Source organism: Corvus moneduloides, chromosome 9 (assembly GCF_009650955.1).
Source record: "Corvus moneduloides isolate bCorMon1 chromosome 9, bCorMon1.pri, whole genome shotgun sequence".
Lineage (NCBI taxonomy): Eukaryota > Metazoa > Chordata > Aves > Passeriformes > Corvidae > Corvus > Corvus moneduloides.
Window position 1 is genome coordinate 3,869,801 of NC_045484.1, and position 121,896 is coordinate 3,991,696.

Here is a 121,896-nt window from a genome sequence, read left to right on the forward strand (position 1 = left end):
GAGAAATAAAGACTCCTCTGTGACTGCTGTACCTCCCCGACACCACTGGAACCCCCCTGTGCCCAGCACACCATCAGCCCCCAGGAAGACACTTTCCCTGGGATCCCTGTGGCCACACCTCACTTTGGGAAGGTAGGAATGGACAGGACAGACGGACGTGCTGTGGTGCCCCTGGGCTGGGTGCCCACGGGTTTCTCCGTGGGGGCAGTGGCTGTTCCCTCAAACCACGGGCTGGACTCTGAGGGGACAACAGGGAAAACGTTCTGTCATCTGCAGCTCTGCCCCGGGCAGGAATAGCCCACATTACAGAATACCAAGTGGGTAAGGGAAAACCACATTTTCTCATTCTTAGCAGGGAAACTGTATTTGCCAAACAGCCCATTGCCCCTGGCACTCGTGGCTCAGACTGAATAATTCCTGGGATGGTTTACCTCATCCCACCCAGATGGTTTTGAGCTCAGGTTGCCTGCAGGACACAGAAGGACCCAGGCAAGCAGACAAACCAGCAGCTGCCATGCATTACCCAGTCTAGAGACCTGGCAATGCGACAAGAAGTTTTCTACTTTATTTTTTGTTAACTTCTCTGTAGGGCCATTCACACTCTGCCAAGTAGCACAAACTGATCAGAGGAGACAGAAACTTGAAGCCAGTTTCCTAGAAATCAGGTGAAGGTGAATCCTTTTTTTATAGTGGATACAGGAGAGAAGTTGTGTAGACAACTTTTGAGGGGAAAAAATGCCTCAGACTGCACCAGCCCCATAAGGCTTTGGAGAGAGACTGGAAAGGTGTGTTTTTCCACAGACACAACCCAGTTCTGGCTGTGATGTTCCACCTGTCCCCTCTTCTTCCTTCTTGTCCATACTGCAGAAACCATCATCCCCACCTCATCTTCTGCCTTTCTCTCACTGGGAACACACCAGCTGTCCAACTGTCTCATACCTTCCCCCATCACAGCCTGAACACACGTCCATGAAACCAAGAAAACCAGCCCTGGAACAGACGAGGAAGCTTCAGGAATCCCTGTTTCTAGATGATTCTAGAATCTGTAGCAAAAGAGGGGACTTGCTGCTATGGTGACCTAATTCTGCATTTGTTCCTCCTGTGCCTGTGGAACACATTTCCAGGACCAGCTCCAGGTAGACGCTGGAAGTCTGCCTGGGTAGGAAATGTGGATGAAAGAGGATCCATGTGTCTCACAGGCCTGTGCAGCAGGTAACTGTGCCTCAGACTCCAGCTGACTCCTCCCTGCAGCACTGTTCATGTTCCCAAATAAACAGGAAAGCACACACAAATACTTTCACTTTGGAGCTTTCTCTGTTTCCCCTCCTTGCTCAAAAGCGTCTCTGCAGAATCTGGGATCCATTTCCTTGGAAGGCAGGAGCCTTTCTCTTAGAGCTTCCCAACACTGACTATCAAACATGAGAATGCCACTCATGAATCACTCTGGATGAGGCAAAACAATCTCTGGCGTAAATTAAGAAAGTCCAGAGTGAGAGCTAGCGCAAGTAGAGAGTAAACTTCCTCGTTATGCAGCTCAGCTTGCCAAACTCTAGAAAGAAAACCTTTGAAAAAGTGGCAGAATGATCCTATTTCCTGTTGATTTACTCTCTCCAGCCACAGAAGGGATGATGGTGACACAGACCACTCTGGCTTGCAAAGCAGCTCTAAGGAATGGCCCTGGCTGGATCACATCACCAACAGAGGCACTTCACACACGCACTCAGTCACATACAGCCATGGCAACACTGATTTATTGTGCCACCATTTCACTCCCTTCTCTTCCCTCCTCAGGGTGCATTGCTTGCACACCTCTCAGCAAGCCCTGCAGCAGATGCCCTCTCCAGGGCAGCATTGCTGCAGGGAGTGTGTGTGAGGAGGGAAAGTCTCTTTCCAAAACTCACTGAGTGCCAGGGCAGAGCCAGCACCCCCACGCTAAGTGCCAAAACCAGACCACGAGCACAGGGTGAGGGGTTTTCCTCTCAGTGCAGGACCTGCGAGGAGCAGGGCTGGGGAGAGCCTGTCCTGCTCCCCAGGTGCTGCCTGTGCAGCGCCTGGGAGCCTCTCCCTGCCTCTGCTGAGTTCCCAGCAGCACGTTCAGCCTCTAATTTGGGAAAGGAAAAACCCAGTCTGGCTCAGCACCACCCTGGAAACCCAGCCCACCCATCTCCTATGCCAAAGCTGGTGTTTACAGCTTCCCTCAGACCAGGTCAGCGGGTTCTCCCCAGCCCTGAACAGCGCGGGGGATGCCAGAGCACTCACGGAGCTCTGCACACGGGAACTGCATTTCTGCACCTCACAAACCCTTCCCTAAAGCTGTGGATTTCCTCCTTCTCCTGTCAGGCAACCCTAGGAGAAGTCATCCAGATCCCCTGGGATGTCCTCTACAACCCAGCCACCCTGCTGAACCCCTGACAACAAAGCCAAATGAAGCCCTGGTGGTGCAGTGACTGAAAAAAGCTACACGAGGAGGGAATTTTTGAGCACCACTTAAAGAGGAAAACAGCTTCCCCTGATATGTCAGTACCTGCACAACCACAGCTGGAAACACACGGATTGCAGGCTACAGGCATGGCCTCACCAGCTGGCTGAGGGGGGGAAAAAAAAAAAAGTTCAATATGAAAAACCTAAAATTTAAAAATTAATAAAAATTTATTTTAAGGGGTGAAAATGGCACCAGTACTTTGCTAGAACAGTTCTGAGTTTCAATTTGGAAAATGCAATTTGCCATTTGGAAATACTTCTCCTTAAGGCTTTAACCACTGTGCAAATTATTCCTCATTATCACCTTCACTTTTCTCCTGCAGCAAGTTGTCACGATCCGCTAATGCAAGCGGGGGTCGTGATGGTTCGTTTATCGATCTCAGAGTGTAAAAGGACACAAGAGATTTCAGTTTTAATCAAAACAGTGCACCTTTATTAAGTGCCCACAACACAGTAGTGCAATAGAAGAGAGTAAGGGAGAGAGAGAGAGAGAGAAAAACAAAGTAGAGAGGGGGAAAAAGAGGGGCAATAGCTACCAACGGATGAGACGAAGTCCTCGTGGTCTTCCGCCAATAGATTCGTCTTCTTTCCGTGGGGAGATCTCCGACTCGGTTATTTCAGAAGGTCCCTTTATAGTCCTTTTCAGAAGCGAGGGGCAACTGGCCAAGAGGTTGGGAAATCTACAGCCATTGTTATGGGGTCCGTTGCTTTGGGAAGCAGGTACAAGACAGACGTACAAGACAGGTGTACCGGAGAGGTGTACAGGACAGGTCATTCCTTTCCACTTCAGCGCAGTCCTTCCCGCCTGGGCAGCAAGAACGGCACAGTCCATTGTGACCTGCACTAATTTTCCTCAGGAATGTGTACCAGTTTCCAGTGGGCACACCTGCAGGCAACACTTGGCAGACAATCCCACCTCAGCCAGGCCAGGACTGCTGTGTTCAGTCTCTGTCTTCGGCGATGATCGTGAGGCAGATGAGGGATTTTCGGACCACCTCTTACACAAGTCAAGGCATAAAGTTAAGACATGGAGTTCCCCTCCAGCCAGAGAGCCCAGCAAGGACTTCCCCATTCAAAGCTTTGGTCCAATTAAAGTGCACAGAAGTAAAGTTCTACCTCACACCATTTTTTATTGTCCATACACTGAATGAGAACTGGCCTTGGACCAGAGAACAGGAGTGGGGATAAGACCTCACCTCACTTCCTGCAACATCTGAGCTTTGTTGGGATCATGATGGAGCTCAGCCTCACGTTCCTGAGCTCTTGTGGGGACAGAAATTACAAGGTCTGTCTGTGCTGAAGTGTTCCAGGTGTTCCCCAACTGCTGCAGGGCTTTTTCCCCTCTGTCCCCACACTGTGACCAGCCCTACAAGGGTCATTTCCCATTTCACCTTGTCCCTTTTCAGTGAATGTTGGGGGGCTTTTTTCAGTCCCTGGCATCAATCAGATCCTTTTAGTTTGAGAGAGGAGGCTCACAGAGGAGAAGGGCTCCCAGGCACACCTCACCATTTCTGACCATGGTTCAGTTTTCTGGGCTCCTTGGTGCCTCTGGCAGAAAATCACTGTAATTAAGTGTTAACAGTTTGATGAGGAAACCTTTCCTCACACTGGAGGATTCACCAACCTCCCTTTGACAACGCACAAAAGTCATAAAATAAAAAGCTTTGGAATTTTCCAACATTTCTGTTTCCTTTAAAGCTTAAAAAAAGAGAGCTTTTCAGGAAAGAAAAAAAAAAGAAAACAAACAAAAACCCACCAAATTCAGTCCCCAGACATGGAAAACACAGCTGGAGGAAAAATTTTTACAAATTTCCACTCCCATGAGCAGCTGGTGTCAATGGCATTTTGAAGGAGCACAGAAGATCAAAGATGTATTAATTGAGATTAAATAAATATGGGGTGCTGGAACACAGGATGCCCAGCTTTAAGTTGCTGCTGATTATCACACTTATCACACTGAAGAGAGCACCTCCTACAGCCTCTGACACCTCTGCTATCCTACACAACTTCAGCCAAAAATCTTCCTAGGAATTTGAAGTTCCAACAAAAGTTCATAAATCTGTACATGCAAATAACTGAGATGTACTTAAAATTTCCCAGCAGTTCCATTAGAAAAGCAACTTATCAAAAGCAGTCTTTTCACCAAAATGTGTGAATCCTGGAGACAAAAAAACCCCGAACAGTTCCAAGTTAGTATTTACGGTCAACATATCTTCCCTACAGGGCTCCTAGCACCAGCTGGCTTCCAGGGATTCTCCTGGCAGGCTATTCCAAGTTTGCTGGAGGAGCTGTTCCAAAATATTTCGATAATTAAGCATTCTGTGAAGCAAGAATTTATACTTTCTGTATAAACTGTAAATGTAAGGCCATAAATTGTCCATGTAAGGACTGTAACCAAAGGACCACTCACTCAGCTTTTCTTTAATCCTTCTCCCCCAGCACAGGCAGAGCCACACTAAAAGCAGGAATGACTCGAAATCTCCGAGCACATGCTTAGGACACAGATTTGACATTCAAGCCTACAGAACACAGGAAAACTCAAAAATATTTGTTGCATCCTTAGACAGAAGATGAAATTTTTCACATGCCAAAGATTTGCAAGACATTGGGCACAAGGAAGCCTCCCTGCTGTCTTTTTATGGCCTTTTATTTATAAAGATTTGGTCACATCCTGCCTCTGAAATGCAACACACACAACTGACAAGCCTGAGAGAGCAAAACCTGAGTGTTCCCACCCTCAGGTCAGAGCTCAAATTGCTGATTAGCACCATGGCCGTGCCCAGGGGTTCTCCCCACACTGCAGCCTTTCCTGAGGGATAATTTATCCCATAGGAGTGGCAGTTTCTTTAAGGTCCTTATTTTACTGTGAAATATCTTGTGCCTTTGTTTGTGTACTGATTGCAAATTGGGCTGTAATTAAAAGCCAGGCAAATATTTGGGGTTGGTGAAATGCAATGAGCTCCCAGCCCCATGTGTTGGTGTGGGAGAGGTGACTTAAGTGACTTGTAAGAGCTGGCATAAAAGACTGAGAATATGAATGAATATGAGAAATGAATTCTGAGAATGGAATAACTCATTAGGAACATGTGATCAGCTCTGCAACTGCCTCCATAATTCCCCAAACTGAGCAAAATGTTGCCATCAAATAAAATCATGAGAATTGTGGTGCGGTTTGGGGGAGAACAGAGGAGAAAGGAGGCCTTCTGGTTGGGTGTTTATGGCCAAAGAAGATGCTCCCAAGCCAACATCTGTCCCAGATTATAAATCTCCAGGTTTTAGATGTAAAGGGAACACAGATGAGGGAGAGCGGACCCAGAGAGGTTCACAGGAAGGAGAAGGGAGGCACCAGGCTGAGCAGAAGTGGCTCCTGCAGGAAATTAAGGGAAAATACACAGAAAAATTCTATCTGGCTCTTCATCTGCTGAAATCAGGAAGCAGCTTCAGTGGAGGTTTTATAAGAAGCCAAATGTAACATTGAGTTACCTTCCAGTGTTGTTTGCTTGTTTGGATTTTATTTTTTTTAAACTTTAATGAGTGTATGGAAAAGAAACTTTTGAAAAAGGTGCACTCCAGCGCCTTTTACAACTGAAAATTCAAAGTTTCTCACAAGCCAATATTTTACTCCTGTTTTATAAAGGTGGAGAAGAGGGAACAGAAGCACAAGAGGCATTTTAAGATTTTCCTGAAGTCCAAAGGTGACAAAACAGAGGAATTAAGACAAATAAGTAGAAATTGTAAAAGCCCATTGAAATAAATTTGTCCTGTGGAAGGTCTTACATTGTATTTATCCTCTAAACACCCACCTGGAAGCAGCCATTCTGCCCTCGACTTCCTGACTGAATTCCATCCACTCTAGTGTTGCATTTCCAAAGCAGCAGTTCACCCCAATGGAACTTAAAAGCTCTTCAGGGGAAAGTCCTGAAAGCAACTTCTTTGCAACAGGACCTGCCCAAGATTTAATCTTCCCCTGAACAATTACTTCTGTTTGACGAGGAAGAAAACCCTCATAAAATTGTTATAATTGATGTCAGCTCAAACCACACACGAACTAAGAAATGAAGGAATATCTCTGTTAATACTGCTTTTGTAATGCAGTGTCTGTCTCCCAAAATGAACTGCAAGCACCTAAAAATAGTCATGAGAAACCTTTGGGGCAATATTACCTCCGAAGAATAAACAGCTCCAGAATTTTATTGAGCACACAAAATTCCTCTGCTCCAACCCCCTCCTGTTCACAGGCAAGGAGCCAATAAAAAATAGATTTGTAATTAAAATGCCTGGAATTTGTGCAGTCAAGCCCCTTATTAACGTTATAATTTTTAGGCGTTGAGTTAGCACAAGGACACCACTGTTCAAGATTTATCACTGCGTCTTTTGATTCTTCTTTCTACATTTAGCTCTTCATCTCCAAATTTCTAAGCTAACCAGAGTTTTTTTATTAGTGGACAATGAAGGCGCCCACACAAATACTTTTTGTTAAAGAGTCTAAATTTTTTCCTGTTTCTGAAGGGTTTCTTCTTCTCGTCTTCCATTTCTTTTCTGTGTGGCAATTACACAATTGCCTGTTCAATTTACTGTTTTATTTCTCTTGGAATTCCTCTAAAATGACAATCTTTCTCAGTAATGGCTTTAGTTTACTTTTCCTTTTCAAGAGATTTCCAGCTAGTTTGGATTTAATATCCTAATATATTGTTAAAAAAGAAGAACCTGTTTCCAGCTGCCAGCAGTGGCTGGGAATGCACACCAGGAGTGTAACTCTGCATAAATGAAAAGAGAAAGTCATCAAATATAAAACCTCTCACATCAGGTAAAAATTATGTTGAAAGGGAGTTAGAGCTGGTATTCCAAAACCATAACTTTGTGTGAGAGAACCGACCCCAAAAGCAAGCAAAATGAAGTAAATAAATAAACAAAATAAATAACAAAATTTTCATTATTTTAAAGAAATAAAGAAATTTAAAGTTCATTTTAACACAAAACGCACACCTAATAAGGTATAAAAAAAAAGAATATTTGTAGTCAGCAATTATACTACTGTCTGTGTTTGAGGCACAAAAGCTCAGTGTCAAACCTCAGAGACATGGACAACGTATTTTTCCATATTTTCTCCTTTTACAGTGTCTGTCCAAGGCAGCTTTTTGGTGTTCAGACTTCCCTTCCTGGAAACAAGACACGAAGAAGAAAAGTTCTCTGAGAGTTTTGCAGAGCACAGGGAACAGCTGTTGGTTTATGAAGAATCATGGCTAGAAAAGCATCATTTTAAATCCGTTTTTAAGCTGAAGTTAGGGAAAGGATTGCCATCAATTGAACAGAGAAGTTGAATCTTCATTATTCCACCAAAAAAAAAAACTTGGCCTGAGATCAGGAACTGAATTTCACAAAGAACTTTCTTTTTAATAAGTTGAACAGAGAAAAATAGGCTTTGCTCTGAACATGTGGCAAACTGAATAAACTGTGAAAGAAGAAATCTGTAATTTTGATCACAATTCTCCCTCTCCCTTAGTGAAAAAGGATTTTTTCTCATCCCTGAGCAGAACCAGCGTGACCCCAGCACTTGGTCAGGATTAACCTCCTCTGATGAATAAGGTCAGTGTGAGTACATCCAAAATACTTAAGCAACCAAATGCAAAATATAACACGAAAATGAAGGGATAATATCAGTTTCTGCTGAGTGATGAGCACAGTCCATCCTGAGTGCGTGGATGCATTCTCAGAGTGTGAATTCACACATACTCAGCCCAGTGGGATCCCACCAGGGAAAACTTGCCAGATGCTTGATTCAAGAGGAAAGATTTTCAATTAGGACAGTAAAATACCATTCTCTTCTCTTCTCTTTCTGGATAAAACAACGAAATTAAGGGCTTCTTTCAGCAGATTATGCTGAGAAATGTCATAATGAATCCTGTCAAGAGTCCTCCAGACAACTTTAGAACAATTATTGCTAAGGAAGTTGATTCTCAATTTTCTCCATTAAAACCTTCCAGCCTCTCTAATAGTGAAGCACTGATTACCACCCAGCCTTCAAGTGGGTATTTCCAACAAAATTCCATCTGTCTCAATGAAGAGGACAAGAACTGTGCTACCAAAGAAGTGAATTTGGAAGTTCCACTTGGTAAATGCTCAAGATGTTATTGATACCCTACACAGTCACCCTACAGGGATGGCAGAAACTCTATAAAAAAAGACAAAAACCTAGTATTAAAAATGTTCTACAATTTAAGAGAGCCACAACTGGATCAGCAGCAGGTGAATGAAGGCTGGATCCCAGTTGTCTCTGCTTCCCAAAGGAAGGACACGTGGCATGGAAGGGTTCACACTGAACCCAAGGCAGCTGCAGTGGAACTGCTGCTCTCTGCACCCAGAGACAGCCCTGGGGTGGGGGCTTGAGAGGAAAATCATCTCATTGCTCTCCAGACTTCCTTCAAAACCAATTTCTGCATGTCCTAGGGAGCACATAAATATTATTCCTCTGGAATTTTATCAGGAGATTATCCAAACAAACGGGAAACTATCAAAACAAGTGGGATGTTGTCGTCTCCGTGGTGTCTCCAGGCAAAGTAAAGATGCTCAAGATGGCCTCAGCAGCAGCTGCTTCTGGGCTGGGAGGTCTTTACAGGGGCTGTAAGGATGGGAAAAATTCCTGGAGCAAGGACTGATGGAAGACAGAGCAGCCACATTCATTTTAAGTTACCTTGCCAGGAAACTGAGACAGGATTAATTATATCTGGATTATGACAGGAGGAGGTTCCTGCTCAGGAGAATCGGTATCTACAGGTCATCAGACCTGAAGGACATGGCAGATTTGCTGCTTTCCAAGAGGGATCTGCCAGGTACAGGTGTACCAAATACCTAGAAAATAAATAAATACCCACTCCAAAGAGCAGCAGACACAGGACAGTGGCTCTCTTAACACCTGAAAAAAAAATTGTGACCACAATATTAAATATCTATAGTAAGATAGACATGAAAATATTTGGGGCAACAAGTCTGCAGCCAGAGCAGCATAAATACACTTGGCAACTTCTCCTCACTGAAGGAAAAAAAGAAAAGGAATTATTGGGTCTCATACTAAAATGGGATTTGATACATTTAAGGGAAGAGATTAGAGTATAAACCCTTCTAACTCACAGAAAGGAACATTGAATTCCTCACATGCTGTATTCATGTCTTCTCCTGCATTCCCTCTTTCAAGTCCTTCTAATTTGAGTTTCAGATTCAAATAGCTGCAATTATGGAACAATTCAATCACAGGGTAAGGGAAAGGAAAAATAAAACTCTCACCAGAGCGTGGTTTGGCAGGGCGTGTTCTGCTTTAAACAAAGATTAAAATGAGAAGGATTGTTCAAAATCAAATAAATTAGTGCAAATTCCTAGAATATTGGATAATTTCCCCTTATTACTCCTCAGCTGCAACAGGTTAGTCAGACTGGGAATTTTCCTTTCTGTGGGTGCTGTTCAAAGCCTCTGTGCGGACACCTAGAAAATTCACCAGTTACCAAGGCTGTGTTGGGATTTTAAGAACAATTAAAGCTAAATTTGTTATACTGGCTGAAGAGCTGAGAACCAATCTGAAAACCAGCAAGAAGCCTCTTTTACCAGTTCCCTTCTGCAAAGTCGAGCAGAGATCATAAGAATCTCAGGACACGAAATCTGACGCAGACTGAAATTATTGGGAGAAGCAGATTTGTCTTCATCTTATTGTCATAATAGCAACCAGCCCTCTGGCTGATGTTCCAGACTATTCAACCCCTACTCTGGTCTAAGGAATTTGAGACACACTGTGGAAAACTGTGATTAAATCCAGGTTTCTCGTGCGAGTAGGACCCACGCCACCAGCACAGGCATTTCCAGGCATGGCCCACTCAGCACAGAAACACTTCCCACTGGATTACTCACCTTGGGCAAAATGTCAGGGGGACAATAGGACCTGGAGAGCCCACGCAGAGCTTGCTACCTGCAGGAGATCCCTGGAGATGGCCTTCCCTGCAGGCTGGAAGGGGCAGCAGGACATTTACACATCACCCACGTACCGACACCAAGGCAAAGTGACAGGTCATGTAATTTGGGGATTTTCCAGCCTCAGAACAGAAAACTGGAAATTGAAAGAGGGCCATTGCTATGCCTGTGTCATGTGTTCTGAATCAGGCACAGACACCCCAGCAGCCATGAAGAATTGCCATTCTTTTTTTGTCTCAGATGTATTGCCTTTGATGAAGGGTAGTCAAAGGTTAGTTTGGGCAGTTAATTATTTGTTTGGAAGCATTCTGTCAAATAAGGGTCAATGTTTTCAAACAGGTTACACTCAAAATGCCTAAAATACATCGATACAGAACAGGCAATGGCTGACAAAAGGGAACCCAGAACCCTGAGTTTTTCTTTTCTTTTGCTGATGGTGTTCCTGAGAGAGTGACCGAGGTCAGGTTTCAGGTGAGGAACACAGTGCTGCAAAAAAACCTGCATTATGTTTGTGATCCTCCTGGTCATAGCTGTGCTGTCCAAAATCAGAAGAAATAAATAACCTAAGTTTTATAGATAAATTCAGTTTTATTAAGGTGTGGCTCACCAAGCTTAAAGCCAAGACAAAAGTTATATGTGGAAGTCCTAAGGGGCCTCGATCTGTCATTGAGCTTTACATTGCAAAGCCAGAAAGGGATTGGGCCACAAGAGACAACCAGGAAGCAAAGACATCCCTGTGGGATGAAGAAGACAAGGACTTGGAAGTGTGAAACACCTCTTGAGGCAGTCAGCTGATCATGAAAATGTTAAAAGTAGCTGCATTAACATTTCGCTAGAGATTTCCCCCTGCCTCTCCCTCAGTTACCCTTCTGCTACCACACATTTAGAAATATTTTTTTTGTAATCACATCACTTGCCAGGTGATTTATAAAGCAGAATGAGCAACAGCCAAACATTTACTAGAACTGTTGCTGAGCAGAGAACAAATCACCTGCTGTGCCACAGTAGGACAAACAAGCTGGGCTGAGTGGTCTGTGAATAGACACTAATGATCTCATTAACTCAATCCATGTTATTAATTGCTAGCAATGTAAAGGCCACACTTCTACCCTCTTCTGTCCCTGGATACACTGCTCCTCTCAAATGAATAAGTTCAAAGTCATCCTCTTAGAACCTATCCATGGTCACCACCTGGCTTGCTCACACTGAACCCTTGTGAAAGTGTGGAGAGGTACTTTGCATATCCCCCTACTAATTCCAAGAATTCAAATAACTCTTCATTCTCTGAAAGTGATTCATTAGTTTTGAGTCCACCATCATCATTGTTTCCAGTCAAAACATCTCAAAAAGGAAATTACAGCAGCCAAGATAATCAAGCATTGGGGGAGGTATTTTGACACCTTAGATCTTACCACGGAAATATGCTCAGAAATTTGAATGAATCAGTAACCTGGAAAAATAACAAAATGAGTAAAACAAAAACGACAATAGGTCGTGATTCATCTTTTTTCACTGTTAAGGGGCTACGTGCACTCACCCCATGCTGAAGGACACATTGGAGGAGGAGCAGGATGGTGAGGGAGGAGGAGAAACCCAAGGCAGCATCTGCATCAGCAAACGGCTGTGGCACATCCCAGGGGTTCCAGGGCCCCGCGGCTGAAGGGGTGCTTTGACACCGGAATGATGAATCCGATCGGAAAACAAGTGGACAAAGGAAGAGAGCTCAGCTAACAGAGTCATCTCTTCGCCGCAGGGATCCCGTCCGAGGCATTGGGCAACGTGTTTTGATTCTCAGGGTGATGTTGAATATTAAACCCAGTGAATAACAGGCTCTGGAGTCATTACCAGCCCCAGCTGGCATTGAAAGTGGTGAATGCTTTCCTTCCAAGCCTGGAACAGGGGCCAGGTGGGCACTGACTTACCACTGAGGGGAAACCTTTTGATTTGATTTGCTGATTACTTCCACTTGGTGGGCGAAAGGAGTTAGAAAGTTCAAAGCCATCTGGACATTTTTAACTGAAAATTTTCACTTCAAACACTGCAAAATCTTTAAAAACTGGTTCAAGTTAAAATCAAATGGTTATCCAAAAGCATCAGTGATTTCAAAATTCAATAACACATCTTCGTGTACTACAAAGTTAAGTCAAAATCACTTTTTAATGTTTTCATTTCAACAAGAAAGCATTGAAGATGTTATTTTGACTCAAGAAAAGCCCCTTTTTCAAGTTTCAGTTACCTTGCTGAGCCATGTCTCTCTTCTGCCCAGCTCTAATCTGTAAAGTCTATTCAGCATATCAACTGAACAAATAACAGCAAGCATGCATCATATCAGGGGGTTCCAGCAAGAAAAAAAGGTGTTTTTTCCAGTTCAGAAGTTGGCCTAATGGAAAGGGGAGAGGAAAGAGAATTGATTCTGCTTATTTTAAAAAATTCTGCGTACATAACATGTCTTCAGGAATCCATCTGGCACACCAGACAGATCCATAGCTGGGATGCCGCAGTGAATTTTCTGAAGATAATTTTACCTACACTCAGGTAACCTCAGAGCATAAAGTACTTTTTCTTCAAAAAGAAAACAAAAACAAAAGATGTCTTCAGAGCACAGGCGTTTCTTTTATTTCAGAGACTGAAGTCATAGCAGGTCAAGGAGAAGAAAAACAAACCCAAAAATATCCATTTTTTCTTGCACTGGCTCCCTAAAACCCTGTGCTGAGGCCTCTTGAACAAGGAAAGAAGAAAATTTCTTTGGCGAATCCTTATGGTTGGAGAAGACCTCCCAAACCATTTGAAATAAATAAAGTTACATCACCATCCTTTATTGATCATTGGCAATATCTGCTCCAGTGTTTGTGTACGGGGATTACAGGACAGTTTCTAATTTTTCTTTGGAAAGCAGCTCTTTCCTGCAGGGTTTGCAATAGTTCAGACAATGTTAATCCCTCAGAGATGCTGCTGCTGAGCCTGTGGTGCTCCTGCCCTGCAGGGCCTCTGTTCCCACCCCATGCTGTGCTCCAAGGGATTCCCCATGTGTGTGCGTGGCTGCGGGGGCTCGGGACAGCGGGAAAACCACTCTGGCGTTTTGAGGAGCGGGGAGGAAGGAGGGAGGTTTGGCAGCTTTCCTCCCAGCCCCCCCGGTCTGACACCAAGACCATTTTCCTGCCAGCTGGAGACCAGGGTGGGAGTGCCAGGCTGGGTTGTGATTTTGCCTAGCAATTATCTCCCATCTTTTGGGAACATGCTCTACCCTCCTCCTTCGCAGTCAAGAGCTGTCCTGACACAGACATTCTCTGAAGCGGCTCTGGAGCTGCTCTCCACTTCAGTTGGGGGTTTCTGGTTTTTTTTCTTTAAATATTTATATTGGAGCAACCCACTGAAATATCCAAATGTATACATGAAGAACCCCAAAGCAGGAGGAGACAGCCAGCCCTACCTCTTTCATCTCCTTGTTTTCTTGCTGCAGCAGAGAGAAGCCAAAATATATAGTCTGGAAGGGGTCAACACTTAAACCACTGGAGCATGGGAATGAGGTTTTTCCGTTACTAGATAGAGCTTTATCTACCACTTAGGAAAAGATTTTCAAACCTTACCAGTGAAAGATTAGGGGAAAGTCAGCAAAAATGAGAAAATGTCTCCTTCCAACAGCTCCTGCTTCACCTATTTCATTTTATGAAACTACACAACAAACCCTAAAGGCAGAAAAAATATAGGAGAAGATAACGACCTCAAGCTTCAGTAACAGCTGTGGGAGGTATTTAACTTGGAGAGGGGTTACGACGTCGAGGAAGCTTTAAGCCATCTTTGTGGTCCCCTAAGCCGAGGCCAGATGTGTCTGCTCAGCCATGGAACATAAACTACAGCATCCTGCTGGAATTTAAGCCAGTTATCCATGACCCCAGGGGCTGCTGAAAGCCTGTGAGCAGCAAGTGCTCCTTACAGGATCGCTCTCTCCACCTGTTGCCAAGGAGGGAAAAGAGGAAGAAGATGATGTCTTTTTAAAGTGTTTAGTCTATTTTCAATTGCTTGTAAAACCGTGATTCTTTATTACACCTGGAAAGAGCAAGAGACATTCATTTCACCTTAAGCCTTCACTTCCCTCACCCTCCTTTCAGGTACTTGCATCATCCACACAGTGTTTCCTCATTACCTGCCTGTCACTGCTGCTTAGAAGTCCCATTACTTGTAAAGGGCTACATCTCTGCAGCACACTTCCGTGGTATTTATCTTGAGATAAAAATGAACTCTGTGCCGTAAAAACCAAACGTTTACACACACAGATTTCTCTCTCTCTGCAGTTCCTCCAGTAAATCATTTGCAGGCCCAGCATGCTCAGTCTGAGGTGGTGCTGACACTGCTGTGCAGGCTCTTCAGAAGTCCTTTGATTGTGACTATGAAAACAGCTGAAATCTCACTTGACCCTGTAGGAACCCAGTGTGCCAAGAATATTTCTCTGCCTGTTTTTAAGGGTTCTTACCCCCCTGAACAACACTGTTTTAGCCTCAAACCTCGGAAAAAATTACCAACGGTCAGAGAAGAACTAGAAAATACAGTGGTGTGAATTAGGTGATAGACTACTATGTAAGATTGTCACAGGGTGAAAAATTTAGAGATTTTGGGCTTCTCTTTATAGTAAATAGATAAGAGTTAAAAATATCAAAATGGAGGATTGTTGTTGTTCTCTAAACCTTCTTCTCCTTCTTCTACTACTCCATATTCTGCAGCAAAAGTAGTTCGGAATGATTGGATAGAGAATTCCGCAGTTCCTAGTTGTGTTACTGAATAATTGGTAGGAAAGTGAAAATAATGTACGTTTTTAGTAACTATTGGTTAAAATATCTTTAAAAGGCTGTGTAAATCTTGATAGAGAGGGCTCACTCCTGCTTTTCTGTGCTCTATGCTGTACCTGGGTCACGCTAGTGGCTCTGTTCCTCTGATAAGACTTAATAAACAACTATCTGGAAGCATTGAAACTCAAGGAAAAGTCTCAGTTTATCTTTGAAACTCCTTGCAAGGACTTTCAGCAAATTCTCTCCTATCCAGAGGGACTTGATTTATGGCACAGTTCAGTGTCAGACCCTTTCCTCTTGCTCCTGTTACAAGGGCGATAGAGGAAAGGTGTGACATTAACCCCACACACACCTCCATGGATTTCTCCCCTGCGAGCACCCCAGCACAGCTGTACAATGTACATGGAACCCCAGAATGGTTTGGGTTGGAAGGCACCACAGAACTGATATTGTCCCACCCCCTGCCATGGGCAGGGACACCTTCCACTAGCCCAGGTTGCTCCAGGCCCCATCCAACCTGGCCTTGGACACTTGCAGGGATCCAGGGACAGCCACAGCTTCTCTGGGCACCCTGTGCCAGGGCCTCCCCACCCTCATACTCAGCTTCTTCTTCATGCACAAAGATTCACGTGCGTGTCCTGGTGAGACTTCCCTGGATGGATTTACTTTACTCAGGTCACCCTGGAGTTCAGCTGCACTTCATGAATCACTGCTGACAATAAGAGGCGGTGATGTGATGCATCGAGCATGTTCCTCTCTCGTCCGGCAGCTGATGACGGTGAACTTTTAATTTGCCCCCTGGATTACATGGACTGGGATTTCTCAGAGGAGGCTAAGGGGGTTAGGTGGCAAGACCAGGGGGTTTCAGTGGCCACTCAGCCCCAATATTACACACCCATCCTATATCCTCTGGTATGTCCTGACCAGATGCTGGTTTACAAGCAGATTCCTATTGCTCATGTCATAGGCTTTGGGCTCCTGACTTATAAACAACACAGGACAGCTGCAGGGATCACACACAGCACAGGAGTTTCAAAAGGCCACTCCTGTTGATATCTAAATCTCAAGGTGGGCAAGGCTCCAAGTTTTCCTGAGCAAGTTGGTGTCAGATGAAAGATTGTCAAAAGAGACGATTCTATCACACTGGAGGGTTCTACTCCAAGCTAAATGAGGGTCTTGACCATGGATGTTCTTCTGCCTTCCCATTTTTATATTAAACTCTTTGGGCAAAAGATCTGGTGAGCTCATCCAACCTGGCAATATCAGATCCACAGGAAGATAAGAACAAATGTGTAAGTACATATGAAAACTAAAGCCCTGCAGACCTTTTCTTCCTGCTGGATAGTGAGCATCTTATGTGGAAACGAACGTGGATTGAAGTACTCACAGTGATTAGCCAGGCAATCATTACTGATAAAAAGATAACGACCAAGCAATAATTGTCAGCATTTCCCTGGATGCTTCATGATGCAATTGGTAAAAAGGAAGAAATAGTGCCAAGATTGATTCCAATGTGCATTTCTACAACCTCTTCAGGAGATGAGTTAGAAGGGCCCCTCTTAGATATTGACAGGTCCATTTATAATAATCTGTAAAAGATTCTTTCTTCAGAAATTACCTTCAAATCATCCTCTTTCCTCAGAGCCAGCCTTTAAACATTCATCTAAATACAACATTTTGATATATTCTGCAGCTGCACATTTCTGAGCAGAGGAATGTGCTACTCCCAGCATTCCCGCTGCTCAGGAAATAAAACTTGTGAGAGATGTTCACGAACATTAATTCTCGCATCTAAAATCTAACTGCTGCAGATTTCCACAGCCAGTGAAAGTAAAGTAGCTGCTTATGAGTTATTTTACAGAAGTTTTTAGACCTGCAAGATTTTAAGGCATGATTTTGATTGGGCTGCAGTGCTGGTAAAGAAAAGATCCAAACCCTTGGAGGCTTTTGGAAAAAGGAAAGAGCCTTCAGCACAAACATGTTAACACATAAATCAGGCAAGAATGGGAGCCAACACAAGTATGATTTAAGAAATGCATTAGTTTAAATAACAGAGAAAGTAAAAGCCCCAGGAAACAGAGAAAACAATCTCCCTTAAAATCTGGGATCTGCCAGATTATAGAGCTGTTGTGCACGGTGCCATCAACACTGTGCCAGACGAGTCAGGAATCCTCCTCCTCAGGTAGTGACTGGCAGGTTCCACAAAGCAACTCTTTCAAAAGTCAGATGAGGCAACAGAAATGCCCAAGGAAAGCAGAAAAGGCCAAGGGCCTATTTATAGTCTGTTCCTGTCTTTTTGAGTTTGGGAATCTGACGTGCCAGTGAGCCAAAAGAAGTCAATTAGCCCATTTTTGTAGTGGTACATGAGCAAAGACTTGAAAGAGAGCTAAAGGCAACAAAAATAGGAATATCCATGAAAAGGATCGGTAAAGAAAGATTCTAGAGCCTTGTGAAGGGTGAAAGCTACCCAGAAAATACTCACTCTGTGAGAAATAGCTCACCCCAAGGAAGAAGTTTTCAGTCAGAAAATAGCAGAGCCACAACACAGCAACCAGAACATGAAAATGATTTTGTGTGCTGCAATAAAGAGAGCACAAAGTGGCTGGAGATGCAAAGGGGTGACAGGGTACCAAACCCAGGCAGAGAGTGAGACCAGACCAAGAACTCGGCTGCTGCACCAGGGTAACACCAAACCGAGTCTTCAAAACAGGCTCCAGGCCCATGGTGCTCAGGCAAGGGCTGTCAGCCAAGTCCCTCCTCCATCTCCGGCTCTGTCCTTACACCAAAACTTCATAGATGCCAAGAGCTCCCTTAGGTGGGATAAGAAAGGGAATATGGACACCAACCTGCTACAAGAAGGGACAACAGAGCATAAACAAAGGAAACGTTTCAAGATGAAGTTTATAACGTGGACCCTCAGGATCTGTTCCTGTCCCTTAAAAAGCAGAGTTAGCACATCATCCCACTCCAGATTTTTACTCAATCACATGCATGAAAAAGAAATTTGAATCTCAAATACCCAAGGCAAAGAGTTCACAAAGGACGTAAAATCTCAAAAAGTCTTTACAAACTTTTCTAGGATCACACATGGATAAGACACAGTCTGCTCGGATAACTCGTTGCACTAAAAGGGCAATTCTTGATTGGAAAAATAATTTTCAATTAATTAAACTCCTGTAACTTTTCAGTTCTTCCAAGGAAGCAGAAGCAACTCAAGAAGTCACACTCCACCATAATGTGTGTGGACAGTCACACTCTGTCTAAATGTGTGTGGAACACAAACATATATAGGTGACATATACATATATTAAAAAAATATATATGGTTTATGGTGTTCTATGTATAGAACAACGTAAACCAGCACATGCATCTGAGCCCCAGATTCTTTAGCAAAAAGCTCAGACAGAAAAAGCCCCGAATTTCAGCTCCCAGGGAACATTTTCCACGACTCCTACTCAGAAAACAAAATTACAAGTTTACTTCTCCACTGAAAACACAGGGGCAGAAGTTCCTGGGAAGCAGTAACCATGGAGCCCAAGCTATCCCATTTTTTACTGTCACTTCCAAGAGTTCAACAACGCTACACCACAGTCCTTTTGTTTGTAAGAGCTGGACAGTGCAGGAGCTGCCAAGAAACCTCTTCCCTGGCTGCAATGACCCCTTGTCCTCCCTCTCCGGAGGGGCGGCTCGGCACAGTTAAACTCTTCCATGACGCAAGGGACTGGGCCCGATGACCAACAGAGGGCTCCTTCCAAAGACCTCTCTGTGATTATGTGCTGATTAAATACCTGCGTGTACTGCTGCCTTATTTCCCCATTTGCTCCAAATTCATCAGGCTTGGCCCTGCATCACTTTATGACGTGCAGTGTTATATCAGGACCTATGAATAACTGTCCCTCTCCTTGTGTGTCTGTTCTGCCCTTTTTTTTTGTCCATCCCCTGGTTTTATAATAATTTTCTCTCTGTGTTGTAACCGCAGCCCTCACACAGACCTCCCACCAGACCCTGCACGCAGAGAACCAGCACAAGCAGCCTGACATTCCTGCGGTGGATTCTCCAAAGAGCTTCCAAAAAGATGCCCTTGATAAACTGCACAAACCCCACAGCATTAGCATAGGCAATTACAGTTTCACTGCTGCCCATGGCTTTCAACTTCAACAGACTTTGGAGGAGCAGCTGGACATTGGAGAGAAATCTGAGAAGAAGCTTAGGAAGACCAGAAAGGCCTGCACTCCTCTGCTGTTAGAAATGGTTTGTTTGGGTTTGCTTCAAAACAGGCAAATAGGAGAGAGGTCCAAAAGGTCCTTCCTGGGCTATCAGTGACAGAGCCTGCCAGAGCTCCAGGACCATCTGGACAATGCTCTCAGGGATGCACAGGGTAGCACTGTTGGGGTGTCTGTGCAGGGCCAGGAGTGGGACTGGATGATCCTTGTGGGTCCCTTCCAGCTCAACATGTTCTGATTCCACGATTGCGCAGAGGTGACTTACCACACACGGTATGGCTCTCCGCCACATCACCTATTGTGTACTCTGATCCTTGGAATCATTGTCCAAAGCAGGGGGAGCTGGGCAGCCTGGCTCTAGGAAACAGCAGGTTCAGCTCCAAACTCTTTGGACCAGGAACAGTAACATCCTGGATGCAGACATCCACCTACTGCAGGATGCAGCTACCTGTTGTCCTGATAGAGGTCTGTGTGATAAATTAATATCTGCAGGAGATTACCTGGACCCTGTTAGGGGAAAACTTCCAATTTGCTTTTAAAACATTCGCTCCGTCATGTGTGGAGCTCTGGTTAATCCTGGGAAGAAAAACAAACACATGAAAGCTGTCCCCACTTGACTACGAAAGCTTTTGAATCATGGGGTGACTGATGGGTCAGTATACTCTGTTTAGTTTTGAACCTGATGCTTTTCTCTGCCACAGTATTTTAGTTTTGTTACCCCTGTTCACCACCGATTTCTGCAATGCATCCTTTACACCTTGCTCATGGCAGTGAGGTGCCACGTTGGTGACATCCTAGGTGTCACTGTCTGCATGATACCAAATTGAGATTGTGTGGAGTTCAGCAATAGCGACTGCAGGGTGCTGCAGGGTCAGGGCAATCTCTGGTACCAGCACAGACTGTGGGATGAAGGGACTGAGAGCAGCCCTGCACAGTAGGATTTGGGGATACTGATGGGGGGCAAATTGGACATCCCTGGCCATGAGTGCTGACACGCAGAAAGCCAATGGTATCCTGGACTGCATTCCCAGCATGTGGGCAGCAGGAAAGGGGAGGATTCTGCCCCTTTGCCCCTCTGAGGTGAGACCCCACCTGCAGAGCTGCCCCCAGTCCCGGGGTCCAGCACAGGAGGACATGGACCTGTTGCAGCTGGTCCAGAGGGACCACAAAAAAGGTCAGAGGGCTGGAGCACCTCCCCTATAAAGAACAGTCAAGGAAGTTGGGGTTGTTCAACCTGGAGAAGAAAAGGCTCTGGGGAGACCTTATTGCAGCCTTTCAGTGCCAAAGGTGGGGTTTGAAGAAAGGTGGAGAGAGCTTTTTACTATGGTCTGTAGTGACAGGACAAGGAATAACCGATTTAGGATGAAAGGAAAGATTTAGATTAGATTTTAGGAGGAAATTCTTCACTACGAGGGTGGGGAGGCCCTGGGACAGAGAAGATGTGGCTGCCCCATCCCTGGAAGTGTCCAAGGCCAGGTTGGACAGGGCGTGGAGCAGCCTGGGCTAGTGAAAGGTGTCCCTGCCCGTGGCAGGGGTGGGACTGGGTGAACTTTAAGGTCTCTTCCAACATGAAGAACTCTATGATCATACTGAGGAGTGGCAAAACGAGGGTCATACATCACTGTTGTGGAAACACATACATGGCAAATCCCTAAGAGAAGACAAAGGGAGAATTGCTTCATCTCACTCCCAGCTGCCATTCAATGTTAGCAAGCAGAGGCTACCAGCAGTAATGAAAGAGGCACAAAAGTCCATTACGTGGCAACAAATCAGTGTAGAAACTGCATCATCTAACAGCTCCCAGCCTCACCCTTTACTCATTGCTCTGGTGAAAGAATTTGCTGCCTAAACACACCAAGCTAGCAGAAACTGAGGGGTAAGGGGAACTTTTCAGTGCCTTAGGTAACAGTGCTCCCTTCCAGCTGCAGATTCCAAAGAAAATCTGAGAAAGAGTGATCTTCATTTGCCTAGATGTAAATTGAGAAAGTCATACATCATGCTGTCCTATGCACTGAATTAAAAATTAAAAAAAAAAAATTAAAAGGATTTTAAAAAGTACGATTGGGAAGTTAATTTAATAAAAAGTTAGGGGGAGCACATCTGGGGGCAAACAGGATTTCAACACTCAGAATCCCTCACCCACTGCCAAGATGCTTTAGGAGGAGACTACACCTTTAAGGAGGGAACATGAGTATTAGAAATTATGTATAGGCACTTTTAGCTGAAGATTTCCACAAATACATTTCCAAAAGCACTGCGTGCACCATACTTTCCACAATCATTTCATTGATAACCTATCCTCCATAGAAACCTCCTAAGGAATAGAGTCCCAAGTACTATCCAATTAAATCAATTGGTTTGATTTTTGTAGAAAAACGATCACTCTTCAAAGAGGGATTAGGCCAATTTAATTATGAGAACACACAGAACTATTAATTAAAATACTATTAATTCTCACCTCACTTTCCATGTGAAAGCACACAGAAACTAATTCAAAATAACATTTTAAAGTGTGTTTAGGAACATTACCTGTGGTTCATGTAAAGAACATTTGAGGAGACAGTCCTTACAAAACACAACCTGGTCATTGAGTGATGGCTTTTATACTTTCCTCACTCAAAACCACTCCACAGACTTCATTTCCCCAAATATCTTCCATAATCTTAGGCAGCCAGTTGGTGTAATTGCTCTCATGCTGTTACTACCCCTGATAAATCACGAGGGGTGGGTGTCAGGATAAAGAGGGAGCACTTGGTCCCACAAACACATCACTGACAACGTTTCATGTGCTCAGCCAGCAAATGACTGCATAAAATATATGTAAGATGATAACTACAGACACGGTTCTCACTCTGAATTATCCTCTACTCCTCTTTAAGATGTGCAAATATTTTACGAAATGTCAACTTCTTGGGAGTTTTTTTAAATACCGTGTTTGATCTTCTAAAATCTGTTAAAGATAGCAAAGCCTAATGATGTACCAATATACACACCAGCACCTTCCTTCTCATTTATGTCTTTAGAAGAAATGAATGTAATGTTTTTATCCCAAGGAAGCGGGGGGAAGCACCTCTGAAGCAAAGAGGATGTAAGGACAGAGACTGTGGCGCTCCAGGCACCCGACTCTGCTTTCCTAGGCAAACAGCGACCTCTACGGGCAACATGGAATGGTGCAAAATAAATGACTGCAGAAAGGCCAAGTGTTTGAGAAAGAAAGGAAAATCAAAAAGCTTGGTGAACTTCTGGAAGATAAAGTCATTATAGTGAAGTAGGATATGGATAAGGATCATCCCTCTGGTTGCAACAATGGGCTCCAGAAGCTCGCTGGAATAGATTTTGGTGGCAAACAAACTCAATGTACAAAGCACTCCTAAAAACAAGGGAATGACTCCCAAAAGGAACCCTCCAGTGCCAGAGTGCCAGAACCCCTCTGGCTCACCTCAGAGCCCACGAGGGAATGCAGACGTCACCGCTGCACGCCAACATTTGAGCCCAGCCCTGCCAAGGCTGCCCAGTCCTGGCACTGCTCGGGTGTCTTGGTTTGAAAGACAGGTGTCTGCCAAGGAAGGCAGGAGCCTCCCTTGAAATGAAAAATGCAACCCCCTTCCCTCCAAATTATTATAATTTTGAAATAAAGGGGCTTTCAGGCAAAGATGTGGGAAATAGGAATAACAGTTCTTTACTATTATATATCTATATGTGTCTAACCAGTCAAACAAACAACAACAACTATGGCAGTAACAGCAATCACAAACCCAGTCCCAGCCTTCTTGGCTGTCAGGCCCTTTCCCCTCGGGTGCAGTTCCGCTCGCAGCCGGCAGGGGCGCTGGCGGCTCCCGGTGAGCAGGGCAGGTGCGATGGTTCCCCCGCGGCTGCAGGGGGCGCTCCGGAGCGAGCTCGGGGAGCATGCGGCAGTGGTGCCCTGGGATCCCGGGAAGGGATGGGACAAAGGCTTCACAAACCCCTGGGCAGCTGATCCTGGTGTCCGGCCGGACCCTCGGGAACAGCAGGCTGGAACAGCAGGGATGAGCACAAATCCCGGGGGGCAGATGAGATGTATCAAACTCCAGAGCTGCACCGGGAACCCTGGGAGGTCTCAGCAGGCAGGGCAGGGCGGGGCTACAGAGTAGCAAAGGCTCAAAGCAGAGACAGTGGCAGGGCAGCCACAGCCTGGCTCCCAGCGGGGCAGGGAAAGGTGGGCTTGGGAATCCTGGGGTTTCTCCCTGAGGTACCCGAGCAGATGGTGGGGTGGGGTGTTAGGGTCCCAGTGCAACAGCTGCTCCAGTGAGCGAGCTCCACTCACGGTAGAAGGAAGGCAGCTGATCCCTCCACAACGATGGCAGCCTCTCTCTGTCCTAACGCCAAAACAACAGCCCACAAGCCCAGGTGAGAAAGCGTAGCCCGTTGGACCCCTTCTTCAGTGGCCAGGTCTTTTGTTTCTCCCAAACACCCAGCAATCTGTCGCCCCGGCAACATATGTGGGAAAAATTCCTCAAGAGAAAAAAGAAAACATAAGGGGAACTCCCAAAACCCCAACATCGAGGCACACAGGGTGGACAGCCAGGGTGAAGGAGCAGAAGTCCTGTGCCAGAGGATGGCCAGTTGGGAATATGGCTTCTCCTCACCCCTCTTCAAAGGCAGGACACTGCTGGCAGGCACAGAGCCATCATCCTGGGTGATGGAGACTGGGCCACAGCGGGAGGAAAACCAAGACTTATGACAGAAACTGCAAAAATACAGAAGGGCAGTGGATGGCTGGGCAGTGGGAAGGTGGGACCAGTCTCTCCCTGACAGCAGGAGGCTGCTCCAACCTCGTCAGTGGAAAAGAAACTAAATGGGCCACAATTTAAAGCCTTGTTTTGCCTCCAACCTCCAACAGGGCAAGACGCTGCAGCTCCATGACAAATGGGGCGTGGGAAACACATTGCTCCTCTTCCTGCTCTGCATTTTAATCTTCCTTAACTTAATGACAAGGATGCAAACAAATAGAGTTCTCCTAATTGGTTTAGGATCAGTTTCCACGTCGAGATTTAATCCATCTTTTTGCAAAAAAGGGGCTTTTTGAGCCAGTGATGAACAACTGTAATTTTGTAGATATTCTTGCAAGTGCAAATTCTTCATCATTAGATGTAAAACTATCACAAAATAACACCAGTAATCAATTTTTTGGAGAGATATTTTGTCTGAAACTGTAGCATGTACAGTCCAGTTGCTAGCAGAGAAAATGTAATCTAAATTAAAAACATTAAGGGCATGTTTTAACCTAAGGTTGTAGAACTGATATCAGAAGCAAGGAGGAAAGAAAATAAATAAATAAATAAAAGAGAGAGAGAGAAAACCAGGAAAACCCTAAAAATTTAAGAAAGCTTACCAGTTGCAGAAGACTAAATTGTTTCAAAATGTCATTTTTAGGCCTGGCAAAGCTTTTTTGGCCATGCTAATTTAAAAGGTTTCCTCCACAGGCACCCTGGAAATTTTTTATGTTTTTTTATGTCCCTGTGACTTGCGGCAGGGAGAACCTAGAGGCTGGTGGAGTAAAAACATATCCAGGCCTTACACTAAAATAAGAGAACATCTCACAGTCTAAAGTTGCAAAAATGGACAAAACAATAGATAAAAGTAGAAGGTTCAACATTTAGACACAATGATACTCAATATCCCGCTCAAATGCAAAGCCGTCTCCAATGGAATGCCAGCTTAAATCTTCAAAGAACTGGAAGTTAACAAGTTTATATTTAGGAATTCCCTGCCTGGCCCCTTTCCCCTGTGTGTGTCTTCCTGTGGGGCCCTAGAAAAGCTCCATCAACTACTTTACTGCTAAATTGAATTCTGCCTACACAATGCTATGATTTTATACGTTTTCACAAGGAATGAAATTTCTTGGTTTGCCCTTTGGAAGAGAGCTCAGTGAGCGTCTCAATTTAATGGGATCTTCCATTAAAAATTAACTATCTCATAAAAGACATTTAGATAGTCCATAAGGAAGTGAAAGGAATGAAGAACCTGGAATCTCTGGCAGCTCGTGCATGTCAGGTAGGAAATAACTCAGGGCAGGTTTAGCACAGAGTCCTGAAATCCCAGAGTGGATTGGGCTGGAAGGGAACTTGAAGCTCATCTCATTCCCCCCCCGCCTTGGACAGGGACACCTTCCACTAGGTCAAACAGGGAACAAAACCAGGCCAACAAGCAACAAATAACTATATAACATTCTACATAAATGCTGGAAGTTGGGGAAAAGATGTCACTGAACTGGAATGTCTCATTTTAAAAGGAACTGTTGCCATTTTAACTTCTCAAAAGTATGTTTATTTTTAAACTGGGGCACAAGGCTTGGAGAAGGCTCCAGTCCAAGACCCTGCTCAAGCAGGGCCAGCTAGACCAGGCTGCCCAGGACTCATCATCTGGGTTTGAGAAACTCCAAGGACAGAGGCTCCCTAATTCCTCCTTTGCCAGCTTCATGGTAAAAAAGCATTTTCTTCTGTTCACAGGAATTTTGTGTGTTTCAGTCTGTGCCTGCTGCCTCTTGTCCTGTCCCTGGGCACCACCGCCCAGAGCCTCTCTCTTTTCCTCATACCCACCCATTGGATATCCACTGACATGGATGAGATCCCCTTGAGCCCTCTGCTCTCCAAGCTGAGCACGCTCAGCTCTTTCTGTCTCTCCTCACATAACAGATGCTCCAATCCCTCGATCATCCCTGTGGCCCTTCCTTGGATTCACTCCAGTGAGTCCAGCCCACACCAGTCCTGTACCAGGGACCCCCTAACGGGACACAGCTGTGCCTCTCCAGGGCTGAGACAAGGATGGTGGCTCTGACTGACATGCCCTCCCGGGCACCCCATCTCCTATGGGCCTGATAACATCCAACTGTGAAAATGTCCCCTAACCTGATCCTCCTCCACTGGGAGAAGGCGGGGCTTTCCTTATGCCAGCCCTTCTGATGTCAGGAGGAATGAGGCTTAATGAAGGCTGGTCTTAACAAGGACTCAAACCTCTGGAGAGCTTTCAGTCTTATCAGGAACAAAACCTTGGATAACCTAAGCCACTAGAGAGCCAACCCCTCCAGAGACACAATTCCAAAAGCCCTGGGTGCCCTGCAACTCTTGTGCAATATTCACATGGGGCAATAGCCCTCAACATTGCATCTGTGAAGGATGTTCTCTATCTAAGTTTTTTTAACTGGTTCAAGTTTGCTGACTTTGGTTAAACAAGGATCATGGGGAATGTCTTTGAACTAAAAGATGACAGATTTAGATTAAATGTTAGAAATTGTTCCCTGTGAAGGTGGGGAGGCCCTGGCACAGGGTGCCCAGAGAAGCTGTGGCTGCGCCTGGATCCCTGGAAGTGTCCAAGGCCAGGTGGGACAGGGCTTGGAGCAGCCTGGGATAGCGGAAGGTGTCCCTGCCCATGGCAGGGGGTGGCACTGGATGGGCTGTAATGTCCCTTCCAGCCCAAACCATTCTGGGATTCTGTGATATTCTTGATTGCAGAGCATCCAACTTCATGTCACAGCCACAGCTGCGGGTGTTTAAATGCAAGCCTTCCATTTAAAACCGCTTAGAATTTAATGTTCCTTGATGCCACATAAGACATTTATAGCCTTCCATAGAACAAAATTCTCCCTCCCCCTTTTTTCATTTGCGCTGTCAGTGCTTACTGAGTAACTGGGTATGACTGGGTGATTTATTTAAATATTAGCACAATTTCTGTGAATACTTTTATCCTTTCTATAAACTGCAGTCCCACCACAGCTCAGAAATACTGAAAAGGCCATCAGGGTTGTAAGGACAGCTTTCCTGCATCCAGTAACGGGTTCTTACACTGTTCCTATAATCCATCTGTACATCTCCAGCATTTTTAATACACCTGGCTCTGCAATAGCAAGGTGCCATCTGTGGTGGCTCTTGGGGCTCAGCTGTTTTTCTCCCTGCCCAATTATATATAAGCACCAAATCCTTTAAACCTCTCTCCAGTCTGCAGCTTCATTGGCTCAAACTAAAGAAGAGAATTTTCTAATTCTCTGCTGATAATCCTATTACCTGTCCAAGGCTATTTCTGCAAGGGTCATCATTCCAGAGGGATGTAAATCAGGGGCCAGGTCTTGCTGTGGTCAGTTGTAATCCAGCTCCTCTCCTGGAAACTCCAAGGACATTTCGTCAGCCCCTAGGAACAGCGGAGCTGAGGGACTGAGCCTCTCAGGTACCGTGATTTGTGTGTCCAAACCTTGCCTTTCAAGTTTGATTTCAGTAGGGAGAAAAAAATACAGTGTTTTGAAGATGTATGAGTGGTGTATGAAAAGTTCTAATAAGTGATGGGGTCTCTCAGAAGAGCCTCACCTTTGGCAGCATCAGGCTGAAATGGGGCTGGTGACATAACAGCTACTGCCAGGTTCCCAGCTGTGAATTTGGCAGGCTGCTTTCATTAAACTGAGCACAACGAGCTGCCAGAGCTGTCATTATTTGTGCTTTAAATGAATGCATGGGCAGTGAGTGGTGCCTCACTCCAGCTGGGGTCATTTGGGAGAAATGGAAATATATTAGAAATCAGACACTGGATCTGCTGACAATGTGTGCCCAGACTATTGGAAGTGACTCCTGTATCTAATTTAACAGGGCTTTTCTATTCCTTGCATGGAATCCTGTCTCTCTCTATTTGATTTTGGCATTGATTTGATTCAAAAATGGGATTTCTACTCTTTTGTAACCTACCTTTGAATACCTGTATATAAGGATCTGCAAGAGAATATAAAAACACCATTTCTTCTGCCTGTGCTGGGATGGAGTTGTGTGCTCTGGGGAAAGGTGAGTGAAGGGCTGAAATCTCTGGGATAATCTCCAGAAGATGTTCACGTCTGGGCCCATTTCGGAGCCTCCAAGGAACTCTAAGTGGTAACTTTAGAATGACTCCTTCTTATCCACGTATCTAATCTCAGCTTGGTTTTGCAAGAATTGTTTTCTTGCAAGAGAATGTTTTGCAAGAGCACAAATATTGGTATGAAAGAATAATAACCCAAATGTACCGTGGGCAATTCCCTCTGTAGCTGCTGTGACAGCACTACTTTTAGGCAGGTGACAGGTATGTAACTAAAGGTATAAATGATGCGTTACATAAAAAGATGGAGAAAAACTCCATTTTTGGGCCCTGAGAGGTTGCTTTGGACAGCTGAGATCCCCAGATGATGAGCAGGTTGTGACTAGAATGGGTCTGAGTGGTCAAGAAACATTGGGGCAAAATTACACCTTGGATTCTGGCTTCCACCCCCTCCCACAAACAGTTTCACCCACACAATCAATGGCTTTACAGGTTTCCTGCAAGCATTTGACGTCTTTTTGACAGGAGGGAATAATTTCAACCTAACCCATTCTTCTGCAGCTGACCTGTACCAGATTGCTAGAATTATATGGAAGTGCTTCGTCCTGTTTCAGAATGGGATTTTAAGGTGATCTTTGTTACAAATATTAAAGATTCATCCTAGCAATTATAATTACAGCACAGCTAAAAGATGGGAAATGCATTAGGGCATGAGAGATAATCACCAAAATAATACAGCTTGAGAGCAAATAACATAGTTAAAGATGATTACTATACACCAGGATGTGCAACTGCTGGTTTCCAGTGATAAGGGGAATTCCTCTCTAGCAGCAGTGTGTCTCAAAGCTATCACAGGGCTCCCATATTCCTCATTTACAAAGTTCAAAAACCCTACAGGTATTTCATACCTTCAAAATACTCATGGGGCCATCTGGTCATACCCTCAGCTCAACTGCAAAGGTTTTTCCTGGGTGAATCACAGCACCAAAGGGCATTTCCTGCCCCCCTACAGCCCTCCAAAGCAAAACCAGAGCCTGACCAATGCAATCAGTGCAGAAATAATTCTCCATAAACATTGCACTGGATTCCAGGGATCAGGCAGCTCCGTGGGGTAACCACCTGCAGCTCTGGGAGGTTGTGACTCGCACTCTGCACCAGCCCTGCATCTTCAGAAGAGTCTTAAATGTAGAACTGCAAGAACTTAGGAAAAATCGACATCATCCTTAGCTTCCCACCCCGTATTTTAGACCTATTGTCTTCTTTCACATAGCCAGCGATATGACACCAGATTAACAACCCCACAAGGCACCTGTGGACAGAAAACCCACTGGAGATTGTACTGCCCACTTAGGCTTTGGTGAGCAAGGAGGGGAAAGGAAATCAGCTCGCCTCTGAGATTTGCTGTGTATAAGGTGGCCAAAGGACATGGGGAACTCAGCTGGAGAGCCTGGTAACCAGCTTTCAGCACTATCCCATCTTAAACTCCCAAAGAGGCTCACTCTAGGGCACATGGCCAACCACAGTGAGACTGAATTACACCCTTAATTCTGAACTGCTTGAGTGAGCACAGACTTCAGCCTCAGCCCAAATACAGAGAAACCTCTCATGGATTTAAACACAAGCTGGAACGTGCTATAAACCAATATATTATTGTATTGAGCAGAATGCATCCCACAGCTCCTTTCTTTAATACTCAATGCCTACGGAGTTCCAGGTAAAGCTGTAGAGCATCTCCACAGTCAGCATCCCAGTCCAGAGAAATTCCTATTCTGCTGCTTACTGGGATGAGGATATCAAAGGACCATGAGTAGAAGAAAACAAAGTTAAAGTGAGAAATGAGGTCTACCCCAACACCAGGTATGAGCAGAGTTGGCCAAAATTATGGGATTTGCACTTTCTGAGTAAAAGAACAAAATCCAAACCAGAACAAAAAAACCCCACCCCTTCCAACTTCAAGTTAAAGGCTTGGTGAATTCGTGTCACCTCTTGTAGTAACTCTTCTTTTTTTTATTTTAACCTAAAATGAAACATTTCAAATTTTCATTGGCATTTTTGTTATGGACAGACATGGAAAATGAGGGCAACAACATGCAGAGGAATAATGATGAGCCTGAAAAATAGCTCCATATATTTGCCTGCCAAAACAAGAAACTCTTTTTTGATGACCCAGAGCCCTTTCCAATCTATCAGCCAGAGATCAAACAAATAAGAAAAATGCAGGAAATTGCAGTGAGCAAATGCCATATAGTTTTTCTCCCTGCATTCTAGCAGGGGAAGGGATGGCAGGAGCAGTGATTCCTGCAGAGAGAGCTGATCTTCCACAAAATCAATCTCTTTGTTTTGAAAATATTAAAGGAATGCATTCAAATGGCATCTGGAAATTACATTTGTTTCTATTTGCATATCCTTGCCATTTTAGCAGTGTCAATCATTCATAATGTGACATAATTAAAATATTCTTGAATTATTCCATTTCTGCAATATCTTACAGAGTTGTTTTGCATGGAATTAAAGACTTTACGGTAATTTGAGATGAAAACATGTTATAATAAAGGCTTGGCATTTTGGCACAAAGTTTCAAATAAAACAATTGGGGTGCTGATTCCTGTCCTTCCAAATTGCTGGAATCCCATGGAAACAGCTGCCTGCAGCAGAATCCAAGGATAACCACCCATTCCCGTTCCTCATGGGGGCAGGAATGCTGTCCAGGCTTAAAGCAGTAACAGTACAGCGATCCCATAAGGAAGGCCTTAAAGCAAATGGAGGGTGTTTTAAAGGAAGGGATGAGATAAATCCTTGGACCTCACCTCTCTGCAAGCACACAATGATGAACCACCTGCCTCAGCAACTCTAAGTTAAATCCAGGTCCAGGGTCACTGTCATGGGGAGACCTCAATTCTGTCCCAAGATCCCAGGAAGCAGCACCTGCCAACAGCTCACCTTTGCCCCCTTCCATGCTGGATGTGCCCAGGTTTATTTTGTGACACTCCACATTTGGTCACAGGCAAGAGGCACATTTGGAAATACGGCCTAGCTAAAAATAGCCTGGCTAAGCCTGAAGCCAAGCAGGATGAAGTGCTCAGAAAGAGTTAGGAGAAGTCAGGCTCTGCCAGAGGAGGAAATGAGCCAGACATGGATGTTCTGAGATCTAAACATTGTGCCTTCAGACCCTGGGGGCTTCCTCAGCACCCACACCACAGCCACCTCCAGCCCTTCGCTTCCAGGGACTGTCTCTGCCAAGGAGAGCAAATTTTGGTCCCCATTATCCATGCCTGCATCCTCTCAAGGCAAGTCAGGTTCTGTAGTTTATCCAAAAAGGGTTTCAGGCCACTGAACCAAGTTGTCGCAGCAATTTCAGTAACTCATGGCCCATGGCAAACCACACACCAGGATGTATTTATCCACATCTGCCTTAGGGGACCAGTGGAAGGTGTCCCTGCCCATGCCAGGGGCTTGGAACAAGATGACCTTTAACATCCCTTCCAACCCAAACCATTCTATGATTCCATGACTTTATTAATTTTAGAAAGTGGCTGTTTATTTAAAACAGAGTAACAGTCATTTTAGGACTTTAAAATTTGATTATACCCTTCTGTTCAGTATGAATATTGATGGATCACCCAAGACTCTCCTGCAATGTTTAAAGTAAAGGGATTAATATAGATTTGCTGCTATACTGCCTAATCTGGTGCTGTTAAATACTTAAATGAATTGTGATTTGATTTTTTTTAAAGAGACCTTGTTGGAACACATCAATAAATAAGGCTCTTACAAACTGATTCATATTTGAGCTGTTCCGTTGGGACAGCTAATACTGCAACAGTCACTTATCAAGTGAATGCAAATCTCTGACATCATGGCAATCTGAAATAGTGTGGTTTTTCTCCAATGTATGACAGTCTCTGGGTTTGTATCTGAGTCTGATTCTCCCAGAGGGAGAGGGAATTCTCTCGCTTGCATTCACGTCTTATTCTTTAGCACTGGAGAATCCACAAATAGAGCCCCATTTAGTGCTGAAGCCCACAGCAAAAAGCTTTTAGGTGCCAAAATCATTAGAAAACGAATCCTAGGAAAAAGATCAGATTTCATTACTTCTAATGCTCATGGAATTCCTCTCCTTTCCCAAGAACAGCACACTGCTAGGGCTGCACCTCCATCCACTTCCCACATCTGCCACAGCCTTCACAGCTGGAGTCAGGCTTGGGCTTAACCAAACATCACACCCTGCTCCACAAACAAATGTGCAGGGAGAAGAAAACTTGCCCTCAGAACGCCTCCATTGTCTCTTGTCCTGACTCCTGCTAATCCCATGGCCACCTGCTGCAAACAGAAGGGGTAAGGACCTGGCTTATTTTATCACTTCAGCCCCAGTGGCAGCAGAGCCAGGGCTGCTCTGGGTCGCTGCACAAGGTACCTAAATCCCACAGCACAGGAACATTGTGTTCAGGCACCTGTGTTGAGCGTATTTTCCATTTACCCTCAAGGTTGCCACAGGAACCTGAGGAATTGGGGTGCTTTGCCCTCACCCAGAGCCGCAGTATCAGTGATGCTGTCATTCCTTGGGTTTGGTAGGAGCGTGTTCCCAGCACGCAGGCGATCAGAACGCTGCCCCTGGGCTCAGCTCCAAATCCCATCCCTGGGAGGGGTAAATTGGCATTGGGCTGCTGCTGTACACACATGAAGTGGATGAAATGAGTCAGAGGGGTTTACAGCACGGTCTTTCTTAACCAGATCATTTTGTTCCCTTTATTTTTCCTTTTCCTTCCTTTCCTCTGCAACAAGCTCCTGGTCTCTCCTCCTGCTTGTTACAACAAGCTTTGCTGCTGATGCTCTTGCGCTCAGTGAATGTCAGAATCCTCCAAGAACACTGTCAGATGGCTTCTCAGGAGGTGATACAATTATAGCCTGAGCACAGGGAAGGCTAAAATATTTGGAATTAATTTTAGGATAGAGCCATGGCAGTCCCTGTGAAGAAGTCTCAGAAACAACCAACTGTGCACAGAGAAACTGGCCCAGCATTTGTGCTCCAGTTTCTACATAAATAAAAATCCCTGGGATAGGATTTGCTCTGCTGTTTATCTGAGCTGTGTTTTTGGAGAAGGAGAGGGAACACGTGTTTTAAGCCATCAGCCTGTGCTTCGAATCATGACATTTATTTATATGCTCAGAGAAACTTGTGTACATGCCTCAGCTGCTGCATAACTGCAACCCCAGTTTGCCTTGCTTGGTCTGAAAAGGAAGCAAAATAATTCCAATTTTGTGCAGTTTTACAAGCTACATGTAAAGTTATTTACAAATTAGCTAATGAAAACTCACCATTTATAATTACAAGTCAATCACAGGATCCAAAGGAAAACATGAAACCTCTGGAATGACATGAATGGTATGAAAGGGATACCATACTCTCTGTAGAAAAGGGATAAACTTTTCTGTGAGGGTGACTGAGCACTGGAACAGGCTGCCCAGAGAGGCTGTGCAGTCTCCTCCTCTGGAGATGTTCAAACCCACCTGGATGAGATCCATCTGCTCTAGCAGGGGGCTGGACTGGATGATCTCCAGGTCCCTTCTAACCCAACTATGTGATTCTGGGATATAGGGAAGGTACAGACCTGATGTAAACACTCCAGGGCTTTCAGGGGCCACACAATCCTGTCTGCTTTGGCTTTCATCTTCTAATTAATAAAGGTAATAAGAGGAATACATTCCTATTATCACTGACTTCATGCAGTCATAGTTGCCATAGGGATGTCAGGGCCATTCAGTAGAGACAAGGTTATTTCTGATCTTGCAAGCAAAGGAGCAGCTGGTTGGAGCAGGACCTGGGCCTCCATCATTTAATCAATTACACGCCAAGTCCATTTTTTGGTAAGTGGTCAAGTGAAAAAAAAAAAAAAAAAAACCCAACCCAAAACCAAAACCATGTCCAGCAGGATGTGTGCTTGTGGATATACTGAACCCAATTCCAGACTGGCAGTGTCCTCCTGACACTTTCTCTGCTGCCTTTAACAAATACAGAATGACCACTTTTACCTCTAGATCTTCCCATTTAAGAGAAATAAGGAAATTAATCTGTCAGCTCTTCTAAGATGCTGAGATGCACTCAGGACACTTTAGCAGAAGAATAAAAAAGGGAATGGAGGAAGAGGAAGCACCTGGCAGTTGCAAGTTTGGCTCTGCCAGTCCTACAGGAAGAGTTCCAAGGGAGCAGGCTGGAAAACACAAGAAATTCTTGGGAGCACAATCTGAATCACAGAATTTAGGTTGGGAAAGATCTCCAATATCATTGAATCCAACCATTTACCCAACATTGCCAAGGCCAAAACGCATCCCCAGGTGCTGCAAACAGGGGCCACCACTGTTGAATCCCTGCAGGGATGGGGACTCCACCAGTGCCTGACCACCCAAGGTCACCTGTCCCTTTCCCTACCATAGCAAGGTCTTGGTCTGCTGTGACTTACTTTACACATGAAGCAGCACCACAGGATGTGTGAATCTAATTAGACTGCCACAAGTCAATAAATACCCCTGGTCAAGTGCCCAAAACAAAGATGGTTCACTCCTCTCCCTTCACACAGGGACCTTCTCTGGAAAGAGGAGGCCCAGCTGCAGAGAAGGGCACTAGTTCAGTGAGAGAGGGTCAGAATTAGAAGATAATCTAAATTTTTAATGATGGGAAAGCAGGAAACAAGATCCTCACACATCTCAGAGGATGGATGTTAATGCTCAGAGAAAGCCAGGAATGAAGAGTACACGAACATGAAAGCTGTTGTGAAGAATTTCATTTTTTTTTTTAATTGTTTAGCTCTCAAGTTTGAGATAATGACTGTTTAGACCCTGCTTTAGAGGAAGCTTGTTGTCTAAGTCAAGCCTGCTTTTTCCAAATGATGGTAACAAAGTGTAGATATGAAAAAAGTAAAAGCAAATATCCCTACTGATTTATGGTTACAAATACACATTTGAAAAGAACATCAACCAGCTAAGGAGAAAAAAAAAGCCTGAAAAAACACCCACCAGAATTAAATGTTATAATTCCAAAACTATTTTCTTAACTTGTTTTTGTGGGCAATTTTTTGCATGTCCAGAGCCTTGGGAGGCATTCTTGGTCAAACCCATCCCAAAAGAGATAGTGGATGCTCTTCCAGCTTCACAAGTGTTGATTCCTCTCAGCCCTGCCCCACAGGCACCTGCTGGTTTTTGATGGAAAGGAGCAGTAAGATTTGATCAAAAGTCCTCACATGGTAACTATTTCTAGACCTCTAATTAATCCCACAACAAACTCAAGTTCCTTCCCTTTTCCATAAAACACCAGCCATCAACCTCTCCAAGCACCTGTCTCCAGTCACTGCCAGAGTTACAGCTCTGACACAAGAGATTTTTGACAAATTATGGGGATTATACACATTGCAAACATCTGTTCAGCTTGGGAAAAAAATATGCACAATCTCTGCCCTGGGCTTCTGCCATCCATAATGACTTTGCTAAATACAGCAATAAACTCCAACCAAGGCTCTGAAGGACATGTCGACTTTAGCAAACATGAACGTGGAGTTCAGAAAGAAACACAGACTTAAACATCAACTGAAAACTCTGCCCAGACTCCCAGAGACCATGGTGAACTGTCCAATCCATCTGACAAATTGGGCCACGCATTGAGGTTAAACATAGATTGAGGTTCGTGCCCTTAAATAATCTGCATTTGAAAATGTTGGCTGCTCCCTCTCACTTCAAATAGGCATTTTCTCAGTATCCAGCCTCTCTTCCCTCCTCTTCCACCCTGCTTGATACAGCCAAGTTTGTTTAAAAAGAAGATAAATCAATAACAGGTTTCCTGGCAGAATAACTAAAAAAAAGGATTAATTCATCACAAGAGTAACGATGAAGGAGCTGCTCCAACAAATATGCAACATGCCCCAAAATTTGAATCCCAAGTTTCAAAAGATATTCACCACTTCATATACAAAATTAAGCTTTTCCAAATAAAATTTTTTTGGTTAATGCTAATCGAAATTTGACGTGGCAACTACTGGCAATGTTAACACTATTGCCATGCTAATGGCAACTATTATTTTTCCTCTAAAAATAAACCAAGTCCTGTTTTAAAATATCTGCATTCTACCTTTCCAGACAAAACCCTGGTACTCTGATAGAAGTGAATCATAGAATCACAGAATCATGGAATGGCTTGGGTTGGAAGGGATCTTAAAGCCACCCCCTGCTATGGGCAGGGACACATTCCACTAGCCCAGGTTGCTCCAAGCCCTGTTCAACCTGGCCTTGGACACTTCCAGGGATCCTGGGGCATCCCCACCCTCCCAGGGAACAATTTCTCCCCAGTATCTAATCTAAAGCTACTGTCTGGCAGTTTGAAGCCATTCCCTCTTGTCCTGTCACTGATTACTGTGAAGGCATTGAGCTAATTTCCTGTTTCAGAGTGATATCCAGAAATAAATGTGCAATCCTGAAAAGATGAATAATTCCTGGTGCATAATTATAGGCCAAATTTTGAAAGACTAAAATAAAGAGGAAAAGAAAGGGATATTTATTTAATCCTATGATCTTGCAGCCCAACACAACGCTGAAGCCAGGGGTAGTCACATCAGGAATTTCCTAACTGGTAAAGCCTTAAGGATAAATGAAACATTGGATTCATCTATTTAAAATGTTTCCACCTCACAAATAAAGAACAGCATAACTCTGCTAAAGCGGATAGAGGGAATAATCCAATCCCATAACCCTCTCATCAGTCCCAGTGACATGCAGCAGAGCTGGCAGCTCCCTGCGTCAGCCCAGCCTGCTTTATGCTTTATTCCCATCATATGACCTCTTCTCTAGCAAATCAAGTCCCGGCCCGGTGTTTTGAAATGATGTTTTTTCCCAGCCACAGTGACCCGATCACTCCATGATACACCACGCTTTTGCCTTGAGGTGACCCCAGGATGTTTCCATTTTGCCACACAATCAGCCTGTCTTTGTACCTTGGGGTGACAAAGCACACAAAGAAGGTTGGCTCTTAAGCCAGTCTTTAGCTGCTTTCCTGTAAGGGATCTGATTGCCCGTGATGCAAGGGCAGCTCCAGGTGCTCCACATTTGCCACTCCCTGGCACAGGGCCTGGCAGCAGATCATGGAAGGTGCTGTACAGCCTTGGGCAAAGGGCTGCAACTCCAGCCTCAGCACTGATCTTGATTGTGCTAATGCCTCCTGCGAGCCTCAGCACATCCATGACCAAGGATTCTTGGCAACCTGTCCCTGCTGCAGGCACAGGAGGACGCCGGCCCTCCCAAGGGTACACGCAGAGCGAAGGACTCGCTCCATTCCACTGCCCAGGCAGGGGGAATGATGCCTTCTCCAATTCCATGTTATTTTACCCTATTCCCCCAAATTTCAAGAACCTGAACATTTAAATCCATGGCTGCTCCTCCTCTTGTCCTGCTTGCTTCAGAAGCTGCCCATGCACCAGGTACATCTGTGACCATTAATTACCATTTGAGAGAGGGAACAAGAGCAATCAGGGAGGGAATTCTGCAAATGAGAACCAGGGAAAATGGGCAGAGAAGCAAGATTCAAATTAGCCCTTGGGAGAGAGAAGTGCTGCTCAAGTTCAAACACTCTTTCCAAGAGCCAGGGGAACACTCAGAGCACGTCCCGGCTGAGCACCCACCCACATGGAGCTCCACAGAGACGTGCAACCACATCTCACTGCCAAACACCCTTCAGTTTTCATTCTTCCCCCCAAGGGTCCCCAAAATGTCACACTTCCCACTTCACCAGCAATGTCCCACCAACCACTGAGGATTGGCAGCCTGCTGCTGATCCACTTACCTAAACCCAGACACAAACAGCATTTTCAGCAGGATTTGCACAGATGGAAAGCAGCAAATTTGTGCCTATAACAAGTTCGTATTTTGAGAAAAATATTACTCATGTTTACTTACTGGACTAGCAGCAAAAACTCTTATATTGGAAAGCAAGTTTTATTTATTGTCTTTGTCCTTTGCAGAATGCGTCTTGCCTTTTACAGTTTGTTTAGGGATATTTTTATTTGATTTCCTTCTCTTCTGTAACTGTAACTCACAACTACAAGGCACTATTTTTGTATTTACAGCTGCAATCTTTTACAAGGATTAAACAAGGCTTCATTACAGTACGCAGCTATCGTGCTTTCTTCCTGAGCTACCTCAGAAGTTCGACATGAGCAAGAGAAAATAGTGAAGTTGTCATTTTGGGTAAACAGAGATATCTCTGTGAAGGCCAAAGGCATAACATTATGCTCCATCCCTGGAAGTGTCCAAGGCCAGGATGGATGGGGCTTGGAGCACCCTGGGCTAGTGGAAGGTGTCCCTGCCCATGGCAGGGGGTGGCACTAGATGGGCTTTAAGGTCCCTTCCAACCCAAGCTGTTCCATGATTCTGTGCTTTGTTACTAAGCAGAAAACCTTCTTCCATATTGGATAAAAAGGAACCACTTCATTAAATGGTTATTTCTACCCTGTAGTAAGGCTGGCCTGTCCAGTTTAATGACACCAGAGGAATGAGCAGCAATAACAGGAATTCTGCTTCTGATCTGCAACAGATCCAAAGCTCATAGAAATTAAATGGCAGCATCAGGCTTATACTTTGAATTTGGGGTTTTTTCTTGGTGAAGAAGTTTTTTTGGGACACAAAAATCTTCTCCATGAAGAAATTGTCATCTTTTCTTTCTTCACTCAGAAAATCTGACAGAAAGACAGGAAAGTAAAGAACTTAAAGAATGATCAGTCTCTTAAAATACGTATGTAAAGCCACCACACACATGACAAAATAGGGCCTAGTGCACTGATGACCCATGGACCTGATAAGGAGAAGTTGTTCCCTCATTTGAACTTTTCAGGAGCCACTTTCAGTCATCAAAACCAATGAGAAAAGCTAATGAAAATACAAAAGATCTTCTAAATTAGCAGTTCCCCCCCTCCCCAGAGATGGCTGCTCATCTGGAATGTCAGAGTGGTACAAAGGGGAAGCTTGGGATCGGTACCAACGACAGCTGATGGGCTGGAAGGTCTTCCTTGGAAGCTTCCTTGGTGCTTCCTTGGAACTAGGAGACATAACTAACTCCAGCGATGACATTAATCTTCACGTCACCATCACTGCACATCTTCCTGCTGTGTGACATAACACCCTCTCAGGGGACTCTGTGCTCCTACCCTGAGCCAGTTACGTGTTGGGATTGAGAGACTGCATGAGTTACATGATTTAAAAAAAAAGAAAATAATCAGCTGTAAAGCAGTAAGGAATCTGTAAGAGTAGGTTGGGATGGCCATTCTCCATCCCTGCTGAATCCAAACATGCCCATGCAGTGAATCGCTGCCTCTGAGTCCTGGGCCTAGCAATGCTCTCAGGCCAACTCAGGTTGAAGTTGATGACCTTAGTCAGGTGACCTTAAAGGAATTTCTAAAAGACAACACTATCAGTCAACAAATTATGACCCACTTGCACCCACATGAGCCTCTCCAAGGGGCTGCTGCTCTTGCAAGAGCTGCCATGTGATGCAGAAGAGGGTTCCTTCCAGCCATCCCCATGCTGGACACACCACGTCCCAGCACACCTGTAGAGGCAAGCAGGTGGCACCCTCTCATCTGAGACACTCATGATGGGCCATCCTGACCTACTCTGTGACACCTTCTGTGGTGCTGACTCAGCCTTAACACAGACATTTCCTCACAGAGGCACTTGCATAACAACAACCTCACAGCTGGCAGCACCCACGCTTCCCCATTTATTGGGAAGCTCATTTTTAACTTTGGAAAATGCTGCTTGCCTGGCACATAAAAGAACACCTCCTCACCACCCAAAAAGACCCCCAACCAGCCATCCAACAGCTCCACCTCAACCCTGGATGAGGACGTGGGAGAGTTCCCTACCGAGGTGATTGCCTGGCTTTGCCCACACACAACACACAAGAGCTTCCGCTGCGTTTTCCTCGAGGAGAGCCAGCTCAGCCTGGAACACCCTCCCACGGACCACCCTGTCCATGTGCCTTGACCTCAGCTGCCTGGTTGGGAAACAGCTGGCTCAGCCAGGCCCATTTTCCCAGGGCAGAGATAAGAATGACAAGGATTTACAGCCCTGCTGAGCTGAAAGGAGAACAGTTTGCATGCCTGGCTCCCAGCTCACAGCCCGACTCAGTCACAGGGACAAGATTAAGCTTTAGGAGTTCCCACTCCCAGTCCATAGTCAGCCTCCCAGCCTGTGCATGGTCAGGGTTGTTGCCTCGTGCCACACTGCAGAAGAATGGTGAAATACAGCCTTTATGCTGTTATGATTCATCTAATCTTCACAGATTTATGGGGCACAATAGATCCGTAACATAAATTTTACAGAGACCTTTCATTTGTTAAGCAATCCGTTCCCACCTATGGGAAGAGAGATGTTTCACCAGAAGCACAGTCAAGTTTTCTGGTTTGAGCCTGCAACTGAGTGCTTGAGCTTCATACCCTGTGCTTTTAGTGTTTTTCAGGGCTCAAAGCGCTGAAACTGCAAAGCACACAGAGAATCAAACCCTCTTGCTCCTCCCAGAACAAAGAAAACCTGCAGCAGAAGCAGACAGAAGAGCTTATTGTAGATGCACATATAAGCCAAGGGAACGACTTAAGACTTTGACCCAGCATATATATCTGCTCATCCCTGACATGGCAAAGATTCTTAGTTTTGACTAGTGAGATGGGATTACCTTCAGATTTCTAGTTCAGAATTGTGGGAATAGCAATTAATCCGGTAATCAGGATCTATGCAGCGATGACAACCTATCTATGGAGCAACCTACAGAATTTATACTAATAAAGCTTAACTCATTACCTGCTTTTCTTCCAAACTTACTTGCAATGTTTCCCACAAGTTTTGATTAATTGCCACAGGTACATGCATGGAACAACTTATTTGCACATTTGCTAATCAGCTTTAGTCCCAATACACACAAGAATCAGGTACCTTGTGTCCTGCTCAGCTGTTATTCCACATTATCTCTTGATACTGCTATAGAAAAATGAAGGCACATTCCCTCCTGTGCATACACCACTATTTATCACTCCAGTCTAACACCCCAGCAGCCTTTAAATAAGGCAGTTATGGCGTGAGACCATCTTTGCTACTGTGAAGGCAAACAAAGCTTACCTTAGCACCTGAACAGCTGAACCTAGTCTAGACTTAATGGGAACACTCCAATCACCTGCCTTAAGACTTCTGGCTGCTCTGGCACCACCCAGCTAGGATCATCTCCTTGGTGGGAACACTCAAAATAAGTGTGGTTCTACTTCAGAAACACCACTGTAAGAGACAAAAAGGGTGTTAGGGAATCACAGTGCCCTGAGAGTGTCACCTGGCTCCTTGGGTTGCCTGGTTTATAGAAAGGGTGGAACAAGAAAGTGATTTTAATTTATAACCACCATTGGTTTGCTGTTTTGCAACAAACATGGCCCAGTCAGCTCCAGGATGTTCAGAGGTCTCTTGCCCAACAGGTTCAAATATTTGGCTCCATTTTCTGTATGTGAAATGAGCAGTCTGGGCAACCCTTAAAAATAAATACTTACAGCACTTGGAAAATTAATAGGTTCTGAATTCCAAGAGGGAAAAGAAGGAAAGAATGAAAGAAAGAAAAGAAAGAAAATACTCAGTACACATTGGCATTACAGGAAGTTTTACACCCACCATTTCCCATGACCACATCCCTGATATTCTCCAGTGACTGGGAAGGAACACCATAATGAAGGAATGCTCACCTGAGAATCTGGCCAGACACCTTTTTAAGAAGACTGACATATATCCCAATTGCTTTCTGTGGGTCAATGACTAGCTCCATAATTACCATGTGTATTTTGATCTTCACTGATACTCACCAGCTGCAGGAAATTACACACTGTGCTGTACCTGCTGTAAGCTTATCCCATTGCTATCCTGTCATTAACTGTTCTCCCTTTGGGACTTGCAGCATCTCCTACTCCAGCCACTGAAATGGAAGAAAATGCCAACACCAGCTTGGAAGACAACTTTGAAGGACAGGCAACACACACAGGCGAGGAAATTAACTGGGTTTTTTTTCCTAAAAATAAGTGAAAATGTTCATGTTCACTGGGGAAGCCCAGAATTCCAGTAGTTCCAGTGGATTGGCCAAACCTCTTGCACAAAACCACAGGTTCCAAAGGCAATGAGAAGGTATTTGCAAGTGGTAGCCCCCATGGCAGGTAACACCAAATGTTGTGCTGCTCCTCCTCAAACCTGAAGCAAAGGCCAAATGCAGGGGACACTTGACAAAGCCACCAAGAGCCATGGCCCAACGTGGCTCCTGTTGGTTTATTGCCTCACTCCTGTGGTTTATTTCTTCACTTTGTTCTCCAGGGGAGTAGAGAAGACAACAAAAGAGCAACAAAACCCACACTCCCACGCTAGAATTAGGTGATAGCGTTTCACTAGAAAGGCAAAATGATTTTTCCCTTCTTACAGAAGGAACACTCGGAGCTAAAAATGCCCCTTATGGCAAACACAGAATTTAGAAGCTTTAAAAGAGGCCTCACTCAAAACCATCACTCTTTTTAATCCAGTGGTCAATCACCAGGATTTTTATGAGTACTGACATTGTGTTCAGCTCTACAGCCAGGGATCATCTCCTCCACCCCACTGACAGGTAACAGGATGCCAATCATTCCCTCCCTGTGCTCCAAAGGCTTCTTTTCCTTGGAGCTATAATAAATGCCGCCCTTGTAATAACTCTGGGGTTCTTTCCCAACCAGCCTTGCTGCTGTTGGCCAAGATTATGAGATATACACAGGTTGGATGTGGCTCTGAGCAACAGAGCTAGTGGAAGGTGTGGAACGAGATGAGCTTTAAGGTCCCTTCCACCCCAAACCATTCTGTGAAAAAAAAAATAAAATAAAATAAAATAAAATAAAAAAATGTATATACATGCACTATATCTCACTTTCATCACATCTTCTGTGTGAAAATGAGAGCTGCCTACCCAGTCTTTTCTAAATTTTCCATAGGAAACTTCACCTCTGAAAACACTGAAGTATTCTTTGTTTGTGCTTTAAAACCTAAGATGCAGATTAAAATTTTTCATTTTGAAAAACAGCACTGGAATTTCGAAATTAATTTTTTTCCCAGTTTCAAAATTTAAGCAGTTTAATCAAGCAGCTCCAAAGACCAAGATCTGCATTACAATCAGAATTATCATTTGCCTTACGGGTTACTCTTCCAGTGCAACATGTATTGTTCGGGGTTTTTAAAAATAATCTCAAATGTCCTGCACTCTTAGTTTTACTCTGAGTCCTTATACACATTTAATATTTAAATTTTATTAAATATTTAAATTAATATTTAAAGACCCTGTTTATAAAGAAATCAAATATTTGTCTACCAAACATCACCTTTGGCGAACATGGCAATTTTAACAGGTTTCAACATCCTCATCCATGTTAACTGCTCATGTAGTTCACCACAATCCTTCCAAAGGATCCTGATGGGAACCAGATCACCAAAGTGATCCAGGCTACAAAAACCCTCTTTCTTTCTTTTTGGGACACATTGATCCCAAAGCTTTGGTTCTCAGCACTCCTGGAGAGTGCTTTGGAAGGAGGAGGGACACATAAACTGAGGGACAGAAGGAAAAACCAGCAAAGAACAGAAACTTCTCAAGAAACCTCTTGTTGCAGCCACTTTCTCACCCGGCTTCATCTCTCTTAGGGCCCAAAGGTGTGATCAATGACTGGAGGAAGTTCAAATTAGAGAGTGAAGATGGAGACTCCTTACCCCCGAGCAAGAAAGAAATGCTTAGACAAATGTCTTCACCACACAGATCTTTCAGCAGAGATGATAAAGATACCAGAGAGAGATTCTGCCGTAAGGTAAGAAAAGCAAAAGGAATTAATTTTGGCTCTATATAAAACATGCCTGTTATAAGGTAGAAAATCTTGAATTTCCACTCAATTTCTGTGTAACTTAGCAGAACTCTCACAGTGCAGACAGAACACGTGCAAAACAACGGAGCTGGAGAAGGGGCTGGAGCACCAGGAGCAGCTGAGGGAGCTGGGAAAGGGGCTCAGCCTGGAGAAAAGGAGGCTCAGGGAGGACCTTCTGGCTCTGCACAACTCCCTGACAGGAGGGGGCAGCCGGGGCTTGGGCTCTGCTTGCAGGGAACAGGGACAGGATGAGAGGAAATGGCCTCGAGTTGTTCCAGGGCAGGCTTAGATTGGATATCAGGAAAATTTCTTCCCCATAAGGATGGCCAAATGTTGGAATAGGCTGCCCAGGGCATTGATGGAGTCACCATCCCTGAAAGCATCCAAAAAATAGGGATGTGGTGCTTAGCGACATGGGTTAGAGGTGGATTTGGCAGTGCTGAGTTAATAGTTGGACTTGACGATCTTTAAGGACTTTTCCAACCTTAATGGATCTGTGATTCTCTCTATCCAGTCCTCTCTCAAGCAAAGGGTAACTTCAGTAAAATGAGCAGTGTATTTCACATCTATCCTGTACAGCACAGCTTGATCTTTCTTCCTCCCTTCCCTGCCACAATGCTCTATCCTTGGTTAAGGCAATGGAAAATTTTTAATGTGTTTAAGAACCTATCAGTCAGGATAGTGCTCTGAGCCTGAACATCACTCGACCATTTACTAATTCTGAAACAGGGGAGAACCAAACCCCTAATAACACAGGACTTAAACCTGCCCCACTACTGGCAAAATTTCCACGGGCTCTGAGAGATGCATAAATTTTTGCCAAATGTGGCCACTGCTTTCAGTACCAGCATGTTGACAGGCAAGCATTGAGACAGGATCTGCACCTGTCTCTCGACGGGACCTCCCAAAGTCACTGTAGGGAGTGATGGTGCTTCTGGCTCAACTTTCGGGGTTCTCTAGACAACAGGTGGGTCTGTCCCCATTCCAGCTCCCAGGGGTTCTCAGTGACTAACAGCACTCTCTGGCTATTCCCAGATGAGCATGCAGGAGTACGAGTTGATTCATGCCACACAGGAGGATGAAAGCTGCCTACAGCAGTACCGCAAGCGCTGCATGCAGGACATGCACCAGCGGCTCAGCTTCGGGCCCAAGTTTGGCTTCGTGTGCGAGCTGCAGAATGGGGAACAGTTCCTGGAGGCCGTGGAGAAGGAGCACAAAACCACCACGGTCATCGTGCACATTTACGAGGACGGCGTCAAGGGCTGCGAGGCCCTCAACAGCAGCCTGACCTGCCTGGCGGCCGAGTACCCCACCGTCAAGTTCTGCAAGATCAAGGCCTCCAGCACGGGCGCTGGGGATCGCTTCTCCAGCGAGGTGCTCCCCTCCCTACTGGTCTACAAGGCCGGGGAGCTGCTGAGCAATTTCATTAGTGTCTCTGAACAGTTCAATGAGGAGTTTTTTGCTGTGGATGTGGAGGCTTTCCTAAATGAGTATGGGCTGCTACCTGAGAGGGAGCTTCGGGTGCTGGGGAATGGCACAGATGAGCCAGATGTTGAATAATTAGAGCCATAGTCCTCACTGCCTCCCTCTCCTCTTCAGTCAGCTGTAAATCAATGTCAGTAACACTCATCCCACTTAGAAAAGGTGGTCTTTGCTGATATATTTGTAACATACAAAGACATAAAAATTGTTTAACTGTTAGTATGTGGATTCTACTTAAAACACATACAACTGGCAGTCCTGTACATATCTCTATGCCAGCCACAATAATAGGAAGAACAGCAGTGATATTTAAGAAATACAGGAAAAACAAATTAAAATTTGAGGGCCCATGCCTGTCTCCACAAAGCACCAGTCCTTTGTCTCAGTGGGGACAGGACTGGTCCATCCCTTTGTGCACACAAAAAGCCATCTCCATGCTCTGAAGTTACAGCAAGTCCTGACTCCTGATTCACTTCTACCGATTTTGGCAGGAACAAGCAGTTTAAAGGGCAGACAAATAGCCCAAAGTCCTTGCATTTCTAAATGGCTCAAGTGTCTACATCATTATTTTATTCCACATTTAATATTCAATACTGATGCAAAGAGAGAAGTTAGCTCAGTGCTCATGTACGTTTTTCACCCAAACAGCTGACACAGACACAGCATCAGCTGATTTCAGTTCATGGGAGCTCCCTATGCTGAGCAGCAGTATTTAAAATGTCTGTCAGTTTCTGGAAAAGTATGTTGTGCTTATGTAATAACTCTGAATAAAGCTTATCAGCTCTCAAAAGCTGCCATTGGAAGTGCGAAATATATTGGTAGTACATAACCTTAGCCTTAAATTCATGAAATATTAGTAAGCACTCATTAGACATTTACTAAACTCAAAGTTTCAGGTTTTGTTAAAGGGAAGCTGCTGAGAACTACAATTTAACAATCTATCTGAGAGGAAGACATGGGATAAACTCACTATAAACATTCCTCCCTCTCTCCACTTGATACAACACAACAAAACATTAGAAACCCTTCAGTGACTTCTGCATACTGCCAAAGCTAAAGGCTGTTTGACTCTGAGAATGAAAGTATCTGTATCTTACTAAAGATCTTAACAGCACAGTTTGGCTGATAACATTTGAGATGATCAAAATGTTAAAGACTATTTCTCTTTTGTTTGTTCTTTTTTAGAAACTGTTAAAGTACTACTGAATTTCTACTTTTAACATTGTTTTGCCATGGATGACTATTCTAACAGAGCTCTAGAAACCTCACCTCATGTACACCTTATTAATCATCTCTCGTACAATCTTCTCTAACCGGTAAAACAATTCGTGACTTTATTACACCAAGAATTCAAAAAGCATGTTCCCAAAATGTCACTATTTCCATGCTGTAAACTGCTGAGTGAGAGACTGTGACAAGCCTTTCTGATGGAACTCCAGGTGAAAGGAATAAAGCTTTTCCCTTGGAGCAGTCCTCTCTCCCCTTCCTGAAGCATGAAGTTGACCCCTCAGGTAAAGTCACTTTCATCCTAACATTTCATTTGTCTCTTCAGAATATTTGCAGATACACCAAACAGCATGAAAATCCAATGATCTTATAGGAGTTTAGGTAGAAAATACTGAATTATCTTTTGTCCATCATAAAAGTAACCAGTTACCTGAGTAGCAGGACAATACTTCCCTTGCATTTTGTTAATGATGTGTTTTAAAGAAGAGACACGAAAAATTCCTATCCTCTACACGCCAAGAAAATCTCCATTTAAGTTGTGAGAACTTAACTTCCTCGAGAACTTTCCCTCTTCATCCAACTTGGTTTAAAAGCTATCAGGCTGTACATCAGCAGCCTCATCACATAAGCTTCATTTCCTTGAGAATAAGGCTGAAAGCACAAAATCCCAACAGTAGCACCACAGAAGCAGCACCCATAGCTACTGTAAGAAATAAGTTGACACTCCAATTTAAGAGACAGATTAAGCATGCTTAAGAAGGATTTTCTTCAACCTGTGATTTAAGAACCAAAAAGCAAACACACATGTGGCACCAAGCCTCAACAGAAGCTCATGACTAATGAAGTTGCAAATAAAACTGATCACAGCAGTTATCAGTTTCTGCAGGAAAAAACCCCAACACCTTAAAACAAAAAGCAAGACTTGACTCAAACATTTACTACTGTACGAAGGTTTTTGAGTAGCAAACGCTAAATGCTTCAATAAGCACATGGGAACAGCCTTCCTGCTACTCTGCCCTGTGGTTACTCTTCCTTTTGACTCAAAGTCACAGAGACCCCAAGTGTCCCTAAATATTCTGATGGAGCACAGGGGGGAACAAATTATCACTGGTGTCACTGCTGCTCAGACTGAGAGCAAAGCCTCTGGTAGATGCCAGTGTCCTGCTGCCAGCTGGGCTAGTTATTTTTCCTCCCAGCAGCCCACACAGGGCTGTGTTTTGGATTCAGTACAGAATCATTTTGATAACACACTGATGTTTCAGCTGTTGCTGAGCAGAGCTTACCCCCAGCCAAGGACTTTGCAGTGTCCCAGGCTCTGCCAGTGAGGAGCTGCACCAGAAGCTGGGATGGAGCATGGCCAGGACAGCTGATCCCCCTGGGCAGAGGGATATTCCACACCATGGGATGTCATGCCCAGTGTGAACTGGGGCAGTTGGCCGGGAGGGCCGATGGCTGCTGGGGGACGGGCTGGGCATCAGTGGGTGAGTGGTGAGGGACTGCACTGGGATCACTCTTCTGTCTGGCTTGTACTCCTCTCTCTCTTTTGTTATCCCCCTTTCATTATTATTACTACTGCTATTACTATATTGTACTTTATTTCAATTATTAAACTGTTCTTATTGCAACCCAAGAGTTTCATCTTTGTTCCAACCCTCCTGCCCCTCGCCCCAGGGAGGCGAACAAGCCGTGTGTGGTCCTTAGGTCCCAGCTGGGGCCACACACCATCACAACCTGTCAAAACTTACCACACCAAATGCTGCCCTCAGATGTGAGGAATCATAAACCTCAGTGACCAAGACCACTGAGATTTTTAAAACTACATTTTAAAACCCCATGGCACAGAAAATAATGATTCTGTAAAACTATTTTGTGTCATAAATTTTAGAACTATACTGAGAAGAGCCTGATTTTCAGATGTGGAAGTTGAAACCATTACCCTGGACTCTTACATACTAAAATAAATATATATCTGCAATCATGGACATGAGTTAACAAAGCTCAGTGTCAGTCACAATGGAGTTTTGACAGACTGAAAGCTTCGGAGTATTATACAGGTAGGAAAAGGATAAACCTACAATCAAACCTGAGCTAGAGTTATGCAGTAGTCAGGAAACAGATTTTTAAAAGGTTGTTTTCCTTTTCTCTTACATTTAAATTTATCCTAAAGCCCTCATTTTCTTATGCTATCAATGGCAAAAAATGGTACAAGAAAGGATGGGACAACGAAATCCCCTCTTGGTTAGTCCTGTAATTCTTAGACAAGCAAGAACCTGCTTTCTTCTACATCCACTATTTCCTCATGCCAGGATGACTGGAAGGCTCAATCTGTAGGTACAAGTCAAATTACTCTTTTTTCCTTTGACAGGGTTGATTAATTTCTTATTGCACAAATGTCAACAGTCTCCTACATCACACCTGAAATCTCCACCAGAGCCCAAATTGGAAAATCAGACTTCCACAGATCCTTGATACTTAGTTACTTACAATCTGAAGGATTAATTTGACCATCACCACAAAGAAAAGGATCATTTACTAAGCACTGCATAAGCTTGCAGAGGGGAAGAAAACCAGAGTTCTTTGCAACGGGATCCATGGAATAATACATTCCAACAAGCTCTATTTTTGATACCACAAGCACTAAACAAGAATAACCATAGGAAGAGTGTTTCAGGACAATTTTCTTCTCTGGTGTCAAAGATGCTGTACCTCACTTCTGTGGCTGAGTTTTGTGTTACAGGCAACTAAAGAATAATCATTTTGTATTTTACCTCCAAAAGCACACCCTATTCTCCTTAAAAAAAAAAGACAAAAGACAGCTCCTTTCTCCTAATTACACCCCTGTTCCTCCCTCTAACAGAGGCTGTAGCAGAGGAATTTTTAAACCAACCATATTCTGAAGCATGTTACAAAATTACTCCCATTTTCTGGATAACCCTCAGCCTCCCCTGGATGTCATCCCACCTCCTGATTCCTGCCTATTGATTCCACTCACTGGCACAGAATAAAAAGCAATTATAAAACCCACAGCTGAACCCAGTGCCTCCATTACAACACTCACCTTGCTCCAGGAGGTCCCAGTTGAGCAATGCTGAGCACAGAAGGTCAACACTGTGTTTCAAAATATACTTACAATACTAAAAGCAGCTGTTTTTTCCAAACATGTAAAAACAGAATACACAGGTGAGGCAACAGCAGTCAAGACACCTTTCTCAGAGTTGCCTTTAATAAAGGTATCCCAGTACATACTTGATTATGCTTTAGAATCAAAGGGTTTATTTTTTGCTTTGTGTTCTACTGCCTTCAAACAAAAAAGAAATTTGCATTGGTATTAAAATGCCTTTAATTCTCTTCTGTTGTAGTTCAGATCCAAGTAAACATCACATTTCATATACAAGTTATCTTTATTAACCTTACTAGAATTCATTCCCTCCTTCCACCTTCCTCATGTCAAGTAAACATGCAACTGGCCAACATCCCCAGGAGACTCTCTCATCACGGAAAGCTCTCTGTTTATAGCCTAAAAATCCTGATTAGCAATAATTTTGACAACTTGCCTGTATCTACAAGATAACCCACAAGACCTGCCTAGGTGTAACTATTGCTGAAATAGTTAAAATTCCAAGATAACAATGATTGTATTGGAGCTGGACAGAGAAATCCTCATCAGGAGGCACTGAATAAAAGCCAGCAGCATACACACAGCTCAGCAATGCTATGCATTTCATTGATTTCTGAGTTCTCCAGTCCTGAACCAAGCTATTTACAGGCTGTCTTGGTCTAGTCTTAAAACTTCTAGAAACTATTCATTTGCATTTTATGCTAGTTAGCCAGTATTATCTAAAACAACACATATGGTGAAATGCTGGCTTCACTAAAACTAATATTCCCCCAATTAACTGTAATAAAATAAGATTTCTCTTAGCAAAGGAACCCTTAAAGCAGGAATTGTCATACCAGGTCATTATGCAGGTTTTACCAATACCCTGAGAAACACCAGGAGCAGCATTTTGCATTAAAGGAACCAGGAGGAAGAAAATGAAGGTTCTATGTTTGTTTAAGGGATCTCTCTAGAAAATAATATTATCATTCATTTATACAGAGCAACAGGGTCAGTTTCTTGTAAACCTGATTCACCCTCTACTTGATTCTGTAAGTGCATAATTCTACTTGATCTAGGAAGTGCATGATGGAACAAGGTAACTGAACCTACAGTTTATATTGCACATCTACCTGGTGAGATTTAGGCAACAATTCTTAATTACTAACATATTAACCCCAGCTGTTTCCATCTTGTGAGTGGCCAACACTTCCTAGGAGCTGCGGTGGCTGGAGTTTAATCACTGGAGATCAATCACTGAAGTAGTTGAAGGAGAAGATCGACGCCAGGACTGCAACAGCGGCTGCCACAACCAGCCCTAAATCCAGAGGGAACACAGGCAGTGAGGGAAGGGCAGCACAACCAGCCCTAAATCCAGAGGGAACACAGGCAGTGAGGGAAGGGCAGCACAACCAGTCCCTAAATCCAGAGGGAACACAGGCAGTGAGGGAAGGGCAGCACAACCAGTCCCTAAATCCAGAGGGAACACAGGCAGTGAGGGAAGGGCAGCACAACCAGCCCTAAATCCAGAGGGAACACAGGCAGTGAGGGAAGGGCAGCACAACCAGTCCCTAAATCCAGAGGGAACACAGGCAGTGAGGGAAGGGCAGCACAGGCAGCAGCAGGCAGGGAGGGGAGGGTGGGTCAGGGGGAATGAGCACAAGGAGAAACAAAAAGAGCTACCCCAAAAACTACTTTTCTTAGCATGCTCATTACTGATGCAGCTGAGGAGACACACAGAAAACCCCAAAACACCCCAGTGATGATTTAAGGGAAAACATTTTTACATTCAAAGCAAACACATATTTACTGCTCCTATTTAATCTTCCAGTTACCATATTCTAATAATTAATAGAAACCAGAAGTTACTGCTTTGTTGACTAAAGTGGAACTATTTCAATACAAGCAGACCCACAGCACAGAGAGCTGTACTAAGTGCAGACACATCTCTGAGAGCGGGATGAGGCAGCACCATGGAGAAGTTGCAATGGAGAGTTCTGTGGCTTAGCATGCTGTGGGAGTTAACAGTCCTGAAAGGGCCCACTGCAGGTTCTGGAGTGCCATAGCAAACATCTGGGAAGGAACATACCCATATTTTGTTGGAGCTTCAACAGCAACGTTGCTTTTGTCAGCTGTGCCTGTTGCGTGTCACTCGGGCTGTCAGTCACTGGACAAATATCAACTGCATGGAAATCAAGGAAAGATGGGAAAAATTAGCAGCTGCGTTTTACAGTGAATTAATGCAAAAGGCCGAGAACTTCCCATCAACTTTATAAAGTGTATTTATAGTAGAAAAAACCAGTTTATTGCAGTAGAAGTGGTACAACAGCACATCGCTGAACTATGCTGTATGGCTGGAACGGTAAAACTAAAGAGACAAAATACATTTCAGGAGGAGTTCCTCTTCCAAAACTCATTTTCCACACCCTGCTTCCATAGAAACACTCCCAACCCTCTTTGCATAGCCTGGGGAGAATTTGACTACCCTGAGAGGGAATCACCAAAATGTATCAGTAAGCACCTTCCAAGATCAAAGGTTCCCTTCAGAGCCATCTGTCTCAAGTTCAGGGTACATGCAAATCCTGCTGCCATGAGAGGATGAGCCCGCCAGCACTTCCCTACCCAACATCCAGAAACGCAACCACAGAAATTTCTTTTTGAAGATCCCCTAAAAATACCCTTTCACAGCAGGTATGGAGGACTCATTCCTCTTTGGAAGAATTACTAAATCCTTAGTCTGCCCAGCCAGGATGTGAGAGAGCTTAAGTCTATTTCCAGGCGGATGGGATTCAAACCTGTATCTATTTCCTTTGCAAAGATCTCCCTAATCCCTTGGCTATATCCAGCCTGTTAGAGGGGCAGGAGACAAAGAAGGGGATTAACCTCCAGTCCTCCAGCCCAACTTGTTTGAGTCACACAGAGCCAGCATGGAGTATGCCATACACCCCTCAGTGATAAGGCTGCTTGATGGTGGTGGGCCAATGGCCTTCAATTTGCAGCATTCCCGTTTCCACGAGTTTGCTAAGACTTCACTTGCCAGAAGTTTGCAATTCAGTAGCTACGACCACAGGCACCTTCTGCACGAGCAAAGGGTAAGAGAAAGTGTTTGTCATGGCAGTGGGAGCTGGATGTGTCTGGGAAGAGTGAGATGGGCAGGCTCAGATAAGAGAACGAGCCTAACAGACTGTTCAGGAAACAAGGAAACCCCCAGCAGCACCAGATATCAGGTTTAGAAGGCCATGGGACACTGATCTGAATAAAAACAGATCTCCATTTCCACAGTGGCGTTGTCCATCAGCAATAAATCACAAATTACATACTTGAGTAATAGGCACATCCTTTGTGTGATTCATACACAAATAATTCATGAAGTACTTTCTCTATCATTAGCTGTGGTGGAAATGGATAATCTAGACATGATCAGAAAGGCTGTTTCATCTAACATGAGTCATGTGGATGATTGTCTTCAAAATCTCCTTAAGTCAAACTTGCACAACATCTGTTACACAAAACCACCCAAACTAGGCTTTTACAACCTGTCTTTAGGTTTTTTATTCCTAAACCCACCAAATTGCTACAGGATGTACTGCAGCAGAGAAATCACTGTCTGATATGAAACTCAACAGGACAGTGAGTTACACAGATATACAGACATCTATACATATGCATATATTAAGCAAAACATTGCTTGGAGATCTCTCTGCAAGCAGCACATACACATAAAATCAAGATAACATTTCAGTGCAAAGTGTGTTTTTCGAAGAGAAAGTATCAAATATCCCTGAATCCCACTGGTCCTCAATGAGGCCATAGCTAAATCATTATTTTCTCTGTGCCAAGAAAAACACTCCCTCAGCTGCCTAAAATGTGAGTAGAAGTCTTCAGCTAGAGTAGAGGCATTATTAATTGCTGCAATATAGGTTTTCAGTAAGTATCTTAACTAGTACAGTAAAAGAAGTTCTGTCCAGAGTTTTGAATTTCTTAAAAAATCCCACTTTGGGATAATCTGACTGCATTTCTTGAGCCACCTCTGAAGTCTAGCTCCAGCAGGTTCCTTTCTGCTGTACATTTGATGAGCACGTAGGATGGTCTGTGCCCTCTAACTTGAGGTTTCTTTGTGCCTCCCTGTGCTGACAGGACCTTTGGAAGCTGCACATCAAGGCAGCCGCACATTCCTCGCTTGTTCAGGCGGGAAAAAGGTAAAAAGACAAAGGGAAAAAGAAAAAAGAACCACCCTTGAGCTATTTGGTTACCACAGGCCTTTATGGCATCACATTCTGGAAGATTTGCATGTGAAGCAGCTGTAGCACTAAAGAGTTTTCATAGCAGATGTTTTCTAGTACCAATTATATGAATCCTTAATTCTTCAGTTTCCTAACCAAGATGGGGAAGTGATTACCACTGCTGAAGTCTTATTTCTGTCTATCCACTCAGGGTATTTAACAGCCCACCCCCTGCACTGAGGAGGAGCAGGGATTTAGTAAAGCCAATCAGAAATGCAGAGCTTTCAGTTGCCTGTATTAGAGCACTAAATACCTTGAAATCACAGTGTTAGAGCTATTTAAGGCTTTCACTCATAAATAGCTCAGGGTTTACTTTCCATTTTCCATATAGCAATTTTAAAGCATGACCCCGTGGTGCCCCCACTGGTGAGGTGTACAAGGAGTCAAGAGATTAAAGCTGCAGGAGACACCAGGAGAGCCCAAGTTCAGTAAACACATAAAACTGACCTCAAAATTTCCCATTTTGACTAAAAGCTGCTTAAGAAATAAATCTTTTGCCTATACTGATTAGATCCTCTTCTTCTAAAGTGCATATTTTAAAGAGCAACAAAACCCCAAATTATTTCAAAAGCCTGCTTGTGTTCTTGAATTTTCGAGAATTCTTTTTATCAGCAAACTTTCCCCAGAACCTCGGTATGAAAAGCATTTCCAGTTAATTCGAGGTAGGGGCCTCAGACCACAGGAACTGTGACACAAACAGAAACGCTGATGACAAAATTCCCTACAAACCTATTACTGAATATTGACTACTATTAACAAAGTTAGAGCTAAGCTTAGAGAAACAACACATGCTTCCCACGTCAATATGATGCACTGGAAAAGCCTTTGCACAAGGGAAACCATAAACTCCCATTGTAACATAAAAACACGTTTACAGCAATACTCAGACATTTCCTACCAAAGCAACAATAAAAATCAAATTCCATAATTAATTTGGTTTTTTTAGAATGCAGAACACTTTGTATGCATTTAACAGGACTCTTTCTAAAATGACCTTCCTGGTGTGATAAAAGAGTATAAATAACTTGTGATTTTAATAAACCACAGATGCCTCATGCCTCAACACTAATTATCAGAATGAACGGTGCAGTGCTGATAGCATTATTGATATCACTGCTATTAACAGAGCCCATTCCATGGACAAACTTTATGGTGGTCACCAGGACAAGGCCAGGCTTTACCAAAATCCCCTTGAATGTTTTTCCCTCTCCTCTTCTATGCACTTACTTTAATTTGTGGGTTTGAGGTTTTTTTTAAATGAAAATACAAACCTACTTTAATTTGCTTTTCTTTAAAGAAAAAAAAAAAAAAAGGACTATAACCCCCCCCCCTTCCCCCCCCAGTTAACTCTACAAGCATCTGGGTACAAGAACACCCAAGCTCATTTTGTGGCCATCATGTCACACCTATTATTGGCATTAATCTTTGGGAATGCCCTGCTGTTAGTGGAAAGGTGTTTCCTTCCTATCTGCAGCTCACACAGCCTTACACAAGCAATAAAGCTGAACTGAATCATCACCTCTCTCCTCCCACGTCTCTCTCCACTGCTACAACAATGCTTACTTGCTTCTCTAAGCTACACAGATTCCTTAAAGCTCAGTAGTAATTAGTTTTAAGAGTATTAAAGTTACTCTAGTAATACCAGAGAGATTTTTATTGGCTTTCCTGTTTTCCTTGAGGTTTCTGTACATCTCTTACTCGTCAAGATGATGAGTCAGTTCATAGCTAACAGGTCTAGTTAAAGCCTGGGGGGGAGCTGATTCATTTAGAAAGACAAGAAGTAATGGTTAGCTCTGAAGTTAGGAAACTCAAAACCCCCTCCAAGCAAACAAGTAGGTCAAGGAGAATACTCACAGTTCACCCTGCACAGCAAGTCATGGTTACATTGCCCAGTTTATGTCCCTAAATACCAACATCCTAAAGTGTTCATAGTTCTTAGCTGAGAATTAGTGTTGGATTTTTTACTCATTTAAATTATAAAACTGGAACCTGCAGCTCATATGCATGTTGATGGGGGAAAAAAAAGGGGGAGTAAAATCTCTTCCGTAAGACCACAGGAAATGTTATTAGATGCATTTCAATGTCATATTTGATTTCTACATTGAAATCAACATTGCAAGGGAAAAAAACCCAACAGGGAATGATGTAAACCAGAAATATTCAGAAAGAGGAACCCAGTAACTAGATTATAGCAAAATATCTGCATTAAAGGGAAGATAGCAGTCTCATAATCAGACCATAAACTTGTAAGACATTCAGTAGAAAATGAAAAGCGCTCTCAATTTTGTTTTTATTCTGGGTGAACCACAGATCTTCAGGTTTGGGCATTGCATTTGGTACATAAATTAAAACACTCAGAATAAAGAAAGGTATTTGGTGTTTTCTAAAACATCAGGTTTAGCATGAAAGCTTCCTGAAAGACAAATTAGACTGCATGCATGTTTTGCTAGTAGAATTTTTGAAGTTTTTAATTCTGTAGTGAAAAACCTGTAGATTTGACTAAATCACTCACCTTATTCTAACTCTCCTCAAAACTACTTAACACTAAAAAGATGAACTACTGAAAGTGTAAATATATATATATTCATGTGAAAAACAAAGCTTCACAGGGTGTTTTTTAAGAGTTTATTTGTCAATAAAGGATCCCCTCTAATTCATGAGCAGCATAGCACACGGAAACCTTGTTTAACCATCTCTTCATGTTTCTACTGCAATTCACAGGCTGCAGCCATGGCTGCACTGAAAAACCAGAATATCTGAGAGAAGAAAGAGAAGCGTGTTCCAAGAAACACAAACTGCAAGAAACTTCATGTTTTCCCACAATATATTCCAGCTGTAATGAATTGCTATAAATCCTCAGAGTTGGACGTGAAGTAAGTTGAATTTAGGCATGTCCATATCTGGATAAAACTGCCCTATGCCATTAGTCAGCATTTTCCTAGCCCCTGACCGAGCCTGCCCTGGTTCTCAGATATTTACCTGTGCTAATGTCCTCAGCTATGTGGATTTCTTCAGCTTGCACAGGCTGATCCAACATCTCCACAAAACGTTCCTGGATTTCTCCAGCAGCCTCATCACCGAACTTATAATCACTGAGCATCACACTGGATCCAGCAACTGGGACAAACAGTCTCTGAGGCAAGACATGATATTCCCTCTCAAAATCTGAAAGGAAAGAGGGAGAAATACCATCCCAATAAAAGCCTTGACAGTTATGATAAGATTCCTCCATAATCTCTGAGCCTAAGATAAAGCCATTGCCAAAGAAGAGCTCAAGGTCTCTGTAAAAACCCTGCTTTCAGACATGCCTGGTTGAGTTGGCTGCTATTATATGGATTGATGTCCTTACATTATTAATCTCTCCAGAAATACCCAAGGCAGTTCCAAAGCAGACCATAAAACGTTAAGAGGAGCTTTTCTCCTCTTTGGAATGACTTGCAGGAAGGCTCTGGGAGAGCCTGCAGGTAAGAGCTCCCCGAGGAGCAGGATTTCACCAGCACAAAGGATTGCAGAGGCGTCACACTCGGAGCCACGAAGTTCGGGTGCCACCTAGAGAGGGGACTCAGAACTACGTGCAATGGAAAACGCTCTCCCTACCGAAGATATTCCCATTGATTTGTCAATTAACTCCTTTTTGGTTCAAACACAACAAGACAACGACACCACTGCACTGAATTAAGTTTAAAGAGTCCCCAGCACGAGCTCAGAGATCTGGTCTCTACCAAGTTTTAACAGACTTCAATATTAATAGGAACACTATAGATGGATTTAAAGAATAAAAATAAAAATGTAAAGAGTGCAAGGTACAGCTGGAACTTCAGAGACAAGAATTTCAACTACAGAAGTTTTTAAAAAATCACAAAATTTCTGATGAGTGAGGAAGAAGCTGGAATTGCATTTTGTGGTCACAAGAACTGAACACAAACATGGTGTGAAAGCTGTGATGCCAAAGGACACAAACTTGACAAAAAATTTCCAGATTTAAGTCAAGGTTGACAAGCAGCAATTATACCTTTCACTTTTTACTCTGCTCTAACCAGACTGGAACTTCACTGTAACAGAATTTTCTACAACCACCAAAATTCACTGCAAATAGAAGCTGGTGATTTTTTTTTTTTTTTTAATTTCTTACTTTTTTTCTGAGGTCCTTCATTTAAAATCAGATCTTCAAACAGTATTTCACACCGGTCACTCAATGTGTTTATTATGTCTCTTTTCAAAGCCTGCAAGGACACAATGAAATCATCAGAAATATCAAAGCCATTTGCAAAGCTTCTAACCAGGAAGGAAAAACCAAAGAAGCCCCATATGTTTAACCCATGATGAAAGAACAGTTTTTTCCCAGAAAATAAAAACTAGTGTGAATGTTCAAATTAATAAATAATAATTTATAAATAAATAGAAGCTAACAGCAAAAGAATTGGCATCGAGGAGGAAAACCACAAAACAAAAATGAAAAGCTGAGGAAAGTTTTAGGATTGTTAGGATAAGAACTGACATAATCTAGCTATTTATCAGTAAAACCAAAAAAAAATAATCACAATGCATTGACTCAGTAAGGGCAAAAAAATAAATCATTCAGCAAGTAAATCTCAATCTTACCTCTACAAATATAAAAATATAGTCTGCAACTTTTTCTTAATTTTAAGAGAATTCTTCAAAGCTTAATCCCTTTGACAGTTTGTGCAAAGATTCCCCAGAGCCCTGCCTTACCCACAGCACACATATTGTCTAGAAGAGAAAAACTAACTGACCCCACATGGATGGTTTCTAAAATAAGCCCCCTGTCCAACATTTTCATCCCAGTTTAGACCATTCTGGCAAAGAAAAACCAGTATGGCAAGTCCCGTGTATTTCGGAAGAATGCTTCTGATGGACTAAGACCCTGCTCAGTACCTGAATGGCTTCTTTAACCTTGGGCTTGTTGTTATGGACGTAGGCCCTGCACTTGACAGCTCCCCGGAGGTTGATGGAGCCGCTGCACACCTGCACCGTCGCCGTGGACCTGGCGCTCGCGCCCTGGCACTGAGGAACAAACACAGCCACTTTTATCTCAGGCCCAGGCACTTGCAGCAGAGTCACTAAAAGCAGAACCAACAAATTAACAGCAGGTGTTTACACACAACCTGCTTCCCTCAGCACGTATAACTAATCTTATTTTAGTTATTCGTTCGGTTAGGTAAGACTGAGAATCTCTTCTCCATTATGGAAAATGCATTTATCTCTCCAGGTGTTTCAAACACTTGTGTCTGTGAGATTTTAAAACTTTCCAGGCTTGCGGCAAGTAACAGTATTGCAACTGATAAATCCTTCTCAGACATTTTTTAAACAATGAAGCTTTCATGTTTACTATAATCAGTGTAACCCAGGGTGTGCTGGGAGTCATCCCATCAGTCAGTACTAAATTATACACGTGGTCACACTGAGAGCTGCATCAAACAGTTGCCTAGAAATGCTCTCCCTAAATACCACAACAATGAGTGTGGCATGAAACACTCCAGGACAACACCTGGAAACAGGGAGATGCACAACTTCCACACCAACTGCACAAACCACTTCTGCCAAAAAAGTTTTCCTCTCCCTGCAGCAATTAACCTCAGTACAATAGACAGTAACAACATAGTAATAAAAGAAGCTGAGATACTCATGGAGTCTTTAAAATGGCACTGGATACATTTCTAGTTTTACTGAACACAACTTTGAGAAACCAGGAACTACCTGACAAAACATAGAAGGCTATGAAACAATGCCTGGACACATTTGGACTTCAGGACCTAGACTGGGGCACCAAATTCATGGTTCTTCACAGCTCTGGTAGAGAGGAAACTCCTGACATAGATCCAGCAGTTCCAGATGACGATTCAGCTCACAGGATCTGTGCCTTAATCCAGAGCTGGCAGCTGAGCTTCTGACAAAAGCATCCAAGTGAACGTCCAAGGTAGTCAGGGCAAGCTGTCAACTGAACTGTGGGGGTGACTCTGAACTTCAGATGCAAAGTCACTTGAAATCAATGTGCACAGGTATCTACAGGTATCCTACTACCAAAGGAATTAGTCACAGGCCTTCTTTTCCATAACCTGTTTTCCAGTATTTCAGCTATACTATGCAATTCATGGACAACACAAGAATTTCTAAAGGCACAAAATATGCAGATCTGTCAACAACCAGTTCCACATTCAATATGTGGGTAGGAAAAAAAGTCTTAGGAATAAGTGAGAAGGATTTCTAGACAATAATTCAGAACCTTGGTATTTTATCTTTTACTCTATTTTATAATATAAAGGCAAGCTTATACTTTGCAAACCACTAAAAACTTACCAGCTGTGTCAGAACCTTGACATCAGAAAACTGTGTGCTGGGCTGAGTATTTCCTCTTAGCTTTTTCTGAGGGGAAAAAAAAATTCTTTGCATCATGAAACAGGAAAGGAAAAGTCCCTGAGGCAGTCTCCTCACTATGGCATAGAGTGTACCCTAGTTTATAGACTTTAAGAGAGAAAAATAGCACTTAGAAACCAGCCACAAGAATAGAACTACAAAACTAAAAGGAGAGATGAATGCATCAGCCAGACGAGGTGACAGACACAGATCTCTGAAATGTCATCACCCACATTCACACCTCACTCGTGCTCTGTAATAGAAACATTTCAGTCACTTCACACATAATTACTGCATTCACACTGCCCGAGGAGGGAGAGGCAATCTCCAGGAATGGAGCTGGGAACAGGAGCAGTTCTGTGTATTGGTAACCTGGAACAGCCAATCAGATCAATAAATACTGCACAGGAGATATCTCAGTCAATGCTTTGTCACACAGAGGTTCCGACCATACATCTATTAGAGCTCAATTCCTCGCTGTTTGGTACTCACCTGCCCTTCCAGCAGTTCTGTATCCTCATCTTTAACTTGGCCATTGATCAGAAAAACACTGTCTTCTATCTGTTTTGACCATCGGTTTAACCCATTCTTTAAAATAAGTGAAAACAAAAAAAAAATCACAAGAAAGAGGAAAGAATTTCACTAATGGGTTGGACAGTAACATGCTGAAAATTATAGCAATATGTGTTTTAATAGTTACTCTGGGAGAGTTTTAAAGTCTCTGAATAACCTATGTTTTTCCAAAGGTAAACCTTAAATGGATCACATTCAGAACAAATTAAGAGACAAGCATTGCAGAATACTGAAGTGCCACCTCAGGGATTTGGGGGTTGTAGAGACGGTTGCAACCCACTGAAAGTCAACTCATAGCAAAAGCATCCCATAGCCCTACTCTGATTGGGTGTAACATTTCACTAGGTGAGGCACCAGAGATGTTACCTGGGATACTCATGACAATTATTACACAATTTTGAACAAAGGAAACTTCTCACTGAGCACAGCAGAAGAGTTACATCTAAAAGAGGAATAATTGCTAAACATTCCCCACTGATTAGTCCTACTCCTCTCCTGCACTGTTCAACTCTCTCTCTCTTATTTAATTTTCAGCAGAGAAATGAGTGTCATTACTGGTGTGTAGGAACTGGTGCAGGCAGTGAGTTACCTTGGTATTCTTCTCCAGGTCGTGGTTGGGGGAAGTAGCAAGAAGTGGAATGTGGATGTTCACATCTACTGTGCAACCCAAAGCTAACCAGGAAGCAGTCAGAGCACTCTGGTATTTCCAGTCTGCTGGTTTAGCTGAACTCTGAGAGCAGGAAGAACAAAGCCATAAAGCATCCATCCAAAGCACTGTACTGAGGCTCTTTTGGGTTTTAGCATTACTTGCCATCCATTAAAAGCTGCGTGTGGCACAGCAGGATGAGCTTACCTTTGGGTCTTGCACATCGTAGGTTCGGCAAACTACTCTGTGCTACTTAAAGAAAAAGATCCAGTGAAAAGCAAGGGAACAACTAAGAACAATTCCCAATTAACTTTGCCCTCTACTAAACTTCCTTGCTGAGCTAATTTATGCTCTGGAGCAAGCTCTCACCTTTCATCAGTGTAAAAAGAGGTGGGAAAACATTTTCCCGTAATCTCCAGCTACCCCAGTGATGCTGTGCATCTCTTACAAACAAATTAAGACCAACATGTATTGACAGGAGAAGCAGCAAGGCACCAATCTGCAATTTGTCCTCATCTCTACTCTCAGAGAAAAATCCTTGCTTTCTCTCCTTGTATTATGTCATTACCAACAGCTCCTGCATTCTGCTGCAGCTCTAGTAGTGATCCCACAGGCCTGCTGCTCCCCCACTCCATGGAAGCACCGTTGGTAACAGCAATTCAAGAAGCCAAACAGTAATTTAGATGGGTTTTTTTCAATTTATGCAAATCAAGACTGACTGGGAAAGGTGTCATTTGATGCCATCACACAGACAGACCTCGTAAGAAATGATGGAAATTTTGCAAGGACAAGAGGGTCAATAGTCTTAACCATGGCTAATCAGAAAACTTCATTATTTCAACTTAGCCATGTCTAGCTGAACTTAAACAGTCTCCTCCTCCCTAATTCTCATTTATTCAGCAATAACTGGATAAAAGAGGTTGGGGTAGCAGCCTCAGTCAATAAACCTTGCTCATAAAGGATACTTTTTTGTAGCAGAACAGATTTGAAGAGCTGCTCTGTCTGAGACCTCCTCCTCAGCAAGTTTCCAAAGCCTTCTTTTACTCAAGGACTTTTCCACTGAGAAGATTAGCTAGAGACCAAAAAAATACTATGGATTTTTCCCACAAAAATATGCACTATAATTCCTGGAGAACAGTCTTGTACTAAAGTTTTAAGTCCAAGTGATATGAAAATTATGCATAAGAAGGAAACACAGCTTACACATCACCAAAACGTCACGTTAAAAGAACATTCAAGAGAGAGTCAGAGGCACTTTCCCCAAAGTGAAAGAGGCCTGTGAAATCTTAACTTAGCTCCCTTATAAACCAAAGCAAGCAGCACACACTCGCATCTCCAACCCATATGCTTTTGCCCCCACAGACATATTACAGTTTTATGCCTATCAGCTGGGTCAGGAAAGCTGTGCAAAATAGCTACTAATTATATAAACAAAAAACAAACCCAATTTTTAATTCAGTAATCACTGATCACCTGGACACCTTTTTCAGCCAGCTGCCAGTTTCATTAAGCACAACTGAGATGCAATTACACTGAACTGCCAAAATTGACTGTTGGATCTCAGGGTGCCAAACCTGCTCATGCTTAAATCACTCACCATGATTATGTTAGAAAAATGATAAAATGAACATACATCTTCACAACAGAAACTAAATATGGCAGTAGATACCCCAATAATGTAACAAAAATGCATTTTAAGTCTATCGGATAGTTCTGAGTATGTTTTAAATTTAATCCCACACTCCTGAGTCAAATGCACAAGTACTAGACAAGATGTTTCTTTTAAAGAAATCAGAATTATAGATCTTTCACTACTGTAAACACCTCTAAAATGAGTGATTCATTCAGACAAGGAAAGCTAACATGTTAACATCACTAGCACCTGTGCCACAAGGATTTAATATAAACCTTCAGGATGCTTTCCTAAGCCAGACTGTCCACATTCAGTAAATACAGATAAACACAGTAAATAGAAATTCAGATTTACTACTGCAGTAACAAACAGGAGGTTAACAAATAGTGTCCCACAGGAAAGAGATTTCTGAGGTTTCAGTCTCAAACCCACACATCAAAGCACAACATTTGTGAAATAAAGCAACAAAACAACTGTATTTTAGTCAAGTCAATGACAAGAAATTCCTCAGACACACAGCTGAAGATGCTGCTGTCCTTCCAGTAGGAACTCCGCTCACCTTGCGCAAAGCGTTTTGACCGTCTTTTGCCAGCTCTGGAGTTGCAACCATAAACACACCAAGAACCAGCAACCCTCCAGGGAGCATTCTGGACACCTTGGAAATGAAAATGAACATTTATTAATAGGAATTGGCAATCTAACAACCATGTAACTTGAGATATCAAAAACCACTGGTGAGACAAGTCCGCACCAAGAGCAGAAATTAACGAAGGGAGACTGGTTTTCACTTATAGGACTCTCTGCATGCAGGAGTACATCCTGCAAGTGTTCTCCCTTCAGCAACATCAAGCGTCCTTTCATCAAAAAACCTGAAAACAATACGGGGATTTCTGGTTTTAAACATCTGTGCCCAGCGTGGTTAGTAAGGCTCTCTCACTTGGAGAAAAGGGCTTGACATGACACAAGTGCTGAGATACTTTGGGTCCGTCTTATTTCCCTCTTGTTCCTCCCACCCCTCTGTCACCTCCCAGGGTGAGCTCTCACCTGACTGGCGTGTGTGGTGATCCACTCCTCATCCAGGGATGCCAGCTTGGGAGGGCCCACGCTCTCCTCCTGCTGCTGCTCCTTCGGAGGGGTTCGCACAGCCCGAATGACATAGTCCCGTTGTGGGGAACACTTGCCAAAACATCAGCAGAAGCAAACACACCTTGAAACTGGTGAACAGGGGCTTCCCCAATTCACAGGAATGAATGGAAGGACAATGCCACACTTACCTGCCCTATCAACAGGCCAGTGACATATGGCTTCACCTTTGTGCTGAGCTCTGTCAGGTACTGCCCAATACCTTCCTCGACAAGGTAAGTTCTACCCATGGCTCCAGGTTTAAGTGAGGTGTTGTAGTTCCAACCTACAAAACACACAATGCATAAAGTGAAAAAAGGTACATACACTGCAATGGGTACAGGAGAACAAGTCTCACAAAGATCCTTTAGAATCGTTTGGACTGAAAAATCCCTGTAAGGTCATCGAGTCCAACCATTCCCCCAAGGCCACCACTGACCCATGTTCCCAAGGGCCACATCCACACAGCTTTCAAATTCCTCCAGGCATGGGAACTTCACCACTGCCCTGGGCAGCTCTCCCAGGCATGGACAGCCCCTTCAGTGAAGGAACTCTCCCAGTGTCCAACCTGAACCTCCCGTGGCTCAACTTGAGGCTGTTCCCTCTCCTCCTGTCCCTGTTCCCTGCGAGCAGAGCCCGACCCCCCCCCGGCTGCCCCCTCCTGTCAGGGACTTGTGCAGAGCCACAAGGTCCCCCTGAGCCTCCTTTTCTCCAGGCTGAGTCCCTTTCCCAGCTCCCTCAGCTGCTCCTGGGGCCCTGGCCCCTTCCTCAGCTCTATCCCCTTTCCTGGACATGCTCCAGCCCCTCCTGTCTTTCTTGTCATGAGGAGCTCAAAACTGAACACATGATTTGAATTTTGGAATGCCTTCAAGAAACAATATCTTGCTGCATGATACTCTTAAAGGATGCACTTTTCCATTCACACAGGGACTTGCTAAATTCCACACGTGTCCTTGAACATGTCCTACACCACCTTCATTCCAATTCCCAAGTACTCAAAGCACAGCATCTGTGGACATTCCAATGAGCCACCTTTGCAGCTCCCCCCTAGAACCCAGGGCACGGGGGCTGCCACAGACTCCCCTCCCTTCCCAGTAGGGCTGGTCTGAAAAACCCTTCACACCTGGAGAGGTCTTCCAAAGAATTAAGCATTAAAAAGCTGAAGCCCAAGAGCACAGGGTGAGGAAGCAAAGGGCATCCTGAGCCTCCACAAGTGAAGGTGCTCACACACCTCAACTCATGCCCCCACAGCCGAGTCCCCACACCGGGGCTCAGCACCTCCAGACCCCAGGGATCAGCACCTCCGCATCCCCAGGGATCAGCACCTCCACATCCCCAGGGATCAGCACCTCCACATCCCCAGGGATCAGCACCTCCGCATCCCCAGGGATCAGCACCTCCACATCCCCAGGGATCAGCACCTCCACATCCCCAGGGATCAGCACCTCCGAACCACCAGGGATCAGCACCTCCACATCTCCAGGGATCAGCACCTCCACATCTCCAGGGATCAGCACCTCCACATCCCCAGGGATCAACACCTGCACATCCCTGGATTCAGCACCTCCAGACCCCAGAGCTCAGCACCTCCAGACCCCAGAGCTCAGCACCTCCAGACCCCAGAGCTCAGCACCTCCGGACCACCAGGGCTCAGCACCTGCACATCCCTGGATTCAGCGCCTCCAGACCCCTGGGATCAGCACCTCCGCATCCTCAACTTCGGCAGCCGCCGCTGCTGCCTGAGCCAAGCACTGAGGTGGCCGGTTTACGTCATCGGTAAGCGCCGCGTCGCAGGGAGATGACTCACGCCAATGCCGAGCGGAGCGCGGGAAAAGGGCGCGCAGAGGGAGCGCCGAGCCCCCTTACCGCCATACTGGGAGTGGCGGAAGCGGCCGCTCTTCTCCCGCACCTCCCGGGCACACGGAACACCTTAGAGGCACAGACAGCTCCGTATCCGTCATAGAGACGAATCTGTGTGGTCTCCTATCCCGGCTGTAGCGGCTGTGGCGGTGACGCGGCGCTGCCGCCACACCCATGATGGCGGGCGCCGCGGCCGGGCCGGAAGCGGAAGCGCGCGTGCGCCCGGCGGCGGCCGTTGCGGTGGCTGGCGTTGCGGTGGCGGAGCGATGGCGGCCGTGCTGCAGCAGCTCCTGGAGCGGGCCGAGCTCGCCAAGCTGCCCCGCGCCGTGCAGGGCAAGCTGGAGCGCTTCCTGGGCGACCAGCAGGGCGAGATCGACGGGCTGCGGGCTCGCCATGAGCGCTTCAAGGTGGATAGCGGTGAGTGCGGGCGGCGGGCCCGCGGAGCGGCCGCGGTCCCTGAGCTCAGGGGAGGCAGCGCGGGCAGAGCACGGAGCGCGGTGTTGTCTTCCAGAGGCTCTCGGGAGATGTCCTGGGGCTGTGAGGCCGGGAGGGGGCTGGGAAGGGGCCTGCAGTGGGACCTGATCGGTGTTTGTCTCTCGCTTTGGCTCCTGGAGTCTTTTTGTTGTTGTTGTTTGTTTCTCTTGTTAATGGACGTTTAGGGTTAAAACTGCGTTCGAAGAGGGCTTACAGAACAGCTTTTCGTCATGTTTTTAACTACCATTGATATGCACAGATCTGATGAGGAGCAGCTGAGGGAGCTGGGAAAGGGGCTCAGCCTGGAGCAAAGGAGGCTCAGGGGGGACCTTGTGGCTCTGCACAAGTCCCTGACAGGAGGGGGCAGCCGGGGGGGTCGGGCTCTGCTCGCAGGGAACAGGGACAGGAGGAGAGGGAACGGCATCAAGTTGAGCCACGGGAGGTTCGAGTTGGACATTGGGAGAGTTCCTTCACTGAAGGGGCTGTCCATGCCTGGGAGAGCTGCCCAGGGCAGTGGTGAAGTTCCCATGCCTGGAGGAATTTGAAAGCTGTGTGGATGTGGCCCTTGGGAACATGGGTCCGTGGTGGCCTTGGCAGTGCTGGGCAGTGGTTGGACTCTGATCTTAGGTGTCTCTTCCAACCTAAACAGTTCTGTGCTTCAGTCTGCTCTGGTCCTCGTTGAGGAGCTGAGAAGTGCAGCTTTGTTCACCCAGCTCAAACAGCTTTAGGTTTATACTTCACTGTTAAATTCCATTCTGTAAAATGATCCTGATGGAATCAATATTTTTATATTGATTTGGAGATGACTTCGTTGATCACAGAACAGTAATAGCAGCAGAGAGCAGGAGACAGGAATACGAGGTTGTGAACATGAGTTAATTTGCTGGGAATGTGAGACTCTTCTAATGTAAACTTCACTTCTACCTTTCAGCTTTTTAATCTCTTTCATGGTAGGAATCTTGGTAAATGCATTAATAAAACGTGCTGTAAATTAAGGTAACCCACAGATTTTGGCAGGTTACTCTCTTCCAGGTCCATTCTTCCGTGTGTGGCAGGAGGTGCAGCATTATTTGGAATTGTAAAGTATGAGAGGAAGGAAAAGATAAACAGACATCCCTCAGTACTTCCTTAGAAACCTGTCCTGCCCAGGAGTGGGCTTAGTTCTGCTTTTATTGAGTATTTTACACTGAAGCTCCATGACACAGTTACTGTTTCAGATCACCAAAATTCAGATCTTTTTTTTTTTTTTTTTTTCACTGCTAAGGGAATAGAGCCCAGGAATTAATTTTAAGAAGTCTTCATGAAAAGTTTCCCCAGATCAAATCCCTTGATACCTGGGGTTTTGTGGATTTTATTGTATGTGTATAGAAATACTCCAGAGGTAAAAGAAGTTTCAAGCTGATGAGCCCACACTGCAGAATTGGGCTGATACAATGTCTCTGGTTACATCAAAAATGTTAAAGAGCTGTTCAGATTAATTAGGCTCTTATTTGATGGATCATTTCACAGAGTCGTGGAATGATTTGGCTTGGAAGGGACCTTAAAGCCCATCTCATTCCAGCCCCTGCCATGGGCGGCGACACCTTCCACTAGACCAGGTTGAAACGTATCACGGTTTCTGGAAACATATCACTTGTCATGCTAGCAAAGTATTTTAAACAACATCCATTCAATGTGGAAATAAAGGGTTTTGCCTTCAAAAATGTTCGGAGGTTTTTTTTTTCCTTCTTCTTCAAATTTTATTACAGTCTTAGTGTTTTTAGATATTTTCTTTAAAATGATCCTTGGTAAAGGTGAGAAAGAAAAACTGTTGATTAAGTGAAACTGAGATGACTCTGTTATTTTGCAGAGCAACAGTACTTTGAAGTGGAAAAGCGACTGGCTCAGAGTCAGGAAACACTTGTAAACAAGACCCAGGAATGTCAAACTCTGCGGGAGGAGCTTGAAAAGCTTCGTAAGTGTAGCTGTGTAACATTCTTAGGTGTTGTGTAGCATCTTCACCCTTCAGTCCAGTGTTGTGTGAACTGCTGCAGGTTTTACGCAGGAGCTGAAAATCTCTCCGTCAGCTGCATTTGTAGAGGTGTGTTTTTGGTGGTGTGCTCAAGTGGGCCTTTTTTAATGGAGTCTTTTGTTCTCATGGAAAAGAAGCCCCTTACTGCTGGGGTCTCCTCCCCCGCCGTGTAGCCCTGGGAGAGGGGCCCTGAGGGCACAGACACGGGGTTTCCCTGCCCCTGCTCAGCCTCGTTCCCGTTGGTTGGTTTGTGTTCCCTGCGCGGGCAAAGGAGCCTTGGTCCGGTGACTGGAACAGTTCCGGAGCACAGCCCCAGCCACGCGGCCGGAGAAATAAAGCTCTCTGAGACAGCTATCGGGAATCTGTCCGTCCATATATATTTCCTTTCCACGGGACTCCTGGTTTGATCTATGCGTGTTGCAGTATCCCCACTGCAACAGCTTACTGTGTAGTAACAGTACAGTGGGCTATGTATGAATCCTCACGAAAGGTGCTTCTGCTCTAAGGATTGCCTTAGTCTGCCTCAGTAGCCCTGGTCAGTCCAGAGTGAGGTCTGGAATTTTTCTCTCTCTTTTGTTAAAAATGTTTGTCCGGGAAATTTTGACTCCGTTGCATTTGGAGAGCAAATTCTGTCACGTTCTAGTGGAGGTCCCTCACTGCTGTTCCTTCCCCCCCAGATGAGCAGCTGAAGGTACTCAACGAGAAGAACAAGGAGCTCGAGGCTGCCCAGGACCGGAACGCAGCCGTTCAGGTACTGCCAGGACGTGGCCAGGAACTGAAATCCTGTGGCTCCCGTGGCCCTTTGCAGCACAGAATGCACTCAGTTCCCAATGAAGAATCAAGATCGGTACCAGTAGGAGCTCGTGGAGATATTTACATGTCCATGGGGCATGTGTGCAGGAAGTGTTGAAGTAAAAGGTGGGGTTTTAGCAAACTGAATGACAGGTGAGCAGGCGCTCTTGTTTGAGTTTGGATGGATCGTTCCATTCCAGCTGCAACCTGTTGTGAAGTGACTTTAAACCAAACCCCCAAAATTCAGACAAAGGTATAAACAAGCATTCTATTTTCCTCCATCCTTTCCCACACTCTGGCACAGTTTTCCTTGTGTTTTGCCCAAAAGTCACTGGGTTGCAGGATGAGTCACTTGAGCTGACTGATCCAGCAGAACAGTAATTTTGGAGCAGGAAGCTAAATAGCACAAGTTGATGGGATTGATTTTTCCACGATGATAAGATGGATCTGATTGTTTCCCCAGAGCAGCTTATCTGAGCCTGACTGAGGTGCTTTGTAGTGGTACCTTGAGGGCAGAGACAGTGCAGCCTGTAACTGATCCAAGATTATTGCCTTTGTTTGGATTTTTATATTGATGCACGTGCTCGTTCCTTGTTTACTCTGTTACCCCTTTTATTTAACCAAATAAAACAGTTCCAGTAAATTCTTGACTATCACAGCTGTCCTTCCAAGAATATGAAATGGAAATGCAGTTTTGAACAATTCCATTGTGACTTGTCTGCCCACTCTAAGCCTCTTTTCCCAGTGTTCAGTTGGCTAGGGTAACTCACTGAGGTTTAGCTTGCTGCTTTGTGATTCTGAGCGTAAGTAGTGGCTATAAACTGTTCCACAGAGCTGATCACATTTCTTTGGTGCCCTTCTGCAATCTTTTTCAGAGCCAGTTAAGTCGAGAGAAGGAAGAACTGGAAGCTGAGAAGAGAGACTTGTTCCGAACAACTGAAAGGCGATCTCAGGAAGTTGAACATTTAAATGGTACAGCCAGGAACACAGTCAAGAAATACCAAATAAAACCTGCTGGAACAACTGAATTGAATGGAACATGCAGTTTGTACCTGCAGCACCAAATACTGGTTTAGCAGGAAACTGTTTAGAGGAAAGGAAACAAGGCAGGAAATAACACAGTAATTGCAGAAAACCAGCAGCTTGGTGCTTGTTTTTCTCTATTTAAAAACATGCCTTATACAATATCTCAGTGCCCAACATACAATTACATCCAAAGTATCTTGACTGTTGTCATTCTTTACAATTTAGTAATTAAGGCTGTTATGCAACAGCTTTTTCTAACACTGATTTTCCTCCTCTAGAGGACGTTAAACGCTTAAATGAAAAGCTCACAGCGGCAAACACAGAAAAGGCAAAACTTCAGCTGAAGTTGGATGAGCTTCAAACATCAGATGTTTCCATGAAGGTGAGTAGGGCTTTATCAGCTCAGTGTGTGTTCTGCATTGTTTGTGTGTGATGTAATCATCATTTTGTTGTAATTCCTTAGAAAGTAGGTCAAGTGAGCAGCTGTTATTTATAGCAGGTTCTTTTATTATAAAATTGGTGTCTGTGACTGGAAGTGAGATGTGTATTCCTAGAAGACATGGGGTATCGGGCTGGGCAAGCATGTCCAGGCCTCCTTGGTGGCAGTGGTGGCTGCTCCTTCGTGAAGGGAGGTACAAAGGAGAAAAATAATTAGCTGTGAACCTGTACCATTACTCTGTGGGCAGAATAAACTCCATAAAGAGAGGAGGATGGGACAAAAATGTCAATATCATAACTAATTTCCTCTAAAAGGCTTCTGATCTAGTTCATGTTCCCAGCTAATGTCAACTTGGAGGAAACTCCCTCAAATGGCAGGAATTGCTTGTTGCTTGATAGTTGTAACTTACTACCAGTGTGATAAGGAGCATTGCCTGTATTTACCAAATGACAGTACATTTTGCTACTCCTCCTCTAATCAGAGTAGTTGAACTGGCTGCTTTCTTTTCCATGGAACCACTACAATCCTACTGTGCAATTCTCTTTTCAGTACCGGGAGAAAAGGCTGGAGCAAGAAAAAGAGCTGCTGCAGAGCCAGAACACGTGGCTGAATGCTGAGCTGAAAGCCAAAACAGATGAACTGCTCCATACTGCCAGGGAGAGAGGCAATGAAATCCTGGAGCTCAAATGTAATCTGGAGAACAAAAAGGAGGAGGTAATGTAATTATTGAATTGTCATTTCTTAGAAATTATACCACCTGATTAACTGTATTAAAAAAAGCCAAGTACTTTAATAACTCTATTTGAGTGACCCTTTCTGCTCTTTCAGCAACTTTTGGGTTTGTTTTTATTTGTAGATTAAAAACAACGAGACAGGTATTTTCTAAAAGAAACTGGACTAGGAGCTACAAATTTTCTATGGTGTTCTTATTTCTTCTCGGAATAGGTTTCCAGAATGGAGGAACAGGTGAACAGCTTGAAACAGTCAAATGAAAACCTCCAGAAGCATGTGGAAGAACTTTTGAATAAACTGAAGGAGGTGAGACAGCTTGAAATCCATGAAACAGCATTCCAGTTGCTTCTACAAATCAAATAATAAGATGAGTGAAATAGAAATAGTGGAATGCTCCTCTACCCCGTGTCCTCTTTCATTTGCCAGGCAAAAGAGCAGCAGGCAAGCATGGAGGAGAGATTCCACAATGAACTGAATGCCCACATGAAATTATCCAACTTGTATAAGGTGAGTTTGTTAATTCTGTTGTAACTGTAGTAGGGGCCAAATCTTATGCAATGCAGGCCAGTTTGGAGTTTTTTTTCCCCACAAAATGTGGATGTGGGAAGGGCTAACTTCCTTTGCAGGATTTTGTGAAACATCCAAAGCATTGTTTTCTTTGCAGCTGTCTTAGTCAGCATTTAGACTCTTACATTGTTTGGATGATCTTGGAGAATAAGCAAAACTGGGGTTGAAATAGTAATTTTATGCCAACTATTTTGAGGTTTCATGTTGTAAAAATGTGGTTATGTCTTAGGATCTATTGGAAAGTGTGACCGTGGAAGAGATTTTTCGGAGTTAGAAGTTCATTTCTGAACACTGCAGGTGTTGGTGACCTGGTTAGGACCCAACTGAATGTCCTGTGCTGTGTCAAAGACACACCATGTAAACAAGTATTATTTGTTTGTTCTGTTGGCTCAAAGAGTGAAAAATAACTGTAACCTTCTGACTAAGTCAACTAAAGTGTACAACTGCTTGCTCTTTGGTTTATACACTTTAGTGCCCAGGTTACTGAGCTCTGCTTTGAGCTTTCTTGCACAGATACCCAAATAAACATTGTAGAGCTTTGCACTCGGAGATCTGAAGCTGGAAGCACAGAAACATAAACTGTTGTCTAAGAGTCCCTAAAAATACCAACTTTTTCAGACTGTTTGAAATAGAGTATTGAAAATTCCCGGTTTTCTTTAGTGAAAAGGAAAGAGCCAGCAGTAGCTGTAAACAGCTAAAGGTCATACATTGTATTGGGAATTGTCACATCAAATCAGTGTCTGATGCTTCTTACTCTCAGGTAGGCAGTTTGCATCAAAGTGAGACTTAATCCGCATGGAAGGGATTGTCCATCTTAGGTGAATCTTTCAGCATTTTACTCAGAAAACTCTGCTCATAATTTGTGGTCAGCTTAAGCTTTCTTGTAAACGTGGGGTTGCTGTTGCTGTATACTAAAGGTGAGCTAAACTTTCTTCAGAGTGCTGCTGATGACTCAGAGGCAAAGAGCAAGGAGCTGACAGGAGCAGTGGAAGAGCTGCACAAGCTCCTGAAGGAAGCGGGTGAAGGTAAGCTGGCAAAGGGAGGAGAGCAGTTGGGCTCCTTGGAGTACCTTGGTGCTCTGAAAAATGGGAGTTTTGTGTTCCTGAAAGGAATTTCCTTGGGCTTTTGGGGTGATAGAAATATCAGTCCCTTTGTAACAAAAGTTGTACCTGACTAGTTGAATTTACTGCTATTTGGGGAAGTATTTTCAAATACTCCTGGAATTTTACTATGGATTTTGATGAAACAGTCTAATTTTGCAAGATATGTCTTCACTTTAGTTTTTTAGTTTAGATTCCTTTTCACTGCTAAGAACAGTTCATATTTTTGCCCTTTTCTAAGCAAAGATGATAGGCAGTGGTTCATGCTTTTCTCACACTGTTGAGTTTTCTTACCAGCATGAACTTCTGCAGATCATATAAAGTAAAATTTAAGGTACACAGGTAAATTTTGATTTTTTTAAAATAAAACCAATCACAACACACAACCTGCTTGTCTGATTTAATTTTAGCTAATAAAGCAGCCCAGGAGCATTTGGCTGAGGTGGAGGAGTCAAAAGCTGTCATGGAGAAGGAGCTGAGAGAGAAGATCAGTAAGCTGGAGAAGGAGCTGGAGAATGCCAATGATTTACTGTCAGCTACAAAGCGCAAAGGTGGGTGTTTATCATCTTTCAAGGAAATGCTGTGCTGAATTTCTGTAAGAACCAGCTGCATTAATCTAACTTCATCTTTGGTCATTTCTAATAATTCATTTTAGAAGGTTTTTCATATATATACATATGCTTATATATGTATATAAATATGCTCCCCTCAGCAGAAAGTGCATATCTGTCTTAGTGTTTTTTGAAGTTCTTTTGTTAATCTGTTATCAAAACAAAGAAAATGGAGAGGAAACTTTTCTTCAAGGCTGAATCATCATGCTTTTAGTGGTTTTCTGGAGAGGGAGATAAGCTATTCTTATTTTCCTCTTCAAAAAAAAGGCAACAGGAAACAAAACTCTGTCCTTAAATTTCTGTTTGACATTAAATCTTGCTCAGTATTCACTGTTTTAGCTCTGTCTTTTTTGTTGTTTGCTGCATGTCCATAGTTTCTAAAGGATAGAGAGCAGGAAGGAACAGAGGCATGGAGTACATTTGCTCTATCCCTGTGTTAATTTAATGAAAATAAACCAGTGCTCTGCTACTCCAAACCTCTGACAGTGTGATAAACCTGAGGTTAAGCCTTTCTCCAGCTATTTCGACTGCTCATGTTCTGAAAATATTTAAATTTTAGGAGTCCTAGTAGCAACAGCTTTTCAGCAATTCAAATAAAGCCAGTCAGATATGATATTTAAAAGTATTTCTGGTGGGGATTATTGCAGCTTTTGGATGGTAATTGTGGGGTTGTGTCTCCAGGAGCCATCCTGTCCGAGGAGGAGCTGGCAGCCATGTCTCCCACTGCTGCAGCAGTGGCCAAAGTGGTCAAGCCTGGCATGAAGTTAACTGAGGTGAGTGAGCACAACCTCTCCAGCAGCAAAGCCCTTGGATGCCATCAGTGATGCTCTGAGAATGGAAAGGTGCTGGCTTGGGGCACTCTTTGGGTTTGGGGTCATGCCTGATGGAGGCAAGGAAATCTTACTTGAGACAGACTTCACTTGCTAAGTTACTGCGATATTTTTCAACATGCCTTACAGTTTTTCTTTAGTAGAGCAAATTTGGAAATAAATGGGGTTTGTTAATATAAACTTACTTTCTATATGCATTTTTGGCAGGAGCAGCCTTTTTTTTGTTTTTTTGCTTATTTATGTAATTTTTCATCTGTACTGCTGTGCTTTTGGCCTATACTTGCAAAAAAATTAGCATAATGATAGGTCATACAGATTCTAGGGGTTTTTACACTTCTGGTTATGCAATTTGTATTGTCATTGTTTGTTATTGATTGTTTTGTCCAGACATTAAATTCCTTTATGCTGTGTTACTGGTTTTGATATTTCTGTTGTCTTAAACCTGCTTAAGACTTGTGCCTCTTAAGTAGAATTCTTTTATTGCGGACAGTTGCACTATAAAGTTTGCCATTTTAAAATTAATATGTGTAACTTCATTGCTGTGATAGGAGTCCTAAAACCATATTTTAGAAGTCCAGCTTGTTTTTCTGAATTAACTGGTTCAGAGTTGCATAAAATTGTAGTGCCTTAAGGTATGAACTGTATCATTACCAGTGGTTCTTTAGAGATCTGTACAGACGTATCAAAAACAGCCCAAAACCTTTTTGTTGCAGCTGTACAATGCCTATGTAGAAACTCAGGATCAGTTGCATATGGAAAAGCTGGAGAATAAGAGACTCAATAAATATTTGGATGAAATAGTGCAGGAAGTAGAAGCCAAAGCCCCAATCTTAAAACGTCAGCGTGAAGAATTTGAGCATTCCCAAAAAGCTGTTGCAAGTTTGTCTGCAAAGCTTGAACAAGCTATGAAGGTCAGTATAAAATAAAAGAGCATGTATAGTTTTGGAAAAAAAAATTAATTTTCAAATCTTTAAACCTAACTGCTGTTGTAGTGTATGAAATGGATCTTTCAGTCAACTTTAATTATGGGAAAAGATGTGTTGGACTTCCTGGCTTGTGATTTCTGGAACTGTGCAAAGTATTTTGCAGAACCAATGTATCTTGTAGTTTTTTTGTAATGGTGATTTACAGTCTCTGGTTTTCTGAGGGAGTAGGTTCACTGTAAACAAAGTTCAGTGTTTATTTGGCGTAAAATTGGACTTCAGTGCTCCCGTCCCACTGGTTTTAAAGCATACGCCAATACAGCACAAAAGAACGTGGCTTTTGATTCCGGAACACCTGGAGTTTAATCTTGGGAGCATAACTTTAAGGAGCAATGTGGTTCCCCAGGCGTGTCTGCACAAGCTATTACCTCTCTGGAAAGGAATGTGTCCGGTTGAGATGTGATGTTTGCTCCTGTTGGTGTGCTTGCAGGAGATCCGTCGCCTGCAGGACAGCGCGGACCAAGCCAACAAATACGCCTCCTTCTTTGAGAGGGAGAGCCAGAGACTGGAAGCGCAAGTGAAGGATCTCTCCCAGCAGGTAGAAGAAATGTTGCTGTGGTTAAATGTGCTGTTTGCAATTGGTTTATTCATGTGCTGCTGCATTTCTGACGTTTACTTGGAAGTTGTGTTCAGCCACAGTCATGGAGACTTTGGTTGTCCAAAGTACCTTGGTGACTTTAAAGCTTCTCCTCAGGACAGCATGGTACTTCTGCATTCAAAAGTGGATTAAGTTTAGCTGGATAGAAGTGGTGCTGCTTTAGGATAATATCGTTAAGCGTCTGACATGGAAAACTCACTCATCTGTATCATTTCTTTGTTAGATTGGACTGTCCTGTGGTCTGTTCACAGAATGGAACAGTTTATGTACTTCTGATCTTGTTGCTTTTTGTCAAGCTATATTTTCCGTCATATTATTATCTTACAAGAATTTATCGATAGTAATTGTCTGCCCATTGTAGGGAAAACCCCTTAATTTCCAAGTCCTTTATTTCTAATATGTTGTTTTTCAGAGCAAACTTTAGAGTCTGTGCAGGCCTTACAGGAGGACTGTTCTCTTTCAGATCTGTGTGCTGTTAATGGAACTGGAAGAAGCCAGAGGCAACCACGTGATCCGTGATGAAGCAGTGAGCTCTGCTGACATCAGCAGCTCTTCTGAAGTGATCACTCAACACCTGGTCTCCTACAGAAATATCCAAGAGCTTCAGCAGCAGAATCAGCGTCTCCTGGTGGCTCTTCGGGAGCTGGGGGAGGCAAGAGAAAAAGAGGAGCAAGAAACGACATCATCTAAGTAGGTCACCCCTTCATTTTCATTAACTTTGTACGAAGTAGTAACAGGGATTCATTCAAGCATTGTTCAGTTTTTCACTTCTGATTGTTATTAATTGTGTGCAGCAGCTATGTAACTCATAAAAGCAGTTCTTATTAAGCTACAGGACCTTCAGGTTTATATTAAAATGGCTTTATAGCTTTATATCTTATAATAGGTCCTGTCATCAAAACCTGAAGTAAAAATAATTGTCAGACTTCTTGTGACTGATTTCATACAACAGAGCTGCTTTTCAAAAAGATAAGTTTTCATTCCTGTTAGCTGAACAAAAACCTGCATGTGTGCATATCTAAATCACTACTGTGAAGGACACAGGTAATGGAATTCTCTGTGAAGGGTTCTCAGTCTGACTCTCTGCTCATGCTACTGACATTCTGGAAGTTATTCATGTGAATAGAATTCTGCTGTTCAAGGAAGAGGCCTGCTTTCTTTTTCATCTACACATGGCAGCCCAAAGGCCTGTCTCCTAGAACTTCAGAGGATTCTGTCATAGGTTCACAGAGTTACTAAGTTTGGGAAAGATGTCCAGGATCGAATCCAAGCTGTGCCCAGAGCACTGAGAGCCACGTCCAGGCCTTCCTTGGACACCTCCAGGGACTCCAACACCTCCCTGGGCAGCCCCTTCCAATGCTTAACACCCCCTTCTGTGAAAAAATTCTTCCTGATGTCCAACTGGCACAGCCTGAGGCAGTTTCCTCTCATCCTGTCCCTTGTTCCCAGCGAGCAGAGCCTGACCTCCCCTGGCTGCCCCCTCCTGTCAGGGAGTTGTGCAGAGCCAGAAAGTCCCCCCTGAACCTCCTTTTCTCCAGGCTGAGCCCCTTTCCCAGCTTCCTCAGCCACTCCTGGTGCTCCAGCCCCTTCCCCAGCTCTGTTCCCTTTCCTGGACACGCTCCAGCCCCTCACTGTCCTTCTAGAAGGAAGGGGCCTGGAGCACCTGGATGTGCCTCTGTGATGTTGCTGAAGGCAGCTGTTGTTGTTTCAGGATCTCAGAGCTCCAGAGCCAGCTGGATGAGGCTCTCAGTGAGCTGCAGCAGCTGCGGGAGTCGCGGCAGCGCCAGCTACAGCTCGTGGAGTCCATCGTCCGCCAGCGGGACATGTACCGCATCCTGCTCACCCAGACCACGGGGGCCATCATTCCTCTGCAAGGTACCCAGGCTGCAGGAGCTGTTAATATCTGCTGCGGCAAGCAGAAGTGTTGCTTTAAAACCCCCTTTACCTTTTTGTAGCTTCAGGTACGTTACCAGAGGAGATCTGTCTTACATCTACTCCAAAGCGCCCGAATTTACCTCAGTCCATGGCGACTCCTGCTCCAGTGTCCATGAGTGAGTCCGTGGAGACTGTGGAGGCCAAGGCTGCTCTTAAGCAGGTACATTTTTCAGCAGACACTGCACAAAGCTGTCCCTATTTCTTTTTACACTTGGTAAGCACTTTTATGTCTGTTCTTTGTTGCAGTTGCAGGAAGTTTTTGAGAACTATAAAAAAGAAAAGGCAGAGAACGACAAGCTGCTGAATGAACAGAATGAAAAGCTTCAGCAGCAGGTCACAGACTTGAGGTCACAAAATGCCAAGATATCCACACAGCTGGAATTTGCCTCCAAACGGTAATTCAGCTATGTAATATCATTGCCTTACATGTTCTCTGGCTGCTTGATATTGTTTGCTCAGTTAAACATTGATACTGTCAATTCTGTGTAAGAACATGAAGAAAATAGTGCAGGTGGGATCAAGAATGGAAGCTGCAGTTGAGTGAGGCACGTATGTGCAAACTGAAGCATTAAACCATGAAACACACAGCTTTGTGCATGCCCCTGGTGAGCTGGACAGTGCAATGTGGCAGACTGGCTTTCCTGTGTTCCCTGGAAGGTACGAGATGCTGCAGGACAATGTGGAAGCCTATCGCCGGGAAATCACCTCCCTGCACGAGAGAACCCAGAAGCTCACAGCAACCACTCAGAAGCAGGAGCAGATCATTAACACCATGACTCAGGACCTGAGGGGAGCAAACGAAAAACTGGCAGTGGCTGAGGTCAGTAACAGTGTGTGGCACTGTGGGGTATCCCAAGGTAGCACGAGAGTTTTCCTTATGAGTATCCTGAAATGTCTCAAGTGAAGAGTGGAGACGTAACAACATTCCAAGGTGTTTCAGTTTGCAGGGAGAGCGGAATGTCCAGTAGTGCTGTTCTTACTGTTCTTGGTTCAATTCACATGGATTTTAAAATAATACTAAATTTAAGGGTTGGACTTGGGATTGGCAACAAAGTTCTTATTATTTGCTGTCTTAAAGGTGAGAGTAGAAAACTTGAAAAAAGAGAAGGATATCCTGAAGATGTCAGACATGCGTCTGACACAGCAACGTGACTCTCTGCTGGTTGAACAAAGAGGACAGAACTTGCTGCTCACAAATTTGAGAACAATTCAGGTATGTGGTGCTATTCTTATGCCCGGGTTGGGTCTGTCTGTCAGGCTTTTCTATAAATACCCATGCAAATCAAATAAAAGAGTCATGGTCTCGACTGGGATTTTTATGTGGTTACAAGTCAATGTGACATAAAATACTTCAGCAACTTGTTTCAGCAAGTTTGGGATTCCTGTCCTACATTACGATACTCTGTTATTTACCTGGGCAATGTCCTGAGATTTCTGAGTTGATGAGAAAGGTTTTCACAATGAAATGGTAACAACACACATGAAACAAAGTGAAAGGAAAGAATTTGTAATGTTAATTTTTATGATAGCAAAATTTACCAGTGCCTGCCTTGGTAGTTTATTTTGCTGTTATGTTATATTTACTTTTCTACATTTATCTAATTTATTATAAGGTATATTGACACTTAGAGTGTATTTAAGGATGCCTATTTTATCATGTGACTGACTTCTATTTCTCTAGTAGATCTTTTGGAGGTTTTTAAATCCATAGCATTTAGACTGGATAATAGATTTTCTTCTAATAATATCTGTTGTATCAACATTATTAAAAAAAACTTCAAAGCTTAGTCAAACATTTGAAGTGTTACTTTTCATCATTTTCTGTATCTGCCTATTCTTTAATTTTTTTTTTGATGGGAGAAGTATTGTGACAACTTTGTATGAAGCGCTGCAGCAATTCAGAAGAAAATTACTGAGGTGTGTTGTCAGCAAAGTGCATTGTGCTCTTTTCTCAGGGAATACTGGAGCGATCTGAGACAGAAACAAAGCAGAGACTCAATAATCAGATAGAAAAGCTGGAGCGTGAGATATCTCAGCTGGAGAAGAAACTGGAAAGTGAGGTGGAACAAAGGCATTCCCTTACCAAGAATCAAGAGGTGAGTGGAAACTGCTGCACTCGTTTGGAGGAAAACAAAGCCCCAGGTGCTTCTGCCAGAGTGCAGTGTGCTCTTCTCCATACCTGACATGCATGCAGAACCGCGCTCGGCCCCTGTGCCATTTGGGAATCATTGCAAGCTGGAGAACCTTGTGCTTGCAGGTTCATATCCTGGACCTGAAGAGGCAGCTGGAGACGGAGACCAACCGTCACATCAACACAAAGGAGCTCCTGAAGAACACCCAGAAGGAAAACGCCATGCTGAAACAGCAGCTGAACAACACTGAGGCCCAGCTCACATCCCAGTCCTCACAGAGGCCTCCAGGGAAGGGTAAAATCTTCCTCCACAGTTAATTTCTCTTTATTCTAAGCGTTACCATCTGCAAAATGGTAAAATTCACAGTCCATAATAGTTAGAATTGGGACAACAGTACACTAAATAATAAACCTCTTTGTTACTGCAATCACATACTCAGACAAATGATAACCAGCGTGATTTGCTAATGTAAAATTCACATCCAAGCAGTCTTTGACAAAGGGGAAAAATAAAGGAAAGCTTCTTAAAGGATTCCTTTTATTTTTATTTGAAGGAGCTTACATGTATTAGGTTACATAGTTTTAAATAGTCAACAATGTTTATTGTAAGCCATTATTTTAGTGAGGGGTTACAGTTTTTATTTAGGGAAGCTTTGTGAAAATAATTGTTTTTATCGTGTTATTATCCTAATATTACTTCACTTTTCAAGAGAACAGTGGTTTTAAAACTAAGTTGAACTTCAGTTAATGAATGTGTTCTACTATTGCAGGTCAGCCTGGTACAAATGAAGATGTGGATGACCTTGTAAGTCGGCTGAGACAAGCTGAGGAACAAGTCAATGACCTGAGAGAGAGGCTCAAGACTAGTTCCAGTAATGTGGAGCAGTACAGGGCCATGGTTCTTAGCCTGGAAGAATCCCTCAATAAGGAAAAAGAAGTAAGTCGTTAATTACTCATTTTTATTTAATTGTTTGTTAGAGCAAAACTTCATTGCAGTTTGTGATTCTCCACAATTTCAGTGTTGTTGTTCTAAATTAGATGCTGAGAATACCTATTCTGGCTTTAAATTGTTAATAAAATTGCAGTTTTTTATCAGAATAATGTATTTAATGGGATAAAAAATGGATCTCATGATGGATTTTAATGAAGGTGACAGAGGAAGTTCGTACAACAGTTGAAGCTCGTCTGAAGGAGTCTTCGGAATATCAGGCACAGCTGGAAAAGAAGCTGATGGAGTCAGAAAAAGAGAAACAAGAACTGCAGGAGGAGAAGCGTAAAGCTGTGGAGAACATGGAACAACAGGTATGTACTGACCCCCACCTTAGACCCCCTGGTAGAGAGTCCCCAGGAATGGCCTTTCACAAAGCTTCCTCAGCTTCACTTGGGTTTCATAGTACAGCAGTGCCCTGAACCAGATCTTTCAGAGTGTACACAGGGTACCTGAATTTGTGAGAGGTTTCCAAACTTGGGCAGTACATTAAGAGTGTCACTTCAGTGGAGTGATTGTGTTTTTAAAGGTGTCACTCTCAGTGTGAGCTTTGAGCAGGAAAACATAAGTAACAGCCTTTGTGAGAGGTTTCAGAAGGATACAAAATGACTGTAACTAGAATTACTGCAGGTCCAACTCTGAAAGTAAAGGATTATATTTTTACTGGGAAAGAGCTCTGTATATTAATAAGTCAAAATATAGAAAGTATTTGTCTCTTCTAATACTAATTTTAATCTATAAATAATAATCACCATTATGAATGACTGTGTTCAGTACTCTGCCAAATACTTTGCCACTTAGTCCTGTGTTTGTCCTTACTTTGTTTTTGTTGTTCCCCTGTCACTGCAGCTTTCAGAACTGAAGAAGAGTCTGTCAGCTGTGCAGTCAGAAGTTCAGGAAGCTCTTCAGAGAGCCAGCACAGCTCTGAATAATGAACAACAGGCCAGGAGGGACTGCCAGGAACAGGTATGTTTGTGGTGTTTGCCTGTTTTAGCCAGGGACAGCAAAATTCGTGTTAACTTTCAGCTGAACTCTAAGCTGTTACTCAGGGACGTCTGGAGGCAGGAAAAGTGCTGGGAGAGCACATTCTCTATTTTGGGAGCAGCTGCTTATCGAATGCAATAGATTTCTGTCTCTAAGGTCCATTTCATTATGTAAAAAGATTTGTTTGGGACTGTAATTAGCTGGTTTTAATTAATTGCTGCCTCCGTGTCCTGAAGAGAGAGCAGAAAATGTTCCCCCTAAGACAATGGGGAAAGTATTTTTCTAACCCAAAACATAATTGTCATCTTTTGCAGCTGTGGGGCAATGTGATATTTAGCAGCAGCGGATAAGATTATTGCCTTGTTTTTTAAAGGGAATTTACTTTTCTGCAGATGAGAATTTCAGCAGCACTAATCGGTGTCAAGGATGTTGAAAAACTTCTGGCTGTTTAATCCAACCCCAAATATAGTAGATGAGCATTTCCATGTTTCCTGTCCTTGAGAATAGCAGAGGTTTTGAACAGTGGTTTTCTTTTTGCTTTGTGGTCACTGATTTTGTCTCTTTGTACATGTCAAACGTACAAAGTAAGGGTAGCAGAGTTTATTTATTCTGGTTTTGTGCAGGCAATGATGGCTTCTGAAGCTCAGAACAAATATGAGCGGGAATTGATGCTTCATGCTGCTGATGTGGAGGCACTACAGGCCATCAAAGAACAAGTCGCCAAGAACGCAGCGGTGAGGCAGCAGCTGGAGGAGGCCGCTCGGAAAGTGGAGTCTGAGCTCTTGGAATCCAAAGCCTCTTGGGAAGAGAGAGAGAGAATGATCAAGGTGTGATGAGCTTTGCTGTGTCAGTGGGTTTTTTCAGTTAATAGAAGTTCAGCCACAGAAATCACAGTCCATGAATGATTTTGTTGTAGGATGAGGCTTCAAAACTTGCATCCCGCTGTGAGGATCTGGAAAAACAAAATCGATTATTACATGAGCAGCTGGAGAGCATGAGCAATAAGATGGTGACTTCCATGAAAGAAGCCATCCCAACTGCAGCAAATGTTTCTCTTAGTGAGGAAGGCAAATCCCAGGAACAAATCTTGGAGATTCTTAGGTAACCTTAGCTCTGGGTTCCTTCTCCTGGGGGTTATAAATTAGATTTGAGCTTAAATAGTTCTGTATTACTTCATACTTGAAGGATAATATTAAAAATTCAAGTGCTTTTTTGCTAGGTAGGAGGTGGTTGCACTACATGAGAACATTTTCCTGGTGTGATGTGGTGTTGAACTCCTCCCTGCAGGTTTATCCGTCGGGAGAAGGAGATTGCTGAGACGAGGTTCGAGGTGGCGCAGGTGGAGAGCCTGCGGTACCGCCAGAGAGTGGAGCACCTGGAGAGGGAGCTCCAGGAGCTGCAGGACAGCCTCAATGCTGAGAGGGAGAAGGTGCAGGTATGGCTGGGGGTTAGTGCTTGTGATTTCAATGAGTACAGGGCTGTTCGGGGGCTGCCTGTGCCCAGAAATGAATTTTTAAAAGAATTTGGGGGTTTTTAGACTGGGATTCCTTATAACAAAATGGAGTGTCTTGTTCTGAGTCTTGTGAGAAAGCGTGGCAATTCCGGAATCTCATAATTAGGGAGAAGATCATTTATCTTTTTTCCCCCCCCATCTCCTGCTTCTTAAGTCGTATTTACTTGTTTTGAATGTACATGTGAGATAACAAATGCCGTGATAGCTTCCCAAGGTGGCGTTATACCAGATCCAGGTGGAGTAGATGTGCACGTGCAAGCAAAACAAATGACTGAGTTGAATCTTTCCACAGGTAACAGCAAAAACTATTGCACAGCATGAAGAATTGATGAAGAAAACTGAGACCATGAACATACTCATAGAAACCAACAAGATGTTAAGGGAGGAGAAGGAGAGGCTGGAGCAAGAGCTACAGCAGATACAAGCAAAGGTTAGTACTGAGCTTCACATAAACCTGTCAGATATTCAGTGTATGAGTTAAATGTCTGGATATACCATTGCTAGTTATGGTAAATACATGATTTAGATTTTAATTATTCCTTGAAGTCATACACTAGTGAGGAAACTTTCTAGTTTGAATTTTAAAAGACATTGGAAAGCTTGAAGTTCAGTTCCATTTATGTGAACCTGAAAGTCAGTGTTTATCCGTGGCTAGAGGTATAGCAGGAACAGGGATATTATCAGCAATTAAACTAAAAATGGCACAAGAATACATACAAAACAGACCACAGCTTTATTAAGGGTTTAAAAGGGAGATGGTGCTTATTTTAATGGAATCCAGTGCCTTGGATTTTAACATTAATAATCTCTCCTGTACCAAAGTGAGAGTGAGCATCTAAGATTGGGAAGTTGTACCAGTATTTTTTTTCTCTGTAAGATCATCCCCTGCTGTTGTCCTTGTCCTTTTCTCTTCCTCTAGCTGACCACTGGAAGGCCGAGAGTTGGGAAATAAGCTCTGTCATGACTTTTTCCTGAGGGATTCCTTCCGTTTCCTGAGATGCAGAGTGTAAGCCCTTTCTTTGCTTTCCCAGGTACGCAAGCTCGAGGCAGACATCCTGCCCCTGCAAGAGTCGAATGCTGAGCTCAGTGAGAAGAGTGGGATGCTGCAGGCAGAGAAAAAGCTCTTGGAAGAGGATGTTAAACGCTGGAAAGCCCGGACTCAGGTGGGGGAATGCCTCCTTTCAAAGAACATTGTGTGGGAAAAAGGCCCCACCAGTCAAACAACTAAAAAAAAGTGCTACATTTCCTTATGCAGAATAAAAAACTAAGAAATACGTTTGAATGTTAAAGCTTTGTTCATGCAGCTTCAAAGTTGGCTATTCCATATCAAAATGCAAAAGCAGTGGCTCTAATTCAAAGAGATTTTCTGGCTATAACTGTGTAATCATTTTACAAAAATGCCCATTTTCTCCCTCTTTCAGCACTTACTGAGCCAGCAGAAGGACACCGATCTCGAAGAGTATCGAAAGCTGCTCTCCGAGAAGGAGGCAAATGCCAAGCGTGTCCAACAGATGAGTGAAGAAACAGGCAGGCTTAAAGCAGAAGTTGCCAGGTGTGGTATTAGTCAATTTGTAAAAGGTTTTGTGCAAAGCAAAAGATTCTAATTATAGCTGTATGTGGAAGTGTAATTTCTTGTCTCCATGTAACTGTGAAACCTTTGGTATTCTTTCAGTGGCTTGATAACAAGCAGGTAAGGTGAAATGAGAGATGTTTTGCAAGCTATTAGCTGCAATCATTCCAAAGTAATATATTGTAGAATGATTTCTGTTCTGTATTGCAAAATCCTAGAAAACATAATCCACTACAGATAATGCCTGTGATGTTGCATAAATGATATTGAAATGTAGATATGTTTTCAAGCATCTTGTTTGCATCTCCCTCTGATCTCTTGTCATTTAGAACTAATGCATCCTTGACTACAAGCCAGAACCTTGTTCAGAGCCTGAAGGATGAAGTAACTAAAATAAGAACAGAAAAGGACACTTTGCAGAAAGAACTGGATGCTAAAGTGGCCGACATACAGGAGAAAGTGAAAACTATAACACAGGTCAAGAAAATTGGTCGCAGGTACAAGACTCAGTATGAGGAGCTGAAAGCACAGCATGATAAGGTAGATAGAACTGAAATGGAGCATTCCTTAGAGTTCCGGGGTTTGCCCAGAACTTCTAAACTGGTCACTTGGCACACAAAAGCATCTTGCGAAAGTAATGACATTGTGATTAGATAGTCCCCTTCAGCCTGGTACCCCTTGATGCCTTTCAGATGGTTGCTGAAGCATCAACTCAGCCTTTGGCAGAACAACAAGAAGACCAAGTTTCTGCCCAGGAAGTACAAGAGCTAAAAGACACTCTCAGTCAAGCTGAAGTGAAGACAAAGAATTTGGAGACTCAGGTTGAAAGCTTACAAAAGGTAAGAACAGCGAGTAATTTTGGAGTACTGTTCTCCACTGCAGCCCTAAGTGTGTAACAGTGAATGACACTGACCGTGCCTTAATTACGCCTCCCCTGATGGGGGAGAGTTTTAGAGTCTTTGCCAGGAGTCCGAGAGATGAACGGGACTTTCAGCCTTCTCTGCTTTCAGATAGTTGTTTATTAAGTCTTATCAGAGAAACAGAGAGCCACTTAACGTGACCCAGACATAGCACAGAGCAGAGAATGCAGGAGAATGCCAAATTATCAAGATTACACAGCCTTTTTAAAGGTAAATCAACCAATGGTCACTAAAAGCATACATTATTTTTACTTTTCCACCAATGTATAATAATCATCTAGTCACGTAGACAGGAACTGTGGAATTCTTTATCCAATCATCCCAAACTACTTCTACTGCAGAATATGGAGCAGTAGAAGAAGACGGTCTGGAGAACAACAATCCTCCATTTTGATGTTTTTTGCTTTTATCTATTTACTATATTAACAAACCCAAATCCTCTCAATTTTTCACCCTGTGACAATCTTACCTAGTATTCTATAACCTAGTTCACACCAGTGTAGATTCTAATTCTTCCCAGAGGGTAGGCAGTTTTCTCCAAGGACAAAGGTCAAAACCAGTGTTGTCCAGGGGGGTAGAACCCTTCAAAACAGGCAGAGAAATATTCTCTGCATTCTGGGTTCCTACAAGTGAAGAATGGGAGGGTGTTTTAATGCATGTCACAGAAATATGGGAAGTGGCCTCTACGTTCTTGGGAAAGAGGGATCTTAAGCCTTCTTTAAATCCTGTGTCTAGTGTGTCTCACATTATTTCCTGGAATAAGTGGGAAGAGAATGCTGTTCTTCAGCTCTTGCGTTCAGAGAGGACTGAACTCCTGTTGTTGATAAGAAGCCTTTTAACCCTAATCCAGTGGCCAGCTAATACCAGCTCCTTGGAACTTGGGCTCTGTATTTGCCAGAGTTGTTGGTTGTGGCCAACAATTGCAATCTTTCTCTCTCCCTAGACAGTAACAGAAAAGGAAACTGAAGTTAGAAATCTCCAGGAGCAGATAATGCAGCTACAGGCAGAACTGGCCCGTTTCCATCAAGATCTACAAGAGAAGACTACTCAAGAAGAGCAGCTCAGGCAACAGATCACCGAGAAGGAGGAGAAAACTAGGAAGACCTTGCTTGCAGCCAAGCAGAAAATTGCACAGTTAGCTGGTATTATAATTGTTTTTTCTGTCCTTAGAGATTTTTGATTATTTCTATGGAAAAACCTTTAGACAAGATGCTTGCGAAATATGGCCTGCTTCATATTTTACTGAAAAGTGTTTTCTAGGCTAGATGCTGCAGGAATTGTTCTAAAGTTTGAAATTGAATTCCTCCAGGGATGCTAGAGGTACATAACTAGCTGTGTACACTGGACATAGAAAAAGTTTTGCTTACTTTTGGCCAGCCAACATGATAACCCCCATTTTTGATCCTTCTGTTGATTAGAGCAGATTGGCCCTAGTAACAGCTTGGGTAATTCTCCCCTTCCCGAAATGTACAGGTGCAAAACACATTGTCTCCTCTGATTTAAATGTCACTGAGAGGAATGATGGTGTAAGAGCTTGCAGAAAACATCCTGTTCTTTTGGGACTACTTGTTTAAGTTTTTTATTTATCTATATTTATTATATATTTTTCTACCTTTGGTTTCTTTTTTTTTAATTGCAATTAAATAGAAAAATGGCATAATTGCCTCCCAGATTTCCTCTTGTAGCTTAACATTTTTAGGATTTCAGAACACTTCAGTGACCTGGTAAAACACCCAGGCATTCAGTGTGCAGATTCAGCGAGGCTGAACCCTATCCTGTTCCACCAGGTACTAAGGAACAGCTCACAAAGGAAAATGAGGAGTGGAAGCAGAAGAGCAGCTCCTTGGAGGAGCAGAAGACGGAGCTGGAGGTGCGGATGAGCGCCCTGAAGTCCCAGTACGAGGGGCGGATCTGCCGCCTGGAGAGGGAGCTCCGGGAGCAGCAGGAGCGGCACCACGAGCAGCGGGACGAGCCCCCCGAGTCCACAAACAAGGTACAAAAAGTCCTGACAGGCAGCCCTGGGACAGCAGCCAGGCCACCAGTGCCTAGCCTGGACTCAGGTGCCACCGTGCCCTGCTCTTGGAAATACACAGGCTGGTGTCTCGGTTTTGAAAGACAGGTGTCTGCTAAGGAAGGCAGAGGCCCCCCTTGAAGTGGCAGATATAACCCCTTTTCCCTCCAAGTTATTATATTTTGAAATCAAGGGCCTTTAGGCAAAGATGTGGGAAATAGGAATAACAGTTCTTTACTCTCTCTATATATATATGTATATAACCAGTCAAACAAAACAACAATAACTATGGCAGTAACAGCAATCACAAACCCAGTCCCAGCCTTCTCGGCTGTCAGGCCCTTTCCCCTCGGGTGCAGTTCCGCTCGCAGCCGGCAGGGGCGCTGGCGGCTCCCGGTGAGCAGGGCAGGTGCGATGGTTCCCCCGCGGCTGCAGGGGGCGCTCCGGAGCGAGCTCGGGGAGCACGCGGCACCGGTGCCCTGGGATCCCGGGAAGGGATGGCACAAAGGCTTCACAAACCCCTGGGCAGCCGATCCCGGGGTCTCAGGAACGGCAGGCTGGAACGGCAGGCTGGAACGGCAGGCTAGAACGGCAGGGACGAACGCCAATCCCGGGTGGCAGACGAGATGTATCCAGATGGGAAAACCCCACGGAGGCCCAGGCAGGCAGGGTGAGCAGGGCTACAGCGTAGCGAAAGGTCGAAGCAGCAGCGGGGCAGGGCAGCCACAGCTCGGCCTCCAGCAGGGCAGGGAAAGCGGCTTTTGGGGTCCCGGCGTTGTTTCCAGCAGGAAGAAAGAACGGCCGAAAGAAAGAAGCAGCAGCTCCTTTCTCTGCAGCTTCTCTCTCCGGACGCTCAGAGCGAACTGACCCCACACCCAGGTGTAGACAAAGGAGTAGCCAGGCCCGCCCCACCCCCCTTTTTGTCTTTCTTAAGTACAGCTATTTGTCCCCTAGCAACATGCATATGGGAGAAAATTCCTTTAACAGGAAAAAACTAAGACTAAACTAAAACCCCGACAGCTGGTTTCAGGAAGGGTTCAGAACTTAATTTAAATTCCCTGCCCTAATCAGAATTCCCAGTGCCAACAAGCAGGCAGTTCTGTCATTCGCTGTGAATCAGCCAAGGAGCTGTTCACACTCTGCCCTCTATCTTCTGTGTTTTACCGATGCATTCAGTATAACAGGTTCATGTCTCAAAGCTTCAGAAAATACCTGAGCAATTACGAAATTGTATTCCAGCCTTGGTATGGCTAGTATGATTTGGTTTGGGGAATTTGCCATAATTATGGAGTCTGCTCAGGTAAATGCCCAGCAAGCATTTCTCTCACAGACTTGTTAGCAAAGTGCTGAAGTGTTTTCCTTGTTGCCTGCTCTGTTTCATGTGTACATGACATGATCTTTCTGTTCCTTACCTAATAGGTCCCGGAACAGCAGAGGCAAATCTCACTCAAGTCTACTCCAGCTTCAGGTGAAAGAGGAATGTGAGTTCAAGGGCTTTGCAGAGTTTCTGTGGTTGATATTTCTTGGGTTTATCACAACTGGGAAGATACTGATTGACATAATACATTCCTCCTCAGCTACGTGTAATCAATAGAGCTTTTAAGCTGTAAACTGCCGTATTAACCACCAGGAACATGGTATCTGGGAAACATGGAAGATTTTTTAAAATGTTTTCAGACTTCAAGATTTTTGAAGTTGATTGTTAACTTTGATAATATAATTTTGATTGTTAACTAGCCTTTTTGGTTTTGGGAAGGATCTTCCTTGTGCAAGAATGAGAAATGGACTGAACAGATAACTCTAATGACAGATAAAATAGTCAAACGCCTAAGCTTTGAAATGGGAAATGTTGCTGTGAGTTGGGATAACAAACTCCCTCTCAGCTGTTAAAACTGCATCCTTTAGACAGCAAGGCTTTCAAAAATGTCTCCACAAATTTAGCTGCCCCTTGTCTCAGCCAAGAGATGCTGTTGCTCTGTATTGAGTGAATCAGTTTTGATGTAAGGTGTGTTACTCACTGTAATAAAAGTCCCAGCACAGCCAACAGTACGAACATTTTGATCTAGATTCCTACTTGATTACCTTGGAAGAAATCTGTCAGTCCTCCAAGATGGATAAAATGGTATTGATGGCATAGTATGTCTCTCTTCTTTCAGCTATAAAAAGTTTGGAAGACAATTCCTTATGCTGTTGTCAGGCTTTTAAATTTAAAAGCTTTAAAAAAGAGTTTCTGGCTATGAGAATATATTTGTTATTTTTAAAATCTGCTTTCTGTACCATGATGAAACCAATCTCCTGTTTTTCAGTGCCAGCACTTCAGATCCCCCAACAGCAAACATTAAACCAACTCCTGTTGTGTCAACTCCCAGTAAAGTGACTGCTGCTGCCATAGCTGGGAATAAGTCTACTCCAAGGGCCAGCATCCGTCCAATGGTGACTCCTGCCACAGTCACCAATCCCACCACTACCCCCACAGCCACAGTTATGCCAACAACACAGGTGGAGACTCAGGAAGGTGAGCTTTTGATTGTAGTACAAGGATCCTCAGTACTTAAAAGTGCTACCTTTGCCTTGAAATGGTGGTGGTAGTCAGTTTGGAAGGGCCTCCCGGTGTCATTGTCCCTGCATGTCTTGGAGTGTTGCGCTTGCATGACCGTTCTACTTGCAGCAAAGTTGGTGGTTCCTCAGCTGGAGATGTGCATAACATTAATTCATCTGCAAAACACTGCTTGTGCTTGTTGAGGGCAGCGTGAGAGGGAGAATGTGAGCCATGCTGGATGAGTGAAGACCCTGACTGTGCTGCTGTTTGCCTTCCAGCCATGCAATCGGAGGGACCCGTGGAGCACGTCCCAGTGTTCGGGAGCGCCAGCGGCTCCGTGCGCTCCACCAGCCCCAACGTGCAGACTTCCCTGGCCCAGCCCATCCTGACTGTGCAGCAGCAGACACAGGCCACTGCATTTGTGCAGCCCACCCAGCAAAGCCACGCTCAGATGGAGCCTGCAGCTCAGGAGCCAGCCTCTGCCATCCTGGAGGTGGTGCAGAGCTCCCAGATAGAGAGGCCCTCCACCTCCACAGCCGTGTTTGGCACAGGTTGGTGTCATTTGGTAGGCCTGCTTTGCTCAACAGTTCCCTGTAAGTAGCTCCAGTTAGACCCTTGGCAAACCAGGCCTCACTTCAGTGCGTGCCTTTTCTCCCTCCCTTAGTTTACTGCACGTTTTAAGAACTTTGGAAGTTAGGCTTCCTTCCTGAACTGTCAGAAATGGGGCCTCTGAAATGCTGTTGGCACTGCATTCCTTAAGGTAGAAAGAAAATGAAACTTGGTGTTTGTCTTATTCAGAGCAGCTTTAGAGTTTAGTACATTAAACCTTGCTGGCTCTGTTTCCATGGCACTGTGAGCAAGGTTCATTTTAGGAGCCATGAGTAAGCTACTTAAGCTTGAATTTAAAACAGAGGAGGTACTCTAAAGCTACTCGCTGTATTTCACTGTTGCACATCTGTTTGTCCTACGCAGTGTAAATAGAATATTTGTTCCCCAAAAGAACCATTTCTGCAAACTGTTGGGGTTTTCTGTTTGCATCTGAAACTCTGTTAAATTTTTAGGTGTACTTGTCCAAAGCAAAGATGTTGGAAGAAATAGTTGAGTTGTACCCTGAGGCTTATAGTTAGGGTCAGTTAAGTTGTGAAGAAAGGCCTGAGAGCTTAAGACTTGTAACTAAAGGGGTTGATGTTTTCATGGCCTAGGAAACAGCTCACTGTGATTCTGATTGTTGTCATTCAGTGCAGAAATAGAGGTGATCTTCAGAGGAAAATACCAAAGCTTTTGATTTCTGGTTTGTACATATGTTGTTCTGAAAATAACTGAGAGGCTTTGAAGTTTCAGCTACCCCCAGTTCCTCGCTGTCTAAACGCTCCCGAGAGGAAGAGGAGGACAACGCCGTGGAGAACTCGGACCAGATCTCTGAGGAAACAGTGGATGCACTTCCTTCAAAGAAACTGAGAATCATGCAGAGAGTTGGACCTGAGGTTTGCACAAACATGAAGTTCTACTACTTCATCTATCTATCCCTTTGTAGGATTTTAATGGGAAGAGCAAATGTGTTACTTCAGAGCAAATCAGTGAATTCTTAATTGACTTTCTAATCTCTTGGGGAGGAAACAGTTATATTTGGATATCTAAAAAGGCAGAGGTTAAACCAGTTAGAATGAATGACGTAAATCTCAACCTGTAGGATGGCAGAGAGAGGGCCATATCCTAGGATTGAGGAGGAGGAAGTTCAAACTTCTTTCAGTGTGGTTTGGAAGATGTTTATCCACAGTAATTCTGGACAAACAGTGTATTTGAGGAGATGGGAAGCAAAGATGAGTTGCTAGAAAAGCCTACAGAAGATGCATGTGAATGCTGGTGTGAGGGATTTGGGATGTGCTGTGAAAAAGGGATGAAATTGAGACAGAACCTCACAGGAGGCCACTCATGAACAGTGTTGAGGAAGCCAAAGATGTTTTATTAACTCTGTGCCAGAGGGATGTTCATAACAGGAAAAGGGCAAGATTGTGTAAGAACATTATCACTTAAGAATCTGGGAGGCTGGAGTTAGAATGGGAAACTTTGATGATTCATTTCTTGTCCTGAAAAAATTGCGGGATGCTGAGGTCCAGTGGACTGGGGAAGTTGTATTTCTCCAGGGCAGGGAAGTGAGGTTCTTGATAAAAGCATTGCTAAGGAAGGGGGAGAAAATGCTGCCCATAATCTTTGTGGGAAAAGATAATTTTTTTTTTTTTTTTTTTTAATAACAAGAAAAATAAAATCTCAAACATGTTTAGGGCTAATGATGTGTTTTAAATGAGAAAAATATTTGTTCTTCCAGGAGGAAGTGACAGCAGAAGAGAGCACTGATGGAGAGGTGGAGGCACAAACATACAATCAAGACTCACAAGACTCCATTGGAGAAGTAAGCGTATTTGAAAAGCCCAAATCTTCAGCAGAAATAGCCATCTGCCCCCCAAACTCTCAGTATATTTGGAAGTGAAATCGCAAATGGAATCCTGCAAGTTTAAGTGGTCTCCTCCATGGAAACCACTTGAAATGTTTTAAAGTTTAGACTTGCACTGTTCAGTCACTAAGTCACCTATCACATTCTTTCTTGTCCTTTCCTCTGGTCAGTTTTTGAGGAACAGCAATAACTGTTTGTCCTCTGAGCATCAGAGTCGGGTTCTCTTGCTGTTGTACATGGTGCATTTAATTTTGTTTGTTCTGGTGATTGCCTTTGGTCTTTGGCAGGGTGTGACCCAGGGGGAGTACGCTGCCATGGAGGACAGCGAGGAGACTTCCCAGTCTATCCCAATAGATCTTGGATCCCTTCAGTCAGACCAACAAAACACCACTTCATCTCAGGATGGCCAGTCCAAGAGAGATGATGTCATTGTAATTGATAGTGACGATGAAGATGATGATGAAGAAAACGAAGGGGAGCAGGAAGTATGTATATCATGGAATTCCTTTATGATTTTGCCTTTCATCAACTGTAAAACTCACCAGGCAGGACTAATTTAATCAAACTATTTCTGACTGTGTAAGTGGTCTGTATTTACGTTGCCTGAATCTGCAGTGTTTTAAAGCTACCTGCTAATTCACCTTTAATTTTTCTTTTACCTTCCTTTATCTGAACCCTCAGGCTTTTCCATCTTCTTTCCTACCCTTGTCCTGTTGAAGAAGGAGACAGGGAGTGTCTGGGTGGGTGTTGATCTGTGCACCACATCCAGCCTATTTCACTCCCCTTTCTGCACTTCCCTAAGGCTCTTTTGTTGTCTCATCACAGGATTATGACGATGAGGAAGAGGAGGATGAGGATGATGATGAAGACACGGGGATGGGAGATGAAGGTGACGACAGCAATGAAGGAACTGGTAGTGCTGATGGCAATGATGGATATGAAGCAGACGATGCTGAGGTGAGATTTGTACCTTTCTTTTATAGCGTGTTAAATTTCTTGCAACAAATTGGTGCTGTAATGCACAGATGTGAATGCTCGGAAAAGAAAATCTTGGTGTGAATTCATCCCCAAAAGTGGAGACTGCTACTGGGTGATGGTAATTTCTTATAACTGGTGTTTTCACAAGAAAAATCAACTTGGAATTTTTAAGAGGGCTGAATGAAAATACAAAGCACAGCAGCCAGCAGCAAATACTGTGGTTGCAAAGCTGGTGACGCTTTTCAAGAGCTGGTTATTTCACTGTCTGTTGTTATTAAATGATGGTGGCTACATTGTTCAGGTTTGTGTATGCACAGGTACTCAAAACTTCTGAAATCTCATACAGTTGAGAATATGTTTACCTAATGCTATAGATATGTACAGAAATCTTTTAAGATTGTCATATATTTGACTTCGTTTACTTTCTGAATACTTTTGTACTGCTTTTATAGTCTCTTTACAACCTATAATTTGTTTAGTCATACCCTGTTTATGTGGGGTTTTAGGGTGCTGATGGTACAGATCCTGGAACAGAGACTGAGGAGAGCATGGGAGGAGCTGAAAGCAACCAAAGGGCAGCAGATTCCCAAAACAGTGGTATAGTTATTCCATGTTTTTTCACAGTCTGTGTATGTAGGGGGAGGGAAATGTAGAGGCTATTTTCCATGTGTAAAAATCTCCACTTAAAAGTAAAATTATAAGTGAAATACTAAAGGCCATTTCAACCTGCAATGTGGATTCTTTTGAAATGTTCTTTTCTGGATTTATTCTAAATTCCATTGAAAATCCTGCAAGCTGTGGTTGCTGTGGAAGCTGAATGGCTCCATGGATTAATCTGTCTCTAAATCAGCACCTTAATAGTTAATGCTTGGTTTCAGTGCTGCTGTTGTAGCTGACCGAAGTCCTCTTTAAGTGGTTTTAAATAACAATACTGGGCTGTCCCCAGGCTTGCAAGGGAAGAAAGGTGTTAATTCGTGGCAGAATTGGAAGATTTGCCTTCATGTTTTCAACGTGGTTCCTAAGGTTTCCCCCTGTGTATTTGTGTTGTAGGAGAAGGTAGCACAAGTGCTGCAGAGTCCACGTTTCCCCACGAGAGCCCGAGGGAGCAGCAGCCGTCATCGGCATCCGAGCGCCAGGGCCCGCGGCCCCCGCAGTCCCCAAGGAGGCCACCGCACCCTCTGCCCCCACGGCTCACCATCCACGCCCCTCCCCAGGAGCTGGGGCCCCCAGTGCAGGTACAAACCAGCTCCAACACCTCAGAAGACTTTGAAAAAAATTACTGTATGGTTTCTTATAAATAAAATCCATTGGGGAAAAAAGTTGCCAGCTGTTCAGCATCCTAGAAATGGTAGCTGAGCAAAGTGACTTAATGTCTGGACAGGGAACATATAAATCCATCCCAAGTGCCTTACTGCTTCTTATCTTGGAATTCTTACTATATTATACCAGTGCTATGTCAGTCAGGGGCTGATGATATTTTCACTAAAAAAGCTTTTCTTGACCAGGTTGTAGCTCACATTGGAAGGTTTTTATGAGTCTCTTCCCCAATGTAGATGGGGCAAAGGAATGCTGCCATTTATTTTCCAAGTTAAACCTTTCACAGTCAGTGCCTGACCCATGATTATGCTTTGTTGAAGACCTGTAAATTTTGTAAATTTTTTGTAAATTTTGTAAATTAAAAACAGGAATTCTTCAAACATATCCTGACTGAAACGATCCTTTACCATTAACTTGGGCTGAGACTTGGGATCACAATATTTCTGTGTGCAAGTTTTCTGTATTCGGTAGAGACTTGAGTAGAATGTTACTGTCACTTGCCCAGAATATACACATTGTACCCCAGAGGGTGGTGGGGCACTGAACAGGCTCCCCAGGGAGCCTGCTCATGGCCCCAAGACTGCCAGAGCTCCAGGAGTGTTTGGACAGCGCTCTCAGGCTCTTCCTGGATTTCTTGGGGCTGTCCTGCATGCAGGGGTTGTTCTTGATGATCCTTGTGGGTCCCTTCCAGCGCAGGATATTCTGTGATTTCATGATGATTGCTATATTTGCTCAATTAGCTGCTGCCCTTGGCTCTGACTGAATGCTTGTCTGTTGTTAGAATTATGGGACCACATTTACACTACTTCCCTCTTTTCTTTCCCATAAAGAGAATCCAGATGACTCGAAGACAGTCGGTGGGGCGAGGACTTCAGCTGACCCCTGGGATAGGTGGAATGGTGAGTGTATCAAAATCTACTACTAAAGACCTGCTTTGAGGGAACATTCCTAATTCTTGGGGTTTATTTTGGTTGTTAAAGAAGCCTGGCTGCTGATTTCAGGGGGGGATGGTTTCTGTAGTCTTGCAGAAAATATCCTACTCCTGTTAATTCCTGTGTTAATGGAAGGCAAGGACTAGAAAACTCCCAGGAAGTAAAAGACTTCAAAAGAGGCTCAATTGCTTTTGTCTAAGGTGGTTTTACTTGTTTTTAGAGTCAGTCACAGTGGCTATGTTGCTGGAAAAAGTCGTGCTGGGTTCAGGCTCATCCTAAAGGAACAAGGCTAGTTCATGCTGTCCCATCAGCTAATTTTGAACCCTTTATTCAGCTGTATTTGGCAGAACAAATGCAGGTTCAGTGAGAGAAAAGAGACTGACTGACTAAAGTACCTTTTGTGAGATCAAAGGCATCAGCTTTTCATGTCGGAAATTAAACAATTTTGTTAGAGCTAAATCTGTCTTTGTTTTGCTGGACTGTGTGGAAAAATCAACCTGTATCTCAGCTGGTAAAAACTGGAAATACATTGTAGGCTCTCATATCAGTCTCTTTTTTTCCAGCAGCAGCACTTCTTTGATGATGAGGACAGAACAGTTCCAAGCACACCAACTCTTGTAGTTCCACATCGTACAGATGGATTTGCAGAAGCCATTCAGTAAGTAGTGTGAAAAGAAAAAGGAAAAAAAAAAGGCTTTTCTCTATTCTTTATTTGTTTTCTTTCTATTTTCCAGTGGAATGAAAATAAATTTACATTAAATGAACTTGTGATTGGAGTAACATGCTAGGTAGTAGGATGGATAGCTGCATGTGCAGATAAGTAATTATTGTTTGAATTGTGTGTCATATAACTGATCAGCAAATTAGGAAGTGAATAATCTCCAGTGTATTGTAACTTGGTGATCTAAGAAGACATTAAACAAACAAAAAAATGTTATATCTGATTTCCTTCCTCATTCTTCCTCTCTCCCCATTAATACTGCCAATAAAAGTAGGAAAAGTTAGTTCCATTTTTGCTTTGGGATGTTCTGGACATGTCCAGCAATCCACTTAAAATTCTGAGAGTTCATAGAACGGATAAGTAAAGAATATTCTCATCAGGACTGTTCTACTGATTTTGAATGCATTCCCAATAATTTGAGAAGCTAATTGCTGTTTATTTAGCAGTAGCTCAGCTGATTTTTATGGTCAGTATTAGTTCATTTTGTCTCATGCATGATTTGTTCTCTTGGTCAGAAAGTTCTTCCCCCCTGCCCCCATCTTTGGGGAATTTGCAGAATTCCTTAAGTCTGTATTTTGCCAGTTCCCCCCAGGTAGCTGGAGTTCCTCGGTTCAGATTTGGGCCCCCTGAAGATATGCCACAAACCAGCTCCAGTCACTCTGATCTTGGGCAGCTGGCATCACAAGGAGGTAAAGTAGTTCTGGGCTCTCTTTTCCATGGGTCTTTGAGTGAAAAAGAGATAATTCAGTCAACAAAACACAATTCTGCTTCAGGAAATTGTTGAAGTGTGGAAACCTGCAACTCATAAATAATTGTCAGCAGAGAAAGAATAACAGAAAGTGAGAAGATGTTTTCTTCAAACTGCTACATTTCTAGTTGTGTTAGGATTTTGAAATTGAATGAAATATTGAAGGAATGGTTTTTAACTTCAATTTTACTGTTGGTTGTAGCTTCCCTGTAGTGAAACAATAGGGGAAAACAGCAAATGCAAAGAAATCTTTGGGCTATATCCTTACCTGCTCAGAGATGGCCAAGCTGTTGTGCTTGTTGTTGGTCTGAATCTGTCCCTTTCCCTGGCATCCCTGTTGGCATGGAACACAGGCTGTTCTCTGGAGACAGCTCACAGCAAAATAATGGCATAAGGCAAGGATGAAAGTTAAAAAACAAGCAGTAATATTTTCATCAAGGTTTTACCTTCCAATAAATTACGACCAGCTCTGACAGTAAGTCAAAACAAAATAACAAAAATCTGCTTAAATACAAGTGGCTGGATTTCATCAAGTGTTCAGAGGGAAGACATCAGTTAATCCTTTTTTTTTAGCTGCTTATTTGGATAGATTGTCACTGGAACTTTGTGTTGCAGGTTTAGGGATGTATGAAACCCCACTGTTCCTTGCCCACGAGGAGGAATCGGGGGGTCGTAGTGTCCCCACAACACCATTACAAGTAGCAGCACCAGGTAAGAGGCAGGGGTTTGCAGAGCAAAGCAGGGAATAATTCTCCATGATTATGCCTCAGGAGCACAGGGCAGCCTGTCCCCGAGCTGCCTGTCCCGGGCAGGGGCTCTGTGGGCAGGGGCTGAGGCTGCCTGTGCTCCCCGCAGTGACGGTGTTCACAGAGAGTGCCTCGGCCGACGCCTCGGAGCACGCGTCCCAGTCCGTGCCCATGGTCACCACCTCCACTGGCAGCCTGTCCACCACCACCGAGCCCGGCGCCGGCGACGATGCCGATGAGGTCTTCGCAGAGGCGGAGTCTGAAGGGTAAAGCACCACTGTTTTGGTTTTGGTAGCGCTTCTGGCATGTTCATTGTCACTCAGGGGCAGCTCAGACAGCGTTTGGTAATGGTGTTTTCTGCTGATTTTCTCCTTGGGATTTAACAAAGTTAATATAAAAGTCACAAAAAAAAAAAATTATATTTTTTAAGAATGCAGAGGAGTCTGCAGTAGTCAAACACTGATGGCAAGACATGGGTTGAAGGATCAGTTTGCAGAATAAAGACTAAGGTATTCCTGTGTAATACAGAAAATCACGCTTCATGCAAAGCACACATATATGGCTAAGTCACCCAGTCAAGACAGTGCATGTACAAAAGATGAAGCATCAGGGTGGAATAAGGAGTTCTTACTGAATTTTGTAGACAAATAATTTTGTCTTTTGCTTTACAAGTGCAACTTTTAATATTTATAATAATTGCTGTATGTTGAATTATGATGAAGTAAAGATCCAAAAGGGGATAGTTTATAATTTTATGCTGTATTTTACTTTTGATTTTCATTGAATCTCTGTGTTCCAAGACAGGGGTTTTTTTCCTGAGCTTTTTGAAACTATGTAAATACACTTCCATGCTTCTCCTCCCACTCCTTCCCTTCTAGCATTACTTCAGAAGCAGGTCTAGAAATCGATAGCCAGCAAGAAGAAGAATCTGTTCAAGCATCTGATGAGTCAGATCTTCCTTCAACTAGTCAGGATCCTCCTTCAAGTTCATCTGCAGGTACAGGATAATCAGCAAAAGCAGTTCATACCTTTTCATTAAGAGTGGGAATTCCTTTGTCCGGCATCATGGCTGGTAGCCAGGATATACAAAATAAGATAAAACTGTTAAAATCACAGACTCATGGAATGGTTTGGGGTGGAAGGGACCTCAAAGCCCATCCAATCCCACCCCTGCCATGGGCAGGGACACCTTCCACTAGCCCAGGCTGCTCCAAGCCCTGCACGGCCTGGCTTTGGACACTTCCAGGGATCCAGGGGCAGCCACAGCTCTGGGCAACCTGTGCCAGGGCCTCCCCACTCTCTCAGGGAGCAATTCCTTCCCAATATCCCATCTAACCCTGCCCTCTGGCAGTGGGAAGCCATTCCCCCTTCTCCTGTCCTTACAGGCCATTGTCCCAAGTCCCTCTCCAGTTCTCCTGTAGGCCCTTTAGTTACTGGAAGGGGCTCTGAGGTCTCTCCAGATTCTCTTAGAGCAAGGTCGTATTTTGATGCTTATAAATCCTTTGGTACTTCAGCAAACCGTTTTTCCTTGGACTACAGTAACAGGAGTAGGCCAAGTGAAATAACGCTTCAGGGAGCAAATGTTACTGATACTTTAGTGATTTATCCACTGGCATATTTGATGTCAGCTTTAAAAATATTTTTAATTAAATTGTGAAACAACAATAAGTTAATCTCTATTGAGTTATCAATTGACCCCCTTGTATAGATAGCAAAAGAAGTCCCAAACTTACTTGTTTTGAAGCTTTTACTTATATTGGAGGAGAGGTCAATGAAATAAGGAGGCACCTTCATCATTCTAAAGTAAAGAAAGCATAACACATACGAAAACATGGAAAGATGAAGAGTGAGAATCTGGCAGGCACAGCCACCCTTTCTGTCTCTCCCCACAGACACGAGCAGCACTCAGCCCAAGTCCCTTCGCCGTGTCCGGCTGCAGCCCCCGACGCTGAGGACAGGCGTGCGTGGCCGCCAGTTCAACAGGCAGAGGGGTAAGTGCTCCCGGCTGCTCCCAGCCAGCCTGCTGCAGACACGGCTCCAGCACCCCTCCTGTGGCCACCACCTCTGAAGCTGGCCTTGCTGGCAGATGTGGAGTGACACAGCAGCCCTGCCCTCGAGTTTGGCGTGTGAGCCTAAGAGCTCTAGTTTGGGTTTAGTGTGTTAGGTTGAGCAGGTTTCACACAGGAAAACTTCCTTCTGCAATGGCACCTGGCTCTTACCAGTAGAGAGAAAGTAAAGGGCATTAGATCTTATACTTCAAAGTTTTAAAAGAAGGTTTTAAAAATCCTGTTAGGACAGCAGTTTATAAACTTCTGATTTTGGCATTAGAGCAATTTCCATTTGGTATATTAAAGGGTTCCAGTTATATCAATGTGTACTCATTGAAAAAAAGCTTTATTGGAAGTATTACAGTTTTTTTAGTGCAATAGAGTTAAACCATGACAAGAAATAGTTGTTCGCAACTTCTGTATTAAGAAAAAGCCTTAGATGGATTTTATTCTGTTTTGCATTATTTTAACATTGTAGATGACTCAATATTAGCATTGAAATATAGGTCAGCTGGTATTTTAAGGGGAAAAAAATAAGGAGGTGGGACTAGGATAGATTTTCTTCCATGTGTCACCATTTTTTTTAATAACAAAAAGGCAGAGACTAACTGATTTCAGGTGTAGTAGGAATCCTCTGCTCATTGGTTTGGCTCAGGATCACAAGTCACCCCCAGCCTTTTGCATGACCCAGGTGACATGTACATGTGTCACCAGGCTTAGGGGAGAGAGAGGAGCTTGAACTGTGTCAGAAAGGAGCCACTCCACTGCCCTGACAATTCCTTAGGGAAGGATGAAGTATCATATGTTTACACTAATGCACTTGTTTTCTTTCCCTGCACAGGTGTAACTCATGCCATGGGAGGCAGAGGAGGCCTGAACAGAGGAAACATTAGTTAAATTAATTGTAAAGTACTTCCAGCTGTGTATACAAAGTGCCAGTTTGCCTGTGGTTGCTTAGTGTAATGAAGTCAGAGCTTGAAGCAGCATTTCATACTTAGAGCTGTGTGCACACATTTCAATGTCTTTTATTAATAAAATTAGAAAAAACGTTGACATTCAAATGGCATCTTTTTTTAAACTCCTCTGCTGTGCATCACTTGCTGGGACAGTTGTACCAGTCTTTGGATACAGTCTTTCCTGTGAGAGCAGTAACAGGTCGTGCCATTCTTTTGCCAATATCCAAACTGTAGTACCGATCTGAAAGGAAGAGAGGTCAGGATTAAATTCCAGAAACTACATTTAATACATGGGAAGAATCCAGAAATTCAAGCCTGCATTTTAATGTCATTTAGGCCTGAACAACAGATTTTCCATTCCGTATAGGGAGCTGAGAGGCTCCAATAGTAAGTTTCTGTCCTTAGCTTTATTTTTCACATGTCCTGGGTTGCATTAAGTTTTATAGCACTGCTAATAATTAAATCTGTCCCAGGAGCAGTGTTCTTGTATTGCTAGAACACAAAAACAGTCTTAAGAATTTGGAAATCAAACAATCTAAATCCACAGCAATCTTGCACTCACTACAGAAGTGGGAAGTCCATGGTCTCTGAGTGTAAATGGGCCTGTGAGGCCGATTCCTCCAACATGAGGAATTGGATCTTACTGACAGGGACTTTAATATCCTGTATTTGGGTATGGCTTGTTCTTAGAGCTTTTTTTTTTCAGAAAAATCTGAGGAACGCTTATATGGGATCCTGGCTGGGGGAATGAGTCTACCTAATCTGGGATCATAAAAATAATTTTTTTTATCTAAGTCAAGTGGTTCATGTCCCTCCTTTTTGTGTTTTGTCAGAAACATAGTTCCATAGAAGCCAGTGAAAAACTATTGCTATGTAGTGATCCAAGGACTTCAGTCTATCATTAACATAATTGTTCACTTAAGTCACTTCACAAGGCTGAACTCCCTGGCAATCCATTCCCCAACTGGCTGCTTTGAACCTCCGTATTTCGGGGCTGCACATTGTCCTGTAACTACTGACTTTTAACAGAAACATCTCTTGATTGTGGGCAACATTTTAATTCTCAGGACTTTTTGTAGCGCTGAAAGTAGTACCACAAGCGATAACAGGAGCTTTTTTCTTCCCCACCCGTGTCTTTTGAGATCCAGTGATGTGCTTTAGCTTTACTTACTGTAAGAGAAGGCGTAGTAATCGTAACCATCGGGCTTGCTCTGGTTGGGCACAGAGAGAGTTGAGTGGACAACTTTGGGGAGCCCTCTCCAGTACGTTGTCATTTGGATTTCCTTGCGCAGAATGCCTGCAAGCAAAAGGAACCCTCCGTGAGGAGCTGTGGCACTGCTGCAGCTGTCATGGGACTGTGTCACCTACAGCCATTAAAACCTTTAAAAGTACTGTATTTAAAGAAACCAAACAATGTTGTGTCAGAACCTACAGAGGTGAAAGCAGCTGTCCAGGAGAACCTTAGTGACCACATTACCAGAGGGGTGGGGGTGGATCCTGACAGTGCGGATGACAGTTGGCATGCGCACGGCGCGCTGGAAGCGCCGCCTGATGACAACTCTGGGGACAAAGGCTGGGTATCTGATGGTGACCTGCGCCCTTCTTTGACACTTCTTGGCTGGTTCTTGTCTGTACACATACTGCTGGATGTTCCCATCTAAAACACATGTTTGGTTAGTTAGCTTAAAGAAAATAAATCAATAAACCCCCCCCAAAAACACCCAACCACCAGCTTGATCAGGTATGAAAATGTCACTATATTCATATCACACACTGGAAATCAGTAACAAATAACATTCTTGTAAGATAAGGAAATTACTTTAAAATAGAAATCAGAAATAGAGAAGGAAATTTCCATACATAGTTACGAACCAGCAAGATTAAAGCCTTCCCTTCCCTAATTGAGACTGAAATAGCTTTACCACCAGATAAAACTTATTTCAATGTTTAGCCACTAGAGTGCTGGATTCCTGGATTCTCACCCATACAGACCTGGTTTAAAATGCACTGAAAGACTTCCAAGTACTAACACAAATTTTTTTAAGCTTCAGGCTATTTTTGAGCACCTGGAGCACTGACATCACTTATGTTTCTCAGTTTGAAAGAAATAGGTCTTTGGGTCAAGAGAAACAGTTTTAGTCCTGACCAAGGCAATTCAAGCACCTTTTGATGTTCCCTGAACTTCAGGAATACGAGACATACCTCTTTTGATAAAATAAACAGATTCTGGTCTGTTGTTGTATCTTGCCACAGGGAGGGTTGCTACTATTCTCCCACTTAACCCTGCAAATCCAGTTGCGAGAGGTTTGGGATAGCCTTTATCCATAACACCATTAGTGAAGCGCCAGTACAGGGGACCCTGAGCAGTTAAGGGAAAAAAAAAAAAGAGCTTTAGAGGAAGCTAACTCTTGGTTATTGAACTGCAACACAAACATGAAGAATAATCCATAAATAAACACTAGCACTTTGATAGCTACATTGAAAATCTGACTGGAATCACTCCTACGTCCATAAAACTACTACAACTTCATAAAATACCATCTTTGACAACCTTTGAGTTGGGCTAGAGTATCTTAGAAGCTAATTTTTAAGAGGGGTTACTGAACAAAGGGGTTTGCTTTCTAATCTCTTAAATTTGCATAGATATAACAAGCAGTTTGAATTCCAGGATTGAATGATTTATTGGGGAATTACTATGTAACAGCTTTAATGAGGCATGGGCACTTCATTATAATTTTTATTGCAGGTTGGGAAGCATACTGGGAACAAGTTTAGGCAATTTTTTCCCTGATAGCCAATCTAAGCCTCCCCTGGCCCAGCCTGAGGCCGTTCCCTCTCCTCCTGTCCCTGTTCCCTGGGAGCAGAGCCCGACCCCCCCGGCTGCCCCCTCCTGTCAGGGACTTGTGCAGAGCCACAAGGTCCCCCTGAGCCTCCTTTTCTCCAGGCTGAGCCTCCCCAGCTGCTCATCAGCCTCGCCCCATCCCGCCGGCCGAGACCGCTCCCACCTTGATGAAGAAGGTTTTCCCATCGCAGTTGCACCTGGAGAAGACGGAGTCGATGGGTGAGGGGATGCCCCAGCCGTCGCTGATCCGGCGGGGGTTGGTGGTCGGCGGGGCCCGGCCGTTCAGCAGCCAGTAATAGTGACCTGCGGGGAAAAGGCGTGAGGGGCGCCGGGGACAGCACGTCCTGCCCCGGGGATAGCGACGGGACAGCGCCGTCGTGCCTCGGGGACGCGGCTGAGCCGAGCCCGTGAGAGATCTGGCGGGGCGGGCTCTGGGCTCGGGAGAGTTTCGTGAGGGGTGAGGGCACCGAGGCGAGTGAGGGAGGAAAAAGGAGGAAGAGCAATGGGGCAGGTGAGGGAGAAGGAGGAGGTGAGGAGGGGAGCAAGGGTGGGTGAGAAAGAAGGAGAAAGTAAGAGAGGGGGGCAGAGCAGGTGAGGGAGGAGAAGGAGGCCAGGGCAGGTGAGGGTGAAGGACTGGGTCCGGGAAAGGTGAGGGAGGAGGAGGGGGAGGCAGCGGTGGCGGTCAGGTCAGGGTGAAGGACTGGGTCCGAGAAAGGCGAGGGAGGAAGAGGAGGCGGCCAGGGCAGGTGAGGGTGAAGGACTGGGTCCGGGAAAGGTGAGGGAGGAGGGCAGGGGCCACGGCCGGAGCCAGAGCCGGGGAAGGTGGAGGATGTTTGTAACAGTCTCACCTCGGAAGACGGCCAGGGTGCCATTGGGCAGAGCGACCATGCCGTCCGCTGGCTTCCCGCTGCACAGGTCCTTCTCGTCTTTCCTCTCTGCAAAACATAGCCAGGTGGGTTTGTTCAATGTTCCACAAGAACGACCTTAGCTTTCCCCCTCGCCCCTGCCGGTGGGCCAGGGATTAATCCCTTGCCGGGGACGCGTTCTCGGGAAGTTCGGCTCTGGTGCTGTGGCCCCAGCAGTGCCGAGTGACCAGGTGTGGGTGTATTTGCTTATTGCCACCTAGGCACCTGTAATTGAGGAAAACACCTACAAACACCTCGTGTGCTACATCCCTCATAGACTTACTCCATGCTCTAGGATTTTATTTTTCCTTTAAGCTGTTTTAGTGGCTTCTCTTCCCTCTCATTATTTCTTAAAAAAAAAAAAGCACTTACACTTTCTTTCAGTTAAATGTATATATGCAGTTAAATATAAAGGAAGGATTAATCTCTTTTACACTGAAATTCAAGTATTTTGCATCTAAACCACTAAGTTATCCCCCCAAAATATCTTTCAGTATACAATTGAAAAATTGCCCAAGAACCTGCAGGCTATATCTGATTAAAATAAATAGAGGGCATGAAAAATGCTGTGGCAAAAATCACAAACAAGAGACTTCTTGTCTCTCTTATATGACATTTTCAGTAGGTGGCTACAAAACACCAGGTTGGATACCATGAGTGAGGGTGGATATGCAGCCTGACTTCTAGCAATTTTTTCATGGAATTTAGAAATTTGTCATCTTCTTCCCTTGACTTTTTGTCTGTTTGCATCTTCTACAGTACTTACAGCAAATAATTTTCAGTAGGACCAATTACTGAAACTAATTAATTTAGATCATGTTCTAAACTACCTGGAGGATTTAACTAACCCCACAGCTGAGAACTGAGGTTTCAGTGTTAAGGACACTGGCAGCTGTGGTGCTGTGGTTGTGGCTGCCCATGGGATACTGCCGTGTTCCCACGAGTTATTGGTGCTTTTGTACCTGCTGGAATGCACTTACCTTGTGTTTCTCCAGGGAACATTGGCAGGTCCCCAACCTGTATTAAAGGCTTGTTTATCTCGGGCTCTTCTTTTGCTGGCAGAGTTTCGGGTTCGGTTGGGTGAGGCTCTTCTCTGGCCTCAGTGACCTCCTGGAAATGTATTGTTGGCTTGGATGTCCCATTAGACAAAAGATACATTTCTTCTATCGTGTCCTTTTTATCCCTTGTTGTGGTTTCTTTGGTAACTGTAGTTACCTCTTCTTTGTCAATACTAGGGGCCTTTTCAGTGACATCTTCCATTTCTTTTTCAGGTGTAGTGCCCATTTCTTTGATGGTTGTTACCTCTTTTTTACCAGCTGTTGTCATCTCCACAATAACACAAGCAGCACCTGGGCTATCTTTGTCTGCTGCTGGCCCAGCCTGCTCAGTTTCTGTAGTTGCCTCTTTTTCATTTAGTGTTACAGCCTCACTGGGTTGAGGAGTTGAATCTTCTTTGATGGTTGTTACCAGCACAGTGGGATTGGGCAAGGGAGCTGTGGCTGCTGTTGTTGAAGTCTTGGTGTCTGTAGAAGTTGTTTCTGATTCAGCTGCTGCAGTGGCAGGTTGCTTGGCCATAGGAGTTGTGTTTGGAATGTCATCCATACCTTTAGGAGAGTCACCTGGTTTAGCTGTTGTCATCATAGCTGTGAAAATGTCTTTAAGCAGAGTAGTTCTGTCTTTCTTGGGTGTTGTTGTCTCCTTGTTCTCAGTTGTGGTATCTGAAAGCATCGTGCCTACCCCAGCTGTGGGGGAGTAGTTACCAGCTGTTGTGGCGGCAGCATTGCCAGGAGCAGCTGTGGCTTTACTGGCAGTGCTATCGGCCTCAGGGGCTGCAGGGCTGGTCGGAGAGTCTGCATCTTCGGCTTTAGGGGTCGTAGGAGAGTCTGCCATCGTTGTAGGTTCTTCTGGGGTTGTCTCTTCAGGTTTTGGGGTGGTAGGAGAGTCAGCCAAGGTCGCTGGTTCGTCTCGGGTTGTCACCTCTGGTTTGGGTGTTGTTGGCTCCTCTGGGGTTGTCTCCTCTGGTTTGGGAGTTGTCAGCTCCTCTGGGGTTGTCTCCTCTGGTGTGGGGGTTGTCGGCTCCTCTGGGGTTGTCTCCTCTGGTTTGGGTGTTGTCGGCTCCTCTGGGATTGTCTCCTCAGGTGTGGCTGTTGTCGGCTCCTCTGGGGTTGTCTCCTCTGGTTTGGGAGTTGTCGGCTCCTCTGGGGTTGTCTCTTCTGGTTTGGGAGTTGTTGGCTTTTCTGGGGTTGTCTCTTCCGGTGTGGGTGTTGTGGGCTCCTCTAGGGTTATCTCTTCTGGTTTGGGTGTTGTTGGCTCCTCTGGGGATGTTTCTTCTGGCGTGGGTGTTGTTGGCTCTTCTGGGGTTGTCTCCTCAGGTGTGGGAGTTGTTGGCTCCTCTGGGGTTGTCTCTTCTGGTTTGGGTGTTGTGGGCTCCTCTGGGGTTGTCTCCTCTGGTGTGGGGGTGGTTGGCTCCTCTGCGGTTGTCTCCTCAGGTGTGGGTGCTGTGGGCTCCTCTGGGGTTTTCCCCTCTGGTTTGGGAGTTGTCGGCTCCTCTGGGGTTGTCTCTTCTGGTTTAGGAGTTCTCGGCTCCTCTGGGGTTGTCTCCTCAGGTGTGGGTGTTGTCAGCTCCTCCGGGGTTGTCTCCTCTGGTTTCGGTGTTGTGGGCTCCTCTGGGGTTGTCTCCTCTGGTTTGGGTGTTGTCGGCTCCTCTGGGGTTGTCTCCTCTGGTTTGGGAGTTGTCGGCTCCTCTGGGGTTGTCTCCTCTGGTTTGGGTGTTGTCGGCTCCTCTGGGGTTGTCTCCTCAGGTTTGGGTGTTGTCTCCTCAGGTGTGGGGGTCATTGTTTCCTCTGGGGTTGTCCCCTCAGGTGTGGGGGTGGTCAGCTCTTCTGGGGTTGTCTCTTCTGGTATGGGAGTCGTCGGCTCCTCTGGGGTTGTCTCCTCAGGTGTGGCTGTTGTCGGCTCCTCTGGGGTTGTCTCCTCAGGTTTGGGAGTTGTCGGCTCTTCTGGGGTTGTCTCTTCTGGTGTGGGGGTTGTCGGCTCCTCTGGGGTTGTCTCTTCTGGTGTGGGTGTTGTCGGCTCCTCTGGGGTTGTCCCCTCAGGTGTGGGGGTTGTCGGCTCCTCTGGGGTTGTCTCTTCTGGTGTGGGGGTTGTCGGCTCCTCTGGGGTTGTCTCCTCTGGTTTGGGAGTTGTCGGCTCCTCTGGGGTTGTCTCCTCTGGTTTGGGGGTTGTCGGCTCCTCTGGGGTTGTCTCCTCTGGTTTGGGGGTTGTCGGCTCCTCTGGGGTTGTCTCCTCTGGTTTGGGAGTTGTGGGCTCCTCTGGGGTTGTCTCCTCTGGTTTGGGAGTTGTGGGCTCCTCTGGGGTTGTCTCCTCTGGTTTGGGTGTTGTCGGCTCCTCTGGGGTTGTCTCCTCAGGTGTGGCTGTTGTCAGCTCCTCTGGGGTTGTCTCCTCTGGTTTGGGGGTTGTCGGCTCCTCTGGGGTTGTCTCCTCAGGTTTGGGTGTTGTCTCCTCAGGTGTGGGGGTCATTGTTTCCTCTGGGGTTGTCCCCTCAGGTGTGGGGGTGGTCAGCTCTTCTGGGGTTGTCTCTTCTGGTTTGGGTGTTGTCGGCTCTTCTGGGGTTGTCTCCTCTGGTGTGGGGGTTGTCGGCTCCTCTGGGGTTGTCTCCTCTGGTTTGGGAGTTGTCGGCTCCTCTGGGGTTGTCTCCTCTGGTTTGGGGGTTGTCGGCTCCTCTGGGGTTGTCTCCTCAGGTGTGGGGGTTGTGGGCTCCTCTGCAGTTGTTTCTTCCGGTGTGGGTGTTGTGGGCTCCTCTGGGGTTGTCTCCTCTGGTTTGGGTGTTGTCGGCTCCTCTGGGGTTGTCTCTTCTGGTTTGGGAGTTGTCGGCTCTTCTGGGGTTGTCTCTTCTGGTGTGGGGGTTGTCGGCTCCTCTGGGGTTGTCTCTTCTGGTGTGGGTGTTGTCGGCTCCTCTGGGGTTGTCCCCTCAGGTGTGGGGGTTGTCGGCTCCTCTGGGGTTGTCTCTTCTGGTGTGGGGGTTGTCGGCTCCTCTGGGGTTGTCTCCTCTGGTTTGGGAGTTGTCGGCTCCTCTGGGGTTGTCTCCTCTGGTTTGGGGGTTGTCGGCTCCTCTGGGGTTGTCTCTTCCGGTGTGGGGGTTGTCGGCTCCTCTGGGGTTGTCTCCTCTGGTTTGGGAGTTGTGGGCTCCTCTGGGGTTGTCTCCTCTGGTTTGGGTGTTGTCGGCTCCTCTGGGGTTGTCTCCTCAGGTGTGGCTGTTGTCAGCTCCTCTGGGGTTGTCTCCTCTGGTTTGGGGGTTGTCGGCTCCTCTGGGGTTGTCTCCTCAAGTTTGGGTGTTGTCTCCTCAGGTGTGGGGGTCATTGTTTCCTCTGGGGTTGTCCCCTCAGGTGTGGGGGTGGTCAGCTCTTCTGGGGTTGTCTCTTCTGGTTTGGGTGTTGTCGGCTCTTCTGGGGTTGTCTCCTCTGGTGTGGGGGTTGTCGGCTCCTCTGGGGTTGTCTCCTCAGGTGTGGGTGTTGTGGGCTCCTCTGGGGTTGTCTCCTCAGGTGTGGCTGTTGTTGGCTCCTCTGGGGTTGTCTCCTCTGGTTTGGGTGTTGTCGGCTCCTCTGGGGTTGTCTCTTCTGGTTTGGGAGTTGTCGGCTCTTCTGGGGTTGTCTCCTCAGGTGCGGGTGTTTTCGGGTCCTCTGGGGTTGTTTCTTCCGGTGTGGGTGTTGTCGGCTCCTCTGGGGTTGTCTCCTCAGGTGTGGCTGTTGTGGGCTCCTCTGGGGTTGTTTCTTCCGGTGTGGGTGTTGTGGGCTCCTCTGGGGTTGTCTCCTCAGGTTTGGGTGTTGTTGGCTCCTCTGGGGTTGTCTCCTCAGGTGTGGGTGCTGTGGGCTCCTCTGGGGTTGTTTCTTCTGGTGTGTTGGTGGTGGGCTCCTCTGGGGTTGTTTCTTCTGGTGTGGGTGTTGTCAGCTCCTCTGGGGTTGTTTCTTCTGGTGTGTTGGTGGTGGGCTCCTCTGGGGTTGTTTCCTCCGATGTGCGGCTGGTGGGTGGTTCCGTCTCGGTTGCTGGTGCCTCAGTGGCATCAGGGGTTGGGTCTTGCGTTGGGGGGATGTCGGTGGGATCCACTTCAGTTACTGGTTCCTCTGTGGCATCAGGGGTCACATCTTCTGCTGCATCTGTGGTGGGAGCGTCGTCTTCGGTCGCTGGCTCCTCTGTGGCCTCAGGGGTTGTATCCTCTACCTTTGGGGTTGTGGGAGTGTCTTCCTTGGTAGGTGGTTCCTCTGTGGCTCCAAGGGTTGTCTGTGCAGGTTCTGTAGTTGGAGCAGGAGTGGTCACTTGGATTTCAGAGTCTACAAAACAAATACAAATTTGGTTCAGCCATTGGAACTGCCATGCAGGTAGCTATTGCCTATAAATGTATTATACCCGTTAGCTATAGGTACTTCTTTTGGAATAGCAATGCCTTTTTTTGATGGGCCAAACTAACCTGGACCAGGTGAAATGGGAGTTCTTTTTGTCTGCATGGGGCTTTGCAGCAGCTCAGCACAGTCTTAGGTGATCCCTTTTGGCCAACCTGGCGCTGCCCCAGGTGCAGGGCTTAGTTTGGTGTTTGTAGGTGAGGCTGCCTGGGGTTCCCTGCCTTTTTCATGGAAGGGAATCCACACTATAAAATAGTCCTTCTAACAAAACACTTCCCTTCTCTGTCTCTATTTTGATTTATTCCACTGCCCTGCATCATAACTTAGCCTACACCAACAACCTGGAATTGGAGGAGGGAGGTAGGCAAACAGGAGGAAAATAATTCCTGAACACAGAGCCCTGACTGCATCTCCTCCTGTATCTTTATACCTTGGGCTGTTTTCCTCATTGTGATCTATGCATTTAAGGCTCTCTTTACGTGTATTTATAGTTACATTGATTAGAGTGAAATGGTTGATATTCAGCAAAAAGAACAGTAAATGCTTCTGCATTTCGATCTCTCCCTAAGTACTCTCTCGCTGAGATTTTGCAGTTTAGTTCTGCCTTCACAAATGTTCTGTGTTTCTTATGAGCAGAGTATTGCAGAATAGGTTTCACTCCCATCCCATGTGTCTGAAATAACAGAAGCCAGCTGGGATCCTGTTAATGGTTATTTGAATTTCCTTAATTTTCTTTCATTTAACCCACTATATTGTTGGTTTGAACTTTTCTGTAATAGGAAATTGAAACAGCAGAAAATTAGTACTGCAAATCTAAAAAAGAGGGGGAGAGGATTAAAATATTGACTGACTTCTAGTCTCTTTTCATTTGTGTTTCAAGTTCAAACCAACCTCCTGAGTTATCACTTCAAATGTTGGAACGTAATAACAAAGAACACAGGAAAGCAGCATATTTTCCAGTCAGAGCAAATAAATCATGCGTTCTCTGAAGCTGTGTAAGGCCTGGCTTGATTAAAGCTAGAGGAACCTGCTAGGATGTTTTCCTGTGTTGGTGCTGCCAGATCACCACTGTCCCACCCTTCCTGTTCCAGCCATGGACGCTGTCCAAGACTGACAATGGTCTGTACCGTGTTTTGGAGGATATGTGTGAAAAGCCAATAGAGACACAGGAGACATCACCACTCTGTGCTGAGTGAACTCTCCGAAGTCCTGAGGGCTCGGTGAGGTAATCAGTTTATAAACCGAGTGCTTCCAAGCTTGGTAACTGTCTGGTAATGTCTAGGATCAGCTTTCTATTTCCAGAGCAGGGAAATGGTCTTTAATGTTCCTCCAGGTAACACCCATCCTGGTGCATCCATGTACTTGCCTACCTTCCACAGCTTCATCTGGCAGCTCTTCCTCATCTGTGGAAGACCTTTTAGATGTTGATTTGTTTTCTGGAGGAATCTCTGGGGTTGGCTTTGCTGTGTGTGCTGAAAGAGAGAAGGGCTCCCATTAACAGATTATTTTATCTTTATAGGTGCTTGAAGTCAACTGTGTAAGAGTGATTACAAAATTTCATTGACCATCTTCCATTTGAAACGAAGTTTCTTTTTATCTATAGGATTCTTTACACTATTATTTGTGTGAAAAAAAGAGCAAAAATGCCCGTTGGATCCTGAAGTGTTTCATCACAGATGTGAGCAATGCTTTTTCCAGAAGTTTGAGGGGAGGCATTATTAGCTAATGGCAATTTTGAGGTGGGAAAAGAGTTGAATTCTGAGTGGAGCTCAATGTTTTGAAAATTTGTCTTTTTTTTTTTTTTACTACGGATGACTTGGGACTAACTCACTCTAGAGGATATAGGAGAGCTGCCATATTAACCAAGAATTTACTTTTATAATCCCCTTATAGTTTTTCAGATGTGATAATTCTACACAAGTGATTGTTTTGGAGAGACGTTTTAAAAGAAATGGTTTCCTTGAAGGAGACAGGAGCTACAAAGCAGGCATGGACCAAGGAAGCAACCCAGGTGTCAAGCTAACTTCTACTAGGCTGAGTTTTAGGAGAAATAGGAGGTTGTGTTCAAATTTTCCATCTCTGAAGAGTGGATGGGATTTCAGTTGCATCCAGTAAGAGCCAGATAATATTTTGTAATTAATTCTTGGTCAAATTGTACGCTTGGAAATGAGGTACTAGCATAGCCTTGTAGAAGGAACTTGTTAGTTGTGAAGGAAATGTGATGGAGCTCGGGGAACTGGCCAAATTATTTTGATCTAACCAAGGGACCTGGTAACTGCCAAAGGTGTGTGTAATCAGCTTTTTACAAAAGGAATGGGATTTTTGTCTCTAAGGGAGGACCACGCTGTCAAAAGATTTACTGTCACAGCAAGCTGCTGCTTAAAGCAAGGAAGGCTGGGTATTGCACTGTATCCTGAAACCTTTATTGAGGAAGAGAGAGAAATTGTCGTTGAATAAAATCACTCTAGAAGCTTGAATGACTCCTGTGAAAGCCAATTGTTGGGGAGGGAAATGCTTTGGTTATGTCTGTACATATATTCAGGGAATAAGGAGCTTCTGGAGGAGAGGGAAGATAAGAGTGAGCTCTGGATATACATCGTACACTTGGCTTTACTGTACAGAAAAAAATGTTCACAGGATGCTGAAACAGCAGGTTTATTCCAAGAGGTTTAACAGTTTCTCAGTTATTCACACATAGTATAAATAGTAAAATACTGAGTACAGTAGTTTGGGGGATTTCTGCTGGATTTTTTGACAAAAATTGACAGTAAAGATTAGTGAAATACAGAAGGAACTCTTTAAGATTAGGAACAGTTGATTAGTTCTTCATTATATTTTAACTGAAGAAGTGAAATAGATTAACAGTGTTTTGTGAATGTTTGGGAGTGATAAACTCAGCAGAAAGAGGGAAATATTAAGCAGCCTCAGAAGAAGCAAATTCACCTCAATATGCTTCCAAGACACTTAAAATGCTGAATACAGACTCTCTTTCAGTTTCAATTACTGTGCAACTGTGTGGCAAAGCCAAGCCACTATCCCAACACTTGGGGACCACTTGGGGAGGAGAACCAAATGATAATTGTGACTGATGTTGCGTGTTACACTGCAGGCTTTGGGAACCGGCTGCCTTGGAGGTGGGATGCTCCGTGGATGCAGCAACCCGGTGGCAAGTCATATTTGCCAAGTGTGTTGACAGAAATTAATTAGGTCTGTAGGTACCAGAAAGTTTAAGGACATGATGAAATTAAACATATTCTGTTGTTGTTTTCTAGAGTTCATTTGCTGGTGTCCTTAAAGCTACATGAGGGTGGGACTGCACCTCCAGATCTGTGCCTTTGTGCTCAGCTGAAACCCCACCAGGCTCTGCAGAAAAGGACAGAACAAACAGAAGTGACTGCAGGTCAGTTTGATTCTGCCCTGGACTGAACTTGCAGCCTGAAGGTTAAATGTGTGTTTTCTTAAAATTTTTCTTGCTACAGTGTGAACATGTAACATCCAGTTCCTCCCTCTTGCCCCACAGGATGGGTTTCTGTGCTGGGCTGCTCTTCCCACGTTGGATTTGAGATGGGGAGAATCTAGGATGTGCATCTCTAATATGCTGCCAGTGACTGTGGTGACCCCAAGCAAGTGGTCTGGAGGTCCAGGTAGTGCTATCCCAAGGCATGGAGTAGCCATTCCCCACTTTTGGATAGGTGGGGATTTTAAGGGAGTTGAACCTTCCATAAAGTGGAACCTTCCACCTTGTTTTTATAAGATGAACTCAGAGTTTTACTGCAATTCATTTTTTCATCTGCCCAGTGGAAAAGGCCCTGGGGATGCTGATGACAACAGCTGAGTGTGAACCAGGTGTGCCCAGGTGGACCAGAGGCCAATGGCTCCTGGGATGTCCCAGCCCTGCTGTGGCCACAGCCCCAGGGCAGTGACTGTCCCCTGTGCTGGCACAGCTGAGGCCCCTCGAGTGCTGTGTCCAGTTCTGGGCCCTCATGGCCAGAGAGAACTTGAGGGGCTGGAGCATGTCCAGGAAAGGGAACAGGGCTGGGGAAGGGGCTGGAGCACCAGGAGTGGCTGAGGGAGCTGGGAAAGGGGCTCAGCCTGGAGAAAAGGAGGCTCAGGGGGAACCTTCTGGTTCTGCACAACTCCCTGACAGGAGAGGGCAGCCAGGGGGGTCGGGCTCTGCTCCCAGGGAACAAGGGACAGGACAAGAGGAAATGACCCCTAGGAGCACCAGCAGAGGTTTAGATTACCAGGCTGCCCAGGGTAGGGGTGGAGTCCCCATCCCTGGAGGGATTTAAAAGCTGTGTAAACGTGACACTTGGGGACATGTTTTAGTGGTGGCCTTGGCAGTGCTGGGGAAATGGTTGGATACAGTGATCTCAAAAGGTCTTTTCCGAACAAAACTGTTCTGATTCCCCAGCATCTCTCACTGAATTCTATTATTGATGTGCAGAACTTGTCCTTACATGTGGTATTCTGAGCAATGGCTCTGATAGTTAATTAGAGCATGGCTAGTGCCAAAAGGGCCTAATGCAAAATGCAACTTTATCCTCAGAATTCACATCTTGTTGATGGCTTCCAGGATATCTACCTCTATGTGCTCATAAAGCGCTCATGCTTGAGAAATTGGACCATTTGTTTGTGAAATTAGATTTTGTTATTTTTGTTCTGTTTTCTTTTGTCCAGTTGTTACCGAAGCCCACACAGTTTTGTTTATGGTAAAGCAAAGCACCTCAGTTTAAATACATCTTTGAAAAACAGTGATGGAGAAATGTCTTACCCTCTTTGCAATGCTTGGTGTAGTCTGGGCAGCATTTGCCGTATCGCTCACAGTCGGCATCGCAGTCACACTCCCTTCCCCTCTCGAAGGATTCAAAGCAGCGTCCCTCGCAGGAGACGGCTGTGGGAGGCAGAGCAGCACAGTCAGACTTTGGGCCAGCTCATGTGGAACGCTGGGACCTCTCTATAGTGAAGTCATTTGCTCGAGCTGGCACCAGGAGCAGCTCCATAAAATCAGGTGCTTATCCTGGGCTGATCCAGGATTTGTCTGTAATTGTGGGGTTTGGATCAGACAGTGCCGCCAGAAGGGCCCTGTGCCATGGCAGAGCATCGAGACCACTGGATTGACAGGGCAATAAAATGTGACCTCCACGTTCACTGTAGCCAGGTCCCACCGTAGGAGGCTTCCACTTCCCCAACCACAGAGCAGTGATCTCAAGAGCGTTATTTAAATTCTGGGCTGGGTTTGCAGGAAGGTGTTCACCAGGGTATCCCTTTGCAACAAGAAAGATGTGTCTACCAAAGCATTATTGAAAAATAATTGGCCTAATTGGGTCACAACTGAGTCTATCTGGTGTGTCCAGGCAAACACTGCAACCTAATTGTGTGAACGAGTTAACCAAGTTACCCCAAGAGACCAGTTTGGAACTGTTTAATACAGTTCTTAAATTATTAATACTAAAGGAGTATCTACCATGTTTTGACAAGATTAATAACCACATGATTTTAACATTTCATTTTTGGTTAACTTCTGAAAACTTCACTGACCAAACTGCTATTTCATATCAAATAATGACCACATTTTGTTAGAAAGAATGTGCACAGCTATTACAGACTTCAGGAAAAGCACTTCCTCTACCTAAGTCTCTACTGAAGTTGTTGTCTCTGTGGCACACAAGGCATGAAGTTGTTTTACAGTAAAATCACTATCTAGTAAAATTAGGATTACTGTATAGGCAGATTCTGAACATCTTTGGATTAGTGTAGTTGTGGAATCAGTCTGTTGATGCCAGTGGATCTATCCCACGTGCACAGGTGAGAACTATTTTTATTATCTTAGGGAAATTTTTATTCATAAATAATGTCTGGCATTTCTGTCATTTAGTCAGCATTGATCCCACACTAACTAGACAACAGTCCTTAGCCAGACTGCCTGCATCCTTTCAGGATGGCACCTACTGTGCTTGCCTGGACTCACTGATTTAGAGTAGAACAGAGAAGACTTCCTCCACCCTTAAATTTTTGATTAAGTGTTGTGTAGATGCCTTTAGAATGCCTTTAGAATCTGACCCACAATGAATAAATAGCCTACATAATTAAAATGCCTCAGTCTGCACCTTCAGCTGTGAGGAATGCTGATGTATCCCCACAAAGCAAAATGAGAATGGGGAAGACTGAAGGGCAAAATGTCCCCAGTGTGTGTCAGGGCAGCAGAACTGGAGTTTTAGGAAGTGCTAGGTCTGCATTTTGAACAGCGCTCAGTGGTGTTGCTGGATCTGAGAAGTATTTGTTACCCCTGTAATCCTACTGGAACCACAATGTAGTGTGACAAACTGCAGTTATCCAAATCACTGACATTTCTGACATTGGTGATTCCTAATAAAATGTTTTTAATGCTCACTAAATCACTTTGAAAAACCTGTGTTTATTTACATTGTACAGTTTTGCCTATAAATAAAACATAAAGTCATACTCCTCCAACCATCTTTTCCAGCAGACTCTGGATGTGATTCTGATTCAGAGTCAATTTCTGTCCATGGAAGGACACCCTGGCTTTGGATTAGACCCCACAGCATCCACACTTCTTAAATTTGAGTTGAAATATGTCAGAATTTCTTTCTGCAAAACTCTGAATTGGCTTTTACCACTTTTTTTCTTTGTATAAGAGACAGACACATACAGTACAAATGCACCAAGTAGTAGAAAACAAACAGTAAACTGTTTTTGCCCATCTTGCCTCATTCTGCTTTTGTAAAAAGCAAAATTCTTTGTCTGGCAATAACCTGTGGATTGCAAGAGGTTATCCTGAGTTTTTGAGGGGGACAATAATACATGTATGAGAGGGAATAAAGACAAGCGAACCAACCGACATTTAAGCGTTCAGAGAGGAGATACTGGTGTGGGAGGGAGCTGGGAGGGGAATTTTGAGGAGAGGAACTGGCTGTGTTTGGGAACTTACCCACTGTGCAGACTTTCCTGAAGTCAGGGCAGCACTCCATGTAGTGATGACAGTTAAAATCACACTGGCAGTCATGCTCTCTAGAGTACCCTGCCCCACATCTCCCTGTACAGCTCGATACATCTAAAATCACACAACACTGGTGTAAGTGTTGCCAAATCACAATGGTCCTTAAGGAAATGCTGAATGGAAAAGTAGTAAAGCTTCTCTTTTTTTCCCTAAAGAATGTAGTTTCTTCACTCAATACTGCAGAAGCTGAGGGCCTGGTGTGACCCCTCCTAAAGGCGAGGGGAGCAGAGGTTTGCTCTGAGCCAGCCTGAGGACCAGCAGCAGCACATGTTCAGATTAGAGGGGTCTTCCACTGAGCTAACTTACCCCATTTCTTCTGAAAACTAAGGAATCCTTGAGGATTGGTTCCATAGTATGACCACAGGCATCCAAACTAGCCCCTTAGGCAGTATATCAGCTTTGCTGACTTACTCTCCAGTTTGATTCACCCTCTGCATGGTTATAGGTATGCTTCTGCACACCCATACCTGACAGACCCCTTAGGTGTCTGATTTTTACTGTTGGTAATGCTGTTCCTAATAACCCATCTAATCAGGTTAGCTTGCAAACTGGAGAGAACTGTCGTAACAAATACAGCTCCCTGAAGCCATTTTTGTTGGAAGTTTCAAAATTTGCCTACTCCCTACACTATATTTTTTCCCCTGATGTTAGGGAAGAATTTGGTATCAGCTCTAAGGTTAAGAACAGTTGGGATCTAGCCTTGCAACTCCTATAAAATACAGTTTGTTAATTAGAAAATTACTTACTAGCAGGATAACAGCAAAGCTCATCCCACGATGGCTTTACTCCCAGACTGCTGGGAAATGTTGGAGGATAAGAAATGGTGCAGATAACAGGTGGTAAAGCAAGATAGCAGGAGGTGTCTTGCTTTAACCTGTGAGCATTCCAGCTTGGCAGTGCCTTGCTACCTTCTGCTGCCAGATCAGATATTCACCCTGCAACCCTCCCCTTCCTCTGTGAAATCTCTGCTAACAAAACCAGCTAACAGCTTCTTCTGGAAATGAAACATGCAGGACCACAAGTGAAGCGTCCCTAAATACAAACAAAGAAGCTGAACAATCAGCAAGCTCAAACAGATAATCAGCTGAAACACTGAGGAACAACAAGGAAATAACATGCAACACAACACCAAAGACAATTTCTAACAGCACACACGCCACGTGTGTGTGTGAAGGAAGACCATGGGATAACAAATACTACATCTATTACATATACTGTGATTTTCAGCAAGTACTTGTAGTGCTTGTTACCACTTTGCTACAAATAGAAAAGTGGAAGTAAGGGATAACTGGAGACATTAATGGACTTGAGTTACTGGGCTATTAACACAGTAGCTGAAAAGACAAGATGGACATCTTCCTTTATGGATATATGCCCAATATATTGAACCCTTCTTCCTTTATGGAAAAAAAATAAGTCCAATAGTTATATAGTTAATAGTCCAATAATTACGCCTCTTCATTCATTTGTTTCTTCTAAGTTTATGACCTGTAAGTTATGGAGTTACTTGTAAGGAAAATGCCTGAATGGCCCTGGTTGCTGTTGGCAAAAGTCTTGATTTTTGCTGAAACTGGTGGGAAGGCATCAGTTATCAAAGGGTCAGTGCAAGGTCACATCTGGCATGGGGTGTGTCCTGAGGAGCTGCTCGGATACACGACATTGTGCCTTCTGTTATCAAGTAGTAATAAATCATTTTCCACCAGCAAGTAATACCCAGTGTTATCCCCCTGAAAATTTGGGAGCTAACTGCAATAGCACAGGATTTGCCAGGTGGCATGTTCTGCTTCACCATAACAGTGCTATTTTAGTTAGGAATCAATTACAGAGCTTGGAGAGTAAATAAAATTTGTATCATTAGACAAATAATTCTCCAAATTTGCCTCAGTGGTGTAATAATGGTGCATTTAATGGCAAAGCACTTAGTGAGGTAGAGACATTCCTATCCCTGAGCTTACTGAAATATTTCTAACCAACCTTTGTGGATATTGTCATGTTAGATTCTTCCTAAATTCAACTGCAAATCACTCGGGCTAAATACGTCAGTATGAGGGCAAGAGGCTCTGTAGACAATGTCTACAGAAAAAGTAGTAGGTTCATATACATTTTGCATTACATTTATATTTTTATGTTATTCCTCAAAAAAAGAGGACCATGCTACACCAAAATTTATTTATGAAAATATTCAGTGATTATAAGACTGAATCATATTTCCTGTCTGAATAAAGTTCTAGAACTTAGTGTTTTTATGAAGATGCATTTGAAACATTCTTAATGTGTGTCAGACACACACTCCTAGACACCCTCCATAGGCTTTGTGTGTTACAGTACCTTGAGAAGACACTTCTGGAATCAAGGACAGTGAAAGGACCACCAGGGATAAGCCAAGTATGTTCCATATGATCATAACTTTCAGGTACGACATCATTCCTAAAAAGAAATAATCTCACATCACTATCTGCAATTCAATTAATTCATAATTTTAAAAAAAGCAGTGCATATCTTTATATATAAGACTAGTTTGATAAAAATATGAAACAAATAATAAAACTGTTCAAGGACAAATTGCTAATTTAGAATTACTCCATAAATCCCCTCTTGATTATTAGTCAATTAGCTGTTGAATTTTGTAGTAAGACTATAGAAATTCCTTATTAACAAGTAATAGAAATAATTTTTTGCAGAATTCTATTACATGAGGACTATAGTCAGTCGTCTTCTAACATGGGTACACTTCAGCACAACTGTGTTTAAAGTTATAATAAAAAATAAATTAAAATCTATAATAAAACCAAATACTGACAGAATATTAGTTATTCAGCAACATAATTTTATAAATCATAACCTAGCATTGAAATATGTCAAATGGAAATGTAGGCTAAAAGTAAATCTTCTTTCAAAAGGAAAACTTTGGGTTTTCTGTCCTCGTTCCTTGTTTTCCTTTTGAAGAAGAGCTCTGGGTAGAGACAGGTGCAGCACTTACCTAGAAGAGACTGTGCCTGCTTCCAGGGCTGTTCCAGAATCCTTATATATTGCTTCAGAACTGTGCTGGGGTCAAGTAATTAGGCAGCTTGTTAAAAACATCACCAATGACAGCTCATGACAGCAAACTTTCCACAGGGCTTGGAAGAGGGCCCGGATGACTAGACTAACACAACATCTGGAAAATACTCCCATTAAGAGAAACGTTTACAGAAAAACTAAATACGGACTTACTAGTCAAAACACATTTTGATTGCTGAGAGAAATGAACAAATTGTCCTCAATGCAGCTGGAAGGCATTAGAGAGTATTGCAGAGCAATAAAAAATCATCATAGGCAAATGCTGAGTGTATTTTCCTTCCTGTCAAATGGAGCTTAGGTGACAGTAGCCTGAAATTATGCAGTTTTATCTGCTACTGATGGTGTATCTTCTCCAAAAAGTAGTGAGAGCTAATTCATACAGACATAAGTAATTCACCAGTTGCACTGAATATTTTGTACTTTTCCCTGAACTGGATGGAAATGCTGCCAAGGCATTGGCCAGAAATCAAAGAATTGAGTCAAATCTCAAAGTTATTGAACATATGATATGTAAGACATTCAAAATGAATGAAAGAGTCCG

General features: G+C 44.1%; 4 protein-coding genes across 19 annotated transcripts; 2 read left to right on the forward strand and 2 right to left on the reverse strand.

Annotated features, from left to right (window-relative positions):
• The first annotated feature begins 27,516 nt into the window (after positions 1-27,516).
• PDC (phosducin) lies at positions 27,517-47,720 on the forward strand. 2 transcript variants are annotated; one of them, XM_032118840.1, is made up of 4 exons: positions 27,517-27,643; positions 42,216-42,299; positions 43,967-44,127; positions 45,217-47,720. In XM_032118840.1, the coding sequence occupies exons 2-4, from the start codon at positions 42,239-42,241 to the stop codon at positions 45,739-45,741; spliced, it is 747 nt and encodes a 248-aa protein (XP_031974731.1). In that variant the 5' UTR covers positions 27,517-27,643; positions 42,216-42,238; the 3' UTR covers positions 45,742-47,720. The 2 variants fall into 2 exon arrangements, with proteins under 2 accessions (XP_031974731.1, XP_031974732.1); XM_032118841.1 differs by lacking the exon at positions 42,216-42,299.
• A 2,365-nt stretch (positions 47,721-50,085) lies between these two features.
• Positions 50,086-66,404, reverse strand: ODR4 (odr-4 GPCR localization factor homolog). Of its 7 annotated transcripts, none has more exons than XM_032118834.1 (15): positions 66,253-66,404; positions 66,161-66,206; positions 64,772-64,905; positions 64,542-64,673; positions 64,057-64,152; positions 62,830-62,936; positions 62,072-62,108; positions 61,808-61,948; positions 61,138-61,233; positions 60,589-60,654; positions 59,167-59,295; positions 58,403-58,493; positions 57,250-57,435; positions 52,077-52,169; positions 50,086-51,305 (listed from the first exon to the last, which is right to left on the reverse strand). In XM_032118834.1, the coding sequence occupies exons 3-15, from the start codon at positions 64,868-64,870 to the stop codon at positions 51,238-51,240; spliced, it is 1,341 nt and encodes a 446-aa protein (XP_031974725.1). In that variant the 5' UTR covers positions 64,871-64,905; positions 66,161-66,206; positions 66,253-66,404; the 3' UTR covers positions 50,086-51,237. The 7 variants fall into 7 exon arrangements, with proteins under 7 accessions (XP_031974725.1, XP_031974726.1, XP_031974724.1 ...); XM_032118835.1 differs by having other exon boundaries at positions 66,161-66,183; positions 66,230-66,404; XM_032118833.1 differs by lacking the exon at positions 66,161-66,206 and having other exon boundaries at positions 66,277-66,404.
• A 287-nt stretch (positions 66,405-66,691) lies between these two features.
• On the forward strand, positions 66,692-102,228 carry TPR (translocated promoter region, nuclear basket protein). 6 transcript variants are annotated; one of them, XM_032118821.1, is made up of 51 exons: positions 66,692-66,896; positions 68,803-68,907; positions 69,642-69,715; positions 70,632-70,728; positions 71,061-71,164; positions 71,771-71,935; positions 72,167-72,259; positions 72,380-72,460; positions 73,458-73,545; positions 74,031-74,171; positions 74,913-75,004; positions 75,775-75,972; positions 76,475-76,582; positions 77,106-77,332; positions 78,354-78,517; positions 78,598-78,737; positions 78,824-78,972; positions 79,235-79,397; positions 79,656-79,790; positions 80,533-80,673; positions 80,835-81,003; positions 81,479-81,645; positions 81,858-82,010; positions 82,546-82,662; positions 83,304-83,507; positions 83,597-83,781; positions 83,968-84,115; positions 84,486-84,623; positions 85,225-85,356; positions 85,615-85,745; positions 86,093-86,303; positions 86,456-86,602; positions 87,627-87,825; positions 88,471-88,676; positions 90,114-90,175; positions 91,001-91,209; positions 91,512-91,784; positions 92,569-92,717; positions 93,560-93,643; positions 93,973-94,170; positions 94,511-94,642; positions 95,170-95,260; positions 95,714-95,898; positions 96,811-96,879; positions 97,461-97,570; positions 98,216-98,322; positions 98,997-99,092; positions 99,237-99,393; positions 100,006-100,124; positions 101,020-101,118; positions 102,017-102,228. In XM_032118821.1, exons 1-51 carry the CDS (start codon positions 66,746-66,748, stop codon positions 102,070-102,072), a joined length of 7,119 nt encoding a protein of 2,372 aa, XP_031974712.1. In that variant the 5' UTR covers positions 66,692-66,745; the 3' UTR covers positions 102,073-102,228. The 6 variants fall into 6 exon arrangements, with proteins under 6 accessions (XP_031974712.1, XP_031974715.1, XP_031974716.1 ...); XM_032118824.1 differs by having other exon boundaries at positions 97,476-97,570; XM_032118825.1 differs by having other exon boundaries at positions 97,479-97,570.
• Positions 101,503-121,678, reverse strand: PRG4 (proteoglycan 4). Of its 4 annotated transcripts, none has more exons than XM_032118831.1 (13): positions 121,276-121,678; positions 120,624-120,722; positions 118,227-118,349; positions 116,049-116,168; positions 112,645-112,746; positions 108,852-111,205; positions 106,859-108,674; positions 105,822-105,908; positions 105,137-105,276; positions 104,334-104,490; positions 103,609-103,788; positions 103,303-103,428; positions 101,503-102,372 (listed from the first exon to the last, which is right to left on the reverse strand). In XM_032118831.1, the coding sequence occupies exons 2-13, from the start codon at positions 120,718-120,720 to the stop codon at positions 102,269-102,271; spliced, it is 5,406 nt and encodes a 1,801-aa protein (XP_031974722.1). In that variant the 5' UTR covers positions 120,721-120,722; positions 121,276-121,678; the 3' UTR covers positions 101,503-102,268. The 4 variants fall into 4 exon arrangements, with proteins under 4 accessions (XP_031974722.1, XP_031974721.1, XP_031974718.1 ...); XM_032118830.1 differs by having other exon boundaries at positions 108,813-111,205; positions 121,276-121,674; XM_032118827.1 differs by having other exon boundaries at positions 106,859-111,205; positions 121,276-121,674.
• Positions 121,679-121,896: the final 218 nt, after the last annotated feature.

Bases quoted from the DNA above. Each gene is read 5' to 3' on its own strand.
- ODR4 (XM_032118833.1), bottom strand. From the start codon at position 64,870: ATGGGTAGAACTTACCTTGTCGAGGAAGGTATTGGGCAGTACCTGACA. The intron at 61,234-61,807 runs GTAACTCACTGC...CTTATTTTAAAG, and splicing joins ACCTGGAGAAGAATACCAAG to AATGGGTTAAACCGATGGTC. The intron at 52,170-57,249 runs GTAAATATCTGA...ATTTCCATGCAG, and splicing joins AGCTGAGGACATTAGCACAG to TTGATATTTGTCCAGTGACT.
- PRG4 (XM_032118827.1), bottom strand. From the start codon at position 120,720: ATGATGTCGTACCTGAAAGTTATGATCATATGGAACATACTTGGCTTA. The intron at 105,909-106,858 runs GTAAGTGCATTC...TATGTTTTGCAG, and splicing joins GTTCCCTGGAGAAACACAAG to AGAGGAAAGACGAGAAGGAC. The intron at 103,429-103,608 runs GTAATGTGGTCA...TTTTGCTTGCAG, and splicing joins GATCCACCCCCACCCCTCTG to GCATTCTGCGCAAGGAAATC.
- TPR (XM_032118821.1), top strand. From the start codon at position 66,746: ATGGCGGCCGTGCTGCAGCAGCTCCTGGAGCGGGCCGAGCTCGCCAAG. The intron at 76,583-77,105 runs GTAGAAGAAATG...GTTCTCTTTCAG, and splicing joins TGAAGGATCTCTCCCAGCAG to ATCTGTGTGCTGTTAATGGA. The intron at 77,333-78,353 runs GTAGGTCACCCC...TTGTTGTTTCAG, and splicing joins CAAGAAACGACATCATCTAA to GATCTCAGAGCTCCAGAGCC.
- PDC (XM_032118840.1), top strand. From the start codon at position 42,239: ATGGAAGAAAATGCCAACACCAGCTTGGAAGACAACTTTGAAGGACAG. The intron at 42,300-43,966 runs GCGAGGAAATTA...CATCTCTCTTAG, and splicing joins AGGACAGGCAACACACACAG to GGCCCAAAGGTGTGATCAAT. The intron at 44,128-45,216 runs GTAAGAAAAGCA...GGCTATTCCCAG, and splicing joins GAGAGAGATTCTGCCGTAAG to ATGAGCATGCAGGAGTACGA.